The sequence below is a fragment of the Prosopis cineraria genome, unplaced genomic scaffold, assembly GCF_029017545.1.
Source record: "Prosopis cineraria cultivar Desert tree isolate PC_DT_omini unplaced genomic scaffold, ASM2901754v1 PC11, whole genome shotgun sequence".
NCBI classification, from domain to species: domain Eukaryota; kingdom Viridiplantae; phylum Streptophyta; class Magnoliopsida; order Fabales; family Fabaceae; genus Prosopis; species Prosopis cineraria.
In genome coordinates, this window is record NW_026555342.1 from 5,961,678 (window position 1) to 6,104,432 (window position 142,755).

At 30.8% G+C, this 142,755-nt stretch overlaps 14 protein-coding genes across 32 annotated transcripts in view; 8 read left to right on the top strand and 6 right to left on the bottom strand.

The window, feature by feature from the left end:
* Nucleotides 1–551, top strand: part of LOC129287036 (vacuolar-sorting receptor 6-like) — a 5,900-nt gene extending 5,349 nt beyond the window's left edge. Inside the window, exon 13 of one of the 2 annotated variants that reach the window (XM_054923179.1) lies at nucleotides 140–551. The gene's annotated coding sequence lies outside the window, so the exon portion shown is untranslated. The remainder of the gene's footprint in view (nucleotides 1–139) is intronic. The other variant, XM_054923178.1, reaches the window with a different exon arrangement.
* Nucleotides 552–10,722: 10,171 nt separating this feature from the next.
* Nucleotides 10,723–17,564, top strand: LOC129287020 (vacuolar-sorting receptor 7-like). Its single transcript, XM_054923159.1, has 13 exons — nucleotides 10,723–11,093; nucleotides 11,607–12,305; nucleotides 12,448–12,536; nucleotides 12,689–12,758; nucleotides 13,370–13,453; nucleotides 13,562–13,638; nucleotides 13,759–13,858; nucleotides 14,791–14,876; nucleotides 14,994–15,057; nucleotides 15,171–15,299; nucleotides 16,157–16,260; nucleotides 16,584–16,688; nucleotides 17,134–17,564. The coding sequence occupies exons 1-13, from the start codon at nucleotides 10,775–10,777 to the stop codon at nucleotides 17,206–17,208; spliced, it is 2,001 nt and encodes a 666-aa protein (XP_054779134.1). The 5' UTR covers nucleotides 10,723–10,774; the 3' UTR covers nucleotides 17,209–17,564.
* Nucleotides 17,565–18,505: 941 nt separating this feature from the next.
* LOC129286045 (homeobox-leucine zipper protein ROC8-like) lies at nucleotides 18,506–25,202 on the bottom strand. Its single transcript, XM_054922087.1, has 11 exons — nucleotides 25,075–25,202; nucleotides 23,561–23,678; nucleotides 23,303–23,482; nucleotides 21,949–22,434; nucleotides 20,897–21,001; nucleotides 20,551–20,754; nucleotides 20,267–20,450; nucleotides 19,911–20,176; nucleotides 19,091–19,183; nucleotides 18,780–18,960; nucleotides 18,506–18,692 (listed from the first exon to the last, which is right to left on the bottom strand). The coding sequence occupies exons 1-11, from the start codon at nucleotides 25,200–25,202 to the stop codon at nucleotides 18,514–18,516; spliced, it is 2,124 nt and encodes a 707-aa protein (XP_054778062.1). The 3' UTR covers nucleotides 18,506–18,513.
* A 6,907-nt stretch (nucleotides 25,203–32,109) lies between these two features.
* LOC129287181 (transcription factor bHLH10-like) lies at nucleotides 32,110–35,036 on the top strand. 3 transcript variants are annotated; one of them, XM_054923367.1, is made up of 4 exons: nucleotides 32,110–32,210; nucleotides 32,845–33,825; nucleotides 34,134–34,532; nucleotides 34,719–35,036. In XM_054923367.1, exons 2-4 carry the CDS (start codon nucleotides 32,866–32,868, stop codon nucleotides 34,824–34,826), a joined length of 1,467 nt encoding a protein of 488 aa, XP_054779342.1. In that variant the 5' UTR covers nucleotides 32,110–32,210; nucleotides 32,845–32,865; the 3' UTR covers nucleotides 34,827–35,036. The 3 variants fall into 3 exon arrangements, with proteins under 3 accessions (XP_054779342.1, XP_054779344.1, XP_054779343.1); XM_054923369.1 differs by lacking the exon at nucleotides 32,110–32,210 and adding an exon at nucleotides 32,394–32,409; XM_054923368.1 differs by lacking the exon at nucleotides 32,110–32,210 and adding an exon at nucleotides 32,564–32,700.
* Nucleotides 35,037–41,614: 6,578 nt separating this feature from the next.
* On the top strand, nucleotides 41,615–46,127 carry LOC129285052 (uncharacterized). Its single transcript, XM_054920596.1, has 8 exons — nucleotides 41,615–41,874; nucleotides 43,621–43,770; nucleotides 44,266–44,442; nucleotides 44,596–44,684; nucleotides 44,777–44,841; nucleotides 45,297–45,399; nucleotides 45,603–45,713; nucleotides 45,795–46,127. The coding sequence occupies exons 1-8, from the start codon at nucleotides 41,763–41,765 to the stop codon at nucleotides 45,918–45,920; spliced, it is 933 nt and encodes a 310-aa protein (XP_054776571.1). The 5' UTR covers nucleotides 41,615–41,762; the 3' UTR covers nucleotides 45,921–46,127.
* A 1,044-nt stretch (nucleotides 46,128–47,171) lies between these two features.
* LOC129285722 (pentatricopeptide repeat-containing protein At4g20090) lies at nucleotides 47,172–52,306 on the bottom strand. Of its 9 annotated transcripts, none has more exons than XM_054921565.1 (5): nucleotides 50,152–52,306; nucleotides 49,333–49,413; nucleotides 48,249–48,399; nucleotides 47,981–48,111; nucleotides 47,172–47,787 (listed from the first exon to the last, which is right to left on the bottom strand). In XM_054921565.1, the coding sequence occupies exon 1, from the start codon at nucleotides 52,178–52,180 to the stop codon at nucleotides 50,231–50,233; it is 1,950 nt and encodes a 649-aa protein (XP_054777540.1). In that variant the 5' UTR covers nucleotides 52,181–52,306; the 3' UTR covers nucleotides 47,172–47,787; nucleotides 47,981–48,111; nucleotides 48,249–48,399; nucleotides 49,333–49,413; nucleotides 50,152–50,230. The 9 variants fall into 9 exon arrangements, with proteins under 9 accessions (XP_054777540.1, XP_054777537.1, XP_054777541.1 ...); XM_054921562.1 differs by having other exon boundaries at nucleotides 47,981–48,159; XM_054921566.1 differs by having other exon boundaries at nucleotides 47,172–47,466; nucleotides 47,549–47,787; nucleotides 47,981–48,399.
* A 9,578-nt stretch (nucleotides 52,307–61,884) lies between these two features.
* LOC129285282 (cationic amino acid transporter 5-like) lies at nucleotides 61,885–64,718 on the top strand. The gene is made up of 3 exons (XM_054920889.1): nucleotides 61,885–62,653; nucleotides 62,757–63,566; nucleotides 64,014–64,718. The coding sequence occupies exons 1-3, from the start codon at nucleotides 62,254–62,256 to the stop codon at nucleotides 64,574–64,576; spliced, it is 1,773 nt and encodes a 590-aa protein (XP_054776864.1). The 5' UTR covers nucleotides 61,885–62,253; the 3' UTR covers nucleotides 64,577–64,718.
* A 2,564-nt stretch (nucleotides 64,719–67,282) lies between these two features.
* Nucleotides 67,283–70,960, bottom strand: LOC129284849 (cationic amino acid transporter 5-like). Of its 2 annotated transcripts, none has more exons than XM_054920338.1 (3): nucleotides 70,434–70,960; nucleotides 68,674–69,483; nucleotides 67,283–67,576 (listed from the first exon to the last, which is right to left on the bottom strand). In XM_054920338.1, exons 1-3 carry the CDS (start codon nucleotides 70,855–70,857, stop codon nucleotides 67,413–67,415), a joined length of 1,398 nt encoding a protein of 465 aa, XP_054776313.1. In that variant the 5' UTR covers nucleotides 70,858–70,960; the 3' UTR covers nucleotides 67,283–67,412. The 2 variants fall into 2 exon arrangements, with proteins under 2 accessions (XP_054776313.1, XP_054776312.1); XM_054920337.1 differs by having other exon boundaries at nucleotides 67,283–67,966; nucleotides 70,434–70,958.
* Nucleotides 70,961–77,284: 6,324 nt separating this feature from the next.
* Nucleotides 77,285–82,456, bottom strand: LOC129287152 (uncharacterized). Of its 6 annotated transcripts, none has more exons than XM_054923321.1 (12): nucleotides 82,190–82,456; nucleotides 81,581–81,847; nucleotides 81,120–81,234; nucleotides 80,959–81,015; nucleotides 80,777–80,839; nucleotides 80,625–80,693; nucleotides 80,338–80,430; nucleotides 79,537–79,641; nucleotides 79,385–79,462; nucleotides 78,695–78,823; nucleotides 77,859–77,964; nucleotides 77,285–77,685 (listed from the first exon to the last, which is right to left on the bottom strand). In XM_054923321.1, exons 2-12 carry the CDS (start codon nucleotides 81,703–81,705, stop codon nucleotides 77,495–77,497), a joined length of 1,131 nt encoding a protein of 376 aa, XP_054779296.1. In that variant the 5' UTR covers nucleotides 81,706–81,847; nucleotides 82,190–82,456; the 3' UTR covers nucleotides 77,285–77,494. The 6 variants fall into 6 exon arrangements, with proteins under 6 accessions (XP_054779296.1, XP_054779295.1, XP_054779294.1 ...); XM_054923320.1 differs by having other exon boundaries at nucleotides 81,581–81,890; XM_054923319.1 differs by having other exon boundaries at nucleotides 82,036–82,456.
* A 655-nt stretch (nucleotides 82,457–83,111) lies between these two features.
* LOC129285763 (uncharacterized) lies at nucleotides 83,112–87,006 on the top strand. The gene is made up of 8 exons (XM_054921633.1): nucleotides 83,112–83,630; nucleotides 84,203–84,375; nucleotides 85,359–85,452; nucleotides 85,674–85,784; nucleotides 85,888–85,977; nucleotides 86,186–86,271; nucleotides 86,381–86,445; nucleotides 86,611–87,006. Exons 1-8 carry the CDS (start codon nucleotides 83,307–83,309, stop codon nucleotides 86,715–86,717), a joined length of 1,050 nt encoding a protein of 349 aa, XP_054777608.1. The 5' UTR covers nucleotides 83,112–83,306; the 3' UTR covers nucleotides 86,718–87,006.
* A 297-nt stretch (nucleotides 87,007–87,303) lies between these two features.
* LOC129285762 (allantoate deiminase 2) lies at nucleotides 87,304–92,693 on the bottom strand. Of its 2 annotated transcripts, XM_054921631.1 has the most exons (12): nucleotides 92,423–92,693; nucleotides 91,622–91,713; nucleotides 90,992–91,095; nucleotides 90,832–90,916; nucleotides 90,616–90,732; nucleotides 90,244–90,353; nucleotides 90,059–90,164; nucleotides 89,885–89,971; nucleotides 88,378–88,620; nucleotides 88,135–88,260; nucleotides 87,641–87,802; nucleotides 87,304–87,561 (listed from the first exon to the last, which is right to left on the bottom strand). In XM_054921631.1, exons 1-12 carry the CDS (start codon nucleotides 92,559–92,561, stop codon nucleotides 87,442–87,444), a joined length of 1,491 nt encoding a protein of 496 aa, XP_054777606.1. In that variant the 5' UTR covers nucleotides 92,562–92,693; the 3' UTR covers nucleotides 87,304–87,441. The 2 variants fall into 2 exon arrangements, with proteins under 2 accessions (XP_054777606.1, XP_054777607.1); XM_054921632.1 differs by lacking the exon at nucleotides 90,992–91,095 and having other exon boundaries at nucleotides 92,423–92,558.
* Nucleotides 92,694–106,567: 13,874 nt separating this feature from the next.
* On the top strand, nucleotides 106,568–107,374 carry LOC129286046 (zingipain-1-like). The gene is made up of 3 exons (XM_054922088.1): nucleotides 106,568–106,768; nucleotides 106,866–107,000; nucleotides 107,117–107,374. The coding sequence occupies exons 1-3, from the start codon at nucleotides 106,568–106,570 to the stop codon at nucleotides 107,372–107,374; spliced, it is 594 nt and encodes a 197-aa protein (XP_054778063.1).
* Nucleotides 107,375–110,404: 3,030 nt separating this feature from the next.
* Nucleotides 110,405–114,613, bottom strand: LOC129285136 (UDP-D-xylose:L-fucose alpha-1,3-D-xylosyltransferase MGP4-like). Its single transcript, XM_054920696.1, has 4 exons — nucleotides 113,969–114,613; nucleotides 113,028–113,189; nucleotides 112,021–112,236; nucleotides 110,405–111,156 (listed from the first exon to the last, which is right to left on the bottom strand). The coding sequence occupies exons 1-4, from the start codon at nucleotides 114,446–114,448 to the stop codon at nucleotides 110,947–110,949; spliced, it is 1,068 nt and encodes a 355-aa protein (XP_054776671.1). The 5' UTR covers nucleotides 114,449–114,613; the 3' UTR covers nucleotides 110,405–110,946.
* Nucleotides 114,614–129,977: 15,364 nt separating this feature from the next.
* Nucleotides 129,978–132,124, top strand: LOC129287023 (polygalacturonase QRT3-like). The gene is made up of 3 exons (XM_054923161.1): nucleotides 129,978–130,232; nucleotides 130,310–130,549; nucleotides 130,773–132,124. Exons 1-3 carry the CDS (start codon nucleotides 130,026–130,028, stop codon nucleotides 131,808–131,810), a joined length of 1,485 nt encoding a protein of 494 aa, XP_054779136.1. The 5' UTR covers nucleotides 129,978–130,025; the 3' UTR covers nucleotides 131,811–132,124.
* The last annotated feature ends 10,631 nt before the right edge of the window (nucleotides 132,125–142,755 follow it).

Genomic DNA, 142,755 nt, shown 5'->3' on the forward strand with positions numbered 1-142,755 from the left:
AATTTGAAATGGATTTATATTTAAACCAAATTCAAATTTATAATTTTTTATATATTCAGATTTAGTTCAAATTCAAATTTAAATCCAAGTTCTCATTAACCCAAACACATCATGAGAGTAAAAGATCAAGTATTTTTAGGTTGAGCTTGATTCTATGGAGAAGAATCCTCTTACGTAGCAACCATTACAGAAATCAGAGCTAAAGGAGCCAGCTGCATAGAAGAATCAATGACATATGGATTGTAAGCAAAATTGGTCACACAACATTAACATCCATTTCACAGCCATGAAGTGAGATAAAGGAAAGAGCCAATGCTTTTCTTACAAAGTATTAGGATGATCATGTATAGTACTGTTGAATACACAAATTTTCTTCATAGAATACTTTTGACAGTTTTTAGATGGAACTGTTGAGCTATACATGTAAGCAGTAAGCCTGAGATGTGATAGGGGATCATGTGATGACCTGGTGAAACAAATAAGGACATAGATACAAAAGCTTGCTTGTATGAAAATAAATGAATAAATAAATAGATTAAGTTCGCATGTCAGATATTTGCCTTAGCATGGTTTAAATACTTCTCCACTATTTTGGTGTTCTGGGGGCCCCGGGGGGGGGGGATTTATCAATCATTTGGGAACTTTAACATTATTCCTTCCTGTCGTGTGGCTGTGGCTGCCTTCCAAGTGCAATCACTGCCAATATAGGTCGGCAATGACGCGTGACATTTATTTTCCTTTTATTTTTTGTGGTGATAACTCAGAAATTGCTTCTTTGGACTTCTTATGACAATGAATATTCAATGATAGTGTGTAAAGAAATGCAAAGTAAGTATTATAAATGAAAAAATGTAAATAAACTAAATCTTCTTTTTTCATATGTTAAATTTGCAAAACACACAGTTTGATTTCAGCTTTCAAAATTTAAATGGTTAATTTGAATTATGCAGATAGTAATTACTCCTTTCATTCAAATCATAAATGTAAGGGTTTGATAACTAATATACTAAATAGAACCACAAGTAATATCTTACGGTGATACATGTTTTTAATTGTATTTTGTTAAATTTATTTTTTAAATTTTTTATTTTTAAAAATAGATAAAACCATTTTACCTTCAAATATCTCCCATTATCTCAACTTCTTAAAAGAGCATTATCTTAACTTCTTAAAAGAGCATAACCACAAGCAACATCTAATCGAGACATATGTTCCTAATTTTGTTTTGCTCTATTTATTTTTTAATTTTTAAAAATAAATAAAACTATCTTACCTTCAAACATCTTCTCATCATCTTAACTTCCTAAAAATGTAAAACCGCAAGCAACATTTGACAACATGTTTGACGTGTCCTTGACATTGTTTTACTTTATTTATTTGTTAATTTTAAATTTTTAAAATAGATAAAGTTGTCTTATCTCCAAACATCTCTCTATTATCTCAACTCTCCATTATATTATACTAAAATATATTATTTTATTGTTACTAAAATATATTATGATGACAAGTAATTTGTCATTTAATAGTTAGAATCAAGATTGATAAATCTAATAGTTATTTTTATTATATTAAATTTATCACTCTAATATAAAATAATATAAATTTACCTTCTAAGTTTGACACGTGTTCAATTTATAAAATGCTGTAATTTTAAAGAGCCACACAAGATTTTAATAATGTTATATAAAACAATCTAATTTATATATTTTAAATTTTCTTATATTTTTCTAGATTTTTAGATCCCATAATCTATCCATTTTGAATCCTAACTTCCTAAATAAATAAATAATCATAACTTCTTAAATGTTATTTAAATTAAATATTTTTAAATATATAAAAAAGTATTTACCATGAAAAAACTTTGAAAAATAAAAAGAAATCAAACATTATAACTCTTCCTACACCCAATTTTATTTTTGTTATGTAAAATTAGGTAATTTATATATTTAAAATTTTCTTATATTTCTCCTAATTTTCAGATTCCACAATCTATTTGCTTTAACCATAATTTCTTAAATGTTATTTAAATTTAATATTTTAAAAATATATAAAAAAATTCTCCATGATGAAGAAAATTTAAAATCAAACATTATAACTTCCCTATGTCCGATTTTACTTATTATAAAATGATCTAATTTATATGTTTTAAATTTTCTTATATTTCTTCTAATTTTTCAAATGTTACAATCTATCTACTTTAATCATAACTTCCTTAATGTTATTTAATTTTAATATTTTTAAATATAAAAAATAAAAAAATTCAAACGTTATAGCTTCCCCTATATCCTAAAAATTTCTCCCTTATCATAGCTACTCTCCCCATCTAAAAACTTCCCCACTATCATATCTTCCAAACTTCTTATTCCCAATTTTAAAATTGAATTTAAAAGATTTCGATAAATTTTAATTTTCATAACTTTCCCACTCAATTATCAAAGACCAATGTCATTTATAATTTTCAAGCAATCCTCACTTTTAGTTTTAATGCAACCATCACATATCATTTTCACATTCAGTTTTTAGAATGCTAATCCATTTTTTGTATAAAAGACATAAAAAGCAAAAAGGGTAATTTACCAGTATCATTAATCCTATACTTGCTCTCGCTGCTCAACGTCATTGCAAAAGGAACATGATTGATGGGATGAAAGTCATGAAGCACACAAGGTCGTGATTGTTTTTGTCTGAAGAGGATGAGAGATTAGTGGAAAAGCTGCAAAGCATGTTTCAATATGAAGATAAGGTGGACAAGTTACTGACATTGTTCAAGATGTTGGGAAGCTTTGGAGAAGGGATATTCAAGTTCTTCTCATGATGTTCTTAATTTCTTAGCAATGTGATTAATGTAAATGGAGACATAAATATTGTTTTAACAAAGCATGATATAAATAAGGTTAGCTTCCTTAATGGAATATTCATTCTATACTATATAAATAACAATTCATAAGTAATTTTCCCAACATGTACTTAATTGTAAGAACTGTACGTTTTTAATTGCTATTCAATTTGTTTCCGCAATAAGCTTTAAGGCTAGGTACAATAAGGCTATTATAGGAGGAGAAAGAACTATAGAGAGATAGACTTCAAGAACGAGAATGGAATACTTGAAATCCATACTTTGACAAAAAGGCAAAGTCTTTGACACTCAAGTATCAGGTTTTTCAACAACATACCAAGTTGTCTCCCTTATTACACTAAATACCAACTCAATTTAAGATGTTTTAAGAGAAAAGGTTCCATCTCATTAGGTTTTTTCTATCAAAAGTGAAACCAATTTATTTAATAAAAATCATTATTGCCTTAATATTGATTTTAACTCTTTTTTGGATAGGCTCTCAAATTAAGTTGAAAAGGAAGATAAAGCATAAGAGAGGATTAATTAAATGAGAAGTAAGATCAAACCGAGTGTTTGTGATTTTGAGGCTTACTCGTAATCATATTGATATAAGTGAGGTATATGTCATAAATTCTTAGCATATTGAAAAACAAAATCCTTATAGATGCATTTTATAATTTCATTATTTACTTTAAATATATGAATTTGTCCATTATGGATTGTGGAGGCATTGCTTTTAGAACACATAAGGTTCTTATTTTTGTGGTTGATAATAACAATAGAGATTGAGTTCTTAAAATTAGAGATGAGTCACACTAATTGTTGAATGAAGCATTAAGTTGTGTTGTATGACTTTTGTCATTATGCATTGTGATATTATTAAGTTTTGGTTTTTGTAAAATCTCTAAATTTAATTTATGAGTTAATCATTTTTATTTAAAGGCAATTTACTCTAAATTTTAAGTACATATAATTATTTATTTAAATTATGTTCAAAATTTTCACATCCTGTGCGATGCACGGGCCACATACTAATGATTTTAAAATTAAAACGAACCATACAATCGAACTACCAACCAGAGCCATTGAATGCTTGGTTTGGACTAAAAAATTGTTTTTATAATTGAATCAGATTGAATCAGAGTTGAGCCAAAAACTAGAGTTGAACTAGAGCATTTTTTTAGAAAATCAAATGGTTTTAAACTTAATATTAAAAAAGAGCTTAAAAAATTTAAAAAACTAAAAAAATTCAAAAAATAGATTCTACTAAAAGTCAACTTTATTTTTAGACAATTCGCATGTCTAAAAAATAATTTGACACATTTTTTATAAATATGTTGACAATTATAAATGTAAATACAAATATTTTTGAGTCTACTCGTATCTACTTTAATCAAGATCTACCTATATTTAATAAGTTATAAAATTATAATTTATAATATTATTAATTTAGAGTCATGATATGTCATTTTATTAATATACTATAGATTTTTTTCCTTATATTTATTATATATATATATATATCTTTAATATTATTTTTATTTAATTATTATGTCACTGGTTCAATCATTGATCCAACTTGGTTGGACTATGTGAACTGTGAACCGCTAACCTTTTTAATTTAATATTCAGTCCGATTCTGAAAACATTGATCATATCAAATATGAATTAGGTACAAGTATGTTTACTTTTTTTTGAAATATCAATGCTTTATACAAAGATGCTATCATTCAAATAGCAAAGAGTAATATACAACACACCAGATCAATGAAAACCGTAGACCCTCAAGGGGGAACAAAAGACTACAAGAAGAGTTAAACAAAACAGATCTAACTAACACATTGATTCATAAAACCAACAATAATAATTATAAAAAAACACAATTAAAGAAACCTTCATTAGCCCCTTAGCCAACACCACTTCTAATAGTAATCATAGATTCTTCAAGCAATCATGATACAAGATAGATGTGAACGGGGGTGGGGTGAAATCACCCAATAACAAATTCACTATCGTATCATTTATTGGAGATTACTATCGATTTTGGCTTCTTGCAAGCAAGTTGTCGGCTACAATGTAAATTGAAGACAGATTTTTCATTTTTGGAGTTTGCTTACCCTCACAATTGTCTCGACCAATTTAGCATGTGTGTTGCTTATGGCATGTGACCTCACCTTCTTCTGGCTCGTCATTGGTATTTTGGTTTGGGTTCTAAACTCAACATTAGCAACTAAGCAAGAGGGATGGGCTCATTGCAAAACTTGACCCAACACCTTACAACTTTGCAAACTTATTTGTTTCATGACATAAATTGCCAGAGAGTGATTAAACCCTTCACAAGATGTCATGGGTCTTGAGTAGAGAGACGTGGCGTGAAAAGTGAGTTTTGCGAGTTTAGGGGCTCTTCCACGCTCTCACATAATGGATTATTCTTTTGAAATGCTTGATTGAAATTCACGTTTTATTGACAAACAAGAACCATCCAATTAGAAAAGTTGAGTTTTCTTTTTATTTTTTTAATATCGTGGAATTTATAAGTTTGGTTCTTGTGACCTTTTGGCTTGGAGTAAAAAATGTATCAGCTAATTAATATGATTATTGAGGCGGTTGATAGCAACTTCATAACCCGGCAACTTGTCATAGTCGATTAAACAAATCAGGATGGCTTGCTACAATATTTCCAACAAGTATAGTTAAATTAAATTTGATTTAAAATGCTATATTTGCTTTCTTCACATTTTATTGCGTATATTAGGACAATATAAGTTTCTCGGGCCACGACGTGACAACGATGGCATCAAATCAATTTTAAATGAAAATATTTTTAGTTGAAAAAGCACAGAAAATTAGTCCTTTTTTTTTTAAGAAAAAAAGCCTAACAAATAAACATGAAGTTCAAGAAAATGAAGATATACTGATTATAATACATGAACAGTATAATTCTCATCTACCTTTATTTTCTACCATTGTTAATTAAGATATAAATTTTTCCATAATATAATATAATATAATATAATATTTTTTATACCCATAAATGACAAGAAAAAGAGAAAACTTAATATTAACTTTCTTCATTAAATTATATTATTTATCCTCAGTATGGTAATCAAGATGATTAAGCAACGTTAATTTCAGAAAGAAAATTCAAAGAAAATTGAGTGTTATTATTAAAATAAAAGTATATCAAGTGTAATTTACTTCACTTTGAAAAAATTGATGGATTATAAAGAAACAATAAAATAAAGCAAAAAAGACGACATGCAAGTAGACCCAAAGCTGGCATCGAACAATGATCATTAGAATACAAATTTCAAACCACAGAAGAACAACAATCACAATAATAATTTTTTAAGTGAAAGAATAACAATGTGAACACCCCATTTTATTTGGGTCTCCATAAAAAATAAATAAATAAACAGAAATAATTGAGAAGCCTTTTTTAATAAAATAATAAAAAGAATAAAATGAAAATTAATAAATAAAAAAATTTTAAATTTGTGTCTTAATATGACTCGCCAATTGATCTTCTCCATTTCCTTTTCCAAATAGCCTCGTTATTAGCTATTGCCATAGTTATTCCCTGTTTGCGGCAATGCTTTCCACTGATGGTATTTAAACATCTCCCCATATTAAAAAGTAAGCTCACATCATATGATTAATTAAAGATGGTGAAATGAATGTACATACATGCATGTGTGTGGCTTTCACACTTTGTCTTCAATTTTATCGGTGTGATTTCCTACTAGACGCATGAGAAAAGATAGAGGTGGAGCTATTCCAATGCTAAGATTGCTATTTAAATTTGTTAGATGATATCTCTTTAGATGCGCCGGTTTTTTTGTAGGCTAGGATGAACTCATTTTTTCTTAAAATAAAAAATAAAAAGTTTTCTTCTTCAAAATGAAAATATTTTTACGCCATGTGAGGTTTTTAAAAGTTCTTTAGGCAAAAATGTAATTAATAGACTGTGTGAGGTTTTTAGAGTCTTCATAGGAATATTAATCGAATTTGTTTTCCAAGAATAAAGGAAAATACTTTTTAAGAAAATAAAAAAACACCTACTCAATATGAAAATGTTCTTCTTGAATAAATAAAAACTATTTTTTCTCTAAAAGTCACTGACAAAGTGACACACTTTTTTATTCTTGAACTAAGTGAGCTTTGATCTCTCTAAAGGGTATGTAAGCTCTATGATTTTATTCTAAGTTAAGTCCAACATATAAATAAATAATTTTTTTCTTGATTTAATTTTAGTTTTCTTCTTATTGTTTTATTTATTAAGGAGTAAGACGGAATGTTTATATTATAAATTAGGATAATCATTCTCATGGATGGGTGGTGTGGGTGCGTAACACCTTCCTCACGCATAGCCGACTTTCAAACCTTATTCTGATTATTGTAGACCATTCAATTTTTTTAAAAGTTTTTAAAATTATTATTTTAAAATTTTAGTGGCAATTCCTACATTTATTAATTTTCCTTTTAGGGGGATTACGATCCGGGCAGGCACGACAAATAATATTTTCATGACACGTTAAATCCTTTTTTTAATTTTATAATAGTAGTTCGTTGTTCTATCAAAAAACACAGCTGATTTTAACTCTAAATTAGACCTTTTCTTTCTTCATGGTATGGATGGGAAGTTACCCCGTGAATACTTATAAATAGAGGCAATGGTGTCGCTTATCATGACTTCTATATTTAATATTAATTTAAAGTATTTTTTATTTATTCCATACGCAATAGTTTAGGGAAAATAAGACTAGGTTATTGATTTTTATTTTTTGTTAATCATTATTGATATAAAAATAAGTCCTAGATTAATCTAAGATTAGGGAGATACTTTTCTATTTTATTTATGATTATTAATTATTTTAAATTTTTCATCAAAATTACATTTTTATAAAATTTTCAAGGTAAAAGATAACATTTTTAATAGAATTAGAGAAAGGAATTTGATAAAATTTGAACATTTTAGAAATAAAAATCATGTTAAGACTTAAGATAATAGATAATTATGCAAGAAAAAAAAAGGTAAATTAAAAAAAAAATACTCCCATCCATTGTTGTCAAACTTTGAGTTGATTTTTTGAGTTTATTATTTTTAGGCTTCTAGCTTATAAAATTATATTTACTCATTCATAAATTCAAATTATATATATATATATATATATATTCAGTTAAACTTAAGAGTTAACTCTTTGAGTTTACTATTTTTATATTTTTATCTTATAAAAGCATGTCAACTTGTTCGTAAACTCAGACTAGATATAATCTTAATTAAACTCGCTAAACTCTTCATCTTTTACCAAGTTCATTGTTTTTACATTTATATTTTATAAAATTATGTTAACTCATTCATAAACTCAAACTAGATAAAGCTCAGTTAAACTTATTAAACTCTTCATTTTTTATCTGAATTTCTATGTAGAACTCAATTTATAGAAATGATAGAACCTTTTTCAAAGAAAAATAAAACTAAAAAAAAGCAAAAACTAATATTAATAAAAAATAAAAATAAGAAATATAAAAAATAAGTTGGCTAATTATAAAATTTCTAAGTAAGGTATGATAATCTATCAATATAGATGGATTTAATTTTAAAAATTTATATTTGAAATATATTTGAATCAAATTATGGTCCTACTTTATGTCGAGTATGATAATCTATCAATATAGATTTATTGAATTTCAATGATTTATATTTGAAATATAGTCAAATTAAATTATGATAATATTTTATATTTTAATTATTTAGTCATATATTTTTAATAGTTATTTATTAATAGAGGTAAATTTTTATGAGTTTATTAAAAGTTTGCCCAAGAGGAAGGTGAATTGGACTTTATAAAAATTTGGCTAACAATAATAAAATTAATAGAGAGAAAGGAAGAGAAGCTTGTACAAATATTTATCTTGGTTTAATTTTAATCACTTGAGCCTACATCCAATCATCAAACATCACTTGAGATTTTCTCCACTAACACCATCAAAATTAATCCAGGCTCTTAGTAATCGTAGTACAATCCCAAACTTATACTAAAGTCTAAATCATTCCTCCATACAAAAGTAACGATATATTCCTTTTAAACTCTCCGAGTTTAAGATGTTTCAAGTCATAAAAACAATTATGAACAAACTAAGTTGAAGAACAAATCATTACTGTCAAATAATCTCTTTAAGTGATGATATGTAATCAATGAAGCTCACTCTTAATTAATGTGAACTTAGAAAGATGGTAAACAAAAAATAAGTATAACTCATGTTCGTTTATGTGCATTCGTTTTCTTATTCTTCTCCATCGTCTTCATAAATGCTCCTATTTATAGCTTGGCTTCATAAATGATTCATTACTCTTAAGAATATAGCCATTAGATTTATCGTCTTCTTTATCTTGAGTTGTTTGAGCATTCTTCGAAATGAGATAATGTAACAGTGCTTTACGACGGGGTTTTTTTTCACACGGCAAGTAAGAAAAGTAACATCTTTTTGTATTAAATGTTCTGACAAGGTATGTGAGAGACCCTTTCAAAATAATGAGACTAGTTGGGAATAAAGAAAATTTGGGAAGGATCGAAGAGGGCATAATCTAATTCAAGGTTGTGTTTAGAATGATTAAATATTAAACACAACACTTAAATAATGAAAGAAAAGGAATTAAAGAAGTTTTCAAAGAACCCATATTTTTTCTTATATGAAACAGAGCATCAAACTGCATGTTTATTTTGAAATAAATGATGCTATTTTGAAGTAGTGAAGAACAATATGAATGAAGATGCTAAAAGGTTAGTTCGGAGAAGAGAACTTATATGAGAAGAAAATTACAAAGCGTTGGTATGAAGTTTATTATTTGAGAATAAGTGAAGTTATTTTTAAATAAACTATTATTGAGTAGACTATTCCTAAATAAGTTATTTCTGAGTAAGCAATTAAGAGAGAAGTGTCGTGAATAGCTTAGATAGGAAGACGCAATATTTTGAAATAAGGCAAGACTATTTCGAAATAAGCTATTTCCTTGAATATAAATTACGAGATATACATGTGAATAGCTCAGAGTAAAAAATGTATTATTTCAAAATAATGAAGCATCTTTTGAAATAAGCTATTTTTTAATAGCTAACATGAAGCTATTTTGAAATAGTGACTCTAATTTTGAAATAAGGATCATAAGCTGAAATAGTGACACATACTCTTAGAAATTGATTTTTGATTCTAAATTTATTTAAGATTCCTTTTATTCAATATTAAAGGTCTTTAAGGAATTAAAATAAAGTCAAATATTTAATTTTAAAAGAGAACGAATCAAAAAAGAATCAAGTTGCTTGGCTATTTGAAAATAAGCATGCTCATTTTGAAATAAGCATACTTCTATGAGAATAAGGCCAAAAGCCAGAATTTTAAGATAAAGAGTACGAATTTTCTTACAAGCTATTGATATATATTTATTAATCTTGTAAAACACAAGCTTATCTTATTTTGTTATTGTCAAAATCAAGATTTAATATTTATGATCTGAGTTTACATTCTTTCTACGAATTTATTTAAATTCATGAATTTCATAATCTTTGCTTCCATCCTTACATTTTGAGTTATATGAAGATAATACTTTGACTTGACAAGAAACATATTAACATTTTAAATTTGTGTAAAGAAGCTTGTGTTTTCAAACTTTACTAATAGAGTATATGATATATTAGTATACTTTAATTATATATCTTTTTTTTTACACTTTATTTTTTTTTTTTGGTTTCAGTGTTTCAGTTTTTCTCCCTCCAAAAAACTTGTTCTCGGTTTTACCCCTTCCTCACGTCACTGCCTCATTCAAAAGCTCAGTTCCTCTCTCCAAATCAGACCAGAAATCCGAACTTTCTCTCTCTATAAGCTAACTTTCCACCTCTAACTGTCATCAAGTCTTTCTCACTCTTCTCTTCGCCCATAATGGAGAATCGCATTGCGTTTCTCAGAAATTCCACAATCCTTCGCTTTTCGTTTTGGGTATTGTTTCTTATTAGTTCTGTTTCTGCTCGTTTTGTGATCGAGAAGGCCCAAATCACCGTTCTGGGTCCTCAAGAGCTCAAAGCGAAGCACGAGACCGCTGTTTTTGCGAACTCCGGCATTTTCGAATATGGAATGGCCGTTATTCAATATGTGGCTTATCCTGAGAATGGCACTTCAGGGTGCCAACCCTTTGAGGGCTATAATCCCTTCAAGCCTATGCGATATTATCGACCCAGCATTCTTCTCCTTGATGGTGGAGGTATATTCAACTCATCTCCTTCGTTGACTTTCCTCGTTCTTGTTTCTATTTTTTTTTTTTTAATCTATCTTGCTCCAGTCTATATCATCAGCATGATGAAGTCTTTGTCACGTGTCATCTTTAGCTCTGAGTAACTGATTGTTACTGGGTTGAATTGCTGGTTCGCTAGTCGACCAGGTTTCTAAATGAAAGCCTTTCTATTTTCTTTTTCTTTTCCTTTTCGTCCTCATTATATTCCCCCACACTTGGTTTGGAAATAATTTTTGTTAACACTTAGCAGTTCATATGATTTTCTGTCAAACTCTGATTAAGTTCTCCTTTTCATAAAAAGACTCCTCTTTTCAATTTATAAGTAAAAGAAAAAAAAAGCAGAAGAATTGGTGAAAGCAGAAGAGAGTTGCTCAAATGATTAAAAAGTACCTTCAAAACTGTCAAGCTTCTATTTGTGCTGTAATTTTCTGAACCCTGAGATATTTAAGACACACTCTGAGACAAAATTATTTGCACTTGTAGAGTGTCCTTTTTACTTGAAGGTATGGCATGCTCAATTAGCAAGAGCGTCAGCAGTATTAGTGATTGAGCAGAGTGATGAGCTTCTCTTAACTATGGATTTTCCTCCCAAGGAGAGCAAGGAAGTGGATGAGTACAAGGACAAGATTGAAATTCCATCAGCTCTAATAAAAAAACCTCTTGTTGACCGGTTGAAGGAAGCTTTAAAAAACAAAGATGGATATGTTTTAGTCGAAATAAAATGGATAGAATCATTGCCTCAACCTGATAGCAGAGTTCAGTGCGAGTTTTGGACAAACATCAACGACGCATGTGGATATCACTGTGATGAACAGATGAATTTTGTGAAGACTTTTAAGGATGATGCTCAGATTCTTGAGAGGGGTGGTTATACTTTATTCACTCCACACTATACAACAGGGTTTTGTCCAAAGGCTTTTATTGAAAGCGATCAGTGTAAGTCTCAATGCATAAACAATGGGAGATATTGTACACCAGATCCTGAGGTGAATTTTGGAGAGGGCTATGAGGGAAAGGATGTGGTGTTGGAGAATTTGAGGCAGCTCTGTGTCCATAGAGTTGCCAAAGAGAGCAACCGATCGTGGGTCTGGTGGGATTATGTGACTGATTTCCATATCAGTTGCTCTATGAAGGAGAAGAGATACAGTAAAGATTGTGCTGAGGATGTCGTGAAATCATTAGGTCAGTCTTAAGGTGGTGTCTAGAACATGCTTGAAAATTTGATAGAACTCAAATTTTTTCTTTAATAGATTTCCAAGTACTTGTGGAACTTTTGTGCATTAGGTTCTGCTGTTTGTATTAGGTTTAATCCTTTTGACTACAGGTCTGCCTATCGAGAAAATAAAAGAATGTACCGGTGATCCTGAAGCTGATGTGGTGAATGAAATACTAAACACAGAACAAAATCTCCAGGTCATAAATTTTTTGTTTAGTTCTGTATCTTTGCAAAATTCACAAGATAATGAACTATTATCAATCAACAAAGGCTCTCATGACTAATTTTTGCTCAGGCTATGGTGCAACCTAAACAATTTGACTATTTTTTCCTCATTTGTGATATTTAGGTTGGGCAAGGATCTCGTCATGATGTTACCTTCCTGCATACTTTGTTTGTAAACAACGTGCAGTATCAAGGTTTATATTATGCCCATTAAAATATTAGGTTATTTTTGTCCTTAAACTATTTCACGAGAAACACTGGTTTTATTAAACTATTAATTTGAACAATATCTCCCCTCAAGAGTCAAAATTGTTACAATATTGCCTTTGGACTAGCAAACTTTGATGTTAACTGTTAATTCCACATTGACTTTGGGTTCAACATTTTTTTCCTTAAAGTATTCAAGTGGCTTGCCATCTAGATATTCATTAGTAAAAAAAAAAAAAGGTATGTCAATCTATACTAATGATCAACTAATGGTTACTCCTCCATGAATACTTTAGAGGGGAAATGCTTTTTAACCTAAATTCAATACAAAGTTAACGGTCAATATCAATGTCCGCTAGTCCAAAGGCAACATTGCAATGATTTTGATATTTGAGAGGTGACATTACACTAATGAATAATTTAAGAAAACCAATGCTCCTCATGAAATAGCTAAGGTGCAAAAATGTCCTTTAATTCAAATATCATTCTACTTGAATTCTCAAATGTTCTCTCTTGAAACTAACTAGCTTCTACCATTCTTAAACTCTGCAAAGAGATTAATGTTATTGATTAAGGTCTTGGTATGTTATGTGTAAAGGAAAATGGGAGAGAACTGCTGTCCTAAAGGCTATATGTTTTGGATTTGAGGAGACTACTGAGCCTTCAATCTGTTTGAGTGACGGTTTGTGCACCTAAGTTTCATTGTTTAAACTGTGCTATTCAAATGATTCTCCAAGTTCTGAAAATTTACTATCATTATGCTATATTATATTGTATTTGTATTTACCAGATGTCCAGATAAATGAATGCCTTGAATGGAACGGAGGATGCTGGCAGGACATAAATGCTAACATAACTGCTTGCAAGGTACATATAAATAAGCAACCATAATTCTTTCCTTTCTAAAGTTAGTATCATTTATGCAATGTTACTTTACATAAATTGTGGTCTATGAGCGATTGCATATGATTGGCAGCAAACTGATAGCCATATCTGAACTTTTTAACAGGATCTTTCAAGGGAAGACTTTGTCAGTGCCCCACTGTAGATGATATTCCTTATAAAGGCGATGGCTTTACATGTGAAGGTATGCCTTTGTGCGTGTGGTTTCAAGTTATCCACTGAAGATATAGCACGGGGGCATTCTTTTTTTAAACTTACCACCACAATTTGGCTTATTTACAAGCATTCCTATGCATATCATAATTCTATCCAAAAGCCAGACAAACAATTAGTCAAGGGAAAATGACAATTAGGGACCTCATAAGAATATTAATGACAATTACAGACTCTGAATTATTGAAATCTCAATAACAAACAATGATTCTTACTTGCAATAAATTATTTTTTGTTGATTGACTTGAGACTCATAACAAACTTTAGTAAATTCCAAACTAACGCTGCAATAATTAACTATCTTATGTTGATTTCCCATGTCATAGCAAAAAATCAAAAGTTATTGGCTTGTAATTTACAACTAACTCTTGTAAATTGTCAACTAATGTTACAAATAATCTTAAGTATATTTAGTAGATTTTTCAAGTGATGTATCTATATATTAATAGCAAAAACACCATAAGTGATTGGTTTCCTATTTACAATTAATTCTCGTAAATTTTTTACTAATGTTACAAATAATTTTAAGTGTATTTACTGGATTTCTCAAGTGATTTATTTGTATATTGAATATTGATAGTAAAAATCAAGATTCACAACTGACTCACGTAAATTCTCAATTGACGTTACAAATAATCTTAAATATATTTAGTAGATTTTTCAACTGACTATTTGCATTTTTTTAATTGCAAGTAAGGATCACGGTTTATTATTGGGATTTCAACAATTCAGAGTTTGTGATTGTCATTAATGTTCTTATTGGTCCCCAATTGACATTGTCCCGTTAGTCAATGTCTTTTCACATTCAACAGTGAAATGGGATGGCAATTTTTGAACTTATTCACAGTCCTATGCTCATTTCTTGATGTTTCTGAGATAGTTAAACTTTGCCTTCATTGACAGCTTCTGGACCTGCAAGGTGTTTAATCAACAATAATGGAGGTTGTTGGTCAGAAACTAGAAATGGCATTACTTTCTCAGCTTGCACAGTTCAGTATTACTTAATCTGAACCTTCAGTGTTTTATTTTTATGGGAAGATAATTCTTCAACTCTCTTTGACAAGCCTTAAGCGTCAAGGCTTACTAGCTTCTCTTTCTGTATGAAGGAATCCATAGACATCGGCTGTGAATGCCCAGTTGGCTTTTCTGGGGACGGATTTAAATGTGAAGGTAATTTTTTTGTTTCCATTATGTCAGTTCAAGGCAATCTCTAATCTTCTTCCAATGATCAATTTCAAAGACATCTCACATGAGAGTCTGAAGCTTCTTCTGATCTGATGCAGATGTTGATGAATGTAAGGAACATAATGTTTGTCGCTGTGATGGCTGCACCTGTGAGAACACCTGGGGTAGTTATGGATGCAGTTGCAAGGGAAACCTTCTGTATACAAGGGAGCAAAATCTTTGTATTGGTAAGATTATGAAGTCAAAGTTTAGAAAATTCTTGTATACAAGGGAGCATTGTCTGAATAGCATCCCATGAAATTGAGAAATGATCATTATAAAAAGGTCTCTGCGTATCCCATTTCTTTTCCCAAATAATTTTTGACTTCATTTATTACTAATTTAGTTAGTGATCAGTTCCGACTTATCTCTGTTTATGCCGTCACTTTTTTTTAAAGGTTCTGTACTGTCACTTTGATACACTTAAAGAAATAAAACTATACTATAAGATAGTATTTGGATTGACGGATTTAAATTTAAATTTTAGATTTAAAATCTCACATTTAAAATCTTTTTTTTTTAGATAGTGTAAAAATTTTTAAGATTGGAAGTGACAATCTTGCCTTTATTCTTCAATTGGTGAGAAATGAGAATAAAAAATGAGAGGAGTGGTGAGACTAACAAAGGCACCGATAGTGAAAATGTGAAAAAAATGAGAAGGTTAAAGTAGGTGAAATTTCAAATAACTAAAATTTAGAGGGAATTTAAAATTATAAAGAAGTTGTAATAAAATATGGTTTTGGATCCAAATCTAAAGATTTTTATGCAGCCACATGGAGGATTTAGTTTAAATCCAAATCCAACTCCAAATTCCTGTATATCCAAATGCACCATAAGCATTTTTTGCTTTTTATAAGCTTATAATTGAACTAAACTTCTGCAATATGAGTATTTATTTTCACCGGTGATCATTTATTTAATGTCTAGTGAAATGAACTTGCATCATTCTACTCATAAATACACGTAGCATCTTGCTGCGTCCTTGATTTTACAGAGTGCCTTGATATCTAGACTGATCCATCAGAATTTTGAATTACCTTTGCAGAAAAAAGTGGATCAATATCTGGCCAGTTCCTTGTCTCTGTGTTCATGACAGTTATTTTAGGAGCTGGCATTGCTGGTTACATATTCTACAAATACAGGTTCCGGGTAAGTAAAACCTCATTTAATTTAAAACTAAAAAGTTTATTATGTTGTTAAGTGAAAGCTGATGAATAATTTTATCATAATCTCCCTAGCCTTCACATATAAAACCCCATAAGGCCTAAAGTGTGAACACTAGACAAAGCTCAAGCTACCGTTAAGTTCTGTTAAAACTTAATTTTTATTATGAGGATGCACTACTTAAAATAAAAAAAAAAAAGGGCTGTATGAGAGGACCACTTGATTATAATGAGTAATGACTCTAGTTAAAATAAACTGCTGTAAAGAATTTAACTATAATTATAACATCCTTGATGTTATTTTCATAGTCTTACGTGGACTCCAAGATCATGTGTGACAAAGCAAGCAATTTGACTAGTATAACAATGAAGTTCGACCTGAAGCTCAACCTTTACGACAGAGCTCAGTATAAGGTATATATGTTCATCTCTTTGCTTGACAAATCCCAAGGAATAATTTAAGAATGTATAGTAGTAGCGAAGAATCAAATACTCTTCATTCTTACCCTACAAATAATTTAAGGTTTGCTTCTTTAAGATTGTGATAGAACCCAAGTAGAACAATAGATATCCAACACTGAGTTTATATTAAGCATTAGAGCTAAAGGAGCCAGCTGAATGGATGAATCCATTTGAGAAATGGACTTAGAAAATACGTCAATTCTCAAATATTCATGTTTTTGTTTGGATTTTGTCATAGTATTTTGATAGGTTTTATAATGAATTAATTTAGGAAAATAAAGAAGATTGCTTATATCTGTCTGAAGATAATAATATGTAAAAATACGTGGTTTTTATGTTCAATTTAACTGAATTTGGGTAGATTTACACTTATGTGAATTATAAACTTGGTTTGCAGGGATCAAATTTGGAAGAAGGTACGTCGAGCAAGAGTATCTTAGAAAATAAGGAAGAAACTTGTAGTGCAAACTAATAAAAAGAAGAAGAAAAGAAGATCGTGGTTAAAATTCTGGAGTTGAAGTCATGATTTGGACAAGGAACCCTAGAAACTTGAGGATTTCTTTATAAATAGCAACAAAAGGACTTCCTTAGTAGAATTTGTGTGAAGGGTTGTGACAGGCATTTTGGAACCATATTTGGCTTTCTACACCATTTTTCTCCTTTTTTCCCTCTTGTATTTGAATTCGGTGAGTTGTACAAGTAACATTTGTATGTTGTGCTTTTAGCTACGTGTGGCTAATTTTTCTTTTTCTAGGATTAGCTTGAACTCATTCATGAGTATTCGGTATTTCACTTCTCTTTCTTTATGCTATACATATATGTGCATGCGCTCGCGCTTTCAAGTAACTGTTTTTCTTGCTTTCATGTTTATAGTCTGACCAAGTGTGATGAATGCATGTGTGGAAATTCTATTGAGATCTAGAAATAAGAGATTTAGGATAGACATGCGAGTGATTTGTACTGAGGGATTGTATTGCATGCATTGTGCAATTTGTTGGTTAGGACAGAAATGTACAACCTAGCTCTTCATAGCCGATAAGGTTTGTGCATCTGACTGCACCATAGTTGAGACTTATAGATATGTATATATCTATATATAATTTTATACACTTAATATATTTTTATCTAATTCTATCAAAACAAGTAAATTTAATATGTTAATAATATTAATAAAAAATTTATTATAGAATAAAAAATCTATAAAAATTTGTCTTAATTTAATTAAAAATTAACAAGTATGTTAAGCATATAAGGTTTTTCTTTCTTTTATGTACAAGGTTTGAAATCTTTACCTTGCTTAAATGGCTGAATATTGATCACATACTTTTGTTTTATTTTTAAAAGAGATTCATCTTTTAAAAATAAATGAATAGTTTATATTATAAATATACATCTCACACATCCCAATTTTTCAACAAAATTCAAAAAAGATGTGATGTTTTAATTCCAAAAGAATCCTATGCAGATTTTAGCAAGACAGTGTTAACAAATTTACTAAAAAAAAAAGTTTATGCTGGATTTGAAGAGCATAGATAAGAAATCTGTATAATTTTAATGTGAAATAAATTTAAAATCGAGAAAATTAATTAAACTTATTCAAATTGAAAAGCATTATTGACATTGAGATCACAAAATCCCTCAGCTTACTAAAAAAGAAAAAAAAGGGGAGGGGGACATCATCAAGGTGATACATCCTTCTTCAGACTCAACATATTACTCATCCTAACTAGCCTTTGAGCATATATATATATATGTGTATCGCCAGAGGCTCAACTAATTAATCCAGACCAGCACAGTTCAAGCCATCCTTAATCTTCTCTACAGTGGAGCTGAGGAGTGAGTTGATGGTGGCCACAGTTTCAACGCTCAATTGCCTCATCGCCGAGTTGCTGCAAACCAGTACCTGGAAAGCCACCGTCAGAAGACTTCCTCCTGACGATGATGATGAACTGGTGGCTTCATTATTATTATTATTATTATTTGAGCTTGAGCAGCTGCTACCTTCTCCGGCCAACAATGCGCCTGGATGATGACCCCGACCACCGTCGCCGGAGATCATGAAGCCTGACGGAAGGATCGGCACCAGCGAAGTGTTGGTTCCCCTCACACACAGGTTGATCAGTGGCATGTCGATCGGAGCATACACGAGCATTGATCCCAAGGCATCAGTGCAAGTTTCTTGAAGAATCAACATTTCCTTCTCATCGGGGATGATGGGCTGCTCCTCCACACCCATGCATCAACAATTTATTACATTAATTTGATTGAAATCAATTGTATCTGTATTGTATTCATAACTAATGAGAGCACATATTTTGATAAGAGATGGTAAAGGTAATAGGTACATAACATACCCGGATGATTTTGATACAGTTTCCAGGATGAGTTCCATTGGAGATGCGTGCGATTTCATCATGCTCTGGATTTTCGTTGGACAGAACGTCCCACTGACCAAGACATACCATCTAATTATATATACATTGTTGGGAATCGTGTAGAAGATAAGCGGAATTTAAAACATAAAACAATTGAAGATTATACAAATAAAAAATAATAACAAAAAATGACATATAAAATTTAATATCGAAAAACCTCCAATAATATAATATACTACAAAAAATTTTATAGACAATGAGTGAGAAATTTTATTATAAAAATCCCAAACGAAGAAATGGCAATTAGTGTTGGGAAGCATGCAAAAGATAAGCAAATTTTAAAATATTAAATAATTGAAAATTATAAAAAAATGAGAGAAAATAATTTTTAAAAAAATGACACATCAAATTTAATGTAAGAGAACCTTTAATATAAAGGACAACAAAAGATTTACAGACAAGTGATAGAAGCTAATTTTATAATGTGGGAAGCGTGTAAAAGATAAAAGGAATTAAAAAAGATCAAACAATTAAAAATTACAGAGAAGTGAGAAAATATAATAAAGGATGACACGTTAAATTTGCTGGGGAAAGCTAAAAAACACTAACCGGCAAATAAGCAAGAAATTCTATTGTAAAAATCTGATGTGGTGCCACACCAGCTCAATTCTACCCACATTTAGACATTTTAACATGTATTAGTGAGTATGAATATGAGTTAATAACTGGGTAACGAGTAAGACCAGCTTTACAAAGAGCTAGCAAGAGAGGGCTAATTAATTAAGGATGTGAGACGAACCTGATAACGTCTTCTGGCATCTGTGAAGAAGTCAAACACAGTCTGATGCAGAACCGGAAGCCAGAGAGAGGTACAAGCAGTGACCACCATGCCATCAGGCTGACCCGCTTCTGTGTTCCTCCGAACTGAAACCCTAATCCCACTGTTTCTTGCCTCACATAAATGAGGGAACTCCTTCCCTGACATGTTCAGAACTTCACTGAAGTCCCTCACCATCCGATTCGCAAGCTCCATTATACTCCTCCTCCCATCTCCGGAACTGATCACTGCACCATAATATCAGACGACTTTTAGGGTTCATATATATACATGGCGAAATGAAGAAAGAACTGAAGAAGATGATAATGACTGGTGACCTTCTCGAGCTTCCTCGACTGGTGTGTATTCATCCAAGGCAAATACAAGTCGCTCACACATTCTTTGAAGTGTTACCACCCATCTTTCTGCTCCATAAGCAAGATAATTGCCTGAAACAAGCTCTCTGTACAGCCTGTGTGTATGGGTTTTATCATCCACTTCCACATGCTCAATCCATGTAACCTATCAGAAGGCGGCCATGTATCGATCATGAATAATATTACTGTGCGTTATCATATACAGTAACGCATGTGTTTGATTATAATTACTTCGTACGACTAACCTGGGAGAACCCATTGGGTATCTCTTGAATCACGCAACCAGAAGGGAACTTCCAAGTACGAGAGATAGGAATGTTGTCTCTTAAGGAATCGAATGACACGTCAGCTATTGCCCACACACCTACATCAACTTGTCGACAGTGACGAATGAAGCAGAACTCACGAGGAGGAACCAACGGTGAAAGAGTGTGCATCTCTTCATACATCTGCAGCCAAAAACCAAAAAGAAAACAAAAACAAAAAACAAAAAACAAAACAAAACAGGAGTTTCGAACCTGTCATTAGACTGAAATAATCCAATAGCTATATAGCAAGAAACTTAACCCACACACACACACACACACATACCAGCTGCAAAGCTCCAGATCGGTTTGCTGATGATGATCCAACATCAAGCACTTCAAGTATTTCAGCTTTTCTAACAATTGTCGGGAAAAGATTGGCCCACTTGACCTAGAAATTTTAATCTGTTAATGATATATTTGCTGTTACGAAGATTAAAAATCAGGGAAAACAGAATAATAGCTCCCAATACTTTGATCGGAAAATGTTAATAAAATTCTTTTGAATTATATAAATGACATCTTGACCTCTTGAAATGCCATCATTCTCCTAAAGTCTTTAAAGACATTTTTGTCATTAAGAAATTAACGTAAATGACCAAATTACTTTTAATTCAAACTTACAAATTGCTATTAAATTTTTATGATTTTAAAAAGAAAAGTTGTGAGTGTTAGAACAAAACTTGTGAATGACAATTGATATTTGAATTAAGGATAGTTTGGCCATTTATATTAATTCATTAATGAAAAAAAAGTTTTTAAAAATTTCAAAAAAATTATGACATTTACATAATTTAAAGGGATTTTATTATCATTTTTCCTACTTTAATTGCATTTTGTTATTTTCGGTCCTTTTAGTTTGATTAATTTACAATGTTAATTCCTATGGTTCTAAAACTGCACACATAAAGACCATGAGCTATATTGACAAAGATAATTTTGATGAAACTTTGTTAATCCATTTGCTAATATATGGTAAAAATATGTTGATGAAAAATTGATCGAGCATGATTAAAAATTAAAGGTTTCTTTTATATATATTTGGCTTAAACAGAATGTGGAAGACAAAGATGAGATTAAATACATGTTAGCACAGTTAACTACATATCAGAAAAATTGACTTTATTAGTACTAACTCATGATTTTTATGTGCATTTTTAAAATTATAGGGATTAACATTATAGGCAAATCAAACTAAAAGGACTAAGAACAATGAAATAAAACTGTACATAGGAATTAAAAGCAAAATGTAGTCAAAGTACTAAGCCAAATATATTGTTATATATATTATCCCCAATTAAACAATTATATATAAATGAAGGTGTTTAAAGTACTGACCGGATCTAGGAACATGTCAACCAATTGCATGCTATTCATCCAAACCATTCGTGAATCTTTGGTTGCTTCTGCACGAGTACTGGAAGATCTGAAGTGATTAGCCCTAGGAGATAGCTTTTCATAGCTGTCACGGTGAAGAACGAATTGGCCACCACCAATCTCAGTCTTGATCCATAAGGGTTCCTCAATACGCACCAGCTTGAGTAATTCATCAATGGCGTTATTAGCAGCCACTAACATGAGATCCTTTTCCACGTCTGTGACTTCTCCCATTAAGGATGGCAACATGTTCTCATCTGAAACTGTGATGGCAGAACCCAAGTCCATATCAAGACTTATAGGACTTCCAGTACTTCCTTGGTTCAGGGAATTTCCAGGTGACGATGACGGCGGAGATCCGGCTGAGGAAGGATCATCAGCAGAAGAATCCAGTTCTGATATTGGCCTGCCAATGCACCTTGCAAGAATGTTTGATACTCTCTCATACTAAAAAAACAATATTTCATCGTTTAGCCTTTTGTTAGAAAAATAATTAAAAGGAATGGTGAAAGGACTCGCATAGATCAAAAGACTTTAAGTATAAGAATAAGACTATAGGTTTGTAAAAGAGAATATCAATAATTAACCTGGGTTAAATTTGGAGTCTATAATACCTCCACCTTATCATTAGCTTCTAGCTCGATAAAATGAGACCTTTTAGTATTTTTTTTTTTTAATATGGCTATCTGATTGAATCAACTTTAAGTATTATCATATTTTTTTCTTTTGTTGGCACTAAGAATCCAATTAAATGTAGCTTTCAAAATGATATTTTTTGCATTCACAAGAACTTGCTTGAGTCTTCATATTAAATGGCTATAGCCCTTTTCACTAGAATTAACACTTGTTGATGAGATCTTGCAATCATAAAACAGTGCAACTTTATGATTTTTATAATTTTGAAAATATACATAAAATTAAATTGGGTTGTTTTGATTTTTTTTCTTTTAAAGTTAAATAATAAAAAATCATAGTTTGGGAATCCAAGTCAACCATTAAACCAATGCTTTGACTGGTTTAATAAAATAATTTGTTTATGACTGGTTTGATCATGATTTTACTACAATTTTAATCAATAATTCTTAAATCAATGCCTTGACTAGTGAACAATCTAAGTTTCAAAACCTTTGAAAAAAACATATAATTATATCATTTGTTGACTTTGAAATAACAAAATATCTCGTTCTACTTAGAAGCAAAGAAAAATTTGAAAAAAAAATTATAAAAGGTAGGGTATTATTACAACCAAAGAAAGAAAGAAAGAGTTTGTGCATTAGAGACCTCAAACCCTATTAAATTAAAGAATAAAACAAACCTCTTGTTTGAGTTGGGCATTCTCTTGGTGCAGGCGGTCAAGGTGTTGCTCCCCACAGGGTGGACCCCCACAGGACGGACAGATCAAGTTCTTGAGTGCCTCTCTGAATGCTATATTCTCACATTGCATCCTCTCATTTTCGGCTCGAAGCATGGCGTTATCTTGTCGCTCATGTTGAGTCTAATCATCATTGTTATTGCAAGGATTAAATTAAGAGAATTTAATTATTCTTGAATGAAGCATTCCAGAAGAGAGCACCTTTGTTTGAGTCCGCTTATTCTGAAACCAAAACTTGATTTGTTTAGGATCAAGCCCGAGCTCCCTGCCTAGTTGGCGTCGTTGGTTTTCATCTGGGTGTGGGCACTCCTTGAAAAATCTTCATTTTTAACCATAACATTAGTTCCATTGAATAAGTATCAAATACAACACAAGAATATATACAAACATAATATCAAGCATGTCCATGATAAACCAAGCTTAATTAGTGGTATTGGGTTTTTCAAGTTTTTGGCATGGAGTTTTGCATTCAACACTTTTATAGTGAGAGACATCTATAGCCCTTGTGTAGTCTTTTTTGGTTCGATTCAGATTAGTCGGATCGTGTAATGTGACTTTTGGATATCAAGTGGTTTGTGTAAGGAAAAAAAATGTCACAAAGAATGTCAAATTATTTATATATACCATATCTTAATGGTTGAAAGGAATATTAGATAGAAAAGGAACCAATTATTTCCAATTTGAGGCATCTAATGCTTCTTGGAACATCTCACATTCTTAATTTTTTTCTTATTTCTTTTAATCATTAGTTTATATCCCTATAGATATGTTCGCAAGTTATCAATCGAATTAGTCTGGGCAAAGATCTTGGATACTAGAATGAAAGCACAGAGAGAGATTATTATATATTGTCATTATGAAAAACTGTAATTTTTTATTTTTTTTATGATTTTGTAAATGAAAAAATAAATAAATATAATTTTATGGTCGTTTTTTCTTTGAAAATTATTCAAAAAATATATATCATCATTACCTGGAAAATACGATGATACCTCCCATTTTATCAATGACTTAATCCTCGAAATAAACCAAAAAAAAAAAAAAACTAGGAAGGAGCATTATAAGGGATAATAGAGGGTCATACACAAGAGAAAGCAAATATGGTTTAATGGATAGGTAGATCTCCGTGTGGCCTTTCGATCATCTCACAATTAAAAAAATTAAAAATCAAGTCATTTTATTTATTTATTTATGGAACTCCAACTAATCTAATTTCGATCGAGCCAAATCGAGCCTCAAAACTAGTGAACATCTCTCCAAAGTATGTTTTTGGCATCTACATAGACTCGGATTTGGGAATTTGTATTTAAGCAGCCATAAAACCCTTCCTTCATAACCAACACGTGTTTTCGTTAAAATCATAACAATCATTTTAATAAAGAAGAGAGATTTAAAGAAGAAGAAGAAGAAGAAGAAAAGCAAAACCCCATTTCATGACATGGACTTGAGCAAAGAGAAAAGGGAAGTGAAATGAGGTTGGAACTAAAAGCCAAGTAGAGGTTTTGGCTTGAACTATTGTTCTCAAAGTCTTCATTTCTGCTTTAATTTGTGGTAGATCCAATACAAGGTGATAATCGATCCCTTTGAAATCTTTCAAAACCACAAGTCAAAATTATTTGTGGAGAGCAATCAAAATGAAAACAGATTCAAAGCACCCAAAAGAATTGAAACGATATGAAACGAGAAAGAAAGAATTAATTAATTAATAATCTTACGCTTCGAGTTGTGTTATTTGATAAGGAGTGTGACGATGGTAGATCTTTCTTCCCTTATTGCCATGGCCACCAGGATTGTTAGGGCCACTATCACCCCAATTCCCAGCACCTCCAATTGAAAAATTCATCATTTCAATATCTCACTCTAAATCTTTCTCTCCTCTCTCTCTACCTTTCCCTCTCTTCTGAGATCTGTGGATTCTAGAGGTAGATATGTATGTATTTATATATACACGCACACACTCAAGAGAACAAACTAGTAAAGCAAGCCCTTCAAGGTATCAAAATCCACTGGTCAATGCCATAAAAAGTAAAAACTAAGTAAAGGGAAAGTGAAAAGGAAGAAAAAGAAGAAATCACATCACATTAATATTCTGAACTTGGATTTCATCATATTTGGATATTATTGGGTTGTTTCGAAGGGTAATTTTGGAATTATGACTTTTTTTCCTCTCCTTATGCACACAATAAATCAGTGCCTAATTCAAACAATGGGAAATTAGTGAAAAAAAGACAAGATTGATTAATTACAAGGAGAGGTGAGGTATGGCGTGAAAGGAGGATGCCATAATTGAGATGTAGTGATATGATTAAGTTCACAATGTAATTGAATAATGTCATCTACGACTACCATCCATATAAGATTCCAAATATGCAAAACCGAAAAGAGAAAAGAAACAAAGAAAAATCAGTACATGGAGAGAGAAAAAGGGGTAAATGGATGCAGAAAAAAGGAGGATATATATTGGGTTTAGACTCTATATATATATATATATATATGTATGTATGTATATATAAATAACCATACACGAAAGACCATTGTAAATGAAAATTGAACCGTTTGAGGTAGTCATTTCTATATATGTAACTTTAAGCTTTTGAGAAGTAAAAAGAAAAAAAGAAAAGAAAAGAGGCAGTGGGCTTTTAAATTGAATTACTGGAGTCTGGGGTTATACTTTGGTGGGAATTATCGAGGGACAAAAAAGCCGGGTCAAAGCATTCGATGCCACGTTAGATAACCGAAGATTGATTTTTTTTTTTTTTGCCATTTTATGATTTACCTAAAAAGTCAAAGATATAGAGACCAGAGTCCGGTGCATGTATTACGTCTAACCAGGATGAATCTCGACTCTCGAGATATGTCTATATGCCTAATTTATGTGCGCATTATAAAATTCAGATTAGATTGTTTCAGTTAGGATTTCTTTTATTGAGATTTAATTCTTTTTAAGAACAACATATAAAAAAATAATTGTTAATTTTACTTTCAAATTTTATGGGTAAATAATGCTATAAATTAAAATAATAAATCAATTTTATACTATCCATAATTTAATGAAGCGTCAGGGGCAGCTATTTCTATCTAATTTTAAGAGAAGCGAAGAATAGAAAAGGGTATTTTAGATTTTAGGTGGAATTACTATGATTGTTTGTAAAGAATAAAGTGAGGTTATAGAATTTGGGATTCACTTTGGAGGGGATAATCAGAGGAAGGAAACAAGAGGAGGAAATCGGTCAAAGTTTTCGATGCCCAGTTGGATAACCGAATATTAACAAGATTTTTGTCGTTTTATGATTTACATAAAAAGTCAAAGATGCAGAGACTGGGGCCCTGTTATGTATTAATCTGACGAGGATGAATCTCGAACCCCGAGATATACCTAGTTTTTGTTAATGTTATAAAATTTAAATTAGATTGTTTGAGTTTCGATTTTTTTTTTACTGAATTTTAAAATTTTTAAGAATAATATATATAATGTTATAAATTAAAATATTAAATTAATTTTTTACTATTCATGATTTAATAAAGAGTTTGAAGCAGCCATTTATATGTAATTTAAAGCTTTAGAGAAGTGAAGAATGAAAAATGAGTATTTAAATTTTAGATCGAATTATTATGATTGTCATAAAGCAAGGTTAAATGGAAAACTTGGGATTACATTTTCGTGGGAATAATCAAAAGAAAGGAAACAAGACAAGGAAATAGGTCAAATTTTTCGATGTCACATTAGAAAACTAAATATTGAAAAGATTTTTATCGTTTTATATGATTTACCTAAAAATTCAAAGATAAAGAAATTAGAACCTCGTGCATGTATTACGTCTGAGAATAATGAATCTCAATTCCAAAGATATGACTATATACATAGTATTTGTTCACGTTATAAAATTAAAAATTTAAATTAGATTGTTTGTGTTTAGATTTTTTTATTGAATTTTAAGTTTTCTAAGTAAGGTTATCAAACTTGTGATTTTGAGTAAATTCGTAATCATAAGATAAACTCATATAGTAAATTCGAAAATTATTTTATGAGTTTACTATTATCAATAGGTATCATAAAAATTATTTTAAGATAGTTCAAATGATAAAAAATGGAATAAAATATATATGTATTTTATTAATATATATATATATATAGTAAATATTTTTTACTATATCAAGAAAATTTACTCTAATCTAATCATATCCGTTCCCATTTTTATCAGCTGTTCTAACCTTAGGTGATTTAAAAATGTTTTTTTAATATTCAAATCATATTAATTTAAAAATTATTGATCTTTTATAATCACTTATAATTAACACCAAAATTTTGTAAAAATGTATCTTTACTTGTATATTATAATTGAACTTTGAATTTATTTACTATAATTTTTTATAAGACATTTGCTTATATCTTTTTGGAATTTTGTTTTTTCCTCTTATTTATTTATGGTCATTACATCTGTTATTATCATATATAAAAAACAATAAAAATTGTTGAAGATGCTTTACAGGTCAGCTAGCTAATAATTATTGTAAATGTTGGAACCAATTTAAACTCGTTCTCAAGCAGTGAGAAAGCATGATTCAGACGAGTTTATTATATTTTCTCGCGTGAGTTTGATTGAGTCAGCATCATCAGTGATTTTACCAGTGACTTGACACGAAAACTGGTTGCAAAATCGTAAAGTTGACTAGTGAAACGAGTTAGAGTTGTGAGTTTAATAACAATGTTTCTAAGAACAATATATAAAATAAAAATAATTGTTAATAATTTCAAATTTTATGGGTAAATAATAACGTTATAAACTAAAATAAATCGTACACTATCCAAATTCAATGAAGTGTTTGGAGCAGCCATTAATTTCTATGTAATTTAGAGTTTTAGAGAGGTAAAGAATAGAGAATGAGTAGTTAGATTTTTGATCGAATTACTATATTTGTCTCTAAAGAATAGAACAAGGTTATGGAATTTGGGGTTATACTTTAATGGGAATAATCAAAAGAAAGAAACAAAACGAGAAAATAGGTCAAAGTTTTCAATGCCACGTCGGAAAACTCAATATTGACATAATTTTTATTGTTTTATGATTTACCTAAAAGTAAAAGATAAAAGACTAGAATCCCGTGCGTGCACTACATCTGACAAGGATGAATGTCAACTCACGAGATATGGATCTATACCTGTTTTTGTTAACATCATAAAATTTAAGTAAGATTGTTTGGAGTTTGAATTTTTTTATTGAATTTTAAGTTTTTTAAGAATAATATATAAAATAAAAAATATTGTTAATTTTAATTTCAAATTTTATGGGTAAATAATGTTATAAATTAAAATATTAAAACAATTTTACACTATCAGTGATTTAATGAAGCGTTTGAGGCAGCCATTTCTGTGTAATTTTTAGTTTTAGAGAAGTGAAGAATAGAAAAGGGATATTTGGTTTTTTAGATTAAAGTACTAGACTAGATGATCTCTAAAAAATGAAGGGAGGTTCTGGAGTTTGGAGTTAGATCTTAGTGGGGACCATTGAAAGGAAAGAAACAAGATAAGGAAATCAGTCAAAGTTTTCAATGCCACGTTAGATAACTTAATAGTAACATGATTTTTAGCGTTTTATGACTGACCTTAAAAATTAGTGATACACATAACGTAACCCTCATTCATGTATTGTTTGACAAGAAGGAATCTCGACACTATATATCCGGTTTTTGTTAACATTATAAAATTTAAATTAGCTAGATTTTTTGGTTTTGATTTTTCATTGAATTTTAAGGTTTTTAAGAACTATATATATATATATATATATAACATAAAAAATAGTTGTTCATTTTAATTTCTAGTTTTATGGGTAGATAATGTTATAAATTAAAATATTATATCAATTTTATAGTATCCTTGATTTGATGAAGCGTTTGGGACAGCCATTTCTATGTAACTTCTAGCTTTAGAAAAGTGAAGAGTAGAAAAGGGACAGATCAAAGTACTAGATGGTCTAAAGAATAAAGAAAAGTTTTAGAGTTTGGGCTGCCCTTTGGTGGGAATGGTCGAAGGAAGAAAATAAGGTCAGCAAATATGCTAGTGTTTTTCAGTGCCACTTTGGATAACCGAATATTGACACCATTTGTATCGTTTTATGATTGATCTAGAAAGTCAAAGTACAAAGACCATAACAGCATGCATGTATTGCGTCTAACAAGGATAAATCTCAACTCTCGATATATATGTCTACATGTGACGTTTTTATTAACATTATAAAATTTAAGTTGGTTAGTTTGAGTTGGTTTTTTTATTATCGAATTTTACGTTTTTAAAGAAAAACATATAAAATAAAAAATAACTTTTAATTTCAATTTCAAATTTTCAATTAGAAAAGAACAAATTTTGAACCATTTGCATCTTTACAAGAGAAAGCATACAATATATATGCATCTTCTAAAAATATATCATTTCGAAATGTGACATGATAATATGATTTAAATTTACCAATGAGATTGAAAAAAATCATCCTAACAAAAAAAAATATTACTCTCTCTGTTTAAAAATACAAGATATTTTTAATCAAATGTTATTTGTTAATAAAGTAGTTATCTATTTTTCAATTAATTCAGTCTTTCCATATTCACCCATATTAAATACTTTACAATAAATATAAAAATATTTATTAATATGGGCACTTTAAAAAAAAGACAATGATTTTACTTTGAAAAACTAAAAATATCTTACATTTTTAAATATTTAACTTCTTAAAAAATACTTTATATTTTTTAACAGAGGAAGTAAAACAATTTAATACTATCAATGATTTAATGAAGCAGTTATTTTTATGTAATTCTAAGTTATTTTGCATGAATTTTAGCTTGAAAAGAAATATCATGTTTCGTGATAAAAAAAATTGATGTGATTGATAAAATTTGACTCATAATTTATAAAATTATGAATTTAAATCCTGTTGACATTGTCTTTGGCGAGTCATTAAGATGCAACACACCTAACTTTTTATCATTAAAAAAAATCATGTTTCTCACTTAAAAAATAAAAACCTTGTTATAAATTATTTAATAATTAAAATAACGTGAATTATTGCATTCATTTAATTTTATGTTAGTGTTTGGATATGCATACATGAAATATTTTTCAGAAAATTTAAAAGTAAAAACTATCATTAGCTTTTCTTTTCTTTTTTTGCTACCCATAAGTATTTTTTTTATTAGAAATAATCTTATTTAAAATATGTACTGTTAAGTGCTAAATGTAAATATTTCTTTTAATGAAAATTCAAACCTTGATTTACAATATCATAGACCAAACATTTATCAACTATTTTAGAAAAACATGTTAATTCAGTTTGGATTGGACCATGGGCTTATTAGGCTAGGTGATGGGCCTGTTATGGAAAATTCAATTCTCACAACTCTACTTTTGTTTCAAAAAAATATTTTAAATGTTTGCCATTAAATTTTTTTTATTGCTTATTGATAATCAATCAAAAATACAAAATTAGTGGAAAAAATTTAAAATATGCTGATGCCCGAGTTGATTCTCCAAAAGTGGTGGGATAGATTTGACCGATTTCTTTGAGTAACTTGCTGGGCAAAGGATTGACAAAGATCTTTAAATTAAAATGTGTCTAAAAGGTTGCAATCTTTTGTGTGGCAAAAATCACTAATTTGATTCTTAACAAATTTTCAAATACAATTTTTAGTCACATATTGGTCAGCAAGTCAGATTAAGTTTTGGGACAATGACACTCAACCATGAATGAAACTGACTGTGGTGAACAAGGACCACTTCGCATAATCACATGTCCCAAAATGCCCCTTCTTCAGAAATAATTCTCTAAAGTGAATCTAGAGCATAAGTTGTTAATAATGATCTTATTTTAAGTTTAATTATCATTGTTGGATCAGTGACTATGGGAAAATGAGGCATATAAGGTGATTCTTCACAGGTGATTTGTAGTCTTGGGAAGCAGAAGAAAATGAGTTTAGTGAAATTTTAATATGTGTAACAAAAAAAGAAGCTACACCCACATATACATATATATGTAAAAATACTAATACAATTGATATTAATTACCATTTTTAAAAAAATATTTCCCGAGAATGATACCTGAAAATTGTTCTTAATTACTAATAATACCAAAATGTAAAATATATGATATTCATATTCACTAATTAATATTTCTGCCCATTTTTTTCTAATTTTTTTTTTTGTGAGAACCATTTAATTTCTAATCCTATTATAAGATAGTCTTGATTCGAGATATATTAAACCTGAAATAGAAAAAAAAAGAAAATCTTCTAACATTTGGTTTTCTTTCACTGAATCCAAAATCTCATTTAATGATATTTATTATTTGTCACTTGTCCCAATTATTGCCATGACTCACTCTTTATTAAATGTATATACCTCTTTACATGGCAAAAATATAGTTAAGTGAGTTCTTATTAGAAGAGAGATATTTATATTTGATGTTTGATCTCGAACTTGATTATCTTTAAATGATAACTTTATATGATAAAAAAAAATACATTTAGATGAATGAATTAAGTTTAAAAGATGCATCAGTGAAGCATACCAAAATGCATGAGAAGAATTTGTTTGGGGACCACATGGGACGTTGATAAAAATGTTGAGCACTTTAACTACCCCGCTTTTTCATGCACTATCACGTTCTGCGTGATCAACCTTCATCCTTTTTTTTTTTCAAAAACAAAAAAAACTTCAATTCCCCCCTATCAGCTTTCAATTTCTATGTTTTTTGTGCAATCGTGTATATAAATTATATGCAGAGACTTTCAAAAGCAAGCACGGAGATTGACGCAATTCATCTCTCGTAGAAGCAGCATTAATCGGAGAGTTCGACATTAAGTACGAGGGTTTGAATATTTGTGTTTCATATATTCTTGAAGTTCTTATACAATGAGCTATTGCGATGCGAGTAGTTTGCTGTGTTTTAGCACGTCTTGCTTTTATGTCTATAGTATACCTTTTGATCTCTGAATTGTAGTTCTGCAATGATAATGAAAAAACTAAAATGGGTCAGTGGAATAGATCCTTGATTAGGAGTGTATGTATTCTTCTATGTTTCGGTGCATTAAGTTCTGCGATCACTTCCTCTCTTTGGAATAATCTTGTTGCGTGCGCCAATTTGTTTTTTTCTTAGTTTTGCATTTAAATATTATCTTTTGATCTCCGTATTATGGTAGAAGCAAATTAATTACCGATAACTCGTTTGAAAGAATTTGTTAGCTTGCGAAAGGTTCAGTATTTTCTCTCTCTTATACCTTGACTTGATTTGAGAGACACAAACTTGAAATCAAATATTGGAGTTCATCTCATCTTCAATGATATAATAAAGGTATTTATTCTAGTGACAGCTTTGAGCTCAGAGATTTGGTGTTCTTCTTGATCATTTTCTTATCCATCGTAATATTTTGGAGTTCATATATATGGTGTGTGCATTATTGGATCTTTCAATTTATGTTTACCCGAACAAGTGCAGGAGTAGACAAATCAACCAGAAATGTATGAGCATTCATCATCCTTTGATCCAAGCGCAATAGTAGATGGCACTGTCTCGCTAAAAGACAGCATTCCCGACGCGCCGCCGCTCATGGCTGCCGGCAACCTTACAAGCAATAACAATGGCTTGGAAGAAAACCTCAGGCTAACGGTGGAGGAGCTCTCCTATCATCATCACCAGCACCAGAATCATCCACCGCCGCACCCAGAAAACGTATCGGCCTTTGCTAACGGCGTCGCCGCCGCACCATTGGACATCTCGCACCCTCAACATCTTGTTCTGAACGTAGAAAACTCGTACAACAACGAGAATTTGGTTCATCAAGTCATTGATGCTCTCTCTTATGACCAATCCACTTGGGACCCTAAAGTTCAAGAGTTGCAGGATGTGGGTTATTCTAACCACCACCATGAACAACAGCAACCCCAACAATTTCAGCAAATTGAAACCCAAAGCTACAATTCTTCTTCCATACTTGACCCTCCTCCTCCTTACCCTCCTTCTAATCTCCTCGACCTCCTCCATTTCAACCCATCCCAGAAGATACCCAATATCCCAAATTCCATGGGATTTCTCGGTGACATTCCTATAGGATCAGATAGCGCAAGCGCGTGCTCTGTCTTGTATGATCCTCTGCTTCATTTGAATCTGCCTCCGCAGCCTCTAGCGCTAAGGGAGCTCTTTCAGTCTCTTCCTCGGGGCTATAGCTTGCCAACTAGTTCCAGAAATGGTTCTCTTTTTGGTGGAGGGGATGAGATAGAGGGGAATGGGATTGTGTATCAGGATGGAGATGGAAGCCAGCTTGACAATGGAGTTCTGGAATTCGACAGAGGGACTGCCCGTGTCAGCAAAGGAAGACAAGGAAAAGGCACCAAGCATTTTGCCACTGAGAAACAAAGAAGAGAGCAATTGAATGGCAAATACAATGTCTTGAGGAGTTTGATCCCAAGCCCTACCAAGGTGCGCGCGCGCGCGCGCGTTACATTCATATATGCAGCATCCACTTAACTCCCTAATGACTCGTACCTTTTTTTCCCACGAATCAATCTTGGGTTGGGATCGGTTCTGGTGTCATTTATCTTTCGCTATTCAGGTGGATTGAACATCTGCGATGTGATGCAGCGCCGGGCCAAAAGAAAAAAAGAAAAACCCCACAAAAACCCCGCCATTTTGATTCCTTAGCTCTTATCTCTCTCTCTTTTTTTTAAATCATGAACCAGGCTTGCGGATTGTGTTTGACTCTGGTGTTACTGTTTTTTACTATTCAGATGGACAGGGCATCTGTTGTGGGAGACGCGATTAAATATATAAAAGAACTGATGAGAACAGTGAATGAGTTGAAATTGTTGGTGGAGAAGAAAAGATTTGGAATGGACAGGTGCAAGAGGCACAAAGGTGAAGATGATGCTGGAGAGAGCTGTAACATGAAGCCCTATGGTGATCATCCAGAGGGATGCATAAGGACCTCGTGGCTTCAGAGGAAGTCCAAAGACACTGAGGTCGACGTCAGGATCATCGATGATGAAGTCACTATCAAGCTCGTTCAGAGGAAGAAGATCAGCTGCTTGCTGTTTGTCTCCAGGGTTCTGGATGAACTCCAGCTGGATCTTCACCATGTTGCAGGTGGACATGTTGGTGAATACTGCAGTTTCTTGTTCAATAGCAAGGTAAACTATCTGGGCAATCAATTATAGACTATTCTTCTCCCATGAACAAAAGGTTTATTCTAATTTGCTTGCATATGTTGTCTCAATTTTTTATTTTTTTTATCAGGAAAGTAATAAAATAGGTAGACAGAATTACCATAATGTGATAGTATATTCAAATTTGACTTGTGAATTTCTCTGATGCAGATATGTGAAGGTTCTTCAGTGTATGCAAGCGCCATAGCCAACAAGGTGATTGAGGTTTTAGACAGGCAGTATGCAGCAGCTGTTCCACATACTACCGGTAGCTACTAAACCTGAAAAATAACAGGCCAAGATCAAGAACAGGTCTTCTACAAAATTATGATTAATTATATATGTATTGGGATTATAGCAGATCATAATAAATTTTCATGGGAAGATGATTGGATACCCGTGAATACTAAAATTTACAAGTTTGAACTTTCTGAAATTTTCCTAGAACTACACTAATGGAATTATTACTTGGGCTTTTAGTTATTGCTAATATCAGCTTAAATTGATGCTTTTTTGTCTGCATGGTATGCTCATGTCTGTGTTAATATCCATTGAGCTCCATACTTCCTGATATTCCTAGGGTAAAATGATGAGGCAATTAATGAGAAGGCATTTTGGAAGATTCTCAGGGATGATCACAATTGAAATTGAAATCAAACATAATGGCATGAGGAAAAAAAGAAACAGAGCCCAGGGGAAGCACTGGAATATTACAGAAGATATATTGTCTAATTTGAATAATGGACATAAGAGTTGAGAGGAAAATGGGGCAGGTAAATGAATATGGAAGAGATCAAAGGGGAAAACTTAAATCATAAAATTCATTTCTTGAACACACACACACACACATATTGAAAAACACAAACAAATTAATTGACCTCATGTCGGCAGTATTACCAGAGTGATTGAGTCTAAGATATGCTCAAATTAATTAATCTGTACCTATTCTCTCCCAAGAGCAAATTAAAGCTAGAGCTAGGTTAGGTAGACACAAATTAAGCAAACAAGTGCTGTTCACTAGTGGTCTCCATTATCTAAAAAACTGACTGAAGTTGTGTTTATGAATGCTCTCTCTCTCTCTCTCTATATAGGACTTGGACTAGAGAGAAAGAAAACAAAAGAGGGTAATATAGTGTTGGCATTGTGATTGAATGCCTTTTCATTTAGTGGAAGGGTGAATGATGAATTCTTACGTCGAAACCATTCGACATTCCAGATTTGAGAATTTGCTGATTAGATGGATTGATTCTACAAAATATTAGATAAATCAATTATCTGATTAATAACAGAGAGATGAATGCATTTTAATTGCATGTTTTAAATAAACTTACATGTTAGAAGGTACATTGATAAAAATGTCCGTGTAAGTTCGAAGGTTATTGGGAAGTATTATCATATAGCTATAAGATTAGCAATGCTATATGATAATGAATGTTATATTTTAAAAAAACAATAAAAACATAAAATTAGGACAATAGAAATAAGGATGTTGAGGTTAATGAGAGAATATACATAAAAAAATAAAATAAAATTTGTAATGATCGCAAACAAGAAAGAGTTGGTACAATATCGATTGTGGAAAAAATAATTAAAAATTATTCAAGATAGTCTAAATATGTTTAAAAAAAGTTGGTGAAAATTGAAAAAAAAAAAGATGAATAGACATTTTTGAATCATATAAAAAAGGAAGAGGAAACAAAAAAGAATACAAAATGAAATTATTAAAATAGATCTTTTTATTAACAATATTTTTAAAGATTTTATTGTTGATAGAATGCAATATCATTGTGCAATTTATATAGTCAACTCTATTTATTGAAACAAAACTTATTAGTGTTGTTATAAGCTGATAATTTAGGTGGGCCAAGCTTATTTGGCTTGGCCTGAATATGCCCAAATTTCTTGAAAAATTCAAATAGTTAAATATGCCGTGAATTCATTGGGACTTTAAGTGACTCAAATACTCATATTTATATTTTTAAAATTAATTGTAATTTAATTTTTTAATATTAATTATTTTTATTTTATAAAAATATAAAATAAATTTTTTTGGATACTTAAATGATATATTAGATTCAATTTTTTTTAAAAAAAATGTGGGTCTTAAAAACATTGAAATACATTTTAAATATTATCTTAAGATGGTTTATAAATTAAAAACAATATAAATATGAGAATATAAATATTTTTTTTAATTTCTAAAAAATATCTACACTAATAGACTCAAATATATGATATTTTAATATAAAATAATTTAAAACTTAAAAAATTAATTAATATTTATTATATTATATCATATATATACATATATTTTATTCAAGTAAAGCCCGAATCTAATCAAGTTTAATTTTTTTGGGCTCAACCCAAATAAGTCTAAATATTTTAAAATTATTATTTTATTAAATCCAACCTTAATTTTTTTGAGCTCAGGTAAGCCTATCAGACTTGACCCAAATTATCGGCTCTTATTACACACACATATATCTCTTTAGTATGGAAACAAAGTGAGTGTATTGTACTAATTTTAATAGGGAAAGTGACAATTACAGACACCATAAAACCATAAATTATAATTAGGGATATTGAATTATTGAAATCTCAATAATGAACCATGATCCTTACTTGAAATTAAAAATATGAGTTTAAAATCAAGAAAAGACACAACAAAAATTATTATTGTGAGTTAAGATTATTATTAATATTAGTTAGAAAAATTAGGAACCATACTTGAAAATGAATTATTTCTTATTATGAAACTAAAATTTATTTGTGAAACTTTCAAAAGGCACCTATGAATATATGATTATCACTTGAAAATTTAAGTCATTTCTAAAAATGAAGCCAGTTACTTGTGAATTTTTATTCTTGTCAATATATAGATAAACCATTTGAAAAATCAAGAAAAGACATTATTAAAATTATTATCATGAGTTGAGACTATTGTTAATCTTAATTAAAAAAATCAAGATCCCAAGTGTTATGGTTGGGACTACTGAAATTATTATTATGGGTTGGGATAATTATTAATCCTAGTCCCAGGTGTAGATTTTAATTTTTTTTAATTGAGATTAACAATAGTATCAATCCATAATAATAATTTCATTAGTATATTTTCTTGATTTTAAACTCACATTTTTAATTTTTAATTTTAAATAAGGACCATGGTTCATTATTAGAATTTCAATACTTTAAAATCCTTGATTATAATTTATGATTTTATGGAATCTTTAATTGTCATTTTTTTCATTTTCATATTGCCATTGAACTTGAATGTTTTATGTGTGTGTGTGTGTGTACGGTGAATGATAGATAAGTATTGACCTGAAACTATATCCAATTGAAATATCAACAAATTGTTAAATATTTCTGAGAGAAAAAAATATAGTAAAACAGAAAAATGAACTTCATTGAGAAAAGATATATATAATAATAAGAGCTTCATCCCACAAGTGATCAGTTATATAAATTACATAACACTATTATGTTCTATCATCAACCAAAATTTAAATAATATCATTAACTAAAAAATCTGTTCAACAACTTCATTTTTTAAGTCTTTCTCTGCCCTTTTGCTCATTGTAGATCTTGGAAGATACTTGGGAGTTTCGCTTTTGCACAAAAGAATCAGCAAGAATATATGTTTTTTACCCTTACCCAGAAGGTTCGACAATGACTATCCTCCTGGAAGAGCAACTTTCTTAACATGACAGGTAGGACGGTCTTGATTAAGTCTGTTATATCGGCCCTTCCTTCTTACTTCATGTAGACGATGCTCATACCTAAAGGTGTTTTGGGAGAAGTTGAAAAGAAAAGCAAGGGTTTTCTCTAGACCAACAGACAAGTTCAAAGGAAAATGCATCTAATATTGTGGGAGACTGTCAAAGGCAACAAGAATTCTGGGGGGCTGGGTATTAAAGATCTTCAGCTTCAAAATAAAGCTTTCCTCATGAAACTTTATTGGAGCCTTCTTTGCAGACAAAATTGTCTCTGGGTTTAATGCCTTAAAGCTAGATACAAGTGTGGACATGGACCTCTACCAATAGTGACCAAAAAGAGAAATGATTCTCATATCTGGAATAGCATCTCCACCTTATGGGAAAATTTTATGCAGTGAGTTAGCAAGAAAATAAAGAACGGAGTTACGACTAGCTTCTGGTGGGACCACTAGGCTCCTTTAGAATAGCCTCTGATTGGATATATATCCAAGTTTGATCACCCTATTGATCCTCAAGCAAAAGTCCATGATTTCCTTCATCAATCTGGACAATAGAATAGGCAGCATCTGCTAAACTATTTCTCAAATGATATTGTAGAGAAAATCATGACCGTCAAGCCTACTATTGATGGCGAGAATGATCTGTTCTGGTGGAAAACAGCAAGCAATGGCAGATTCTCTGTCTGTTCTGCCAACCGATTCCTCAAGGTTAGAGCATCAAACAGATCTAGTCTAATGTGGAAATGTTTATGGAAATGGCCTTTACCCAAAAAAAATAATTGAAATTCTTCCTCTAGTGGGCTTTGCATGAGAGATTGCCTTGTAACCTTTTAAGAGCAGAGCAAGGTTTAACTTTAATGCAAATTGTCCATTTGAGTGTGAGAGTGAGGAGAGTGTTACACATTTTGAGAGACTGTGGAAGAGCCAAACTGCTTTGGGAGAGGCTTATAAATCCTATTTTTCGTAACATTTTCTTCTCTTGTAATTTACAAGTATGGATCAAGTAGAACTCCTCACATCAAGTTGGAGGAAATCTTTTCAAAAAGTGGCCATGCATCAAAGTGTTTGGACGTTTATGCTAGCTATTATGGACAACGCGATGTAAGGAAATTTTCAAAGGCAAACAATACAACACGAGTAGTATCATTTAAGCCTATAGAAGGATATTGATGGAGGAACGTGATTTGGCAAATATCAACCTTCGCTGGCAAGACCGGGGTACTACTTTTGCTCAGTATTGGCTTACATCAACACAAAGTGAAACCTAGATTCGTGTGGACGCTTCTAAGAGCATGCAAAATAATACAGCATGTGGGGGTTTAGTTGGAAACTCCAGAGGTGAGTGGGTACAAGGGTTTGTGTACAACATGGCAAACTTATCTACTGCAATGGCGGATGTTAAAGCTACTAGAGGTGGAGTTGAATTAAGTAAGAATATTGCAACCCGAAAAGCATGGATTTTGTCTGATTCATTAGAGGCGTTAAATCTTATTTGTAGAGGAGTATCAATAGACCACCTTTTCTTTGAGGAGATTTCAGAAGTCTAAAATGCCATTTGTGAACATTCAGGCATCCAAAATTATGTCCCACGAGAAACAGATTTGTGTGCTGATATTCTTGCTAAACTAGAGCAAAACTCTACTAGGATGTTGCGACTAGAGTTGTCAATTAGGGTCGGCCCTTGAAGGGTCAGGGCCTAAACAGGCTGGCCCTAATAAGCCCGATTGCATGTTAGGGTTCCGTTTTAGGCCCTAATAAACCCGATTGCATGTCAGGGTTTCATTTTTTAAGGCTCGGCCCTAGCCCTCAGGGCTAAAGGGCCGGCCCTCAGGGCTTCGGCCCTATTTTTTTAAAATTATTTTTTCAATTAAAAATTATAAAAAATATATTTATAATCATAAAAAAAGTTATTATTCATAAAATTAAGTTTAAAAAAATAAATTTAAATCAATTTACACCACAATAATAAAGAAAACTAAAATATTTAGGTCTAATATCAAATAGTAACATCAAAGTGAATACCAATAAAAATTAAACTTAGTTAATATTATCAGCTAAATCTTAATAAATAAATAATGGATGGATGAATGCATTTAATATGTTCATTTCTTTGAGTTATGTATTTAATCTTTTATTTTTTTATATTATAATTTAAAAAAAAATTATAAACGGGCCTAAAAGAGCCGGCCCTTTTATTTTCGGGCCTAAAAGGGCCCGATTTACCTTTTTAAAGGTAAAATAAAAGTTCGGTCCTCAATTTTTTCGGGCCTAAAAGAGCTGATCCTACAAGCTCGACCCTAATTGACGGCTTTATTGCGGCTCCTACAAGAATCTCTTGAGGAGTGTGTTCCTTTAATTCTACAAGACTTTAATGGGTTGCATCCCACTTAATTTTACTTGTTTGTTTTGGTTTTGACTGTTTTCCTTTTTAGCTCCTAGCCAGCCGTCGTGTATCCATTAAAAAAAAAAAAAACTCTTTCTTTGCCATTTTTAATCGCACCCACTCATGTCCACATTACATGTATCTGTCTGGACTCTATAGAGAGAATATCTTGTTGATAAGTTCAGCCAAAGAGGCGGCGTTGAAAAAGGAAGCAAAAGAAGATAAGTTCGTGAAAAGAAATAAATAAAATAAAATAAAACTCAGTGGAAAAAAATATTGACGGGGAAGTGGGAGCGTCAAGCATTGATGTAATGTTTTGGATGAAGAATGTGGAAACCATGGTTGCATATTTTCCTCTTCAGCAACGGTAAGTATACGCACACATGTAGGGTCTCCCTTTTATCGAATCAAATTATGGGTACTTATATTTTTATTATATCTGATTTTTAAAAAAACATAATTATTAATATAATTTTATTAGATTTCACTTTTAGTTCTTCTGTTTTTTTTGGTATTTTTAATTTTTATAGAGATTAAAAATATTGAAATTATTTAGACCTGAGTAATAAATATTACTAAATAAAATTTAACTATTGTGTTTTCCCTAATTTAAAAGAAAAAATATTTTATATCACAAAATCACCTCTATCTTTTAAATAGTATTAGTACTAACTGGTATTGATTCCAGTGAAGCTTATTGTGTAAATGCATAAAAAAAATTTGGAAAAAAGTATTTCTAATCAGGCGTGATGATATTTAAATAATTAAATTTGACTTACTAGTATATTTAAAAAAGAGGAAAGCTTTTATTACTTAAATTTCTCAACCATGGATATTTAGTGTGAAAAAAGAAAAAAGAAAAAAGGCGCTCGATTCTTCCTTTCTCATTCTAGTTCTAGTTCTCCAAAATCACGTGGTTTCGACTTTCAACTTACTTGCTTTACTCCTCATTCCCCTCTTAAAATGGCCTCTCTCTCTCTCTCTCTCTCTCTCTCTCACCAGCACACAGGTATATTAAGTAACAAACTAATTTGGTTGTCTGCCTCTTGTGTTCTATTTCTATCACCGGAGGGGGAAACACAGACACACACACACAACACACACAAAGTGAGCGAGGATGGAAGGGACGACGTCATCGGAAACAGCAGTCAAGGTGTCATCGATTTTCATATACCCTATCAAGTCATGCCGTGGGATTTCAGTTCCTCAAGCCCCTCTCACGCCTACTGGTAAAAAAAAAAGTTCAGAAATACCCATCTCCCTATTCTTGACTCTTTAATGCTTTATATATATATGTATGTATGTATGTATGTATAATACTTGAAGCTTTGATTTGCCGTAAACATTCTGTCAAATTCACGATTACTTATCGCTTTTATTGGTTTCTTATGGTGTGCTTGGTGATCATTTTCTTGTTTCACTCACCTGAAGGATAGCTGAAAGAGGTTTATGGCTGTGACCTCTGTCTGTCCATCATAATGGCATATTAGACATTTAAGGCATGCTTAAAGACGCAGATGTATAACCATGGCTTCGGAAATCTCAATAAACATTTTATATATTTTCTGAAGTTATCTGCAATGTTAGAGGTCAATGTTTTATACCCCGTCCTTTTGTTAGTCGATTTTCTTTTGTTCATTAAGGAAGAAATCCCTGGATGTGCAAATACTAGGTTTTGATCAAAGCCATTTAGTTCCTTGTTCTTGGATTCTTAAATATGGCCAGCTGCGTCAAGTTGCATATTAATATCTTGATTCCAAAATTTGAAAGTTAAAATCTCTGCGCATATAAAGTTTTTTACATCGCTGGGCAGAAATTGTTCTAACCGAGTCTGCTGGAAACAGCACCATAGATGAAACACACTTCTGTTTGATTATAATATTCCCTCTGGTCCACAGTACAAAGACATTAGTAACTACACAGTTCTTAAAAGTTGTTAGTTGAAATCTTAATCTTTTAAAAAATTATATATCTTTTCAATTATACCCTCATCTATACACTATATAATCCCTTAATAATGGCAAATATAATTCCAATTTACTGTTTTGCAAAAGAAATAATAAATGAGGGTATAGTTAGACAAAATTATAAGAACTATCCAATACTTTATATTTTGGACTAAGCATAGAACAAAGCGTGTGTGTATAAGCTTTGGTTAAGAGGTAGCAAAAAGTCATATTATTTTTGTCATACTGATACTGATCATTCAAAGGAAGTCACCACCGCATTTTACCCCCTGAGCATTTAGTCCTTATTTTTCATCTCAGGAAACAAAATTCTTTTGGCTGCCTCTTTGCCTCTACAGTTATTGTGGGAAAGGATAGCATGTACTTGTATCCTATGATGTGATTTTCAACTTTATATGTTGACATATGACAGTATGTCTTGTAAATAATTTGGAAACTACAGCTGTCTTTATAATGAACTATTTTGTCCTTTCTACCTTTATGCTGTTGGTAATCATGGTAATATGCTAGTTGTTCCTAAACAGCCATTTCCTTTTTTTTTAGCTATAGATAATGTGAACAGTTTTTTGTTCTCTCTCTCTCTCTCTTCAATTTCCCCTCGGCTTTCTGTTATATAACTCTTTGAATTATCCCCCCCCCTTTGGTTCTCAGTGCTTCAGACCTCGCTGCCACCTTCACTGAGTTGTTCCCTGTTTGTGTAATGTTGTTTCATTTGAATAATATCAGATTTCAGGGCATGAATCCTCTGAGTTTTCCACATTTTCTAACGAGATGCCTGCATGAGTTCCTTTCTTAAAAATACATTTGAATTATTTATGGTGATGTACCCTCCACTGATTTGGAGAGTTAACATATGATCTCGCAATTTCTTTATTAGATTGTTTATCAAACGTATTCATAAACTCATCAAGCGTATGAAATCCATGAAATACACTGCAGAAGAAGCAAATAGAAGTTATTGAGTACTTAATGAATTTAATCCCTTTTCTGTGTCAATCTAATTGACAGGATTTCAATGGGATCGACAATGGCTAGTGGTGAACTCAAAGGGAAGGGCATGCACTCAAAGAGTTGAACCAAAGCTTGCTTTAGTGGTAGTTGAACTGCCAAGTGAGGCATTTCTTGAAGGCTGGAAACCTACAAAGAACTCGTATATGGGTAAATTCTTGCGCTATCTTCATGCTTTGTGATATATAAAATATATATATTTAAAAAAATTGCATTTATTTTCCAAATATGTTTTCTTCATCCAGAATATGCTCTTTTAACTGACAACATAGGATTTTTTTTCCCCTTTACATGATTGGCATCAATCACTGGATGCTGCAACCTATAATAACCAGGAAGCTGACTCTCTCTCTCTCTCTCTCTCTCACACACACACACAGAGACTACCACCATTCAAGTCATCCATTGCAAAGTTAAATGCTTTTTTGGTTTAATGGACGACAATTATTATTTATATTATAAATTTTAGAAGTACAAATGTCTGCTCCAATCCAGTACAAGTTCCGTGTGACAAATGCTTCCTGGCAAAGAATTGAAAGTGTTAAATGGCTAGTGTTCTTTTTCTTAAGTGTGCAATTTAAGGTTACCGTTTTTCTTCTTCTTTGTAGTCCATGAACATAAGGTACCGCTCTCTTGGTGTTACAGTGTTAAAAGCACCTGGTATGGAAGCTCTCAAGATTTGTCTGAGTAGACCACATGGAGTAGCAGATGGTGTCTCAGTATGGGAATGGTCTGGCTCTGCATTGGATGAGGGAGATGAAGCATCAAAATGGTTCTCAGATTACCTTGGAAAACCCACTCGACTGGTCCGATTCAATACTGGTAGGCATTTAAACATGCAAAGTAATGAGTTGGAAATTGAAAACACTAACGCCAAGTACCAATTATAGGACAAGAATGTATTGCCTTCTATGTAATATTAAAAGCCTTTTGTAATTATCATGAACATTTTGTTTGTGTTGTTGTCAAATGCAGAGTCAGAAGTTAGAGTTGTGGATCCTGATTATGCCAATGGGCATAATACCATGTTTGCTGATTGCTTCCCATTCTTGTTGTTATCTCAGGTTAGTCAAGTTGAGAAAGTGATGCCAAGGCCATCCTTTTAAAAAAAAAAAATTATGACCTTTGTTCCATATTTGTCATTAATCCATTTCAGGGGTCAATGGATGCACTTAACAATCTTCTCAAGGAGCCGATACCTGTTAACAGATTTAGGCCTAAGTATTACTTCATTCTTGCATCTTGGTTAACTCCTACAATTGTGTGCTTGTTTGGTTTTCTATTAGCAAAAAGTTAGTTTGTCAAAAGCTATTTGGCAAGAATCAATTTAATAAAAATCAGTCATTATAATGAAATTTATATTTGAAAATATTCTTTCAAAGGTCAATTTGGTAAATTGAATGTTGTAAAAGCTCCTAAATTTTCCGTTGGGTGAAAGCACATTTTAGGTAGTTTGAGATGGACTTCTGAAACAGGCTTTTTTGAGGGAGATACAAATCCAAACAACACCTGGAATTTTATCTAAGGACTTTTTTATTTGCACACGTGAAGACTAAATAGACCCTAAAAAATTTCTCTTTTATAACTTAAGCTACTATTTCAAACCGTAGAGTACTGGGTTGATCTAAATGGACTTTCGAATCTGATAATTTGTACTTGATTATTGCATGATGAAGCATCCTTGTTGAAGGCTGTGAACCGTTTTCTGAGGACTTGTGGACAGAGATCAAGATAGGCAAATTTTCATTTCAGGGAGTGAAGCTGTGCTCCCGTTGTAAGGTGAAGGACTATGATTGCTTCATGGGAACAAGTAGCTCATGATTTCTGCTTACGGGTTTAGCTTCTATATTTTATAATATTTAGTGGTGGAGATCATGGGATTTTCTGTTATAATTTTATTCTATTGTTCAATCTGAAATCTGCTTGGAAAACTATTGATAAGAAATAATGATTAATGACTGATTTCTGTTAGTGATGGTTAGGTGCCTACGATCGATCAAGAGACTGGGATTGCGGGAAATGAACCAACTGAGACTCTGAAGCATCACAGGTCAGATAAAGTCCTAAGGCCAAATGGGAAACAGCAGAATAGGGTGAGATATGCAGTCAGTGAGATCTGAATCATTGATATTTTACTGAATAGATCAGATAACATTGTGGAACTGTTTGTGCAGGTCTACTTTGGGCAAAATATGGTGTGGAAAGATTATTATATTGCAGGAAATGAGAAAACACTTAAAGTGGGAGATCCTGTTTATGTCCTCCAAAAGGTCTCTTCTGCTGATAAAGCAGCTGCTTGAACTGTGCAAGCATGTACCAATATCTTTTTAAGTCAAACGAAATAATGAGAGAGAGAGAGAGATGGAATCTATGTCTGCTAAGATGTGATCTGTTTCAATGCAAAATCTTCATTTGCTGATGATGAAACTGGAACTGCTGAGCCTCCATTGGTAGCACGTTATGTATCATTTTATCTAGATAATGATAATGATTCACAATTCCTAAAAGTTGGTGTTCTACATCTAATGTTGTTGTTAATGGTGAGTTATCTTAGTGTCACTGTATACGTTCAAACCCAATGCAGGCATGTTTGAATGAGTGCTTTAGGGGGAGGGAGTTTTCAATTTTTCCTCCTCCATTTCCCCAATTCTCACCATTCATTAATTTTATAATTAAAAAAATCATTTAATAAAATAATTTGAGTGGTGAGAATTGGGACAATGGAGGAAAATTGGGGGGGGGGGGGAAGAGACCACTCTCCCATGCCTTAGTGTGCACTTTCTCCGTTGCCCATGTAGAAGGGTCAACAAAGTTTTTTCTTTAAAAAAAAAAAAAATCATGTAATGTTCAATCATGATAGGGGCATGTGGCTAGTAATGTATTGAGAGGAATCTATCACCATTTGAAGAGAGACGGTAATGTTTGATGCACTTCTGAAAAAGAAATAGAAAATGCTATACAAAGAAAATAAAATGGAAATAAAATAAAATAAAATAAAAAGATACATTTCACTCTTTTTTCATATCAAACGTTACATCAATGAGGAGAATTTTCATTTTACGCAGCTTCGAATTGTAAATTTAAAGTTCTCATTTTAAGAAGTTTCATTTCAAAGCTATTTTTTCATTATGATTAGAAAATTATTTTTTTCTTCTTTTAAAATAAAAAATAAATAAAATTTAGATGATTTAAATATAACAATTTAATAAAACCAAAAAAAATCAACTGAAGGAATTTAATTCTTAGTTCTTGCACATTGAGCCTCATAAATTTGTTCAAAATTCCACGAGAATTAATTAAAACAATCACATTGCATTTGTTGGTTTTTTTTTTTAATACTCTTTCATCAATATTTTCACAATTCTTCGCAATCACTTGGGCATAATCAAAACATAGGAGATCATACTTCAGCTTTTAAGTAGTAATTTACCAAAGAAGTTCCGCTAATGCAACAAGCAAAATAATTTGGTGAGTTTAGTGTCATCTTCTAATATACTTGTCAAATCTAAACAATAAATATACTCTATTTAATCTATTTAATACACAACACATGGAAGAAGACAACCATTTTAATGATGTTCAGATTTCTCAAAAAATTAGTTTTACAGCTGCTAGCTATGAGGATGTTCTAGGAAAAAAAAAAATTAAACAATATTTCTTAACAATTATCCACTGCTCTCAATATTAGATCACATCTAATAGCTTTCCAATAGGTATATTTGAATCTTACAATGTCAATGCCAAAATCTTCACAGATTGATTTCCTGGATTTCGCTCTGCTATAGAATGAACTGATTTTCCAAGATTCTTACAAAGCGAACCTGTAAAGGCTAGCGGCTAGCCAAACTTTGAGCCACAGAGGATAAGATAAATATGTTTCCAAAATATCCAACTTCGATTAAGCATCAGTTATTTGGATAGGAGATACCGTGAAATGCATGGTAGCCTTCCCAGGAACCGCTTTGTTCTCTTATTTTCATTATACAAACATGCCAGGTCTTGTGCTTCATAAAACCGGGTAGAAGCAGATTCTACACTAAGTCTTGTGCTTCATGAGTCTTGTGTTTCAGTTGAAGAGACATGGAGAATGCAAATAGCACCTCTTCAATAAATTTTCCATATCCAATCAAATAATCCTCCCAGGATCATAATCTCCTTGAAATTGACCTAGAAAATCAGTACACTTTATTTGAAAGTCCAAAACTAAAATGCAGTTTTAAAGTCCTTGTTATTGGGTTTTCCAATAAGAGCTCAACATATAAACACTTTTTTACATCTCAGTACTACATAGACAACTTAAAAAATTCATTCAGATGCAATGATATTAATATAAACATGATACCAAAGACTTAAAAAATACCTGGGTATTGTCCTCCTTGAAATCCATGATGGAAAGGAGAGTTGGTTTAAAGCTTCATGAGTTAATGTATCGTCCTCCCTAGCTGTTCTCATCTGGTCTAAGGATCGCCTTACACTCTGCTCCACTTCTTTCTAAAGGATCATTTGAATAATTGCAAATCAGACTATCACAGAAGGCATCTTCAGGCAAGGGAAATACATTAGCCAAATCCGACAGAGATGTAAAGAAAACTACGAAGCTAGAAATGAGGAATGTCAGTTGTGCGTACTCCATAATCCACTCTCCACATATAAGCAAGTTCATATTTGATGCCTTAGAGTACATTCAACTTTGCAAGCGGCAAATTTAAAGAAGTTTATCTGACAAAAGGCTACTCTTTCCAAGCTCTGTCCAACGTGAGAGTCAACCTATAGGTGCTTCTTAATAGCAAAAATTGTTAGCACAAATTACAAGATAGTGATAAATGTTCCTAAGGAGCAAAATGACAAACAATAAGTAGGAAACCAAAAAAATAATAATAATAATAAAATAAGAGCTCTTAATATTACAATGAAAGTGAAGCTTTACTGCTGGTGAAGAAAACTTTCTTATCTTGATATTTATTCCAAAAGTTATTAGAATTTGACGACTACAGAACCACTCCAAACATGGATGTAGTTTCATCCAGTACCTTAATTTCCTTTATCAGATCTAAAATTCCATACAAATCGAGCAAGAACGTTCTTGTTGGAAGTAGTAACTAAGAATTTGTATTTTTAAAAAAAGACACTCGATAAAAATGTAAGAGTTGAACAATGAGAAGCAAATAAATCGATAGTAGCGTCTCAAACATTGACAGGTATCAATTCTTTGAGAATTTTGTTTATTTCATCTATTCAACCCAGAAAGAAAGAAATAAGATACACCAATTGAAAATTCACCATCTAGACAGATATGACTACTCAACTTTACTGAATTCAGATGCCAGTAAGAATGGAAATTCATCAGATATAAGCTACTATGTCCACAAGCAGAAAGAGAACCCATAGCTCTAGCTTCTGAAGCTACATTTTAAACAAAGTCATGCTTTCCAAAAATAGAGATTAGGAAGCATTAATAAATAAAAACTTCAAACGCTAACTTCAGAAGCCTTAGGGCTTAAGTGTGAGGAATAGCACAAATATTGAATCACAAAATATGACCATGCTTCATGAAATCATGCAAGATGACGACAAAAATGATGTAGCAAAGATGCGTATCATGAAAAAAAAAACAAAGAAAGAAAGAACTTCTGCACGTTTTTTTTGTTTTGGCCAAAACTTCAGAACACTTTAATCATCCTAAAAGATAACCTATAGTATCTCAAATTTTACCTGTATTCTCTCTTGGTTTAACTTCTTCATTGAATGTTACCAGGCAGCAAACACGACCTAGCATGGATGTTTATAAGAGTACTGGCAAAAAATGCACACAATTAGAGAATACCTGTCTCAAATCAAATCATCATGAACAATTATCGAGAAATTAACTTGATATAGTGGTGTAAAGACCATTGCTATCAAGGATTAAGATAACCCAAAAGCTTAAACTGTTAGATGAAACCTTAACCTGGTTTTATAATATCTCTAATAATTGCCAACAAAGTCAGAAAGTCACTTATAAATTACCAAGGAACAATTTCTTTTCTAGGCACATCAAATGATCCAAATGCATATTTAAGACTCCCTGCATTGAAAAATATAAAGCATTTTAAACCTAATCTCCCCCCCCCCAAATAAATTAGTTAATTATCTTCAAACTAATGCCATCTTTCCATACTCACCTTTATTTAATAGAGCGCTTCACTTAAGAATAAACATAAAATGATTTATTTATTTATTAAGGGTATTTTTGGGCAAAAAACATTAATTACGCTTTGAAATATTAAAAATGTCTCATATTTTTTCACGCTCCACCCCTCAAAAAAAGTCTTATATTTTTTAACAAAGGGAGTACAATCTAAATTTTTACAAACACTTTGTCTCAAAGTTAATAGTAATCAAAAAATACGAGTAGAGATTAAGACAGAGGCTTACAGGGTGATGACCCTAAAAAATTTCTATCACCAAATAAACAAGTGAGATTTAAGAAGAAAGCACAATGAAATTTCTAGCTCTGCTGTCTATCTCCCTTTGAAAAGTATGAAGACTTACAGAGTTTTGACCTTGACAAATTACTGGATTTGGAGTCTCTAAGCTTCAAGAGAGTTGGAAACAAAGGCTCTAAAAAAAATCAGCAATACAGCCTGCTCCAACATTCGTTAATAGCTTTTCGAATGTTCTTAGGTTTGCAAAGCTCTTGAACAACTATGGCCCAAGTAGAACCCTTTGGAAGCAAATACTTACGCAGCATCAATTCTATAATTTTGGAAGCACCTTTTATTCTATGTCGCTTAACTAACCGGACTACAAGCTCATCTAGAAACTCTCTCCCATCTTGAGGTGGGTTTACTTTCTCCCTCAGAGTTCTCAAGAAAATATGGCATGTAATTAAGTCAGGGTCACAACCCTGATCCAGCATAATATTTAAAAGACCAATAGCACGGGAGATGCTATTCTGCATGCACAAAGCATCCAAGAGAATGTTGTATGTAATCACATCTGGTTGTGATTCAGATTCTTGACAAAGCATCTGCTGGAAAAGTTTCATGCCTTGTTCTACTAACTGAGCTTTGCAAAAACCATGAATCATTGAACTGTAAGCCACAACATCTAATTTAATTCCTCTACTCAGAGCCTGCTTCCACACCATTAAGGCCTCCATAAGCTTCCCCTGCTTGCACAAGCCATCAACTAGTATGCTGTAACAGACTTTATTATGATTACAATTGTTATCTTCCATCTCTTTCCACACATGAATAGCTTTATGACTTTCACCTTTTTCAAAGTAACCCTTCATTAGGGAGTTATAAGCAAAAGAATTGGGTGCACATCCTTTACTCTTCATCTCACATAAAACTTCCCTTGCATCATCCGGCTTTCCTTCTCGGCAAAGACCATCTATTAAAGCACTGAACACGACAATATTTGGTTGGCATCCTTTTTCTTCCATTTCTCTCCACAGTTGCATTGCAAGCTCGGATTTTCCCTCCTTGAACAACCCACTAATAAGGGATGAGTAAATATGCTCATTCCCACCGTGACCTCTTTCTTGCATTGAGGATAATACATGAACCCCATCAACAGATCTGCCTTGCATAACAAACCCATTAATGAGTGTTCCATAAGTAATATCATTAGGCACACATTTATTTGATAGCATTTGACTCGTTAGACTAACTGCCTTGTTCAACTTACCTTTGAGACACAATCCATGAACCAGGACATTATAAGTGGCCTCATTTGGGACGCAGCCTTTAAGACACATGTTATCAACAAGCTTGGCTGCACGTGCTAAGTCACCCTTCTTGCACAATGCATTAATCAACACATTAAATGTGATGGGGTTTGGGAAACAACCTTCAATTTGCATCTCATCCAGTAGAGAAATGGCATCTTCGATTCTACTCTCCTTGCACAACCCATCCATTAGTGTACAGTATGTATATGTATCCGGAGTGCAATTCTTGAGTGGCATTTCTCTGAACACTTCAATAGCCTTGTCAACTGAACCCAGCTTACACAGGGCCTTGATAACTAAGTTGAAAGTGAGTACATTTGGATGTATGTTCAAACCCTTGGTTGCAAAAACATCAAAATAAAACTCCATGGCACGAGTGAACAGACCCTCTTGAATAATGACATTAAGAACACAGTTGAATGATTTTACAGTATGCCTACATTGAAATTCTTTCCCCATTCTATGAAACAACTCCAGCGCCTTTTCAGGTAAATGCGCTTTCCCACAAGCTTTAAACATAACAATGAAATTCCTTTCCAGGAAAACTCTCCGTTCACGCTTCATTTGATCCAAGACCCTGTCCAGGGACCTAAAATCGCAGGAAATCGCATAATTTTCAATGAGTGAATAGAAACTCGAATCGCCCAATTTGTAAGAACCCGCTTGGATACCTGATTTGAAGATTTCCACCGGAACCGAAGGCTCAACTTCATCGTCTACGCCATTATGAGGAGGTGAGGAGCAACTCTGAAGCGAATGAATTCGACAATGGACACGCAGGCTGAGACCTCTCAGCACTGAGTTTCTGAGAAGATTTGGGAGAAGGATTAAGCATTTGTGCATCGATCAACTAGGACTCGCTTTATGAAAATGGTTTGATGAGCCCCCAAGTAGCTTGGACTGCGGAAGAAACTCGAAGGGTATATTGTGACCTCGCGAGAGGGATAAGTCCATCGCCTGAACACTGAAGGGAAGTCTAATTTTAATTTCCTTTTCTTTCTTCGAAAGTATAAATGGAAATATATGATTAAAACTAAAATTAATAAAAAAAGTCTTTTTTTTTTTTCCTCTGGTTATATACAGGGAAAAGACATCTCCAAAGCTTTATATTTTGCTTCAGTTTTAAATCAGACCCCTATAATTTTATTTGTTGGAAGTGGGTCCTTATATTTTTGCTTGTTAAGTCCGCCAACACCTAGAAACATTAGAAATGATTGAGTTGGCTAATGGAGACAGAATTAGGTCCTTAATCATCATCTATATGGATTTGGATTCTTTAAACATTTAGCCGACACTTCGTGCTCTTTAAGTCTAGTGTAGTGGTATCTATTTCATTGACAGAGGAAGAGGAAGGCTTTGGTAAGTTAGTTGATGGTTTGAAAGTGTTTCTCAGTTCTTGGTTTCGCGCTGATTGAGTTCGTTGTTCATGTAAACATGCTTTTTGGTTGTTGTTCGGGTAAACTTGCTCCGGTTGCTGTTCATTGACACGTATCCTTGCCTTTTCTGTTGTGTGCTTCTCTTTCATGTGTCATTTTGTGATATGCTTTCATAAATCATTGTCCTTGCTTGTGCTCCGTTCTTGCTTCTTGGCCTCATTCGAAGACTTAAATAACGAGAAAATATATTAAAGTATTTTTATGAATGAGAGCAATGACGTCGTAATCAAAATTCAAAAATTGTTAATAAAGTCCTCATTTCTCCAAACAAACTGTAGTTTGAAATTATTATTACTAGTATTATTCAATGTAAATATTGAATCCACACCCTCGTTGGATTATTATTATTATTTTTTGTAACCTTATCTATCTCTAAAGTTTGCTGAATTAAAGTGATCTGGTGTCTGTTCGCACTTGCTTGTGCTCTGTTCTTACTAAGACAAAATGAAAAAGAAGCATTCACGTGATACGTATTTAGTTTTAAATTCATAAGAAAGAATAAATGTAACATATCGAGTTTTCAATTTGAAATCTAATTAATCCCTCCATCTCAAATTATAAAATATTTTTAAAAAAGATTCAACTTTTCAAAATATAAAACACTTTAATAAAAATAAGGTTTCATTAATGATAGTTTTTTAATATTACTCTTCCCATACATTCTCTCTCTTTAATATGCTTTCACCAATGGAGTATTAAATGAAAGGCATTTTTTAAAGTTTATACTTTTATCTTGACAAACTAAGATTGTAAAGTGTATTTAATGAGTTTTATTGGTATATGAGATTTTGTCTAAAAATATCTTATAATTTGAGACGGGAGAAATACTAATTAAGGATAAATTAGTAAATTAGTATATTAATTAAGTTAATTGAGTTTCTTAGTTATTAAATAACCTTTTAGATCATTAGACAGTTTCAAGAAAGGGCCAGGATGGGAGTTAGGCCAAACCGAGTCCAAATGTATGAACCAAAGTGAGTTTTGACTCACTGTACCATGGATTGCGTGTGACATCTTGGAAAATTAACCATTGATTAACTAAGTTAAATGAGGTTAATTAAATAAATTAATGTGGTGTGTGTTTATAGAGAGTTAATGAATATTTTAGGTTATGATTTCAACTCTAGAATTGAGTCAGGAGAAGAGTTAGGACACCCGAACCTTGAAAAGGGAGGAAAACAAGGAAAAGTGGTGTTGTGCCACATGCCGCAGCGTGTTCACGGGATGTCGCAAAAACAAGAGGCTTGTCTTTCTACACCACATGCCATGGTGCGGTGGCATGTGCCATGCACATGGTCAGATTCTGACAGTAAAAAAAAGTGAGAATTAGTTTGAAAAACAAAAAGAAAATAAAGAGAAAATGAAAAGATGTGAGAGCTCTACTACGGCACAAGCATAAGCCAACACCTAGATTACACTCAATAGACTTATAATAACCTATGTAACACACCACAACAACTAAATATCGTATATTTTACAAATTCAACCCTTATCCACTTAATTTTGAAAATAGTGGGGGGAGGTATTTTCACTTTAAAATTCAGTATAATTTAATACAAACATGCATATAGTCAAATTTATATTTGTATTTATATTTGTGTTAGTATTTTGACCTTGCTCAAATATTTCAATTAAAAAGATATCACATACAATAGGACTTGAAATACACATGTCAATACTTAATATTCAATGGTACAAGTATAACAAAATATAAATATCCTAGTTAACAATATCAATTAATAATACATATGTGTTTAAAATTACAACAGGCCTACAGTAGGAAACCAAGTTCCTAAGCCTCAGGTACTTTTCCTTTGTCCTACTTGAAACTATTGCTTTTAAAATGTTAAATGGAAAAGTGAGTACAACCACTCAATAATTAAGGTTGATATAGCATATACAAATACATGTTAATTAATTGTAGTGATGTAAATGGCATATTCAAATGAAACATATTCATATATTAAATTATCTAATTCATATAATTACAAAACTAACAATCGTATAATATTATATTACTTAACATGTAAGGGTTACAACAATGACAACTATGTGCCCTTTGTAAGATATGTAAGACTACAAAAATAATAATTATATGACTAGGGTATGATATGCATAATCAATGCTAACTTTATACTCTCCTAATATCTTTAACATGAAACCAGTGACTACTTAGTGGGCTATATTCATGAACTCAAACTTCTCAAGCCGTCCACTTATGAGGAGCTGCTTGACTAAGACTACTACACTCACTTATGCCATATGGTTTCTCCCAATACTAACAACCATAAGGTGTCGTACCCTTAATCTAGCCTCATCATGAACCGATAGAAATTAGTTAGATTTGAGTTCCTCGAAGAAGAAGTGGGATAGTCCCTTTACAATAATGGGATAATGACTACCTACTATTTCAACGATTGGCCACCTAGCTAGTTTTTTATTCCAAAAGTAAATAGCCAATACCACGTGGATTTACAACATTTACTCTTTTCCCTATAGGCAAACTCCCGCCTGAAACATATTTATTCTTGCATAAAATTTCTCATTAAATGCATTGCTCGCAATTTCTCAATCATCAAAATCCACAAACTACTTTATTCTCCTTTAGTTATTATTCCCATCACATATTCCATCTCACTCATATCACATTATCATCACATCATAAGTCTCAACATGTTCTCATATTTATGTTCAAACATATCATTTATCCACACATGCATATTCATATAGACAATTATTCTTACACATATCATTACATCAATCTTAATCATATAGCTTACATGCATTGCCACAATTTGTATCAAACATTGGTTTACAAACATAACTTGATTTTCGAACAATTCATTTAAACATATAATCAAATAACAAGCAAATGCATAAACTAAACTTCCCCCTTTTACCTCAAACTTTTGAGAAGTCAAAGATTCACCCCTTATTATCACTTGCTTTCAAGCTAAACTCAAGATCACTGGTGCTTCACGAGGTTAGTCTATAATTAACATTAACACACATCATTAATAATCATCAAAATCACTACCTCCAACATCTAATTTCATACTTTAATAATCAAATTTCTCAACTATAAGGTCAACCTCACATTCAATGAGTTCTTTAACTCTCATTAAATTTATTTAGCTCTTAATAACTTAAATAATCACTAATATATCATCCAACAACCCAAAATCATCATCAATGTTACAAATTATTCACTTTCAATTCTCAAATTTTAATACTTTAATCACCTAAAACTTTCAACTCTCAAATTTAATCATTATATTAAATTTGTTAACTTTCATTAACTTCAACTAACTTTATTAAACCCATATACTACCAATAATGGCTTCTAATAATACTAACTTTTATTATTAATGGCACTTTAATGAGCAAATTTGTCCATAATTGAGAGCATTCTCATAGGTGCATAAAACCACTATATTCAGGTTTAGATAACTCAAATAATTCCCATTAGTCATATTTAGACCAATGGGTTCAGACCTATAGCCTTAGGTCTGAAAATCCTCATCTTTAAACTTCAAATCTCACTTTTAAAATGTTTAGAGAGAAGAAGAAGGAGATAAAGAAGGCGTACCTAAGTGAAATCAAATTCTAGTCACCTCTAAAATGCCTAAAACTTGATGTCCTAGCAGAGCAACTATTTTTTCAGTTGCCCTCCCTTTATTTCAGGCTCCCTTCTCCCTGTTTTGAAAAATTATGGTTCTAAAAATTATGCTATAGCATATCGCACAGTGGGCAATAAATCAATTTTTTTTCTCTACAATTTGAGCCTTGATGACCCAACTCACTTCTAAACCCAATCTAATGGCTAAAGTTAAACTCGATAGGCTTATTAGTCATCTCTAATTATCCTAAACCCATTTATACTTAAAATTTATATATTTTTCCTTCATTATCTTAATTAATCAAAGGAATAATTTTTAGGATGTTGCACCTAAGCCTTACACTTATGAGAAACTACCCAACCAAGGCTGTTACACTCACTTGTAAGTCATGATTTTTCCTGATACTAATAACCATAGGGTGTCGTGCCCCTTATCTAGCCTCCTCATGAACCTATGAAGATTGATTAGGTTAGAGTTCCTCGATAAATAAGTGGAATAGTCTCTCAAAGAATAAGTGGGATAATAAAAGTAAAGAGGCAAGCCATCAAGATCCAAATAATGGCCTTACCACATGGATTTCCAATATCTACTTTTCTCTCTGTAGGCTAATTCTTGCCTTAAATGATCATGCAATGTACATATATTACACCAGTAATATACATATTCTTAATCATCATGATTAGCATGAAATTCATTAGCATCATTTTCATCACATCATGCTAATTACTTTTCACAACCACAATCATACTCATCAAATATTCCATTCCACAACCACATCTTATATTTCTCATTCCTATGTGCACATGCTTTTACTCAATAATAACAAACATATTGACACATATATTTACACACATCATTTTCATCAATTTCCACATATCACATAAACTTATCACATTGCCACAATTTGCATTAAATATATATTTACAAATATCACATGTTTTTCAAACAATTCTTTTCACATATAATAAATCAAACAAGCAAATGCATAAACTAAATTTCCTTTATTTACTTCAAATATTTGAGAGGCTAAAGGTTTACCCTTTAATAACCAATACTTCCACACTTCAAGTTGCTCAATTGGTGTCAAGAAATGATTAATCTATAATTAATTATATGAATTGTCATTAATATCCCTATTAGAACAATTTTCACTATTTATTCAACACTTTTACAACGACTAAAATTTTAATCCCTCACATTCAAACTTACCTATAGAGTTTATTAGTTTTCTTTGACTCACATTAGTCTAAATAGACTATTAAACCCTAATTAATAGCTATCCAATACCTCCAATTACCCTATTTAATTATCATTTTTGAGTATTTAGTTTCCTTCAATCACCAAAGTCTATTTAATTATTAACACTAGGTTTAAATAATTTAAATAACTCCCATTAACTCCATTTAAGTTAATAAATTTAGATCCATAGCCATTATAGATAAAAAAATTATCTTTCAAATACAAACTCTAGCTTAAATCTCCAAGAAAATGGAGAAAGATGAAGAGAATTGGCATAAGAAACTTACCCTTTATTGTATGGAAAATGGAGAAAGATGAAGAGAATTGGCATAAGAAACTTACCCTTATTATATGGAAGCTCTAAAATGTCCCCAAAGGTCTAAATTATCGAGTCCTAACAAAGAAAATCCCCAGCTCTTCGTTTTACTTTTTATTTCTTTCTCCTTTTCAAATTTTGACACAGTCTTATAACTATAAAATTTTGACGATATGCTGTAGAGAGACCCATCCTTCATGAGTTGCTGCACATGCTCCATGAAAAAGGTGGTACATGCCATGACATGTGGCACAAACTTCGCTCCTATAATTTTCTCCTTTTTAAAGGTCCAAGTAGCCTGACTTTGCTTCGGACCTGAATCTAAAGCTAAAACTACAATCCAAAATATTTGTTAGATCCCTCTGACTACACACCAAATTAATTTACTAAATTATCCTAATTTAACTTAGTTAATCAAGATTAAATTTTTGGGATTTTACATATGTTTTTTCTTTTATATGTATTATTCTTTTTGATGAAAACATGGTGGATATAAACTTTTTTAACAATAACCTAATAAATTATAATAGTTTAGATTAAGAGTATAGTTTATTAGTTAAACCGAATGAGCTGTGGAATAAAAATACATCACAGGCTCTTAAAAAATAAATTATTTTAGTGCACTATACAAATTTTAAAAAAATCAACTATTGATAATTTTTTTATTGCTAGCAGGTATTCTCTTATTAGAAATAATTATATTTGATATATGGTTGGGCCTTAAATATGAATACTTGTAATGAAGATTCAAATACTATTAATTATTATACTCTATTTCAAATATAAGATATTTTTACGTAACATTTACTTTCTCAAGTTCTTGTTTTAAGATATTTTTTAGAAGAATTCTTTAGCTTTTAATAAAAGGCACATGCAGATTATTTATTAATTTTACTCTTGTTATAAATTTAATTTTATGATTTATCCTGTATGTATCTCTTTTTCTATTTTCAATGGGAGTAGATTTGATTTTTTTTTCATTTCAAAATATATTTAATGAATTGATTTTAATTTTTTAATTAAGTAATCAATTGAAAGTGCCTTGTTCTAAGAGTAACTCGGGGGTATTTGTTAAGAAAAATAGTTAAATCAATAAGATTTTATTTTATTTCCAATGATAAGGAATGGGTCATATTAATAAATAGGTAAATAATATTCAGAATTTGAATTTTGCATTCAATTGCATATATATAATTTGAGTTGTAATTGATTCCTTAAAAATAAAAAAAATTACTTTTAATCCCTACATTTTGCTCAAATTTTATTATAGGTCCCTACTCCTTTTTTGGTATTTCATGTCCTTATATATTTTTTCGTCTATAACATTAGTCCCTAGAGTTTTGGAGGAACATTGACACTGCACAAATAGTATTAAGATTGTTAATGTATCAAGTAATACAATTAAGTTTGTGCTGATGTGTTAAATAAATATTGAGTTAGACTTTCTAATTAATGAGCAAAATAAGTTTTTTAAAAAATATAAATTAATTAAAAAAAGGTTAACCTGAAGTTAAAGAAAACTTTCAACTTAAAATATATACATAAAATATCTCAAAAAATAATTTAAAATGTATTTTAATTTTTAAGACATGCAATTTTTTTTTAAAAAAGTGAGTCTTTTACATTTTTTAAGTATCCCTAAAATATATTTTATAGTTTTATAATATAAAAATAATTCATTTTAAAGTAAGAATTGATTTTAAAAAAATTACAAAATAAAAAAATTAAGTATTCAGGCTTTTTTTTATAATTTTAATCTTAAGGCTGGACAAAGCTGAAGCTTGAAAGGTTCAACAAAAAAGTAATGGGAGAACCTAAAACTCTCAACCTAATCTTCTTCCAACTAGAGTCAATAATTTAGTTAGGTTGAAGCTCTTAGCTTGATCTCCTTCCAACTAGAGTTAATAATTCAGGCAGGCTAGCCCGAATAAGCTTGAACTTATTGAAAAATAATTTTTATTTTAAAATTAATTATTTTTATATAATAAAAATATAAAATATATTTTTGGGATACTTAAAAAAGTAGAAGACACAATTTTTTTAAACAAATTTGCAAGTCTTAAAGTTTAAAAATCAAGATTAAAATTTTTTTTAGATATTTTAAATTGAGAGATTTTTTTAACTTCAGGTAAGCTTTTTTTCATCTGATGTAGCATTTTTTTTAAAATTTATTTTGCTAGTTAAAAAGCTCAACTCAGTACCTATTTAACATAGAGTTAGTAATTTAGGCAAGACTGGCTTAATTCAAGTTGGGCTTATTTGGATTAGATTTAAAGTATTTTATTTTATTTAAAAAGCTTATATAGTCAATCCCGACCTTAACACCTTTGGGCTTTGGCTTATTCAGGCTGGCCAAAATATCCAAAAATTTTTAAAAATATATTTTTTGAACAAATTTTAATTTTTAAATAATTTTATTAAATATAAAATATTATTTTAACTTTGTAACTTTGCACTTAAGTAATTATGTTACTATTTTGTTGTATTACGTATAATTTATTCATAAATATTGTCTTTACTTGTAAATTAATATCTTATTTTTTAATTATTGTTCTTATCATAGTCATATATAAATATTTTATACATTTTAATCAAATTATATTATTTTTTTGATCAAATAAATTATATTATTTTAATTATAATTAAATTGATCTCAATTCAATCACAGTTAAACTACTAATCTAAAATTATTGCTCGAATTAGTTCAAAATTTTTAATAATTTTAAGTAAACTATACTTTTTATTTTAAGAACATGAGAAAAATAGTCATCATTATATTATGTAAAATAAAATTATTTAATTATGAGTAAAATATTTTTTTAGAATTATTTTTTTAACTTTTATATTATTTAACCCCTACATATAAGGAATGTTTACTTTAATTTATTTTTATTTTTTAACCAAATCTGATGTGGACGATAACTAAATAATTATTTAAAAATATTATTTTATTTATTATATTTATCTAGTAGTAGAGTCGAGAATTCATATATATTTAAATTTTATTTTTAAAATTATTTTTAATTTAATTTTTACTTTAAAATTAATTATCTTATTTTATAAAAAATATAAAATATATATTTTGGGATTCTCAAATAATGTGTATGACTCAAAACTTTTTTTTAAAAAATAATTGGGTATTAAAAGATAAAAATTAATGTTAAAATGTATTTTAAATATTTTTTGAGATATTTTATTGATTTAAAAATATAAAAATATGAAAATATAAATATTTTTATTTTATACTAAAATATATGAAATATAAAACTTTAAAAATTAAATAATATTTATTATATTATATATATATATATATTTTATTTTTTTCCAAGTGTTCAAGCCAAGCCTGACCAAGTCCTAACATTTAAAAAATATTATTTTTTAGAGTTTGATCCTAAATTTTTCAAGCGGAATGGGATAGTCATCGGGCTTGGCCCAAATTATAGTTTTACTTCAACACATTAGCATAAACTTAATGGAACTAATGAACATATCAACATTTTTAATATTATTTGTGTCATGTCAATATCTCTTTAAAACTATAGAATTAATAGTATAGATGGAGAAAAGTATACAAACTTGAAATATTGAAGAGCAATACAAAAATTTATAGCAAGACTTAAATAAAATATAGGAACTACATATATTTGGTTGGAGGGAAGGGATTTTAATACAAAAGAGGGGAGGTGAGAGAAGGGGAGAGAAGGTGAGAAAAGGGAAGAGGAAAAAGAAAAATCCCTCCAAAGGAAGGGTTTGGAGGAGACGAGACAAAAAATTTTAATATTGTTAAATAAGAGGAGGGTTAAATCAAAAGGAAGCTTTGCTCCTCTTATAAGGTAAAAGTAGCATCTTTTAAAAAAATTAAAAAAAAAGATATAGGGTCTATTTGACAACTTATTTTAAAAATAATTTTTTATTTTTTAAAATAAAAGAATAAAAAAATTTGTTTGATAATGCGTTTTAAAAAATAAAAAAATAAAATATTATTTTAAAAAACAGAAAAATAAAAATAATTTTAAGGTGTTCTGAAATTATTATTTTAAAAAATAAAAAAATAATAAAAATAATTTTTATTATTTTTTTATTCTCAAAACATGATTTACAAAAAATATTAATTTTTAAAATAATAAAACAAAAATAATTTTAAATAGTTTCATAGCTACTTCATGGAGGGTTAATTTTTATGCAATAGTCTACGTACATCATGCTAACAGCGTTTTACATTCTACTTATCTACTTACATTCTAATCCACTCGTCAATTTCACTGAATCATCACCAAGCACGTGTAACAGACAACAGTAGCTTCCATGGAAGACCATCCTTTGCAGAGAAGCTACTGGAAAAGATGGAGCAAGGAAGATTTCTTCCCTGAAGAATCCTTCCGGAGTTTGACAACCTACCAAACTGCACTATCTCAGACGTTGGTGAGATTCAAGGATCGTCTGCTGAGCAGATCCGACGACACCACCGAGACTGATGAAATTAGAAAAGAAAGCGAGAACGACATGAAACGCTGCCTCAACTGGTGGGACCTCATCTGGTTCGGCCTTGGCTCCGCCATCGGCGCCGGAATCTTCGTCCTCACCGGTCAAGAAGCTCACGACCACGCCGGACCCGCCATTGTCTTGTCCTACGTCGCCTCCGCCATCTCCGCCATGCTCTCTGTTTTCTGCTACACAGAGTTTGCTGTGGAAATCCCCGTTGCAGGTGGCTTCCTCTTCTTCCTCTTCCTGGTATAACAGTGATGTATTCTTCTAAATTATTAATAATTTAATCCTCAAATAAATAAATTGCTCAAGTATTGTTACAGGTGGATCATTTGCATATCTGAGAGTGGAACTCGGAGATTTTGCAGCATTCATAGCAGCAGGAAACATTCTGCTAGAAAGCATAATAGGAAGTGCGGCAGTAGCAAGAGGATGGACCTCTTACTTCACAACCCTTCTGAATCGTCCCTCTAATTCACTTCGTATCAGAACAAATCTCAAAGATGGCTACAACTTACTAGATCCAATAGCCGTTGTGGTGCTGGTCATTCTATCCACAATCGCCATGATCAGCACCAGAAAAACCTCGTACCTTAACTGGATAGCATCAGGAATCAACACTTTTGTCATCATCTTTGTTATAGTCCTAGGTTTTTCTCATGCGAATACCTCAAACTTGTCGCCTTTCTTGCCTTATGGGATTGAAGGGGTTTTCAAAGCAGCGGCTGTGGTTTATTTTGGATATACTGGGTTTGAGAATGTTGCGACTATGGCTGAAGAGACTAAGAAGCCATCGAGGGATATACCAATTGGCTTACTTGGCTCAATGTCTTTGATCACTGTGATTTACTGTTTGATGGCACTCTCATTGAGTATGATGCAGAATTATACAGGGATAGACCGAAACGCAGCGTTTTCTGTGGCTTTTGGGAGTGTGGGAATGAAATGGGCAAAGTATGTGGTGGCTTTTGGTGCATTGAAAGGCATGACCACTGTGCTTTTGGTGGGAGCGCTAGGACAGGGACGATATGTCACGCATATTGCACGTGCTCATATGATTCCACCATGGTTTGCTCTGGTGCATCCCAAAACAGGAACCCCAATAAATGCTACACTTCTGATCACCATCTCAGGTAACTATAATAATTTTCATTCAATAACCTTCCCTTCTAGTTTCTATTCAATTCTTTTCTTTTCTTTTCTTTTCCCTTTTTCGCATCTGATATCTAGCCAGACTGTATATTAGCCACCACGACTAATCTAGATCAGAGTTCTAGTTGATGGTTAGGTAAATCCATACCCAAAAATATTTTTCTCAAAGATTCAAACCAGCCTCATTTGGGTCAATTATTCATTTCTTTCCAATATATAATAGACTAAGCTTCTCTTCAGTTGTACACAAATTAGGCTTAATTTTTGTGGGAACCTGAACAGATCAAAGACTTAAAACCAGGAGACAATCTATACTCCCTTTCAATCAGTCTCGTAAGGCTTAAAAAGTTTATCTCAAATTAAAACTCAATCCATACTTACCAATGACGACTGTGAATAATTGCTAGCTTTTTTATATATAATTTCAGCTGCCTGCATCGCATTTTTCTCAAGTTTGGATGTATTGGCAAGCTTGTTGTCAATAAGCACATTATTTATCTTCATGATGATGGCTGTGGCTCTTCTTGTGAGAAGATACTATGTGAGGGGAGTCACACCAACTCACAACCTGATGAAGCTAGTCATCCTCTTGGTTCTCATTGTTTCTTCTTCAATGGCTACTTCAGCTTATTGGGGTCTGAGACCTAAGAATGGTTGGGTGGGATACACCATAACTGTTCCTCTATGGTTCTTGGCCACTTTAGGACTGTCCTTATTGCTGACTCAGCAAAGGGCACCAAGGGTTTGGGGGGTACCCCTTGTCCCTTGGCTGCCATCTTTGTCTATAGCAACAAATATTTTTTTGATGGGATCCTTAGGGACTGATGCATTTATAAGGTTTGGAATTTGCACTGCTGTGATGCTAATCTATTATGTGTTCTTTGGGCTTCATGCTACTTATGATATGGCTCATCATCGCCAACAAGAGAAGAATAAGATTTTGGATCCATTGAAAGCAAAGAAAGAGACCTTAGACAATGCAAGGCCTTAGTTTATTAATTAATGTATGTTCTTTCTACAATAACCTCTACGTGTACATATGAAAGTTTACATCTAAAAGAGTTTCATTATGGATGGGGAAAAATTAAAAAGGCTACTTATAATATAATTTGTTATTGGACAATATTAGAATACATGTGGAGCAAGAGGTAGGAATACATCTATGTTAAGATGGTCTAATTTTTTATTTATTTAACACTGATACAGATCCAAATTATTAATTTTTTTAATGTATGAACATATTCATCCATTTGTAACAAAATTAAGTTCCTTCAATTTTTTAGTAATTTATCTTTAGAATTTTATTATGAATATTATAACGTTATGTCCTTTGGATATATTTTTTTTTTCTAATTTTAAAGCACGGTGTTATCTCAATCCAATTTTTCTCTATTGTAACTTCTGTTTATACTTTCTCACATTTGCAATAATAGATCATTCAAACAAAAATTTTAAAAATATGATTTAATTTATTTTTATTTTTATGATTTTTGTCAAAAAAATTAATTATTTGATTATTGTAATTTTAACTCATTTAAAACTAAATTTTTTCAGGATGATCCAGCACAACTTAGTGCATATTTTTCCATTTACTAAAAGTTAATTTATTAAAAATTCACTTATTAAAAATCAATTTGATAAAAGTTAATTATTTTGGATGCATTTTTAAAAGTAAGTTTAGTAAATTAAAAATTATTTGAATGATGTATAAGTAAAAAATATTTTTAGATATAAAATTACTAAAAAGACATTGACTTTTATAATATATAATTTTTGTTACACAAATGTAAGATATTTAAAATATTAAAAAAATATCTACAATAAAAATTTTAAATAAGATAAAATTTGATACGTCGAATAATAAAAATAAAAATAATATAAAGTTAAAAAAAATTACATACAAGTTTCATATAAAAAATTAATTAATACAAGATCTATTAACAATTAAATTAAAATTATTGTTTAATGAACTTTGTGATAATTAAATTTTTTATGTGAAACTTTAATGCAGTTATTCTTCTAAAGTTTGATCCGTTCGAAAAAAATTATATAAATAATTTGGGAAAATTAACATGATTAGTTCCACTGTTTATAATGAACAATTTAATCTCTAATTAAATTACATACGCTATTCATCTCTTGAAAATGTTATATTTGAAATTGAAGATGGATATTTGTGATCAGCATTATCATCATTATGATCAGCCACATCCAGGACAAAGGATAACACGGAAAAAAAGTCAAATCCCCCAACTTTCAAATGTAAAGAAATTATATATTTATGATTAAGAAATCGACTTTTAAAGCTTTCTTAGTATACTTTTGAAATGAACTTTGAAAAAAATTCAAGGAAACCAAACAATTTTAACATTCTTAAATCTCAAAAGTCCTTTTCAAATGAAAAAAGTAAGTAAACCAAATAACCTTTAATCCCTTAACTTTTACAACAACATCCTATTAGGTGGAGTCGGTTATATAGATTGCATCTATCAATGTGCTCTATCATTTATCAAGCTTTTAAAAATATTATTAATTAAGAGATCGCGTTCAACAACTTTCAAGAGTATTCTCTTAGGCCTTCTTCTACCCCTTTTAACAGGGCTCAAAGTTATATGTTCCACTCTTTTCACTGGTGACTCTCGCAGTTTTTTTTTACATGCCCAAACCATCTCAAATGATTTTCTATCATTTTTTCCTCAATAGGTGCTACCCTCACTTTTTCGTGTATATACTCATTTCGAATTTTATCTTTACATGTATGTCCGCACATCTATTGTAACATTCTCATCTCTGCTATTCCAACTTTATGCTCTTGCTGTCCCGTTAGAGTCCAGGATTTACTACTATATAACATAGTTGGTCTGATAGCACTACGATAAAACTTTCCTCTAAGTTTATTAGGCACCTTACGGTCGCAAATAACTCCTTTAGTTTTTTTTTAATTAAACCACCCAACTTGAATCCTATGTGAAATATTCCTACTAATTTCACCATTATTTTGAATAATGGCTCCCAAATATCTAAATTTTTTCACTTGAGATATAATTTGATTTTTCAATTTCACTGTCAAATTATTGTCGATTAGTCTCTTACTATTGTCCATGTTCATGATAGATTTAACAAAGTTTTACGTTGGCTGTTGATAGCCTAACACAACCCTTCTCTTTTACTCAAACTTGGAACTGGCTATAAATATAGGCAGAGTTAAGTTGAAGTTAAGAGCAAATCCTTAAAAAAGCATAGTGATTTCACAAACTTGTCAAGTGAAGTTGATTCTAGCAACATAAACCTCAATAGGCCCCCTCGCATGCTTGACGCTAGGTATTGCCTCAAAACGTTTATTACGAGGGAATTTTCATTGTTCTGTTTTATTAGTAGTATACATTTTGGAACTGAATTTAAGACAAGTCAAAATTTTAAAAATTAAGTTAAATCAAGTAATATTAAAACTATAAGAACCAAGACATTAAATTTTCCCTTTTATCAAATATTAAATCTGACTTGTTGAATTTTAATATGAGAATCCATATCTGCGTTATTCCTTCACTGATATGGCGAAAAAATTGAAGTGCCTATGTTTCCTCCCATGCCTCCCTCCTTTCTTTTCTCTGATATCGTTATTTTAATTTATTCTCTTCTCATCAACTGAAGTTCTCAATTTGATCCCTGATCCAAGGGAACTTAATGCAAAGATGCCAAAAACAAAAAAAGCTGCAGAGCGTAGAATTTCATACAAGTATAAAGTATTTGTTGTGGAAATTAATGTATTACAGAAGATTCATCAGTGGTACTGAAAATTAAAGGACACAGTATGGTCTAATTTACAACTAAGGCTCTCCATTCTCTAAGCTCTCTTTGTTTGTTTTCATGGACCGAATCATCTTCTTGTCTTCTTGTTGATGATGAGCCATATCATAAGTGGCATGAAGGCCGAAGAAAACATAGTAGATCAACATTACAGCAGTGCAAATCCCAAACCTTATAAATGCTCCTGAGGGTAAAGACCCCATCAGAAATATATTTGTTGCAATAGACAAAGAAGGTAACCATGGAACAAGAGGTACACCCCAAACCCTAGGTGCCCTTTGCTGAGTCAGCAATAAGGACAGTCCTAAAGTCGCCAAGAACCATAAAGGAACAGTTATGGTGTATCCCACCCAACCATTGCTCAAACCCCAATAGGCTGAAGTAGCCATTGAAGTAGCAACAATGAGAAGCAAGAAGATGACTAACTTTAACAGGTTGTGAGTTGGTGTGACTCCTTTGGCATAGTATCTCCTCACAAGAAGAGCCACAGCCATCATCATGAAGATAAACAAAGTGCTTATTGACAACAAGCTTGATAATACATCCAAGCTCGAGAAAAATGCAATGCAACCAGCTGAAATTATATATAATATACATCAGAGGCAGCAATTATTTACAGTCATTAATTAGTATATAGATTCATGGGAAAACATAGTTTTTGGTTAAAAATTTTGGTTAACTCAGGTCAAATTCCCTGTAGTTTGACTTTAATATGGTTAATTTTGGTTGAGATCCCCGAAAATGATATGTTGCTAATATGATAATGATGTGTCACCAATGTAATAATAATATTTGGTAACAGTAAGAACTTTGATCAAAGTTGACAACAACTCTAAATATTGACTCTTTAATAAAAAACTATAAGAACCTTAAGTAAAGTTGACCACAACTTAATTTAAAGACAAAATTTATGTTTTCCCTAGGTTCATTAGAATATAGATTGAGTTTTCAGATAATATGGTTAAAGTGAGAATATAGCCTTGGGTCAAAGTCCCTATACCTTGACTTTATATGGTTAAGGTCCTTGATAATGACATGTTACTAATGTAATAATGATATGTCGCTGATGTGACAATGATGCTCGGTAACAATAAGGACTTCGATTAAAGTTGACCATTACACCAGGTATTAAAGTTGACTAAAACCTATCCCAGATTCATTAGTATATAGATTTGAGTTTTGAGACACATTTTGTAACCTTGTTTTGCGAGAGTGATTGAATGAAATGAAATGATAAAATGATTAGAACTAAACAAGAAGGAGAGATTAGATATTAATCACCTGAAATGGTGATCAAAAGTGTAGCATTTATTGGGGTTCCTGTCTTGGGATGTACAAGAGCGAACCAAGGTGGAATCATATGGGCACGTGCAATATGAGTGATATATCGTCCCTGTCCTAAGGTTCCTACCAAAAGCACAGTGGTCATGCCCTTCAAAGCTCCAAAAGCCACCACATACTTTGCCCATTTCAGTCCCAAACTTCCAAAAGCCACAGAAAACGCTGCGTTTTCGTCTAACTGTGTGTACTTCTGCATCATACTCAATGAAAGTGCCATCAAACAGTAAATGACAGTGATCAAAGACATTGAACCAAGTAAGCCAATGGGTATATCCCTTGAAGGTTTCTTGGTCTCTTCAGCCATGGTGGCAATATTATCAAACCCACCATATGCAAAATACACAATAGCAGCTGCTCTGAAAACCCCTTTCACCCCGTGAGGCAAGAAAGGGGACAAGTTTGAGGTATTGGCGTGGAGGAAACCTAGGATTATGATGAAGAGGATGACAATGTTGTTGATCGCTGAGGCAATCCAGTTAAGGTACGAGGTTTTCCTGGTGCTGATCATGGCGACTGTGGCTGCAACAACTAGGACTCCAACAGCTACGGGGTCTAGTAAGTTGTAGCCAGGTTTGAGGTTTGTTGTGATACGAAGTGAATTAGAGGGACGATTTAAGAGAGTAGTGAAGTAGGAAGTCCAACCTCTGGCTACAGCAGCACTTCCCACTATGCTTTCAAGCAGAATGTTTCCTGCTGCTATGAATGCTGCAAAATCTCCAAGTTCCACTCTCAGATACGCAAATGACCCACCTGTGTTAGCATTTAATTGAGTTAAGCTTACAAATTAAAGTCAAAAATCACTTTAACTTCAAAAACTCGAAAGTTTTGAAGTTGGTTTTCTCTCCACTTCATTTTCCTTGCATTGCACCCCATTGTAAATCTAAACCATTCAAATTAAACTTAACTAATTAAATCTAAATCATCAAATTTAATCTAACAATTCAGATTTGCAGAGTTCCCTCCACTGCAATACATCCACCTCAAAGCCAACTCTAAAAATTTTACCCATCAACATTAATATCAACACCAATTAATCAATACAATATAAATTTATATTGTATTATTTACAAATCATAGAATAAAGCAGGGATGAATTCAAAATATGTGGGAATAAAGCAGGGCCAATTTTTTTCGTTAATGGAATTAGCATATATATCTGGATAGTTTAACGTTTTTTAACTATTTGTCATAAATGTCTCAAATAATATTAATTTTATTATATTAATATGAATAATTAATTAAAAGTTTGATTCATAAAAAAATTCAATCAGTAAACAAAGTTCCGATTTTCAATATATTTTTATATGTCATTGTACATGGATAATTTGAACAAGATCAAGATGGATGGTCAATTTTCTAGGGAAAAAAATTAGTACATAAGAAATAAATAAAAAATTATATCTTTAAGTCTTTAACATGCATAAAAATATTTCAATAAATCAACAAAACATACATACTCTATATCTTTAATTTTTTACCAAGATTTTTTTTTTTGGCAATGTGTTTGAAACTTGAACCTATATATGAACTACCGGCCCGACCCGCCCCAACCAATTTTCTGGCTTCTACGGTACCGCCGGTTTACGTTCCGCTTCAAGTTAATGGCTTCCACGAAGCATTGACTCTAGTTTCTTACTGGAGGTTCTTCTATGCAATGATAGCTCAGATAAGTTTCAATATCAAAACAGGAAAAGTCTGACCTGCAACGGGGATTTCCACGGCAAATTCAGTGTAGCAGAAAACGGAGAGCATGGCGGAGATCCCGGAAGCGACATAGGACAAGACAATGGCGGGTCCGGCGTCTTCGTGAGCTTCTTGACCGGTAAGGACGAAGATTCCGGCGCCGATAACGGAGCCGAAGCCAAACCAGATGAGATCCCACCAGTTGAGGCAGCGTTTCATGTCGTTCTCGCTCTCCTTTCTGATCTCATCAGTCTCGGTGGCGTCGTCGGATCTGCTCAGCAAACGATCCTTGAACCTCATCGACGTCTGAGAAAGTGCCGTTTTGTAGGTGGCCCAGCTCTGGAAGGATTGCTCCGGTAGGAAATCTTGCTTGCTCCATCTTCTCCAGTAGCTTCTCTGAGACTGTGAAGAAGGAGGATCCTCCATGGAATTGGAAGCCATTGTTATATTAGTGATCGTGAAGTGGTTGTGATTACTCGGTGAAAGATGTTGAGTAGCCTGCAATGTTAAAGCTGTACGGCGGGTCGGGCTATAATAATAACAATAATATACAAAATAGATAACGAGGATTTGTCTTTGATGTTGACGAGGGGGGAGTCCGCATCAATGCTATATATGTCAGTCGTTTTGCAGCCAAGTGTCATGGGTTACGGCTTCCACTTTGCTTGTAATTCATGTGAGAAATTCTTGAACCCATCGTTCATATTCTATTCAACATCATTTTAAATATAAATTTATTTTGTCATTAGTAATGGTAGGAAAAAAAAACAAGAAATTAGACACTATTTAAAAATACACTGATTAAAAATAATGAGATATTAAATTTTAGTTGATTAAACTGATATAACATAATATATTTTTATCTAACGAAGCATAGATGAATTAATATACTGAGTTTATATGAAAATTTTTCAATACATATTCTTTTAATTTTAAAAAAATGTTAATGCTCAATATAAAATTATCACTAAATAAAACAATTCTATTTTTTATGTGTTTGGGCTAAAATATGAAACACCGCTTCGATAAGTCACATGGTTAGTTGGGCTAAGTAACTGAAAAGTCAGGCTCAACATAAATAAAAAGATCAGCCCAAAAACTCAATAAAGGCCACAATAAAATAAATATATCAAAATCTTATCAATTACAAACATTAGACCATTAGTACAAGAAGACACGATCTCGAATAATTCCTAAATCCGTAGACATTGTGTCTAAGTATCTCGGCGAGACTAGCTAATTACTAAAAATGGGGAACTTGGAATCAAGATCATATCATGAGTTTTGCGAGATTCTTGATTCCTCGACAAAACTTGCTAGGTATCAAAGGAGAGCCTACCACTACTCTAACATTATAAATAGAAGACGAAGACACAGAAAAAAGACAGTCAATACTCAACTAAAGACTCACGTTTTTACACCTTGTAGCCTTTAGTGTTATAGTTAGCTTTACTTTCAATTTATACTTGTAATTTCTCGCATTTTAATAAAATCAAATACTTATTTTACTAAAGTCTTATATTTTTTTACATCTGAGTGAATTATATTAAGAAAGCTTGAGACTTTTTTTGTTATCAGTTCAGACTCAACGTCTCTGACATATCTAATATTTGTTATTTACCACGAATATTAATATTATGGCAAGGACGTCACATGATTTTTTAATAAAAAAAAACCTTTTGATATAACTCTTTGATTATATATGACTACACATGTGATAAGTAATGAGATTTGTTTATTACATTTCATGGGCCGCACGAGAAAAAGAACATGCGGTTAGATTATAATTGACAAGATGATTTGAAGTCGTACTAATTACTAAACATAGAGCAGGATTCTCAAGCTCATTACAATCTATTGAAAGATATGTCTAAGGTTACGTTTGGTTACTAAAAAAATAAAATGAATGAATTAAAAAAATTAAAATTAAAATAAATTAAATTATTTTTTTATGATAAATATAATAAATTTTATTAATATATTATAAATATAAAAATCATTACATTCTCAAAAAATCTCATGAATTATGGTTTTTAACTCTATAAATTAAATCCCCTATTTTCTTTGTAAATGTGATCACATATTTCTCTTGATCATTGTATGTCTACCTTTATTGTTTTAATTCATTCTGTTTCATTTTTTTATAACAACAAAACAAGACCTATGTAATAGTTACTTTGTTCTTAATTATAGGGTGAAGCTTTAAAATTCTATTTGGTGGCAAAGATGTGTAATACTCCTTCTGTCTCAAATTATAAGATATTTTTAGATAAAATCTTACATATTAATAAAGCTCATTAAATACACTTTATAACTTTACTTTTTAAAGATAAAAATATAAAATTTTAAAAATATCTTTCATTTAATACTCCATTGATAAAAGAATGTTAAAGAGAGAGAACATATGAGAAAGATAACATCTAAAATGTATCATTAATGAAATTTTATTTTTATTAAAGTGTCTTATATTTTTGAATGTTAAATTTTTTTAAAAAAATATTTTATAATTTGAAATGAAGGGAGTTATTCATAGATACACTTTATTATAGTAATTAATTTTAATGAAAGAAAAAATTAAAAAATTAAATATTTTATTCCGAGTTTAGGGATATTAATTATTATTCCTTAACAATGGTGAAATTGTTAATTTTACTGTATAATTAGGATCTGAGTAATTGTTAGGATATCATTTTCAAACTGACACAGGAACTCAAAATTTACTGGTCATGGATGGAGACGTCCTATCTAGCTACAGTAGCTTGTGTCGAGGAACCGTGCCTTTGGCAAAGCTGATTATGAAATTCAATAATGACTATTTATTCTCCGTCACAAGTCAATATCTAATAATCCAAGACATTAGATATCTCTTAAATATGTTTAGGTTAGCGTACATTTTCACTTCTATATTTTTCTTTAAGAAGCATTGGGCATATTGTTCTAATATATAGAGTATTTTTTTAAATTATTTTTTAAATAAGCAAAAATCCTCTTTCATTGATAAATTACTAACAGAAGAGATTTTTGCTCATATAAAAAATGTCCAACTTATTCTTTGAAAAATAGTTTAAAAAAAATGCTTCACTTATTAATACAAAGTGTTCATAAGTCCTCAAAAAAAAATATAAGAGAAAATGTATTTTAACCCTATGAAATATGCAAATGACAATGAGAGCTGGGCTTGAAAGGCGAGGCTTGGAGACCTTACATAAATAAGAGTGTTGCTTGAAAATATGGTTTTTTTTTAAATTAGATAAGCCCTAAAAAAAAGGCTTGGATTCGACGGCCCTCCAAATCCTATTTTCCAAAAGATTAGTAATTTTTTAATTATTGTATTATCAAAATAATTAATATTGGGTCTTTTACCATTTATGTTACCATGATATTGGCAAATTTTTTATTAATTTCTTAAATACAATTACTTTATAAAAATTTATTTTTTAATTTTGATTAATGTTATACTTTATGATACATAAGTTTTTGTATTTATCAGATTTGATAAGATTGATTTGCATTGAAAATTTATATCTTCATTTTAAAATTTGATTAAGATTCTATATCTATATTTGTATTTATTTATTTTATTAAGTTTTTTTTTAAAAAATACAACTTACAAGCCCTGCCTTAAGCGTTTCAAATAAGGATCAGCTTTAGAAATCGACCATTTTTTGAGAAACCATGCTTTAAGGGCCTGAGCTGGGTTAGCTCATTTTTCCACCTCTACTTAGGGACTTATCTAACATTAACAATTTTTGTAAAATAACTAAAATACTTCTAGTTTAAAATAAAAAATAAAATATTGGTGATTGCTTTAGTTTAAACAATGACTATTTTTTTTTTGTAATGATTAGAATGAAACAAACAATTACAACTTTTTCTATAAAAATTTTTAATTCATTAAAATTCAAGTATTGTAAATATATGTGACTATTTTAATTTAAGCAATGATTATTTTTCTTTTGAAAATAACTAGAATGTAACAAGCAATTATAACTTTTCCTCTGTTAATAATGCAAAAGAGAAGTTGTAATTGCTTATTCCATTCTAGTCATTGTCAAAAAAGAAGTCATTGCTTACATTAAAGTAGTAATTAATATTTACTCTTGAGTTAAAGTATAGTTTTATCTATATATTTTCTTTCAAGGAGAGTAGAGCACTCTGTATTAATAAGTGAGGTTTTTTTTCCCATCCATCACTAACAAAGCAGAATTTTGCTCCTTTAAAAAATTGTTTAAGGAGAAAAATATCTCATTTATTAAAATAAAATATTTAGTACTTCTTGAAAGAAAATATAAGAGTAAAAATATATTTTAATCTAATATATTTTTCAGTTATCAAATTTTGAGGTGTGGCTCTCTTTAGTTTAGCCATCAATTAGTCTCTTAATTTTCCTTGTTGGACTTCAAACTTGTAGCTATTTTTTATGTTAATATATTTGATTTTTATTTTTATTTTTTTTAAAAAAAGAGGTCAATGGAACTATAAAGGATAATTTCTTTTCTTTTTATATTTTTGAAGATTTGTTGGGGTGATTGCATATTGATATTCCACATGTCGGAATCTTATCGATTGACCTGTCAATTGGTTTTGATGGATAAGTGATGGGTAGGGCTGCACAAATACCGGACTGGACCGGGTTGGATGTCAACCCGAAGTCTAGTCTAAATGGAGACCGGGTTAGAATTTTTAGTCCAAAGACTGGTCTAGTCTTGTTAGACCCGGGACTTGGATTAGGTTAGACTTGGTCCACCGGGTTACTGGACCAGTCCAGTTTCTTGAATCCAACTCTCTCAAAAAAAAAGGCCCTCATATCCCCTTTCCTATTCACTTGTATCAATATCATAAGCTTACTACCGTTTGAGTTTCAAAGCAAGCACTATTTAATTGCACATGATCCTTGTTATGAGATTAATTATGTTTCTTTCAGTTTTTTAGAGTATAAATAATCATCTTTCTCGCGTATTATATGAAGTACAAAAAGGTGTCATACTATTCAATACCTATAAATATTACTACTGTTTTTTTTATTCTTGCAAGTGTCAAAGAGCTAGTTAGAGATTTGTGTTAATTATAAATGTAAGATTTCTATTTTTTTGTCTCTTGTATTTTATTTTTGTTTAAATTACCCTATAATCATATTTTCATGCGATATGGAGAAATGGAGAAATGATAAATGAGGCTATCAGACTTCAGAGTTCAGAGACCGAGTCTGAAGCATGCACGTGAGGTGTGAGGGTACTGTTACTGGGCTCAACTAAGTAAGATCTTTTTTTTAAATAATATAATTATTTAATATTTAATATTAAAAAAATAACCTGGACCGGGCTGGACTGATTGGTCTGAAAGAGCAGTCTCTAGTCTGGTCTGACCCGTTCAGTCCAGTTTTTTGTTCGGGTTGAATTTTTCAAGACCGGGTCGGACCGGATCGGACCAAATAGACCGAGTTTGAGGTTTTTCTGCACAGCCCTAGTGATGGGAGACATTCATATGCAGACTCAAAGTCACAAACTTCATTTTGAAACCAACTTCTTTGAAGCTTGCAGACTCATTGTTAACTCGCAGTCAATTTTCTTGTTAATGTTAACTTACAATTAATTTATCTTTCAAAAATTATTGCTGATATTTTTTTATAAAAAGGTTATTGATTATGTTCTATAAGGTTATAGCTTAATCTTCTTCATATTATAGCGATATTTTGATACAAGAACATTAATGAATTGAAAAAGCCTTCTTAACATAAAAAATATTATTAATTATACAATTTTAAGAAGCATAAGTAATAAATTTTAAAATGCAAGTGATAATTTGTTCCAATATTTTCATAATAAAATCATTTCTTCCATAATTTTGGTGCTAATTTTATAAGATGTGGATCATAAAATGTTTTTTGATTATTTCCCCAACTTAAAAAATAATTTTAGATTTGTAAATGCAAGGAATTTTGTAATGGTTACTTTATTTTGTTTTCTCAAATACACTTTTAATCTCATTTATTTCTACAAAAGTTTTAATTTGGAAAGCACAAGAGTTGGTGGACGTCAATTCAAAGACATCATGTCACGTTGAATCTCAAATCGGGAGAATGTAGAAAAAATGTGAGTATTTTCTGCATGTAGACAAGATGTCAATAATCTAGGAGGAAAAAAATAACACGACAATCATCCAAAAATATCTAAGACCATAAACTTAATTTTGATATAATATTTTTCTTTAACATTTAAATAAAATATAATATTATTCATCCCATTAATAAAAATTAATTTTAATTATTAATTGATTAAAAAATTATTAAAAAAAGAATATTAAATTGTAAAAAATGATTAAAATAATTACAGAAAAAGACTCAATAATTATAAACAAGTACTCTATTATATAAAAAAATTAATACCAATTAATTTCTATGATTATTTTGATCATTTTTTGCAATTTTTGTAATTATTTTTTGTAATTTCCTGATTAACTAATAGTAATAGTCAAATTAAGCTTTTATTAATAACAAGAACAACATTACATTATTTTCAAATATTAAAAGAAAAACATTATAACAAAAATACATTTAAAATCTCAGATGTTCTTAAATTTATAGTTTAAAAATTAATTTGCCCTTTAACTCATTTATTTATGCTATGGAGACAAACAATGTTTATAAAATTATCATCATCTTTTCTATCTAGATTACAACATATGTTTTGTTGCTATAGCTTTAAGATAAAGGCATCCATATTCCATACAACAACTTAAAAGGAATGAACCAGAGTCTCGTAACTTAGAATATTTGATTATTATCATTATCTCGGGAAAAATCTCGATCACCAAAGTTTTTATTCATTTGTTTTCGTTTTTGGGTAACAATAATAAATATCATATTCCCTTACCTTCAAATTTCAGGCTTTTCAATAAACGGAAAAATTTTCGTCTGCGAGGTCAATAGCTTAATGGTAGATTTATAGAAAAAAAATCTTCACCTAATACTCCCCAATGATTCCCAAACTATTGCCATACCAGTCTATCTGCAAACTTCTCTAGCTCAATGATTAAGCATGAAACTCTCATTCTCAAGATGTTCAACTGGCTAGCGTCATCATCTCCAGGACTTCCAGGCTTTGCTCATTTTCTTTGCAAGATACCGGCTAGCGTTGATCCCACCTGAAGTCAGAAGACCAGAAATGGCCTGTCTTGCACTTGAAATCATAACTCTTCTTCTCAGGATACCCTGCAAGCATTTTGCAGCCTCTTCTCTCGAGCTAAAAGCAACGTCTTTTATGATTTGTCCTGAAATCATAGGACAAGTTTTTAATTATCTTTATCCTTAATTAATATCTGCCTCTAGTTAGATCTACAGTTCCACTATCATCAACTACCAACTGTCTGTGAGTTCAAGCAGGGAAATATTTGAAGCTGCCACAATGTTTCAGAAACAATCCTTTCTCAAGATACAGGCATACCAGTTTCACTCATTTTTGTCTTCTCTCCTAACTTCATACCCATCTGGTTTCTGATTGCCGGAGAAAGAGAAGAGACAAGAGAGCTAGCAGCTGATAAGTTACAATCCTGTTTTACAAAGTAAAAGAAATAAGTTCACTTGGATTATTCTACTTTAAAGATGTGAGACAATCTATGACAGGTTGGAAATCCTGAAGGAGATGAGAAGCACTAAATATCTGAAAAGATTGCCTCTGTCTTCCTCTTCTACTTCCTTTAGAAATGGAAACTGAGAAAGAACTGCTTCTTCGTGACAACATAAAGCAAGCATTAAATAACAAGTTCGACATAAATAAAAGAAATCTCAAGGACCAGTTGACTACAACAGTGGTTACCCATTAAGCAACCTTTAGTTAGAATAACCAAAGGCTTGATTTACAAAATGGAGAATAACATAATGTGGAGATATGTGGTTTATGGGATTCACTAGTTTGTGCTTTGTACAGTAGAGTCAGATACATGTGACGCAATAGAATCAATGGCTTCCCTTCAGAATTCTGCATCGTGTATTTAAAGAAAGTCGCTAGTATAAATGTAGAGCGTGATCAGGTTAAGTACAATGATGAGCTATTCTAGCTTTTTGCTCCTTTTGGCTTGTTTGGAGAATTTTTTGTTAATTCTCATTTGGTGATATCTTATCATCCAACAATTTTACTCTTTTTTTTTTTTTTATTTGTAATGAAATTTCTACTTCTGTCCAGGAAAGAAAATTGTTGGACAAGAAAAGAATAAATCCATATTTCAGCTCAGTTAGTTCTTAACTTCAATCCGCCTCTGAAAAATACCCAAGAATTAATACCTGAAAGACTTCTATTTGGCCATTAGAAGTTGATGATAGTCCCAATAACTTCTTAGCCTCGTACTCTTCGAGAAATGGCTTATATATCGAGTGGAATAGATTAAACTGCCCCGTCACAATTTTTTTCACCTGGATCATATGACAAATAGAGGAATCTCGGTGAGAACAATAGACAAATATTCTGCCTTCTTTGAGGAAAGAAGTTGCACCAGCTACATACAATTTTACATATTTGCCTCCAGTCCCATGAGAAAAAGCAAGAAAGGATATATGCAGGGAATATTTCATTAATCTCAGTAAAGTAGACAATGACAATCATTGAAAACACCAACCCTTTCCTTTTCTCCTGCTCAATGCCAATTTTCGTAAAGTTGAATATGACAAACAGTGAAGCAGTAGTAAAGGAGAAGTATTTAGAAAATAATAACAGCATAAAAAAAATATCTTGTTGAAACAGGTTGATGCAGCAAGTTATAGTCAAATTTGGCATTCCATGGAGGCATAACTCAGCTTATTAAAGCATTCATATGTACAAAGTAATCTAAAACCTACAACCAAATTGACACAGAGTTTCAGCAGATCACCCAACTCATGGTATAGCGTTAGGTGAGAGCATTGAGCCCGTCTGTATGATGAAGACATCAACAGTTCCAAAACATGCCTTACAAAAAAGATGCGTTTGGGGTCTACCTTATTTTTATCCTCTGCAAATAGCATACGTAGGTCACCGATATATGAGAGACTACACACCTTGGAATACAGATCTTCCTGCAAGAATATGCTTTAATCATTTTAGTAGGTTTAACCCCTAAAATAATTAGTTAAATAAGAAAGAAATAAACCTCTGTGAATTCCGAAGGAAGAAAGAGAAGAGCAGCTGATATTGCAGCTCTCAGGTTAACAGAATTGGCGTTTGCAATGTCCAAATTATCTATCACTATATGAATCTGCACATAATGTGCACCCAGAGAATTAGGTCATGGATTAAGATTATGATTAAAATATAGGACATGGAAAAGAATGAGAAAGATATGGCACAACAATTGAAACAAGCACTCGTAAGAGTACCCTCAGAACCTAAAATCCGCTAAATTAGACCAAAAAATCAAGTCTCAAAAAGTAATGAGAGCTAAGTAACAAGATAGGATTGTCAGCTAAGTAAATCTGTAACTAAACAAATTTATTATAGAATATAGAACTTTGTAACAAGCAATATGCATCACTGCTATGTGCTTAAGAGAGAAGTTATCGAGGCCTTATCTTTGATATTAAGTGTATTATAACACACATTTGGATCCAGAAATTAGAAACGACAATGAAAATAATGCTACAACTTATGTGACATGTGCTTTGAGTTGAACAACAAACAAAGATTTCAAATAAATAAGTTTTTCTGCGAACTAAAATGAAGACACAGTTAACTAGCACCGTTCTATTTATTTGTTTATCTTCACCTGCATGTTATCTTTCAATTAGAGCACTGAAAAGTTGCCCAAAAAAAAAAAAATTTAGAGCACTGAAAACATATATCCATTTTTTTATTAGACGGCCGTAAATAGGCACATCCAAAACAAGTAATCCCAAGTCAAACAATTGTAATATGTGAAGCTGCTTATCCAAAGTGGAAAAAGCAAGATACATACTGGTTTTTGTAAACGACCGCTCAAGTAAAACCTCTCCCAACAGAGTACATCTTTAAGTAAGTCACGCATTTGAACAACCCCGTATTTGAACATCTGTGTACATTTGCTGATAAATTAGGGAACAAATGGCATGAATCATAATTTAGAGGAGCCTGAGAAAATAAATACTCACGTGATGCAATTTAAAAACATGCCAATATGTACAATTGGCAATTATAAGCTATTGAATATGTGATTATGAGCATTTAGTTTATTCACACACCATTGAGTCTTCAAGCTGTAAATACCTTTCTATTCCAACTAACAAAAGGGTTGAAATGAACTCCCACACCAATTTTATCCGCAACTTCGGTAACCTCATATATTATATCAAGATTTAGCATCAGATAAGTGGGTTAACATAATCAATTCAAATATACAAGAACTGAGAGAGGAATACCAGTCTCGCGCCACCAAGGTGCACCATCCACGACGCATAGTGATTTCTGTTCAATTTCAGGTTCTTTGTAGTGCCATTGCACAATGGAGAAAAAGAAAGACAGAGAGAGAAAAAGCCAACTCTATAAGGTGCACATAGCAGTAAAATAAGTGCATAAGATAAGACAACGTATTATATTTTACCTCAGAATGCCACTGGTAGGGATCTGATACACCAAGAATATAGTCTGTCATGGTTGACTAAGAAGCCAAAATTCTCAAAATTGAGAGCAAATAATTCGAAGAAAAAAAAATTTGGTAACAAATAATGAAGAAAACTAGGGAGTTCTAGTCAAAAGAGAAACCTTGTCTTGGTTGTTTGGATGAAGGGATGAGCCATAGACGCAGGCAAACTCCACAGGGGGAAGAATTTTAAGAAAATTCCTAAATTCTGCTTTGTTCTCATCCTCCGTGATTTTACTGGATCAAAGTTCAAACATTAATTGACAGTCATCTCATGAGAAATTCACACGAGAGACTGGTACAACCACAGCGCCATATCACAAAAAACGTATTCCTAACGACCAAAGAAGATTATTTTACTCGCAGGCACAGCAAATAACAGTGCTAGAAAGTAAAACTCCAACATTCCCCATTAAACAAAAGAACAGTTAAAGCTGAATGGGAATTTCATCGAACACTTAATGTGCAAGAAAAGAGCAGTATGTGAAAATTTTCGTGGCATAAAAAATAGCGTCTTTGATGCATCTCAGTGAAGGTTCTTCCTCGGACATAAAGTGGCTTCTTTTTTATGCTCCCAACCTACCTCTCACATGCGGATTCGCCATTAATATTGGTGCTTGTAACAACATTCTTTAAGCTGAGATATTTATAAGGCCTTTGCCTAGCTTGGAGAAGTGGATTTTGCAAAGTGTGTTGCCTCTCCTCCATATGCGCCACCTCTGGGGACCCTCTTCAGAGGAGCGCGGCAACTCTAACTCTGAGACTCGTGTCCGGATTCTCTGAGAGTAGTTTTTTCTGCGCGTCTCTGCGTGGCGAACTATGCTCAATTGTCCACACTATCGGGTCCAAACTTCAGAACCAACAAGAACAATCAATTGCATAATCTTTACTGCCTAGTGCACACATTCACTTGTTAGATCCTCATCGAAAGAAAACACAGCGTAAGCATAACCAAAGAGGAGAAACAGGGATGAGCAGGTAGGAGAAACTAAATATTGAACAGACGAAAATGGATGTGAAAGAAAAACTCTCATTTACTTTTGGGTCTAATTCCAAGTCGGGTCAAAACGACAGGAATTCTCAACTCTTCGTTATGGAAGGGAAAATTACTTCTCCCTTTTCTTCGCACCAAAATGATGGCTTCTCTTCTAATAACCTCAAGAAATGATATAAATGGAATCGAAACCATCACCTTCCACTTATAAAACAATTCACATGCCATTACGTAAAGGCCATTCACAAATTGCCTCCATTTCTGAGCATCATGTGACTTGAACCTATCCAAGTAACAGTACAAGCAACCTATGCTCTTGACCGGCTTGCAGTCTTTGCACAAACTATCACCAATATGTAAAGCTTCTTCTGGATACAATATTCCCAGCTCTCTCGAATTTTTTTGGTTTAGTCTCTCAAAACCTTCGAGGCCAGAATATATACCAAAGTCACACTCAAATCCGTGCATCAAACACATCACATACATGACATGAATTCAAAATCATCAAATTATGTGTGCAAAAATTCCAATTTTAATATACCATAATAGAACTTCTTTCTTTTTTTATGGTATCGAAACAAAACTATTCATAGGCCTTCTCTCATACAACTCATACTTCTAAATTTAGTGGTCCTTGACATTGATAAATTTGTAGTCACATTAAATTTTTCATGTTTGATATATAATTTTCAAAAGTGGTTTCCGGGTATGCAGGAGTACATGGAAACACAGCATGACATTCAAAAACTGTAAAAATGGGATTGTAGAAATCATAAATCATAAATATGTAAATTACTTGTCAAAAGAACTTGAGGCGAAACATGTTTAAAACCTACCTAAACAAGCCTCCTTTCTCATACATCATGGTCATAGCAGTAACATAGCGTAACTGATAGTGACAATGTCAGGTTCTTATCCTTATAAATGAATCTCTGACATAGGTTTTGTACCGAGATCTAAAACAAAATAAATTCTTCATTTTACTGAATTAATAATCAAGTCAATTCATTTTAAAAACAATTCAGTCTAAAATAAATATAAATGGAATGAACCTTCAAACACCCTTGACAAGTTGACATGGTATAATTTTCTTTTTTAAGAAAAAAAAGAAAAAAGAACATTACAACACCATTGCACTGAGACAATTTTTTTCAATTTCGCCGTATCTTCTTCCTATTGGCTCTTGCTTGGTCTTGGCTCTTGAGGATGACTGGCACTGCTGAAATTTTGTGAAGTTAATTTCACATAAATATTCTCAGCACTTGAATCAAAAAGGCTCAAAAAGACTGCCCTTTTCTTCAAAAATCAAACCCTTATGATGGGAAGCACTTCGTGTTTCACTACAATAGCTGTTTTTGGACCTCGAAATCCTTCTCGACATTTCTCTAACCTCTCTAACAATGCCTGTTACATGTGGTCTAAATCCCCAAATTTGCTCTTCTCCACCTCCACAAGTTCGAATTCGGGAATCAGATTAAAGTCCGCAACATCGTTACCCAGGGCGACCCCTTTGCAGGTATCAGAAGATGCTCCCATCGAAGAATCGGAGCCTTCATCTCCTAGAGCAATTGGCCAACATGACCTACTCATTGTAGGTCCTGGTGTTCTGGGTCGTTTGGTAGCAGAAAAATGGCGGGAGGTACTGTGCGACTGTTTCGTATCTCTGTGTCTCTAGCGTTTCTCCATGGCGGTTTCATAACGATAGCATATTTCTTGAGTGTTTTTCAATTATGATTCCTTCATGCAGATAGTTCTTTGTGCTCTGAGTTACTGTGATGATAACAATAGCAAGAGGACAGATGTGAAACATCAAGATATGACTATGATTTATGAACTATGAAGCGCCCATAAAAAGCATTGTAGTATTGTGTCAAAGACTCAAAATGCACTTGCACCCCATTTTATGGTTAAACTAGCTTCAATTCCAGTGCATTGCACGGGAATTCAGAAAAATAAATAAACAGCCTTGTCAATAATCAATAAACAGTAAAGTAACAATGTTTTCTGTTATACTTTTGTATATATAATGATAATGATTGCACTTGCGTACTACAGGTTTGTCATGTTTGCTCTATTCATATTGCATCATGTGCACGTGTTTGTGTCAGTATTGGCACTTCTTTTATTACGGAACCTTTCTTCATATTTATGGCAAGGTGAAGTGATACAATGCAACTTTTTGGCACTCTTAATATATGTGCATGCATGCAGGAAAGTCCAGGTTGCCAGGTTTATGGGCAGACAAAGACCACTGATCATCATGATGAATTAGTTCAAATGTGTATCAATCCATCTCTGAAATGGACAGAATCTACTCACAAGTTTCCCTATGTTATTTATTGTGCCCCACCTTCCCGGACTTTTGACTATTCTGGAAACATCAGGTGAGATGCAGAGGTCATTTCATGATTTTATGGAAATGTTATGATTCTGTCCCAATTATGTGTTCAAATGTTAATTACTCCAGCAAGTTTAAGGCTTGAATTTGGTTAGCTTGTTTTGTTGAGGACCTTTTCCCTTCTATTGGTTATAACTTACGTATTCTACTTCACTTTCTAAGCAGTCTACTGCAAGCCTACAGCTAAAGGAAGTTGTACTTGCATTAATTTATGATTTTGATATTAGTTTATATGTACAATGAATATTGTTGTGTACGTAATTTAAGTAATTAATATGTATTTTGAATATGAACGTTCTTATATGATGGTCAGACTATTTTTTTATGATCACCTGAAAATGTAATATATATATATATATATATATATTATGCTGATTTGTGCTCCATGAGCACAATGAACATGAAATGAAAGTTATAATTCATGCATGATACATGCTTGCGCAAAATGCTCTGAACTTTCCCTAATGAATTTTCCTTTCTTGATGATTTTGGCACTTAATTTCTTGTGAATCTGTATTCCCTGTTCAAAATTTGTTTACCTTCCATGCAGTTCATTTTATTTTGTTGAAAAAATGATCATATTTTAAAGTGATGATATGACTAGTCAGAGAATATTCATAATCATCTTTGTAACATTGCACTGTTGACTTACTTGGGTGTCAAAGAGAAAGAGTGGATAATTGACTTTCTGGTTATGTTCTTAACCATGATCTTCTTTAGGGGTCTATTAAGTGCATCGATTTTTATATCTATAATTTGAAAGTTTTCCTTAGTTTTATCATATTCCTGTAATAAACCAAATTGGCTGTCCAGATCAACTAGGATTGTCCAGGTCATCTTCATCTACACAATTTGGTTATTAGCAGCCTAAAATGAAATGAGTATTACTGGGCAACAGGAAAAGGCGCAATATTATTGTAACTATCATAATTTGAACTCTTACATTGATATGGATTGTTGTTCGATCAGGCAAGCTGCATTAAGCTGGAATGGTGAAGGTTCTTTCCTTTTTACCTCAAGTTCTGCGCCATATGATCGTAATGATAATGGACCATGTGATGAGGTAGGTGATACATCCAAATATCAGTATTTTTCTCTTTCCGTCTACCACCCTTTTTTCCTTTTTTTTTTTTTTAATTTTAATCACGGGGACTGTTCTTGGCAACTTTAAGAAATTGGCTTCTGCTTCTCTTTCCAAAATTTATTGTGACTTTGATTTGCACAAATATACTTGGACGTTTTCTGATAGTCCTTTACATAGGATTTTATATACCTTCATTGTAGGATACTCCATCTGTGCCAATCGGGAAGAGCCCCAGAACAGATATTCTTCTAAATGCTGAAAATGTGGTGCTGGAGTCTGGTGGTTGCGTTCTAAGACTGGCGGGGCTTTATATATCCTTTATGGAATTCAAGATATTAGCATTACAAGAATTCTTTAATCTGAGTTCTTATGGATGTTATGATTGTGTCTCTAGCCAACCTTGACATATTTCACAAAGCAGATAGAGGTGCACACAGTTACTGGTTAGAAAAGGGTGTTGTAGATAGTCGTCCTGACCACATCCTGAATCTCATACATTATGAGGTCAAAGTTTCTTTTTATCTCTATTTACTTTTCTGTATTTTATGAGCAATGGTCTGATTTTCCCAATTCTTCTTCAGATTTGTATTTCATGCCATGAAGCTGCTTTGATATTTTCTTTGATAATTCGTCGACATATTTGTAGTCATTCAGTAATGGTTATCTTGATGGAGTTAAAGATGATGCTCATTTGGACACTCTTCCACTCCAGGATGCAGCTTCCCTCTCAGTTGCAATCTTGAAGAAAAAAATTCGCGGAAAGATTTTCTTGGGTTGTGACAATCATCCTTTATCTAGGTTATATGCCCATCTCTGTAGCTTTGCAATTCTCATTCCTGTTACTTTCATATCTCTGGTGAATTTCTATTTAAATGCTCGTTTTATCCTGTTTTCTTTATGTTTGCAGGCAAGACATGATGGACCTGATTAATAGAAGTGGGAAGTTCAATAAAACATTTGATAAATTCACTGGTCAGTCAGTTTCTTGTTTAGTTGTGAAATTCATGTCTCAAACTTAAGTTTAACTACTTTGTTTTCTCAGTGAAGTTCTTCAAGTGGTTGTCACCACTTTCTAGAATAAAAACTGTAACATATCAATATTTTTCATTCTGATTGGTGTTTAACATTCCATTTCAGGAACTAACGATCCTCTAGGTAAAAGATTAGACAACTCCAAAACTCGCAATGAAACAGGGTGGGAGCCAAAGTACCCTAGTTTTGCTCATTTCCTCGAGAACTTATGAACAACTATTTTAAGTAAATCTTTAATCAATGTGAAGAGGACATAATGCATTTCTCAGAGAAGGGCCATCAGTTGCTTATTTGATGTAAAACACAGACTCAGACTTACTTGGTTATTCTGAATATCTTGAATCTCAATTTCACACCAGCAAAGATTTTTCTGATTTCTAAAATGACACACTCGAGCTCCATTTGGTATAAGGGAATTGAATTCTCATTCTCTCAATTCTTTTATGTAATGTTTTGTCATGTTTGTGTAACATTTGATTCGATCATTTTCATTTTTTTAAATAGAGTGCCAGAAATTTTTCTTCTTTAAATTATTTTTTTATTTCATTCCTTATAACAAAGAAACCCATTTGAAACTCAATATATCATGTTTGACCAAAAAAAAAAAATCAGTATATTATGTGTAATCAGGAAGTGATTCTGGTGTCATTATCAAAAGAAGAATGTTCAAGGTCAATTAGTGCATGTATTAACTAATTTCCGTCTAGTTATATAACATTTGTAAGATCTTTCACTCAAGCTGTTCCTATTTCCTTTTATCTGCATGGAAAAAGTGGCAAATTTGGAGCCCACTAGAGATAACAGAATAACCCATTTCATTTACACAACTGCAAGGAGACAGAACCTTCAAAAGGAACAGTAGCATCTTGAATGCAAACTCAATAGATTAACCAATAATTACATGTTACATCTACATTATTACTCTTTTACAATTTATTATAAGGTTTCCAGAAATGACAAGATTGCTAAACTGGCTGCCCAAACATCATTGTCCAGCACATGTTCCTCTGGAGAGTGACTTATGCCTCCACGGCATCTCACAAAGAGCATTCCAACCTGTTCAAATTCTCACTCATTTTCCCATCTTGCTGGGCAAATTACATATCAACTTGCAAAGAGAGGATATAAATGTTACCTTGGCTAAATGAGACATGGCCATTGCATCATGCCCTGCTCCACTCATTAGGACTGGCACCTCACCCTGAATGTCCCCCTCCATCCTCTTAAATGCTGAGTAGGCTGCAGATTTAAGCTGTGAGCTCAGTTCAGCATCACAAGCCACAGCACCTGCATCATGCTGTGGTCACAACAGCAAAGTCATTGAGCATACTTCCTTAGAGACCATAGCAAGGTTTTCACTTTTCACTTGAGAGTTTAAGCCTTTATGTATAAATAATCTGACATGATATCAAGTCTGCATAGCTAGATTAGCAATTCAATCTTTTGTCATTCTTTTCAAAACAAGATATGAAAGGTTTATGATTCTTGCGTACGTCAGACGTCAAACCCAAAGGACTTTACCTAAGAAGCATTGGAGATTATAATAAAGGTATTTATGACTATAGAATTGAAGGAGTCCTTGATAGATGGTAATGCTAGTCAACAAACAAATGATCGCCTGTACCGTACCTTACGCTCGATGTTACAGGAAACTGAACGCTTGTCACATATCTGATACATGCGTCTAGATAGTTCGTACATAACAGCCTCACGCCCAGTATCATCCATTGCCCGTATGTCCACAGTATATGTAACCTGAAACAATTTGGTATATTGTCATCAAAGTTATTAACTATGGCTATAAGGAGGAATATAAGGCATTCCCACTTGGATTTCTTCAGGTCAGCAGCGTTTGAGAGATATAGCTCTTGCCTGGCCTGGAATGACATTACTGGCACTTGGCCATGTTGATATTTCACCCACTGTACAGACAAGAGAACTTGAAAGTGATTTCACCGTATCATCTCCACATTGACCACCATCAGAAAGGTACTCCTCAGGATTTTTACAGAGGCTTTCTAGAGTTAGAATCAATTCAGCTGCAGCAGTCATTGGGTCTTGGCGCATAGACATTGGGACTGTTCCAGCATGACCTTGTGAACCTCTCACTGTAACCTGCGTAGATGATTATTTTCAAGCAAATTAAGATCAGAATGAGGAGAATCACACTAATGAAGATGTTTTCACAAGCATTGATGGTGAAGAATTTTGATGTAGATGCATCACATCACAAAATTTTATTTGGCGAGAAGTTAGCATCTTGTCTTTCACATGCTTGAAGAAACCCAAGCCTTGTTTGCAAGAAAAGTTGGCTAACCATGCTATTATATCTTGTTGGATACATTAATTGTATAGGAAAGTAGCACACCAAAGGAAAGGAACTAATGCATCAGAACTTACGAATGTGTGGGCAGTTGTAGGATGCACTTTGGGTTTATTCCAATGTAGATTTATTTTTTCAGTAGTAAAACTAAATAGACCCAGTTGACTAAAACTCAGTTAATTTTCTGCCAAACTGTTTCCTTTGTCGATATATTTTGACAAGAGATTGAAAAGAAATACATGTATATGTATATGGCAGGCCATTGAATGAAACTTAGCAGGTTATTAATACAACAAACAGAACAGAGCTAATGATCCGTGTGAGGGGTTGACATGTTATGGCCCTGCTAGGCTCTCTCAGCATCCGAATTCGGTACTCTACTGATCTACTCATCCTTAAGATGATATCTGAATCATTTAGATTTGATTTGAACCAACTAGTTTTAAAAATTTTTAAATCAAAACTTCTTTTTTAAACAAAAATCAGTAGTTAGAAGATTATTTTGCATTATGCAACTGTTAAAATAAAAAATATTAGAATATTTAGAATAAAATAAAACCTAAACTGTTTAATTTTAATCTGAACGGCACAGATTAAACAATGAGCATAAAGCATCCAGCATGGAAGCCAAATTTGCAGCACTCCTTAATATGCTAAATATAAAACAGTTAAAGACCCCAAATGCCCAGTTTACCAAAATCAAATCTCAATTCTGGTTCAACTCATTTAGCTTGTGGTATCATTTTGGTACAGTTTTTGTGAGAATTTTCTAAGAACTCTTCTTTATCCCCTAATAAAATGCAGGGTGGTGACAAGACAGTTCCTATTTCATATCTGATTTATGAAATTTTCGTGTTGCACGGCCGTTTAAATTTATACTAGAAGTTAAATTAGTCCTTTTGAAGTAAAGCCCATTTTTTCTGATAATGCCTCTATCTTATTTCCTTTTGGTGACACTTTTATATTCAAATAATAAATCAGAAGCATGTGTTTTACATTATCGTTTTCTACCAAGAGCCATTTAGACAAAGTTCAGGCTGAAATATTTAAGTTCACCTTCAATCGTGTCTGGCCAGCTATGCCTTTAACCACACCGAGGGGATAACCAAACCGTTCTAGCACAGGACCTTGCTCAATGTGAACCTGTAGCGTGGGGAAAAATGTGCACATAAATTTTCAACTAGAGAGGAAAAGGGCTGGATAGTTGAAGAAAGCAAATGACTGCTATACCTCAACATATCCCCAAACAGATGTTGGGTCATACTTGAGCTTTGAAAGACTCTCCTCTGTGACTTCTAAAGAGTTCTCCTTAAGAACATCTTCCAATGCCATGCCCCTGTAAAGGATATATAGATAGATAGGTTTAATATAAGAAATTTCATTGAAGACATAACCAGGAAGTCACTAGGTGAAACCTCTTGTCAGTTGTCTTTAAAGCTGTTGCTGGTAAAATTCCGGCTATAGCACCACTGCCCAAGAAAGTAGTTTGAAACCTCACTCCTTCTTCATCACTAAAAGCAATCACCTGCAGGATTCACTTAAGGAAAGGAATTAAGATGACATCAACAAAAGAGAAGCCTAGCTTCTAACATGTCCAGTGTTTTCGCTTACCTCTTTTGAAATGATTTCTTGGGGCATATCATTATTAATGAACACAAATTAGTTTTGCATTTTTGGTAATTGAAAAGGAACATAGATAGGATGCACTACAAAGACGTTTCAATTTAACCTTTGAATATCATAACTTACTCATAAAAAGATTATAACTAAGAAGTTACAAGGCTAACCTCGACAGGGCGCCTTAGCTGTCCAAGTTTTCCAGTCATATGCATAGCCTTTAATGCAGATACTGCAGATATTATTCCAAGTGATCCATCGAACATCCCAGCATCAACTACAGTATCCTATTCAAAAGAACAAGAAACCATTAATATTGAAAAAAAAAAAGTTTCATCAATTGTTAAGGCTACATAAAATAAATTTTGGGGACATAAATGCATCACCAAGTGAGAACCAATCAATAAAGCCTCGGCGTCTGCATTTGCACCCTCCACTCGGCCATGTACATTCCCCATTTCGTCTACCCACCTGGAAATAAGCATAATCATCAGCCAAACTTTCAAAGAATCAAATGTTCAGAGATGAAAAAGTCAAAAAGCTAACGTTCTCAAGCCAGCATCCTCCATCCATGTTTGAATAAGATTTATTGCTCTCATGGATGCCGGACTAAAAAATGTCCTCTCCAAATGGCCACTTCCATCACTCACCTGTTCATCCAGACCGGGAGCAACATATCAATACAGTCAATCTTATGGTACACCAGCCACTGGAACGGATTAACCTCTAAGTAGAGGTTATTTGAAGAAATACCAAAACTGCTAGTTTTTTTTTTTTTTTTATAAAAAAAAAAACACATTCTCAATCCTTAAGTGTTTTATATTAGATTCTTTAATATAATTATAATATGTGGAGAATCTTTCTCTAAGCTGTCAATACTGTAGTGCGAAGATTTATCATATGCTTAATTCACATATTATACTTTTAGCAGAGAACTGATAGTCAGCGCCAAAAAAATAAAATAAAATAACTTATACATTTGTTGTGATTCACATTATTGCCAAAACTTTGATAGGGGTAACATTTTTTTTTAAATTGGAAAAAAAAAAAAGAACATTGCTGAAAATACTAAGCTTCAAAAATGGAAGATTTTTTTTTCAGCATATATCTGGTAACACAAAATTCACATGTCCCAGTGTGACTAGCAGTAATAGCGGATGAGTTTAGCTTAGATACCTTTCCAAGTTCATGAAGTCTTGCCACTGCCTCATCTCTTAGAATTTGAGGGAATAAATCACTTCTGTTTTCTAAATCTTCAGTTCCATTACCTAATCATTGCAAACAACTTCTTTAGCACGTCCATCTAGTCATGGCCAATCCATCAACAAGAAATTCTCATTTTCTTTTCTTTTTAGATCATTTTCTTAAATAGGGGGGTTCTTATCATAAATCACCAAAAGAATCCCTGTTGTCAATAGCAGAATATTCATCATTTTCTTTTTCTTTTTGCAAACAGAAATCTGGCCAGCACATAAAGTACCCAATACCCTGCTATGAACATCTCGATCCATTTAAGAATGATTTAAACATAGACGTCAACCTTAATGTATTAAACTATCACTCATCATTGTCAATAATAAGCGCTGACAAGTTCTAAGTCAATGGAAATCCTCCTGGATTGGATTACTCAAAAAGTATTCAAAAAATAAAATTATAAACGTAATCACCACCACGTGAGACAGTGCATCCTTAGAATCACCACCGAAATGAGACTTAATCTTGAGAAAGTTCAAAAGCAACTTAATAATATCAAAAGCAATGATCCTGATAAAACAAATCAATCGGTTCAACGCTTACGAACAAGTCAGAAACACGGGCAAGCGGAACTCTTGACTTGGACCCAAAACACACACAGGTAGACAAGAGAAATAAATAGCCGCAGTAAAATAATCAAAAGATGAACTCGTTTCTTTTCAGAGATTACAACGTCAGGATACGGCAAGTTGCAAGATAAAACAGAACGGAAGTAAACATTACCAGAAAAGACAAAAGCAGAAGAGGAGGCCGAGGATAAGAAACAGAAGGAGAAGAAGAAGAGGCACGGAGGGATCAAAATCGACGAAGAGCAATAGGTGGGTTCACGAGATTTGAAGCATTTGGTAATGGGGGAAGACATGGCGGGTTGAAGAAGGAGGAGCAGAGAGGGGCAGAGCAGGAGATGATTTGTTGTGCTACGGCTTCTCAATGTCAAGTTCTCAACCGCGGCAGGCTACAACTACACGTTGAGCTTTTGTGCTTGTGGTGGTGCTGATAGGCCGATAGCTGATAGTGGCGGCTTCCTCTTCATCGATTGAGCCGTCACATGCACGACCGTCTGCCTGATGGGTCCCGCACGTGACTCCACTGAATCACTGATACAAGTGCCGCTTTTCCACCACATCCCTGGGACCAGAATATTCACCTCTCTCTTTTTCTTTTTAAATTTTTTCATATTTTATATAATTTTTGATATTTAATTATTTGATACACAACACGACACTCCATCTCTTAAATTATAAGATAATTTAAAATAAAATTATGCATGCTATTAAAATATAATAATGACATTTTATAAAATTATTTTTAAAATAAAAATTTAAAAATATTTCCGTACATTTAATCACTACTCTCTTTTCAATCTAAAATATAAGTATTTTTTTAACTAATTTTATTTTAAAATATAAGTAACTTAGTATATGTAAAAAAATTTCTCATTTCATCCATTATTTTTATTAACCTAAATCCTCATATAAATTTATTTATAACTCATCATGAAATACATTGATAATTGAGACTAGGCAAAAAAAGAAATATTCTCTCCATTTAAAAATGTAAAGTATTTTTTGGAGAAGTTGGATGCTTAAAAATATAAGACATTTTTAATATTTTAAAGTATAATCATAGTTTTTTTTTCTAAAAATACCCTACTTTATATTTATTATCGGGTGTTTAATAATGATAAATATGAAAAAGATAAGATTAGTTAAAAAAGTAGGTAAATACTTTATTGGGGGTGAGATTCAATTAAAAATGTTTTACATTTTTAAAGAATGGAGTATTTATTTTTATAAGAATGTGAAATTTTACAAATTTTTTTAAAAAAATTATTTATATTTTGGAGTGGAAAGAGTATGCTGCAATATTATTTTAATTCTCTCTTCATTTAAAAAATAATATTAAAAATATCATTAATAAATTTTTATTTTTATTAAATTATTTATATTTTGAAATAATAATTTTTAAAAATTTTTTATAATGTAAAATAGAAGGAGTTAAATTAAATTAAATTATTATCCGATGTAGTCGGTCACCTAGATCATTCTCATACAATACAAGTAATACAAGCAACGGAAACGGAGGATCCATGAAGAGTTTTAATTACGAAAAAGGACCGAGGAATTTTGAAATTGTTCTTGAATTTCTGATATGACATCAGACTAGAAGATTAAATGTCAGAAGTGGAAATTAGTCTTGCTTGTCATTTTTTAATATCATGTTTGTTATCTTTGGCACTCAAGTTTGTTAAATTGTGATTACTATCCTCCTAATTTTATTTATAAATTATTTTTAACATATTTTATTAATATTAAAAAAATTAAAATTTTATTTTAAAATTTAATAAATTTTCAACTTTATTTCTATTAAATATATACATTTCAATGACATATTTTCTCTCTTTAATATTCAATAAAGGATAAAAAATTTATAATAAAAATTTAATGACGTGATTTATAAATAGGATCAAAATTTTTTTTTCTCTATTCTATAAATAAGGCAAGAGGTAGTACTTGTCATTATCCATATAAATATTCACGAAAACAATACTCTCACTTGTAACAATAACAGTTTAATAAATATAGCACATTTTTAATCATATTTGACTTCTCGATGGACAAATATATATATATATATATATACATATATAAGTGTGAAAAATAACAAGTATGATGTTGAAAAATGACAAGCAAGATTACTTTAGACTTCTCACATTGAATCATCTTGTTGGATGCCATGTTAGAAATTTCAGAATAATTTTACTTTCAAATATAAAAAATATTTTATATTTTTTAATGGGGGAAGTAATATTTTTTTTAATACAATCAAATATATACAACCATATGAATATTAGGATGGAGTATAGAATATCTTTCAAGAGTAAAATGTGGCTACGATGCTGCTGCCACTGTTAATATAATAATAATAATAATAATAATAATAATAATAATAATAATAATGTTGTTGTCTCTATTATTGAGTGGCGAAAAATTATTGCTCAGTATAAAAAAAAAAATCATCGCTCAGCAAGAAGGTTGGAAAGTGACATGGCTCAGAGAGAACACAGAGGCATGACATGAGGCATGCGTTGAGCCTTAATTTATGTTTCTTCAAATGGTAATAAACTCAGTCTAATTATAGTTTATAAGTTTTAATAAACAATCCACGAGCCTTCAGGAGAAAAAATGGTGTCGCCACTCAGGAATGATCTAGAAACAAAATATAAATATGAAAATATCATCATTAATAATTTAGAATAAATTGTATGTACTATAAATTACGAAGGTAGATTCATCTCCAGTTTCTTGTCAATGCGTCTACTTCACTCTAATTGTATCTATTTTTTATGATAAAAAACATCATACAAGTTATAATCTTATTGAAGGTAAGGGTATAAGACTAATTAATATACATACATACATATATATAATTGTATTTGAATTTGATGAACAATTAAAGATGATTTATTTATGCGAACCAACATATTAATTATTAAATGATGTGATATTCAATGTGGCCAATGACATGAACATTTCAGCCGAAATGAAATGGGAGGCAGTCGTTTTCTCAGAGATACCATTGGACCCACAAAAGCTACTTGAATTCTCCAGAATGCGATTCCAGTTGATAATTTTTCCATTATTAAAATGAAAAATTAATTCAACAGTCATTACACTTTTACCTAACTTTTAAGTGGGTCCTTGCAATTTTTTATTTTTTTTTATTTTATTGGATCCTTACAATTCCTTCAGTTATTACAATTGATCCCTTTTGGCCAATGAAATGTTAATTTGCAAACTAACAGTGTTAGCATTTGGCGAGGTGGCGATAATATAGCTTTGACTGTGTGTTCACATGTTTTACTCTTGCTACATAGACTATGCAAAAATTAGTAAACAAACAAAATTAAATTAAAAATAAACTCTATTCTTCTTCTTCCTCCCATCATATTTGCTAAATTTAAAATAAATTGAACCCCAGTAACGTGATTTGAGCAAACAATAGCAGATTCAAAAACAAGAACGTGATTTTGACTACGAGAAAGGCTGAGCAATAGCTCCAACGGCAAGACAGTGCTGGTGGAAATCTGGCAAACTCCTGCCCTAGTTGCGATCAGAGTTAGTAATTCAAGAGGGTTAAACTTATTTAAATCGAACTCAATTTAAGTCAAGTTTATTCTAATTAAACTTAAAGTATCATACATTTTAAAATAAATCATATAATCTAATCCAGTCCTAACATTTTTTGACAAGTTTCGAGCTAACCCATCAGATTTAGTCAAAATTACTAATTCTATATATATATAGAACTAAAAATTTCAGAACTTGAGCTTATTCAGATCAAATTTAAAGTATCATACCCTTTTAAAAAAACTCATATAATTAAATTTAACTTTAATTTTTTTCAGATGAGTTCAAATTGACTTGAATTACAGGCTATAATTGCCACCTGCAGTAGCTGTCACACAAGCCTTTGCCGATCCATTTTCAACTCCTTGGCTGCTTGATATTGCTATCACTTTCTATATCGCCTTTGCCAATGCGCAGAACTTCGTCGTCTTGATTCTGTCACTCAATCAGATCACCGGCACGAGAGATATGATGCTTCACTGGATTAGTTCCAGGCGAGAAAGAAATCAACTAGATTTATGATGGTTGCAAATTTCTATTGATTCAGTTGTCATTTTCATGCTTTGAAAGTTCACAGATGCGGCACAAATTTGGCCTTCATTGTCCTTTCATTTCCAGATCCACGCCTCAAACATTTGTTTTTGTTTTGTTATTGTTTATATTTTTACCATCCATGTCGGCCCTAATTAATAGATTGTGAGTATAAGGAGCAACCTCAATAAGGATCCAATGAAAAGGGAAAAAAAAAAAAAAAGAAGGACTCGATTAAAAAATCATATGAAACCTTAAAGACTTGCGTATTAGTTTTTCCTTATTAAAATATATAAGGATAATGCAAGTGATAATAACTTTTGTCATTGAACAAGTGATTAGGGGTTCAAATATTAACCCTTATATATGTAGCAATTTAAGTGGAAGATGCCTGCTATTTACCTTCTATACCTTAAAGAAGATAATTTTTACCATTGGCAGAATCTACTCTTTATCTTATTAAAAAAAAATATATGGATAGATATTATTCCAAAATATACTCTTTTTCAAAGATCAACCCCAATTATTAAGGCTTAGGGAATAACCATAAAAGCCCATATTTTTTATTTTTTTATAAAATTCAACTTAATTTTGAAATATTCAAAAAAAGTATGAAGTATAAATTTCACATTTAAAGTATGAATAAAAATAAAAAATTGTGTAAATATTCTAAAATATCACTAAATGTCTAATTATCATGACCATCCATAAAGAAATATTGGATTTCATTGGTTTTGAGTAGTCTTCCAATAATCCAAACACTTCAATAATTAGAACGTGAGTATTTAAAATTGAGAGGGAGTGAGAAATTTTTCAAATGACAAAAAAAAAATACAAAAAAAATAAAAAAAAACTTTTAAATTAACCTGAGCTTTTTTAAAAATAAGTATGGCCCACCAGGCTCCCACCATAATGGGTGTGGTTCGTCCTTGTTTGTGTAATGTTATTGGAAGTACATGTATTATTATTTAAAAAAATAATAATAAAATTTTTTTAAAATATAAAAATGATAATTTAATCTTTTAAAATATTATAATTCTCCTAAAGTCTTTAAAAATTTTTATATCATTAATAAATTAATATAAATTACTAAATTATCGTTGTTGAAAATAAATAATTTACAAGTTTTATTTAAATATTTATAATTTTTTTTATGTTCGCAACAATGCAACAATAACTAAAAAATATAATATACAAAATTATGATTTATTATTGCATTGTTTGGAATATAAAAAAAATTATGAATATTTAAGTAAAACTTGTGAATCATTTATTTTTAACAACGATAATTTAATAATTTATATAAATTTATTAATAATAAAAAAGTTTTAAAGACTTTAAAAGAATTATAATATTTTAAGAGGTTAAATTATTATTTATATATTTTAAAAAAATTTATTATCATTTTCTCTTATTTTATCAAGTCTATGTAATCTTTTAATCTTCACTTGTCTTTGTTCTTTTCAGAAAGTGACAAAAAGACTCATTCGTTCATTTGTGGCGCAGGAGGCAAAATCCAATTTGCTTTCGCCAATAGAAAAAGCAACTTATCGTCAGTCACTACGATAAAAGTCTTATATGCCGGCTTTATCGATGTGATCATCTTAATTACGTTTAATTAATCTTCTGTTTAAGATCTATTATCTTGCTTTATGGTCTAAATTAATGGAAAGTAAATTGAAACGATCCACTTTTTTCATGCAATTATGTTTAATCAAGTCATACCAGATTCATCACTATCACTAGAATAAGCATTTTGGTTTGAAGATTGTCTGAAAACTATTTACTTTACTTATCACCTACTCCTTTTCATTCTATATTTATTATCGGATATTTTAGTTAGGCCACCCTTTATAACATCGTTAAATATATAGCCACTATGTTAAACAATCAACATAGTAAGTTACTTTTGGGAGGGGGAAAAAAAAAATCCCAAGCACTTTAATTGTATTACTTGGTTTGTGTAAATCGATCACTTGTTTCTCATGAAAAGACAGGAGGTCGGGAGTACAATTCAATATTCATTAACCATTGTCAAACAAACCTATGTTCAATTCATATAAAGGTATGAGGGAAAATAGAGTTAGTCTATTTTTTTAACTTCTCACAAGGTTCTCTTAATAGAGATAATTCTGCTTGACACATGATTAAACATTTAACATAAACATATTTATTGGGGGATCAAATTTTAATTCATTATATTGTAAAAATTTAGCCTATTTTATTTGATCTAGTTCCCATTATGATTTATATATACACAATGAATACAAGGGAGGCCTGCAGGACAGTGGCCCCCTATTTCAAAATTTTATTAAAAAATTAGTAAATTTTTATTAATGATAAATGTTGAAATCACTTTTGGCATTCTACTTTTAAATAAAATTTTAGTTATGGCCCTCATATAAAGATTTTTGGATTCGTCCTTGTATATATGTGTGTGTAGTTTTAATTTTAAGTTCAATAAGCATGGTTTAAGCAAATATATACAGAAAATGAGTTTTAAGTAAATTACAAGTCAAGGAACTATATTGTACTGGATCATATTTAAAGAATTGAGCTTGGAAAAAGAATATGACCGCTGAACAAACTAAGCCTATTAGCTACTTTTTATTAGAAATTTTGTTAAAATAGTCTTATATTTAGAAGTGAAGGGGTATCGACATAATCGATGCATTGTTGGCTCGAATATAGAATATATATATATATATATATATATATAAGTCAATTTTTTTTTAATTAACTAAACCCATTTTTATTCACGGGATGACCCAAAAAAAAACGGTCGCTTTCTTTCTTTTTTTTAGTTGCCATAACAGTAATCATCATCATAATAATTAATTGATACACAAGTTAACCTGTAAAAAGTTTAAATTAAATTTTAATAGTTAATGGAAAAAGTGATTTACCGTAGGAAAAGTATTTGATGCATGTTTTAATGATGTGATATCTTAATTTTTGTATCTTAAATTTCTTATCTTGCTTTGTCTAAATTGACAAAAAGTAAATTGAAAGTGGCCACGTTTTTCAAAAGTCATTTGGGATAATTATTTAATATTATGGAGCTACAATTTGATACAGTTATTCAATCTAATGGATTTATGTTGGTGGATTAAAAAAATGTATTCATGTCGCTATTGGGACCTAGTATTTCTTTAGAGAAAAATAATTATTTTTTATGAATCAAAAATTGCGTTAGTGAATCAAAAAATTGCGTTAGTTTATACTAGGCTTAGTCATATAATTAGAATAAATTCTTTTTTCAGGACAAATAAATTTGGGTTAAATAATAAATTTGTCTTTAAATTCTAAAAGCGTGTGAGATCTTAAATTTATTTTTTATAGAATGTTTTCTTTTAATATTTTAAAACAATGCAATATTGTTTATATCATTAACAAATGTTAACTTTAATTTTTAGTCATTATATATAATTTTTGGGTTTTTACTTGTAATTTTTAAAATTATTTTTTATCAACTAATGATCAAAGCTAACTTTTATTAGTAGTAAAAATAATATTATATTATTTTTAAAATTTAAAAAAAATATTACATTAAAAATAAGTTTAAAATCCAAACACTTTTAAACTTATAATTTAACAATAAAAATTATCATTTAATCCGATAAACTACTTTACACATAAAAAAGCTCTTACAATGCTTACTTATTGTAAACTAACATGATTTTTATTAGATCATTGACGTGATCATTAGATTTATGTCAAGATTTTATCGATTTGAGCAATTTTTACTAGCAATATAGAAATGATTTGATTATTACAACCTAAAAAGGAAGTTATTGCTTTCCACTATTTTTGGCTATAACAATAATAATTGATGATATACAAATTAACTTGTGAAAAGTTCAATTATCTTTAATTAATTAATGACAAGGTAACTTACTATTATCACAATAAAAGCATTTTATGCATGTTTTAATGAGGTGATCATCATAATTCAAAATTATTAACATCCTTTTTTAAATGTAAAGTTACCAATATATCTTGAACCTGACTCACATTGGGGTAAAATTAAGATTTTAATGAGAGACCAGACTAATTCAAATTGAATTGAAATAGTATCATTTCAAATGAAAGCTTTATCACCAGAGTTGTTTGATTCTCGGAGCTTAAATTAAAAATTTTTAATTAAGTTAATACAACTCTCTTGTTAGTTAAATCAAGCATTTAATAGTTAATTCTTATATTTAATTTCCTTTAGCTAAATTAACAAAAAGCAAATCGAAAGCAACAACTCTATACAAAAATTAATTTGGGACCCAGAGGGGGGGGAATCATTTGAGACAGTTATTTGATTTTTATACAATGGAGGTACTATTCGATACAATTATTTAAGCAAGTGGGTTTCCCTTCACTTTCATAAAAATAATTGTTTTTAATGAATAAAAATTTAGACTTATTAATTATATTGTTTTGGATTCTGCCAATCCCAACTTGCTACTTGCCATTTAGTACATTGATGCTAGCCAGCAAGCCACGTGTATTCAGGGCTATTTAATTATTATTTATTCTACCAACATCACCATCATTGAATTGATGATCTGAATTCACACTCTTGTCATGTCCAAACTCAAGCACTACTCCCTCTCTTGTATCTTTCAGAAATAAAAACGGGTCCAAATTATAAGATACTTAATCAGAATATGAAATGATTTATTTTTATCTCAATAATTTTAATTTTTTTTAACTTAAACAAGGTATGATTAGATTTCCTTTAATTAATTAGAGTACAATTGACATGTTGAGATGTTTTTTTAAACAAGGAAATCTATTTTTTTTTCTTAATTTACATAAAATAACGTCTGAAACGAAAAAGTTGGAAATTATTTGATTATTGCGTCAATTGACAAAGTTGTTATTTTTCACGTTTTTAGTTATAAAATAATAATAATAAATTAATGAACATACACGTTAGCTTGTAAAAAAAATGTAAAGCTCATTGCATTTCAGATTTTAGGCCTGTGGCATTATTTTCAAAACGTGACAAAACTAAATATATAACGATTTCATTTTGTCACAAATTAATTTAAACATTTACACAATATTTTTGTTTTTTGACCAACAACATTTACACAATTTTTTTAAAAATGCATATAAAGTCCCAACCAAGGTTGTCAAACTTGAGGGTTTCAGTAAACTTGTGATGGATATATAAATTCGAAACATAAACTCGTAAGAGTTTATCTCTATTAATAAATAACTTTTAAAAATATATGATTAAATAATTAACATGTAAAATATGATCATAATTTAATTTAAAAATATTTTAAATATATGTTATTGGAATTAAATCCATCTACATTTATAGATTATTACATTCAACACAGAAATTTTAAAATAGAGTAACTTGTTTTTAGTATTTTTTTATTTTTTTATTAATATTAGTTTTCTTTAGTTTTATTTTTCATTAAATCAGGTCCTACCATTTCTATGAATCAAGTTCTACATAGTATATACTTATTTTGTTCGATAAGTTTATGAGTAGATTAACACAATTTTATAAGTTAAAAATATAAAAATAATAAAATTAAAAAGTTAACTCACAAATTTAGCCTAGTTTTATTTAATCTAATTTTATGAGTGAACTAATATTATTTTATATGTTAAAAAATATAAAAATGATAAATTTTAAGACTCAATTTGAGAATTTGATAATTATGTGCTCAACTCTCAAGCCTGCTTGTCTTCGGCCCAAAAAGAGGTTGCTTGCATTTTTTCTGCCCAAAAGCCTGTTTGATTTTAAAAAGTTACAGAAAGTGGAGGTACGGTAAAAAAAAGGGGGGGGGGCTGTTTTCAGTTTTTGGACTTCTTCGTTTAAAAAAAAAAATAGCGTACGGTAAAAAATGCACTTCAAGGGAATTCTTTGATAACTTTTTTGAATATTTAAAAATAATGTATTCAATATCTTGCCATAAAAAAACAAATTTAAATTGTTAATTAACTTAAAAATTATAGAAAATGAATTAACAAATTGCAGAAAATAACACAAAATTATATATAAATACCTTAAAAAATTAATTAAGTCAATCTGTTGGATTGAACCATAAGCCGTTGAACTATTGTTTAGATCAGTTCAATAAAATGCTATGTTCACTACCTGTATGATCATTATTTAACTGTGTACAGTTTTAACCATCAATCATTTAAGTAGTGCATTGATTGATTCGATAATTAGTTTGATTTTTGGTGCTCTGTCACTCAATTGCACAGCGTCAATTACAAGCCTGGGAGCCAGCCAAGATGTGCAAATATGAACCACTGTTTATCTGTCCTAAACAAGAGACCGAAGTGAGAATCAAAGCTGGCATAATTAAAAAATGACCCCAAAGCTAAGTAAATACTTGCTACACAATAGTTTTTGGCAGAACTGGCACCCAAAAATGTTTAGTCCTTTGTAGTCCAAATAAATTAAAAGGGGCGAACAATTTTCCATCAGTGGACCCACCTCAGACATGCTCGTATGACTGCTTTTGGTGGACTTCATCAGTGGATTTTCAATTTGTAGACTTTGTAATTAAGATTTTGTCAACACATTATATTAATTTGCCAGCCCGTGCATGCATGATTGGGTAATTAACCTTCCTTGGGAAATCATCAAGAAGCCAATGAATTGTTTTTCAGCTACAGACTGCATTAATTTTTTTCTTTCAAGATGATTTGCCATGTCTGGTGGATACTTGGAACGGACAGAAACACCACTGTGAATTGAAATGCTTGATTCTATGAAGCTTGAATGAGTGTTTGAAGCTATGTTTTTTAGTGTCCCATGGTCCATGTATGGTGTATGAAATATTAAGCTTATAACACGTTATTTTCTTTGTCATAAATTATAAAATACTTTTAAATAAAATCTCATATGTCAATATACCTTATTAAATACATTTAACAACTTTATTTTTTCAAAACAAAAAATAAAATTTTAAAAATACTCTTCATTTAATTAGCAACCTAAATCTACACTTAATTATTAAATAGAGAGAGGAATGATGCTATTGAAATAAACTTATTTAATGAAATTTTAAATTTTTTTAGAGTGTCTTATATTTTGAGATGTCAAATTCCATCTAAGAGTATCCTATCATTTGGGATAAAGGGAGTATTATATTATGTTAGTTATAAAGTCATGTAGTACAAGTGTGTCATGTACCCAACTTTTGCCTTATATACTTAAATCATATTATTTACCATTGAAATTCTATCGCATCTCACTCCCAATGAACAATAACCCAATAATTAATTTGTAAATTTTATTATTGGGCTTCAATTTCCATTCCATTTCACCTTAACCATTGTTTCCAATTACACAGTGAAAGTGTAAAAAATGAGGATGTAATAATATTCAACCTTATGAAGCACCTCATGATCACACTATTGGGCACACCAACACTAATAGTAGTGATGTTCTCCAAATGTATATATTCTGTTGGTAGCCTTCATAATCATATTGATGCTAAACATATGAAATGGGGTGTCATAATAATTTCGACAATCCCTACATATGAATTCTCAATAATAAGCCATGGAAAATCATGAATGTAAAATTTAAAAATTACCCTTCAAATGTTCCATGTGATGATTCTTGACTTCAAAAAGGCGTGAGGGTGTATGATGAATCTCAAATAGAAAAGTGATGATAATGAGTTTGTAGGAAAGGGAAGTGCACGTTCTAGTACCAATTGAGCAAGGGAAAGAAGAAGGAGAGAGAGAGAGAGAGGGAGGGAGGGAGGGAGGGAGGGAGAGAGAAGGGAGGGGAAATGCCAAAATTCTTAAAAATTCTATTCAATCATTAACAAAGTCTAATGCAAATTGAGAATCCTAACTCTATTTATAAAACCCTAAAAACATTAAAAATAATAATTCAAGTTCAAATTTCAAATTAGTAACCTAATTCAAATTTTAAAGATGTTAATATCCTATTTATTAATGATAAACAAATCTATCTAATAAAATAATAAATCTTAATCCTAATGACACCAGTGCACAAAGTTAACTTAACAACACAATTTTCATGTCAATTGCAAAAGGAATTGTGATAATAATAGATTGAATGAAAATTCTATAAATAGAGGATGGAAGGAAGTTATTATGGCGTCTATTGCTATAATGCAACAAACGCCATAATACAATCCTCATTTTACAAGTGAATTATGATGTCTTTGGCTACATTGTATAATAATAGACACCATAATGCAACCCTTAGTTTTTAAGTGAATTCTGATGCCTAACGCAATTCTTTAGCTATCTTCTTTTACCATCTCCCTCTGTTTATCAAAAAGCTTTTTTTAATCAAACTAAGAAAATATTAAAAAAAACGCATAAATTAATAACATTTTATATCAAGCTGCTATCAATGGACAAGCTTGCTACTTGAAAAGCCGCTTTCTATCGGATGTTTGAAAAGTTACTTCTCAAACTGTCTTCATTTTACTTCCCTGTATTCCCTACGCCCTTATTAAGGTCATGTAAATAACATGTGATGATGTGGACCATTCTTGCTACTTTGAGAGGTGCCTATTTTCAAATTTATAATGGCATTACTGTTGTCAATCGATACCTATTAGAAGATAAAAGAAGTCTCATATTTAAAAATTAAAAGATAGATTATAAATATATCAACTTAAAAAGTATTTAACTATATCGCTTAAACTATTGTGGTGGAATATATTATCTTTAATTACATTTAATATAAGAAATCTAACAATGCCAATGTCACCATTCTTGTTTCATGTTAATTGCTATCATTAAATTCAGTTGGTCTCATTGTCAAAAATTTAAGTGGTTCTAGGAGATACCTTGCAGTTTTCTTTGTCTCAGCAATTGCAAGTAATGGCTTATATTCTTTTCTTTCTTCAAAAAGTCAAAAACTGGTAAGTGCTTCCCGACAAGAATTTTTAGAAACTCAGGTTACACAATGAGTTATTGGTTCTGTGGGGCAATTTTTGGACCAGTAAGTTGATGGAAATATTATTTTTTGCGGTCCTAATCAAATATTAATCTTAAACCGTGTGGATAGTGGACTTAATATTTTGTATTTGTTATAGGGAAAATTAGGAAGAGGGATCTAATACTATTAAAATTTATTATAAAAGACCATAAAAATTAAAATTAGGATAAAGGACCAAGGTAAGTATATGATTGCCTATTATAACTTTGATATAAAATTTGTCAACCTTAAATTAACATAGGTACTACACAGGCATGAAACATTTTATATCACTGGCTAAGAACTTGTTTAAGGCCATATGAAGATTTCTCCAAGCGACAAACACAATATACTTTTTTAAGGACTACAAATCTCTCAAATTGCTTCATGTAGATCTCTTGAGTTCGTCATGTAAAACTGCAGTTTTAACATCTTGCTCCAGCTCCAAATCAAGCAAAGCAACATGCAAAGACTAAGAACATAAACATCATATATCACTTTATGAAAGATATTGCTGCAATAAATGAAATTGTTGCGAAGAAAATTTGCACATCTCAAAATTGTGCAAATTTAGATTGGTTGGTAATGAAGAGTGTTACTGGATTTGAGTTAAAAGGAACTTTGTTGAGTTTATGACTCAAATGTCTATAATCGCTTGTAATTATTTTCATATATAATCTTAGCTTTGATCTGTCTCACTTCCAGTGTGCCTGATGAGCATTCCATTTCCGATCTACATCTACACCACTTCACTTCTGATAAACAAGTCCTCCATCTATTCCAGATGTGGAAGAAGGAGACCAAACTCTTCCAGAAGAGGAAGCCAGGTTTTAGATTTTCAAAAGCAATTTGAAGGATATCAGAGAGAGAAATGCAGAAACAAAGCCACCCAGCGACTATATTCTGGGTTTGAACCAGTTCTCAGATATGAGCTATCAAGAGTTCAGCAAAATCTACTTGCGCACGAGACAGAGGATCAGCTCATCATGGAAAGCAACAACAACATGGAAAGCAACGACAACAGCAACATTTCACTTAACCAAGAATCTTTTCTGCATGAAGCGGTGCCGGTACCTGCACCTTCTTCGTTAGATTAGAGGTTGAAAGGAGCTGTAACTAGAGTTAAAAACCAAGGCAAATGTGGTAAGTTGAAATTTGTTTTGCTTTTTATATAAACTAATCGACGTGATCATTTATATGATGACAGAATCGATCAAATTCATGTTTATTACTATAGGAAGTTGTTGGGCATTCTCTGCAACTGGATCCATGGATGGAATAAATCAAACTGTCTCAGGAAGGCTTCCGGTTCTTTCTGAGCAACAACTTGTATCTTGTTCTAAGAGTAACAAAGGTTGCAAAGGAGGTTGGTACGTTCGAGCATTTCAATATTTCATCAAAAATGGTGGGATCACCTCAGAAAATGTTTACAACTATACAGCTACAGATAGTGCATGCAGGAAAAAATTGGTTAATATTTATGTCATGACTAGACTTATATAGCTTGTATCAATTGTGTATATAATCGGGTAATTTTAGTAAATTGTTCTTTCGTGCATGAAAAAAGGACGGCCACCACTATCAGTTGCTAAAATATTGGCTCCGTACTCCCATATCAGAAAGGTCTCTCCGTCGTTTTGTCTTCAAGCAACCTATTAGTGTTTCCATATATGCAAGCCCGCATTTCAAGTCCTACAAAAGTGTACGTGATCATATTTTCAATCCAGAATCATAAATTTATACTCTATCAAATAAAACCTCATGCTTCTGCCATCCAACAAGACATTGTAATAGTTGGTTTTCTTATAACTTTGACAGGGAATCTTCAGTGGGGCTGATTGCTCAAGCATGATCCGTACATGTAAGAATTTAAATCATGTTGCGTTAATTGAGGGATGTGATTCGTTGGTTGCTGGTCAAGATTATTGGATTGTCAAAAACTCTTGGGGAAGCTCTTGGGGACAGAGTGGTTACATCTTCATCAAAAGAAACACTGGTTCTTCTCGGGGAGTATGTTCCATAAATTGTTCTGGTGCATATACCCAACCAAAGGGAAGAAAGAAGCACCAGTTTTGAAGCTTGCTTCTACTATCTGAAGGACATCTCCAGCATTATTTGTTGTACTGGATGGATGTATTGGTTATAAATAAATGGCAATCGATTTGCCTTCAAGTGAGGCTTATGTGTGTTCAATTATATATGTGTGCGCTAAGATGAGCGTGAACCTGGTTGATAACTGTATTATTCTTGAGATGCTCCTCAGGTAGCTCGTCCATCTATTTGTTGTATTGAGATTCTATGGGGGATTGGATCCCCCATCTTGTGTATTGGTTGAATAATATTATTGTGTGGGCTATTTTTCTACCCAAAAAAAAAAAAAACCCTCTACATGCAGTTCACCTTCTGATATTTAGATTGATTGTCATTTGTATGAGGACTAATAGTTTCTACTAAAATTGTAACCCCGAATAAATCTTATAAAAAATGATAAAATGATAATTAAGGACTCCATAAGATCATTACTTATAATTAGGGATCTTGAATTATTGATATGATTCTTATTTGAAATTAAAAACATATATAAGTTTGCAAAATTGCCTTTGAGTACTGAAATTATTATTATAAGCTGAAACTATTGTTAATTTCAATTAAAAAAATCAGGATCCACACTTGAAAATAGGATAACTCGAAATTTATATAATTAGGTTATGTCTTTTAAATAATTTTTATATATATAGAATTTTCATTAAAAAGGATAAGTACTGTATCAAATCAATTTTTTTCTTTTATGACCAAAACTATTGAATCAAATTTCCTTTAAATTTGAAAAGTGCTTTTGTTTTGAAAAAATTAATTATTCATTAATAATTTTAATTTTTAAAGATTAATTAACATATCAGATGAATCAAATTACAAAAGGCTTGATTAAAACAAAAAATTTTAAAATTTAAAATTGAAAAAAATTAAAGTTATTTCAATTATATTCCTTGATTCGTGTAAAACGGTTATTTGTGTGTTTTTTTTTTAAATAAATAGGTCGGGATGAAGATGGAATATATAATGCAATATTTATTACCCATTGCCAGAAATATACCTGCGTTCAATTCATGTAAAAGTATGTGAGAAAATAGAGTTTGGTCATTCTTTTCATGTGAACATTAAAATGAAATGTTCAATCCACAAGAGATTTTGTTGAAGTAGTCTTATATTTACATGCGAAGGAGTATCAACGTAGTCCTTGTATTGTTAGCACGGGCATCAAATATAAGTCAATTTTTATCAATTGGATTCATTTTTATTCACAGGATGACAACTACTTTTGTATATTGTGGCAAAAAAAAAAATCTACTTTTTAGTTACTATAAGTCTATAACAATCATTCACAATTGATTGGTATACACAAGTAGTTAACCTGTCAAAAGTTCAAATTAACTTTATTAATTAATGAGAAAGTAACTTATGGTAACAAATAAAAGTATTTTATGCATGTTTTAATGATGTGATCATCTTAATTTTGTATCTTAAATTTTAGAAGTCATTTTGGGATACTTATTTGATACAGTTATTTAATCAAACGGATTTAACTATGAGAAAAACTATGACGAATGGTAGTGGAATAAGTAGATGGGGCTAACTAATAATAGAATGAATAATAAGGAAATAATTAAAAAAAATGGAAATAGCCAGTTGAGAGAAAGAGGTCCCACATAATAATGCATCCCATATCGTTCCTCTCTCTCTCTCTCTCTAGTTTATCATTAAAACCTACATGGATGGCTTCTTCTTTTCAAACATATGTAATTAAACATAGTATTGTAATAAAAATAAAGAATAAGATAGAAAAGGAATTTTCTTGAGTTATGTAAGAACCTTTGAAAAAATGTTATGTTTTACTTATTTTAGGAGCAAAATTGCTACTGCACAAATAATTTAGGGTATTGGATAATCCTCAAATAATAATTTTTGGGCAAAAATATACCTTAGCTTAAATCCACTTTGTATGATAGGTGGCATTTTTAGTCAAACTTAAATCCTAGCAATCATTGCGATATTTAACATTGGGAAAAAATATGCTACGATAAATAGTTTAGGATAGTGAATGCTTCTCGAAGAATAGTTTAAGGGCAAAAATACACTTTAAGCTTTGATGTAAATTAAAGCCAAGTGCATGTCTAGTGAATTAATTTAATTTAGGTTAAAATATACTCCCTCTGATTCAAATTATAAGATATTTTTAAATAAAATCTTACATACTAATATAGCTCATTAAATTCACTTGACCTTGTTTTTTTCAAAATAAAAATATAAACTTCCAAAAACATCCTTCATTTTAATAAGCTTAAACTTGCGCTTAATTATTAAATAAAAAGGAAGAAAAGATAATATTTAAATAAGTCTATTTAATAAAATATTAATCTTCTTCAAGTGTCTTATATTTTGTGGCATTAATTTTTTTTTAAAAGTGTCTTATAATTTAGAATGAACAGAGTATAAAACTTTTTTAAATTTTGAGACAGTTGCATAGAACTTCATCTTTAAAATTTTAAAATTGATCTCTCTAACCTTTTTTTTTTAAATCACATACTCCCTCACTATTATTTTTTAGTTATCTTACTAACAAAAGTTATCATGTCATATTGAAAAAAACACTCAGACAATTTATATGATATTCAATGTAAGCTAATAATAACAGAAAAAATATAAATAAAAATTTTATAAAGCTATTATTAGCTTATTTATATTAAATTCTACATAAATTATTACATATCTTTTTTTAATATGACATGATAATTTTTGCTGATAAAATAATTAAGAAAAAAATTAAAAGGTTAGTGAATTTAATTTTAAACTTTTAAAAGATGATTAAATTATGTACAACGATATCAAAATTCAAAAACATTATGTATTTTTTAACCTAAATTAAATAAACCTGCTAGAGATGCACTTGGCTTTAATTTTACATTAGTTTTGGTTCATCAATCAACAAGTGATGCATTTTCACTCAAGCTAAATCACATACTTTACTTTTATTTTTATTTCTTTAATCCATTTCATTCTTATCTTCCCAACAACCAAACGGGTACTTAGTATCTCGGCAATTGCAGGAACCATCCAAGATCTACAAATATAAACCAATTTTTATCTGTTCTAAACAAGAAACCAAAGCGAGAATCAAAGCTGGGGAAATCAAAAAATGACCCCGGTCCAAGCAGATGCAATACTCGCTACACAATAGTTTTGGCCCAAGTTCAGTTCACTTGCCCGTTGAAGAGACATTCTTGGGCAAAACTAGTCCCAAAATGTTCTAGTCCAGGTAAATTAAGAAGGAATGAACACTTTTCCATCAGACCCACCTCGTCCATGCTCATATAACTACTTTTGATCGACTTCATCAGTGAATTTTTTGTAGACCTTGTTTGCTTAAGATTTTCTCAACACAATATTAATTTGCCAGCCCATAATTGGGTAACCTTCATCAGTCCTTGAGAAATCATCACGAAGCCAATGGACTGTTTTTCAGCTACAGACGGCAAGAATTTCTTCTTTCAAGATCTGCCATGTCAGGTGATATTTGGAAGGCACAGAAGCACCATGTGAATCGACATGCTTGGGATCAAAGCAAAAAATATGCTTAGTTCTCCCAAGAATCATAGTCTACCAAGTGGGGACTCAAGGGCGTGATCATCCACCAACCAGAGGCCAAAATCACGAAATCGTTTTGTCTTCTTCTCAAAACCTATGATATAGTTGTTGTGAATTATAACATGCCTTCCTTTAGTCTCCCTAACCCAGGTCTTGTTCTTGAAATATAGCCCGCCTGTGGGGAATGCAGCCTGGGGCAGCAAGTACAGGTCCACCTGCAGAGAATTGCATTCGTAAAATCATGAAAATGACAATAATATATTCACTTTAGATGTTTTACGATAAATCAGAAGAAATTTGATGAGTGGGAAGCTTTGCCTATAATAGGGTAATGTTCTGAAATGGAAATATACTTATAAACAAGTTAAACACCTTCACAAAGATGATTAAAGAATATTGAGACCTACAAACAATAATAAACTATTACTACTAGACAATAGCAAAAAGTTGCATTTTGAAAGTTTCCTCAACAAAATCCACTGACTCTTCCTGGTGAAAAATGTACTGAATCATGATATTAAACTGACTATTATACAAGATTCAGGTTCATCCTTTCTAGCAGACATATGAGAACCGTTGAAGCAGACCTATAACATTTGGAAGCTATGATCACAAATATGACAAAGATTTTGGAGTCTGTTATCCACAATGAACCATTGCAAAAATCCTTCCCCCATTGACACAAATTTTCCTCATATGATCATTCTTTAACCCAGAAGGACCAAAGGATTGATTTATCCTCAGCTGGCATGGAAGAGTAATACCTGTTTTTCTACTGAGAAAGGAAACTGCACATCCTTTATTTGTTTTTCATTGGACACATACCTTCCATATTGCACTACTCCACTATCATTAGATTGGAGGTCCATAAGCAAGAATTTGCTAACAAACCACAGAATAAGTGACTTCATACTAAGTATAGCCCTTCAAATCCTATTATTAGAAACTTAAATTCTTATTGAAAAATCCCAGTTTTCTTTAAAATAATAATAAGTAAGCCTACTTCTTAATTAAGTTCCTGGTATAATTAATATAAAAACTAGATAGGAAGCTAAGCCAAATGGGACAAAGTTACAGACCTCTTTAGCAGCCTTCATCAAAGCCCAGTTAAAAGCAGGCTGATCATTAGATTTCTTGGTCTCAGACCATGGCTGAAGCTGAAGTTCTTCAATCCACTTTTTTAGAACTAGCTTAGCTCCATCAGTAGTGCGCAGGAAAATCATACAACTACATATGTAAGGGCGCCCCTTTTTCCCTGGTGGTGGTAAATCATGAGAGTGGTTTAATGGTTTGATCTGGTCAGAGAGAAGAAATGAAAAGGAAATCAATAAAACAAGAACGCAGAACCACATTGCAAGGACAGCATATTTTCAGGAGGGAAAAACACGCACACAAGCACACAATCTTCATTAATTAGAATCCTATGTATACAGTTTAGAGAACACCAGTATGTTCCAAATCTATCTCCACTAGATATGATGCTCAAGTCTTTGAAATTATTTGAATACATATTCAGGGAACACCAGCATGCCTCAGGCATGTCTCCACCAGATATAATACCAAATATCTGAATTTTTTTTTTGGGTTAAAATCTTTAAATTACTTGGATACACATATCATCATTTATTCTAATCTCTGACAGGAATCAAAATCCTGAAAGGACCAAATAAGGAGGAATTTGACACCTATTGAACTGCTACATGACTTCATTGAGCAATGCCATGGATTAGGATTTATTATCAGCCATGCTTTAATTCACGGCTAAAAAGAAAAAAGACAGAGAAGAAATCAATCAGAATACATACTACCAATCAATATAATTAGAATTCTAACTTTTGCAAACATTATCTGCATTCAAGTCCTTCACTGAAGATCTAGTGAAAATAACGTATATGTTGAGTCAACTTCCTCAAAACTATACTTCCTTTTATTTAACAAGTAACAATATTTTGAGGTAATAAAACAGGTAATCCTTTTATCATACTATCCCATCAATCACGGAAGCCCAATATAGCTCTGAATGGTTAGATATATATAATAATTGACATGAAGCAAAAATTTACTAAAATTATAATCGCACACTTACTGCAGTCATATCATCTGTAAAGTACACGTCATGATTCCCTTCCATATAAGGAAATGGATCGGCCAACCAAACCATATCAACATCATTATACATGACATTGTATCCAAGCTCCAAAATCTGAAGCAGATGGCGTGGCCTCCTAGCTGTAAAGTTGAAGAAACCCTAGACAAAGAAAAGAACAACAATTGATTCTCAGAAACAGCACCGTGTATTGTCAAGAAATGGATCCAACTAATCCTTGCATTGCAGATGCAACCAAGTAACCCGGATATCTTCTTACGTCGGTAAGAGGCAAAAAACCAAGAGTTACTTAGTCTAGAATCTAATGAGCAGTCTTCATTACAAAAGGAACAGCATTAAATTTGTAAGGTGGGATGAATAATGTTAGCATAAAGCAGTTCTTTATGCCACATCGAGTCAAAAAGAAGAAAAATGGTGATGGTAAACAAGTACAATCAATTCAGGACAGGTACACATTCTAACGAATAATCAAAGACAGACCAAATGGCTTAGAAAATCCGCAATTGTGTCTGAATATGTACGCAATTAAAATGTCAGCTTACTGTGTGGAAAGGGGGGAACTAGTTTTGCTGCTATAATTACGCGAAGTAAAATAACAATAAATTCAATTCACCCAATCGGCTTTTCAGTTACAACTAAACTCTAATACAATGTCAGCTATCAAATGCTCATTGCTAAAAAAATGTAGAACTCCTGAATTAATATTAATAAAATAAGACAAAACTACAAATTCGATACTTGCATTGTCAGAACTAATCACCACTAGTACCTGAAAATTGAAAATTGGTTAATATATGAGTTCATCCTAAAAATATTAAATTCCAGAACTTTAGTCCTTCTGAGTAACTAGACGAAAGAACGATTTCCAGGACCAAAGTTAAGTTGGTAGTGTGATCAAAATTTAATCAAGCTGTGCATACCTGAGAACCAAACTTATGGGCAGCATCACCATCAAGCACAGGTGGGATAAGTATAGCATGACCAGGCCAACGCTCATTGACCTTATAGAGCGTCGCATAATCCTCCGCAATCACAAGCACCATATCTTGGCGCTTTTGCCTTGTGATGCTTATCAACCAGTTATTAAGAAAAGCCAAGTAGGGTTGGCTCACGATACAAACTATGACGGTTCCATTTTTGGCCACAAATGGCAGCGCTTGTGCCAATGTATAGTGACGCCACTTGGAGATCGCTGGTTCGGAAGCTGAGAAGATTCCCTGGGGCATGTCCACCCAGGGCGAGAAGACGCCAAATACCACGACGACAGACAAGAGAACGAGAAGCGCAATGGGGCTGAAAATGGAAATCCGTTTCTGAGAATTCGTCGAGGAAGGAGGAGAAAAAGGGAATCGATTGGTAAACGGATTGTGACTTGTTCTTTGATGGAGTAAGGATGACATCGCTGAGAATTTGTGGGAAAGATTGGAGAAATGGAAACGAAAGCCTAGATTTCAATATACAAAAGGAAGAAGAAGAAGAAGAATTAAGGATTTTTGAAGTGGAATAGTGCAGTGGTAGATTTCAGATCTGAACCAGGAAACTAGCGCAGCGCGTTTCCGAGTAGACCTACGGATTCAGAGTAAAATACTAGTTTTTTTTTTTCTTTTCTGGGAAAAATACTAGTTTTTTGTTTAATAATCCATGCCTAACTCGGTTGGCCCAAGAAAAAAAAAATCAAGTTCTTTTAATTCAATTAATTAAAATTAAATTTGAAAGTTTTTATGTATAAAAATATTATATAGGAATAAAATAATAATTGTCCCCACAGTTCTCAAAAAGACCACATGTTTTTATTTAAAAAAATTTATGATCATATATTAAAAAAAGTATTTTCAAAAACTTTGAAATAAAAGGAAGTTTCAATTACCTATATTAAAGTTAAATAAGATAAACATGAGGGGCAATAATTAATATAAGAATGTTTAATAGTAAAACAAAAGACTACATCAATGATTATTTTTTAGTCCTTATTTGTTTAACCTAGTTTTAAATATTTTGACTAAATATATTTAAGAGAAAATTCATAAATATATATTTTTTATGAATGATATAATTCTTATTACGGAGACAAGAGAAGAAATAAACTGTAAATTTGAGTTATAGAGAAAAACATTACAGTCAAAAAGTTTTGGTTTGAGTAGAAGTAAGATAGAATATTTATATTGTAATTTTAATAAGAAGTTAATTAGTAATAATTTGAAAGTGAAATTAGAAGACTAAATTATACTTCAACTAAAAAACTTTAGATATTTGAGAGTTATTATTTGATATAATTGATAAATTGATAGGGATATTACACATAGGATATAATTGGATGGTTTAATTAAAGAAGAACTAAATGAGTTATTTATTATCGTAAGGTATCTAATAAATTTAAAGGAAAGTTTTTTCAAACTGTTATAAAACCAATTATATTATATGATAGTGAATATTATACTTTAATAGAATAACAAAAGCATAAAGTTAAAATAATAGAGATAAAAATGTCGAAATGGACGTGCAAACATATACATAAAAATAAAATTTGAAATGAGAACAGTGAAAAAAAGTAGGTATAGCACCTATTGAAGAAAAATAGTATAAAAATTATTTGAGATGGTTTGTATATGTATAAAGAAAATAGTGGAAAGCACTAATGAAAAGAGTAAAATAAATAATTTTAAGCCATGTTAAGAAGGATAGAAAAAGGTGAAAGAAAATGTTTATAAAAGTTGTTGATAGAAATATCTTAAATAATAACACTCTAAAAAGTTAGTAAATAATATAGTATAATAACGTTATATATTTTATACAACTAATTTTATTTAATGAGATAAGATTTATTGTTATCGTTGATGACATCAAAAACATGATTTAACACAGTAGAATCGGCGAGTTTACGTTTGTAGGCGAAACAATCTGGTTAAGTGGCATGTTGTCATGACTTGCGTCTCGACTCGTTTGAACTCGCGTGCCACTCCACAAACTTGCCAAAAGCATTTATGCACGGTGCTCCCACATGCGGGTTTTAGTGGACGGTTGGGAGTCGAACTACCTTCAACTTTCAAGCAAATTTCATTGGATCCCACTATTCTAAAAACATGTCCATGCCCGCCACACAGCGTTTGATTTCATTTCAAAGATGCTAAGTTGTGTATAATTATTAGATTATTATGTCAGTGATAAAATATCAATACAAAATTTTAGAATAACACAGCCAAATAGTGTGTTAGAAATTATATCCCATAAATAAGTATAAAATTTTAATATGATTTGAAATGATAAAAAGATACCTAAATATCACCAATATCTCATATTTTTATTAATATTTTTATATATGAATTGTATTAATTTTCATGCTATGTATGGTTAGTTAATCTAGCGAAAAAATATCACCAAATATTTTATATACACATAATTTTTTGATAAAAAAATATAGACATTTTTAACATGTTATTTTTCTACGAGTTACTTCTTTTAAAAAATTTGAATAGGCTAGTTCAAAGATACCAAAAAACTTGTCTAATTAATTATCAAATATTAATAGTATTTTTAAAAAATATTTTTCAAAAACATCTTAATTGTTTAATGATAATTTAGCCTTCAATCATTATTTAAGTGAAAAAATCTAAACATAATTCTTTTTCAACCATTTAATTCTATATTTTAGTTTTTTATTTGGATTACATCTATTTAGTTAATAATAATTATTTATTAATAAAAACAAACTCTTATAAGTTTATGTTACAAGTTTATCTTATATTAATGAGTTTACTTAAAATTACGAGTTTGATAACCTTGTCTTGCATCTAGACTTGTTTTTTTTAATCATTTGTCTTTTTTGTTTATTTTATTTATTATTGACTGATTTGTGGTTAGTTGAATTTCATAAAAAAAATAGAATCTTCTCCGAGAAGTTGTGAAAATTAAATTTGTATGTTCTTAATTTCATGTATATAAAAATATTTTATAGGAATAAGATAATAATTGTCATTGCATCTTAACTATTCCTTCTATTCAAAAATGTAAAATATTTTTAATGATTTAGTGTGTAATCATTGCATTTTTTTAAAAAAAATATCCCTAATAAATAAATTACTTTATATTTACTTTAAAATGAAACATTCTATTAAATTGAGAAAAATATAAAAAATGGTGTTAGTTTGAAAATAATTAATTACTTTATTGTGTAAAACTGCCCACAAGGGTGAATTGGACTAAATAAAATTTAAAATAAATAACACAAGATTAAAAAATAAGTTAGGAACGATATCACCAATTAAAGCCAAGAGAAGGGAAGAGAAGGTTTGCAAGAGTGTTTATCCTAGTTTGGCTCCAATCTTTTGAGCTTATGTCTAGTTTCTAAATTACACTTGAAATTTTTTTCACTTACTCTACCATAATTAAACTAAGCTCTCAGTTGCCTCAATATAATTTTAAAGTTTTACTCAAGTATATAACTCTTCCCTTTACAAAGATAATCACAAATTTCCTTAAACTCCTCATGCTTAAGTTTCTCTATTTTAGATATGAAAAATAGGAATAAACAGAGTAAATTCAATAATAAACTATTATTATTAAAATCTTTAAAGTAAATTTATAATTACTAAAGCTTACAAACAATGAATATTGTAGTAGGAAATTGGTTAAAAATGAATGCATATAGTTGAACAAAATAGCTTCTCTACATCCACTTTAGAAATGAGTCATATTTATAATTGATACTAATAATAGATCTATTAGACTCATGTAATTATCCGTTAGAACATCGTTCTTCTTCCCTTCTATATTTCTCTAAGAATGAGGTGATTAAAACTGTGCTTTAGGGTGGAGTTGTGTGTTTTCGGTAATTTAAGAAAAGTAATACTTATATACATTTAATACTCTGACAAGAGATAGTCAAGGTAATACCGGTAGAGCCAAATGCTTTGAGGTTTTAAAAAATAATCAAAGATTGAAGAGAATACATTTAGAAATGATCTAGAAAGTTTTTTAGACTAATGCAACATTCAAAAACTAAAAAGAATAAAGAATGACTAAGAACATATGTTTATGAAACAAAGAACATAATATAGAGTAACAATCTTTATGTTAATACTGGTATTAGTACCAACAATACTGGTATTGATACAAACAAGATCGGGGTATAGAACAAATGGAACTGATAAAAATATATTGAAAGATGCATGTGAGCATAATATCGGTATTGTTGAGCTTAGTACCGGTAAGGATAATAAGTTGTGACAATGAATGCTTGCACCAATTAAGACTCATTGTATGGGAAAAGGGATGGACATTACTTGTATTGAGACACTAATGCCGATAAAGAAGTTATGAACCAAATGTGTTTATACATATATTAAATAATTTATATCAGTATTAATGATCATAAAATGTAGGTTAACTTTTAAAGGTAATAACTCTTTCAATTTACATCCAAACCCAACAAAATGACCTATGGTTGAAAAACTTTAGAATTCTAGTTTTCAATGAAATAAGACCCAAGTGAAAATTTAAAATAGTTTGAGAAATATGGTCAACAAGGTGAGAAAAGGTCAAGAATGCTTTTCTGTGGGTCTGAAAGTTTTAAAAGCCAACTTTAAAAACTCATAACTATTTCATACAAAATCTATTTTGAATGAGATGGATATCTTTGGAAATATTTACAAATCTATTTAGATGAAAGAAGTTTCACATCAAAAGGATTTGAATAAGAAGAGATATAGAAAAAAATATTGATTAAAGATCACAACCAAATATTTACAAAACTCTTAATTCAAAACATAAACTTCAAGTATTAATAACATAATTAAACTTGAACAAAACCTTCTCAATACCCAAGATAGATTCAAGAAAGAATTTATGATAAATCAAATACTGTCCCAATAACAAATTTAAAGGAACTTAGAGCTTTGGGTAAGATGATGTGAATTAAGCATATAGATTAATTACCTTTAATTTCTATTAAACACAAAATAAAATATCTTCAAAAACAAAATCTTCCTTATTTTGTAATAATCAAAATTAAGGCTCAACCTTATTGGAATAAGATTTAATTAAAAATATTTATATTTTTTAGTAAAGAGAGTAATTTTTTTTATCATTTGCCTTTTATTTTATTTTATTTATTATTGATTGATTCGTGGTTAGTTGAATTTCATTAGAGAGAGAGAGAGAGAGAGAGAGAGAGAGAGAGAGTTCTCTCCAAGTTGTGATGTTATCATGACAAAGGTTAACAATTACACAAAAGTTACTGTTAGATAGAAGATATGATATACAAATAACATGCAGTTGAGTTTAGCGAAATAAATTAGTCCCTCATAACATATCAACATAATAAATTAAGATTCAAATTTTTATTGATAAAAGTGCATATATTTAATGTCTTTTATCATGACACGAACAATATTGCTTGTAATAGAAAGATATTTGTATGAAATTAAAAAAGACATTAATAATATTATTATTATCATCATCATTATTAATAAATAAATAAAAGGTTAAAAGGTAGAGTATACAATCTAATGGAAAATCCCAAATTAGAGAGTGTACAATCTAAAATTAGGAATCCGTTAATTAATCCTTTTTGAGGCATTGTTGTTGTTGAATATTAAATGAGGGTATTTCTATTAACAAAAATTTAAACATTAATTCACTATATTGTGAAGGACTAATTTCTTTTATTAGACTCGGCTGTTAATAGAATTTAAATTTTTAAGACACAAGTATTTGCAAAAACCTTAATAGACAAAAAAGTATTTGCAAAAACCTCAACATCTCATGGCTAGCTTTAATTTCTCCCTTTAAAATGTACATTAAGTTCAGGCCTAAAAAAATGCACATTAAATTTGATCATTTTGATATAAATTTTATATCAATGTTATAAAAACTAAATCAGTCATTGAACTGAACAAGATACTATTCACAGTTCAACGGTTGAACTATGATCTAAATCGTGATTCAAATAATCATAAATAAATTAATATATTTTAAATAATATATTCTTAAAATAAAAATATATATTTATATATAACAATAAAAGTGAATTTTTAAATTTCAAACAAACAAAATAAAATAAAAAAGGTAATATCCATCAATATTCTATCATTTTAATTCAACCTATATATACTTATTTTATAATTTATAATTTATAACCTTAAAATATACACATATGTACATATTTTTTGCATTTTTGTTCATTTTTCTCCATTTACCCATGTTTATTAAGTATAAATATACATAATTTTAGGATATGAATATGAATTAAAATTTTTCCTATTAGTTTTGATCGGTTTGAGATGGGTTAAACTAGTTCTTAACTGGTTCTCATAACAAAAGGTTTTTTGCTGTAATCAAATTAGTCTTAAGATTAGTTTAGTTCAACTGGTTGAACCATCCGATCCGGTTTGGTTTTTATAACACTACTTTATATCAAATTTACTCATAACAAAAACTACACCTTTGATATGTAAACCACAAAGCTAGTTTACTGCTGATATGCTTTCACATCTCAGGAAGTACTGAGACTGAAGGAACCAAACACTCCATAAGAATACACTGAGATGACCATGCCCAATGCATCCTAATAAAAGAAACAAAAATAAAAGACGCAAGCCCCAGCTAGCTTAGTCACTACTTAGACTATTCAACTTTTGTCTTGACCACCACCTTGAATCATATAATTGTGCTAACCGCCAAATTATATTAATATCATGTTATTTATTTTTAGGAGAAAACAAATGATCATGATGATGACATGGTCCTGGTTTAATTAACACGGTAATATAAACAGACAGGTTAGTTTCCCATATGCTTTTTCATGTTCTTAAATGGAAAAATATTCGCCCCTCACTATACCAATATCATATATATATATATATATATATTTTTTTTTTCTATATATAATACATTTATTACATTCTACATTTCGGCACATACAGTAGGTTTTTAAATTATCATTCCAAACTTCACTTACTATAAATGACAGCTGTGATTATAACACGTACAGCTAATCATGCAGTGTTTGGCGCTATAATTTGCAGTACTATTACGAATTCGTACATTTAAAATCACCTTGGAACATTCAAAAATTAGGAAAACTAAAAATGACAAAAAAAAAAAAAGATTAGAAGGGCATATGACATGTAATCGAAGGACTAGGAGTTAGGCCAACAGAAAATAAACCTAACTTCATGCAGTAATGAACTACCTTGCAACCACATTCATTCAAAAATAGCGAAAATGAATCATTTAATATTTTATCTTACTTTCAAGTAATAATTAACCTGTCACCCTCTTGGTCATGAAATGAGTCTTCGATGCCACCTTTTATCATGACACTTTTAATTAACTTCATGTTGACGCCGCTGATTTAAGTTAATGTTGTGGTGGGAGATAGTATTACGACATATGTCACCTACGACGACAGCAGTCATGCAACATATATAAAAATATTGACTCGAATGTGAATCATGCAACGATTTTTCAACATAACTTTAATTAAATTTGACTTTAGAGAACAAATATTGAATAACACAAAAAAAACTGTTGCCTAATTAAAATAAAATGGGCAACAATTGTATACTTATTTTATAGATTTTACTATTTAAACAAGTTATTCGAGATTTAAGACATGGTATTTATATGTATCAAACAATTTAGCTGGGAGGGATCTATTTTTTCCACTAAATACCTTGTTTTCGTGTTGAGATTATCAGTAAAATTTTGTATATGTCACAAGTTAGAAGAGACTTGGACATATAATTTTATCAATTAGTATGGTCTCTGAATTTTTATTCCTTTTTTACCTCATTTTTTCATTAGTATTACCCATTTGACACTAATAAAGGATGTGATTTGAAAAACAGAGTATAATAAAGCATGGAGTGGCGGAACCAGCCAGGGGATACGAGATTATTTAATTTCAAAATTAATAATTTTTTTAAATTAATAATTTGAATAATTAAAAATAATAATTACTCTAAAATTTAGATTGTAATAATATAAGTAGACTGATCATTATTTTTTTTAGAAAATTATATTGAACATGTTAATATGATTTTTTATGTAAATATATTCTTCGTATCTTATATCGATCATTAAAATATTAAATATTTAATAAATTTTTGAGTTGAAATATTTTTTTATTCAATTTAAAAGGGTGCAAAACATTAAAAGTGTAAGGTGTAAAGATGTAAAATTTATATATCTTATTTTAATGTATCCCAAAGTGAGAGGTTGTATTCTGCCACTTTGAAGGGTTTAAAAGTTATATTATAAAGTAATGAAGCTGGTATAAAACTTGAACTTCAAGGGTTGGAAAAGGGGAGCACAAAATATTTGAAACATTATTTAAGAACGTGATGATTGTAGAATTTGGAATTAATACGAAGAGATAATTAATTGTTGTAAGATCACGTCTCTTTTTGCAGCCATGAACTTGTGTCACGTCACTAATTTATAAGTCGGTGCGTCTTCAAAATTCAAAATTAAAAATGAAGGCTGCCCAACATGGCTTTTTTTTGGTGTCAACACCCAATCATTGTTAATTAATTCTCTTCTTTCTAATTCTCCTGCTCTCCTTCTGCACCCATTATCATTTCCCTGCGCATGTATTTGTATTACAATTTTTTAATGAAAAGATATGCATTTCATAAAATTAAATAGTAAAATAAAAAGATTTTTTTTTTCTTTTTACAATCAAAATTCAAGAGTTAAGACGAGTGGGTACGAAGAACTCATTTAGATCCAAAAATAATAGTTGTAACAGCATTAATTAATTGAATTATAACTATACTTTGTGGATATAAGTTACATTTTTGTTAATTTTTAGGGACTTTTGCATATGTAGCACATTTTATATAACAAAACTTAATAAACAGCCTAACTTTTGTTATATTTTGTATTATGATCATTTTAATATTTAGTTAATCTTTATATGATAAACTACTATCTTTACAAATAATTTGACCTTCTTTCAAATGCTTTTTCTTTAAACAAAAACCTTCTTTTAAATACTTGAAGATAGAAGAGAGCTTTATTTGACCCTCTTTTGAAAAAAAAAAGATTAGATTAAACACCCTTGCATGTACAAGATTAAATAGTGCTGATAAGTTTTTACTGATATAGTTTATCAATAATATACAATTGTATATCACTAATATACTATCACAGGTCAAAAATAAAAAGAAAAATATAATCATTTTTTCAAAACAAACCAAATACGATCCGTAAAAAATGTTAGATATCTTAGTTTATTATGGAGAATCAAACATCTAAATTAATAAATCTCATTTTCCAAAATTAGAAAGATGAAATTAAGTATCCCCATATCTACAAGATTAAATAGTGTTGATAAGTTTTCACTGTTATGGTTTATCTAATATACTATCATGGATAAGAAAGATAAAAAGAAAAAACATAATTATTTGCTTAAAACAAATCAAACACAAACCGTAAAAAATTTTAGACATCTTAATTTATCACAGAGAATCAAATACCCTCTGTAATGAAAGTTATGGGTTTACATTTATCTTTGGGCAAGGAAGTCTAGCAAAGAGACTTGTTTGTAGAGATACCAAATTGAACTATTCATGTTATGAGACATCTTTTTCAAAAGAATGCACTTGTTATGACAATAAGAAATCAATATGTGAATATCACCTTGATTCCTCTGCCTAACAAGAAAGGAAAGGAATTATTGTGAAAAAGGAAGAGATATAATGGGTGTGTGCATGAATTTGATTCATTTAGTTAAAATGTTAAAATTGTTTAGTTAGTTATAGGAAATATATTTGTGGGCCAGTTTGTACAAAATATTTTAATAATATATTTGTTTTGTGGATAAAAAAAGTAAATCACTTCTAATTGATTTTATGAATGGGTCATATTTTAAAATATTCAAAAACCTTATCCATAATTTATGAAAACTGCATTTTTCATTATCATTGGGCGAATTTACTCTAATTTTTATTGAATTGAAAGTATATATTTTTTATTATAGATGATATATCTAAATAATTAATTATTGATAGATCTTTTTATATATATATATATATATAGCCAGTCTTCAGTGAAATAATGTTTGTTGTTGTAATATAACCTATGACAAATGAGGGCCTGGGGCCTCTAAGCTCTAACGCCTCAATCTCTAATACATATTGTAATGCTCAAGCTCCTCAATTGAATTTTTTTTTATCTTTATACATTTTATATAAAATGATAGACATTTTTTATTATAAAAAATAGACATTTTGATATTGTGCAGTAGTGAAACAATGTAATTTTGCAGTTTTAATGATTTTTTTAAAGAAAAGCCCAAACTGTGTATTTTTTTATTTGTTTTATTTGACAAATCATTAAAATTTAAAGCAACATCATTTTAAGATATCAAAATATCTTTTATTATATGTAAAATTTGACTATAAAAAAAAATACTCCTCCAGTCATGTTTATAGGGTAGAAGGAGAAGATTAATTTTGATCCTATTTATATGACACTTCACTATTTTTTATATTTATTTTTATTTTTTCCCTTATTAAATACTGAAAAATTGTTAAAAATAATCACTTTTGTTCTTATTAGAGGGTAGATGTGAACATTTATTAAATTTTAAGATAAAATTAATAAAATTTAACTTTTTTCTTAGTTTTAATGAAACGATAAACGTAATTTATAAGTAGGACTAAATGAAATAATAAACAAAGAAATTATTAAAAAGTTGGGACATTACAGAAGATATTAAAAGAATGGAGCGTTAGAGGCCCATGCATAATAGATAACTATTATTTCCTTTGATTCAAAAAATAAGCATTTTCTTCCTATCTTAGTCCAAAATATAAGCAATTTGATAGTTGTAGAAATTTTTTTCTATTTTACCCATTATTTTCATTAACCTAAATTCTTTTGTGAATTTATAACACTGTTCTCACTCATCATGAATAATTGGGACTAAGAATAAAAAGAAAGAAGAAAAAAATACATGATTTCATGAGAATATGAATTTCATTGATATGTAGATAATTGTTGAAAGAGGTTCACATTTTAGACCAGAGAGAGTGGCTAATTCCAATAATTGATATAAAAGGATTTGTGGGATAAACGTATCTGCTTAGCTAATGAATGCACAATCCCTTTTTAGAACATTTAGAGTCAAATAATTGCTTAATTGATAGATTAAAATTTAAGATATCTAGCTAACAAAAGTTGGCATGGGTGACTTTCAAGTAAGTAGTTGGGAAATCCAATTCTAACCCTTATGTAAGCAACAATTTAATTATAAGAGGGCTGTCTTTCTTGTTTTGTATGTCAAGGGAAATAATTTCTGTTATTAACAGAGTCTGCTCCTTATGCTATAATTATGCTATAAAAGAAGAAGAAGAAGAAGATTTAAGATACCCAATTGTCAGATTTTTGTTGTAATTATTGGTCTTTGGCGGTGAAATAATTTGCTTGCGAGAATCAAAGTTAATTATGAAAGATGCTCGAGACTTGAAGCTGAACTTTCCAGAGTGAAGCATTGAATTAGCGTCAAATACGGTCAATATTCATAATTTCCACTCCTACCCTTGAATATCCAATCGTGTCCTCCCTTCTGCTTCGTATGAATGTATCTTCGTCTTAAAGAAACTTCGTCCATAGTCTAACTTCCTAACTAACTACTATTATATGCACCCGCCATCTTTTACCTTTTGGGTTGAACGTTTAATTTCTATTCTTCCCCATTTTTTATAAAATTATTTTCTCTATCAAATAATAATTGAAGTCAGGTATTTTTTTAAATATTAATTAGTCATCAAACAGTTTTTTTTTTTAAAAAATCAGCCGGATGCTTTATGTTTTGTTGTAAATTTTAGGGGAAATCACATTTGAGGAACTTTGGATCATATTTATTACCAAAAGGGCTAAAAGAATCTGAATTTGCTTTGCAAGATCAATAAACCTAAATATAATTAAAATTTGTTATGAAAAGACAAAATTATTTTTAATTGTTTTTTTAAAATGCCCCCATTGTTACTGGTTGCCAAAGCTCTAGCACCGACAACATAGTTGCCAATGGTTATTGGAGCTTCTACATTGGTGGCTATCAAATCTCTAAGAAGAATTTAAACCCATAACCTCATGGTACATTAAAACGGATATAGCCACCAAACTACCAAATACTTTTAGTTATAACAAAATAACAAGTAACATTTATACAATAATAACTAATGAGTGTTATTAAGGAATTGACAAGTCAACCTTGTGTTTGTAATGAAGAAGTGGCCTTGAAAATCAAAGATGTTATGTGTGTGTATTTGTTTTTGCCTATTATAACTAAAAGTGTTTGGTAACTTGGTGACTATATTCTTTTTAGCACACCAAGGGGTCATGGATTGAAAACCCACTTTAGCCATGCCTTAGAGATTTAAAGGCCATCAATGACCCCCGATAGTGGTTTGGTGGCCAATGATCATGCCATCGGAGCTTTAACAATTGATAATAGTAGGGATATTTGTTTTTTTTTTTAAGTTTAAGGATAAATTTGTCTTTTCAAGATAAATTTTAATTACATTTAAATATGCTCTAGAGGTCTTCAGATGCGAATTTCCATAAATTTTAATATATGTTTGTGACAATAAATTTTTCAAGGGTGCTAGAAACTCAAAGTCTCAATATAGAGAAGGGTTCCCAAACTTCTTTACTTCAATTTTCTCAAATGCAAAGATGCAACAAATAATGAGAAAAAAGTAGCTTGATTAATAGTGTAAAGTTATAGAGTTACATAACTACAAGAAAACTGAAAAGAGTAACTATATCTTAAGTATAAAGTGATATAAAAGATAATTGAGTAACAAAATGTTTGGTTTGTATTATTATTCGTTGCTTTTTTGTTATTGCCTTTATGTCCTCTATGGAACTTTATTTATAATGCTCGTTTGAGGTTATTATGTTTGCAAAACTAATAGCTTGGATGCTTCATGTTGAAATATTTGTTCCTAATAGGTTTGGTCTTGCAAATTTCTGGGCACATCCAAGTAATGATCCCATGTCCAAATAACGATTCTCTTGACTTAGTCGCTTTAAGTCTTAAGGGTTATGTTTCCTTTATGAATTAACACTCATTTAGTTCAGAATGTCTATTCTAAATGAATCAGGCCTTGCTTCATTAGATATTTTATTGAGCCTAACTCTTCACATCTTGCATTTTTAACTTTTATTTAAAGGTAGATATTTTCAGGCCTAAACAGTATTAATACTAATCTATGATAAATATTTTATAATCTAATGAACAAGCAAATACTATATGAAGTAATGTTTTGTTAGGATCAGAGATATTTGGACATAGATTTGCACCAAATCTCCGTTATTTGGGCAGATAATAATTTATGGATTTAGATTTCCAAATCCTAGTAAATTTTTTACAATTCTTTAAAAATTTAAATATTTTCTTTAACCTAATCTATGTGTGTGTATAATAGAAGAATAACAAGCCTATATTTATAGATGACAAGTGTCCTACTTTTTCAAATCCTGCCATTTTGTGAAGTCACCCAGTATTGGTTTAAGAAATTAATTTTGATTTATACTCTTAGTTTATTTATCATTTGTTTCTTAGTTTTCACTCCATTATCTCCATTATCATAATTGTATTCCATTATCTTAAATCCCTTACTAATTTCCTCATTTGTTTCTCAACTTTTCTCTCTCATTACTCTTGTTATCCTAACTTCCATATCACTTTATGTCATTATAAAATCTAAAATTCCTAATACAAAAATTACATATCAACTCATCTTTATTCTTATCAAAATACAGAAGAAGAAAATACCCATGATCTGAAAAAAATTGAATTAGATTTAAATATGAAATTTCTAAATCATGATTAACTTTCATATTCCATGATCTCTACTCTTTAATATATCATTACCCTTTTATTTTCGAATTTGAAAATTGTAAGGTATCTTATTTTAAAATTATTTATATTTAAATCAATTGATTTAATTAGTATAATAGATTTTCTCATTCTAATAACTAACCTTTTGATACCTATTAATTTAAACATTTAAATTTTAAATGTATAAAATTTAGATTTAAATGCAAAATTTTTAAATCATGAATGATTTTCAAATCCCATGATCTCTATTATCTAATATCATATCATATTCTCTTTAATTTTGTATTTTGAAATTAGTGCTGTATCATATTTTACAATTATTTATGTTTAAATTAATTTATTTAATAATTTCTTATTCTAACAACTACCCCTGAATTTAACTTCCCCTAATGTTTAGGTCCTTATGTTTGCATGTTGCCTTTCATATTAACCTTCATATGTTATCTCAACTCCCCCCATGATATCTCAATTTATAAGATGTGTCCCCTCAATGATATCTTAACTGCTCTATGCTTTCCCAGCCACATGAAGAGATTATACACCAACTCTGTGGTTCCTTCACAATGCAATTGTTTAATTAATTCTTAAAAAATATCAAAATTTTATTTTATTATTCACATGTTAATAGTAATAAATTACTAATAACTTATACTAAAAAATTACTTTCATATGTCCCGTGCAAGGATACTTACTAGTTATTTTAAAATGTGAAAATTTAGTCTTCAACCCTTTTTTCTTTCTCGTGCAAACCACCGTGACCATCTTTAAAATCAACAGTTAAATCAAATATAAAATTTATTAGCCAACTTAATGATATCAAAATTCTAATTGTCTAGAGAATATCCAAGCTACGAAATCCTTTTGCATGCTTATTAATCGATCAATGATATTTACAAAGCAGCCCCATATTTTCTCGCACCTATTACATGTATTTACATGACTAAGAATAATAAATACAATATATCAAGAGAGTTTATAATTTTTGTTTGGTGAGTACAAGGAGTAGGTTTAGTAGACAGTAGAGATTATCTCTTATGTATATGAGTAAAACTAAGATTACTAGATATATTAGAATTGAGATTTAAATTATTCTCAACCACTTGTTTAAGTATTGAGAACCCCTTATTCTCGTGCCAACTTTAGGAAGATAATTTCTAGTAGAAAATAATAAAACTCAAGTGATATAATCATGTAAATTGAGATTTTAAAATTTGTTAAGTTATTTCTTTAACAATCAAAGAGATTTTTTTCCCCAAAAAACAACGGACCGATCAAATTGATATATGGACAAAATTGTTATTGAACTTTGATATACAAATATTTTGTTTTCAAATATCAATTAAAAAAGGCAGTAAATGATCAATAAGTCCACGTACGACAATGTGATTCATTCTAGTTTGTAGATTCAAAATAAAAAAAATATTAACCAAATAAAATGAAGTATAACAGTATATACATGACACAAAATTAAATCATTCAATATTTACATGAGATGGTAATTAAATAATTGTATAAAAAATATAAATATAGCCTCTTGACATAAAAATTAAAATTCTCTATCGACAATTAAAAATATAAAATTCACATTACTAAATATATATATATATATATAATTTTAATTTATCAAATAATAAATTTTTAAAAAATCCACCAAATCAAGGTGAAGATTGAGAATTGCAGCAGTAAAAATCATATATAATATCAAAAGAAATTGTTCTATTAATATACAATAAAAAATAAAAAAAAATTAACAAAATATATTTGATATTCTATTCTTTTTTACCAACAAGTATTTGATATTCATTAAATAATTATTTTTTGAACAATCAACTAAATCAATATATAGAGATCAATTGATACTTGGGCTAAAAATTATTAAAATAAAATGAAAATATATCGTTTATGTAAAATTAAAAATTATATAAAAAATAAAATTTACATTTATATTTGTGATGCATGATACGCACCATAATTATTGCAATACCACGAAATATTATGCCACATTTTTTTCTTTGCCGCTTCCTTATATACACACACACACACTTGCACGCGGCTATAAAGCGTTCCTCCCCCAACCTCCTCCTCCTCTTCTCCAAACCAGAAATATCTAAAGCTGGTCATTAATGGAGCCCACAAAAGCTCTAATCATCTTCCTCCTTGAGCTGTCCATTCTCATTACAATCTCTCTCTCTAGAGAAAATCACATATCTCCCCCATCTTTCTCCAATAATGCCCACTATCAAGAAGCCCTTCTCAGACTAGACTCTCTCAAGACCTCCATTAAAGTTGCTTCACCATCTCCTCCTTCTTCTTCAACCCCATCACCACCGGTAATCAATTATTCCTCTGTGTTCTAAATACATCATATTATATATGTACATACATACTGATGGATGTTTGGTTGCAGGGTGAGAAGAAATCTGGGATATTTCTGGTGACATCGTACGGCGCAGATCCAACGGGAAAATCAGACAGCACTGAAGCTCTTCTTAAAGCCATACAAGATGCGATCAGAATTCCCAGAAAGAAACACAACTTGATTCCCGGTGTTACTGACCTGGGCGGTGCTCAGATTGATCTCCAGGGCGGAAACTACCTCATCAGCCACCCCCTACGGCTGCCGGCCACCGGATTTGGCAACCTCATGGTAATAACAATTGTAAACAATGCCAATATTATGCCAAGTTTTTATGTTCTTGGTTGTTTTTAATATTCTGCCACGTGGTACTCTTTGGTCATAATGTTGGTAGATTAACAGGAAATGAACTGGTTTATTAGTCCAACATGAGCTAGAACGTTTGGTAGATTTTGCAAGAAAATTAGTCCCCTTTGAATTTTATTAACGATATGACTATTCTCTTTTTCTACAGATCCATGGTGGAACTATAAGAGCATCAGAGAATTTTCCACCAAATGGGTATCTGATTGATTTATCGGAAACATCAAACAAAGGGAAACAAACCCAGAAGGCTTCACCAACACCATCACAATACAATTACGAGTATATAACCATAAAAGATCTTTTATTAGATGCAAACTTCAAAGGCCGAGGCATTTCAATCATAAACTCTCTCAGAATCTCCATTCACAACTGTTACATCACTCACTTCACCACCCACGGAATTCAGGTCCAAGGTGGTCATGAAACCTTCATCCACAACACCTTCCTCGGTCAGCACATCACCGCCGGTAGCGACCCCGACGAGAGGAGCTTCTCCGGGACCGGGATAACCCTCGCCAGCAACGACAATGTAGTAACCGACGTCGTCGTGTTCTCCGCCGCCGTAGGTATCATGATTTCCGGTGAAGCCAACACAATTTCTGGAGTACATTGTTACAATAAAGCCACTTCATTCGGAGGCACAGGAATTTATGTGAAACTGCCTGGTTTGACACAAACGAGGATTGTGAATTCGTACATGGATTACACGAGCATTGTTGTTGAAGACCCAGTTCAGCTTCACATTTCAGGTAGCTTCTTCCTCGGAGATGCCAATGTCGTCTTGAAATCAAAAAGTGGAGTGATAAGTGGGGTCAACATCGTGAATAACATGTTCAGTGGGTCCAATTCCGGGGTTGAAATTGTTCACTTGGACCAATCAAACGGTCCGTTCAAGCAAATCGATCAAGTTGTGGTTGATGGCAACAATGTAAATGGCATGAGCTTGAAGACCACGATTGCGAGAGGCTCTTCCATGAGGAATGGAACTTCATGGACAGTTGATTTCAGCAAAATTTTGCTTTTCCCTAACCTTATTCGACATGTTCAATATTCATTAAGCGTGTCGGGTAACGCATTTCCTCAACATGTTCTCAGAAATGTGTCTCATAATCGTGTCGTGATTGAGACGAATAAGATTGTTCAGGCTCGTGCTTTTGTCACTGTAAATCAATGCAGTGATATATGAATTTTGAGGTTGAACAAGCTTAAAGAGAAAACAGTACATATATGCTTATCTGAATTATTTTTTAATTTTTTTTGTCAATTAGACTAGCTAGCTAGCCCTTGATATTAGACTTGGACCGTGTCCAATTAGAATCTCACAAGCGCTCATGTGCATTGATACTATACATTGAGTCTATTTTATTTTTCTTCTCTTCTTCTCTGCTGTTTCTTTTTCTATATATGTGTGTGTATGTGTGACGAAGACAAAGGCTTTTGCCTAATTTCTGGTTGTCTATTAATTAACTCCTTCAGATTTAGTAGTGCAATTAATTAATTTATTAAATATATGTATAGCATTGATATCAGTCTTTGTCAAGTTATGCAACTTTCCTTTTTCGTTTCCTCTTCCTTACGCAAAAACTATATATGATTAGTTCAGTTGGAAGATATTTTTAGGCACGTATCAACTTTTCATTAATTAATTATATAAATTTTTAATAACAAAATTAAAAATGAGATGTTTTTAGAAGTCCGTTTAAAAATATAAGGTATTTTTTAAAGAGTTGGATATTAAAAAATATAAAATATTTTTAGTTTTTAAGGTATAATTATTGTCTTTTTTTTTCAAAAGTACCTCTATTGATAATAATTTTATATTTTTTATAAGGTGTCTAATATAGAATGATAGGATTAGTTGAAGATTAGATTCGATTAAAAATGCCTTACATTTTTTAACGGAATGAGTATAATTTTTATATATTAACACTGATAAAATTTATTGAGCCCACTTATTTTTACGAGCTGATGAAATTATATATATATATACACACACACATATGGTTAGTTATTATACGCCTATTTAAAAAATGGCTTTATTAAATATTGCATATAAAAATGACTTTATTAAAGGTTTTGGGGTACTTACCTGTACCTTAGAATGTGAAATGAATATTCAAATTCGGTGTCTTGCGTTGTTTCAGTGGGAACCGCCAATGAAATATAATCAGAATGCAAAAAGAATTGAAAGAGTAGGTTGTTACTAATTATTCAGAGAACGGCTCCTTTACGTCTTCTTCTTTTTCAATGACCAAACGTTGAAACTTAATATATGATCTAATGGAAACAGTAAACAATTTAAGTGCATATTCAAAGGCCTGTTTATTTAAAATTAAAAAATATGTAATTCTTAGATAGTATAAAAATGTTATAAAAAAATTATTTTATAGAGATTTTATATAAAAAAGAAGATATTATTTTATATTTGGTTACATTAATTAAAAAGTGATTATTACTTAATTTTTTTAAATTTTACACATCTTTACTAATTTTATTTTATAAAAATAATTTATTATTTAATTAATTTAAAATTTTATAATATCTTCCTATATCCCAACTTTTTAAAACACTTTCTCTCATTTACATTATTTTCAGAATTTTCTCAAAATAACTTCTTAAAATAATAGAAAATCTAAAAATCTACTCTTTTTTTCAGATTTTAATTATTTTTAAAAGTTTAAATAAATATCATTACAGCTCACAAAGTATATTTTTTTAAAAAAGATAAGTAATTTTTCATAAAATAAGCTGAAATAAATGGGTCCCAAATTTCATTGACGCAGTACTAATGAACAAAAGCTCGGCTCACACAAGGTATGATCTGGTAACTAGATTTGGCATGGAAAATCTTTAAAAAAAAAAAAACTCACGGTTTCATAAAAATAAACAATATAATAATAAATAAATGAATGTTACATTAAAAATTGAAGGCGTTTGGTTCAATTGAAAAGGGAGTTGGATTAATTTATCTAATATCTTAGATGCAAATTTTGAAGTATGAAATAAAAATCCTATACAAAACAAGTTGGAATTAATCTAAACAGATATGATAAAAAAAAAAAATTAAACAGATAGTAACGATACCCTCTCAAATTAGCGGACGATGTTGCATTAAAATTTGGTCATGTTTCGTACACTTTGTCTGGCTCCGTGTCTCCACTCCAATTCCAGGGATGGCCAACCAAAGAGATTAATTATAGTGTTGAATGACAAAAGAGTCAAACGTTGAAAAAACGTGCCTTTCTTGCACCGTTACCACAATTCAGGGAACGCATCATTCTCATAGCAATCTATGCCCGTTGTTGAAAAAACATCCTTACATGCAAAGTGGGGGAAAAAAGACAAATTGAATTTTTTTGAAATTTACGGCTCATACTTATAGTCATTATATTATACTCCCTCCTAGCCAAAATATAAGACATTAATAACTAATTTAAGGTTCTTAAAAAATATTGATTGAAACCTTAATTTTTTTAAAAAAGTTACATCTTTTAATTATATCCTCATTAAATATTTTATAAAAGTATCTTGATAATGATAATTAAAATTCTTACACATCATTTTTACAAAAACTATAATAAATAAAATAGGAGTATAGTTAAAAAAATAATTATAAAAATTATCTAATGCCTTATATTCTAAACAAAACAATATTTTTAAAATATGTTTTATATTGTGGTTCAGAAAGAATTAAAAGACATTCAAGTGTTATTCTTTCAAAATGTAAATAAGTTGAGGTGGTAGGTTTCCTTCTATAACATACCATCTACTCTCTTCGGTGCTTAATATTGTAAGACATTGATAGTCAGTTTCGCTCTTTCTAAAATAAAGTAGTTATATCCTTAAAACTATTTAAAAATATAACTTTCTAATTTTTTATTTCTTTGCAATTAATTATCATAGCAAACAATAATAAATAAATAAAGGGTAAAATTGAAAAAATATTAATTACTCTAACTTTGTCTTATATTAAGGATTAATTTTTTTTTCAAAATTTATCTTATATTAAGGATAAGAGGGAGTACAAATTAAGGTATGTGTGTTTCTTCTACTATATAGAAAGATAAAAACTAGTGTTTTACTCTAAAATTTATAACAAGATAGAATATTTTTAAAAATTTGATATGCATTCCCTCCGTTAAAAAATATAAAGCATTTTTAATTGAATCTTACTATCAATAAATTTGTTAATTGTCTTTTAACTAATACCATCTTTTTCATATTTATTCTTATTTAATAGGTTATTTTACTTAAAAATAAATATAAAATGATTCATTTATTGAGAGATTTTTGAATAAACATATTAATTATACTTTAAAATATTAAAAATGCCCTATATTTATGAATGAAAAGAATATATAATTTGTAGAAAGTGATATGGAACCAAAAAAAAAAATCAAAATATGATGTGAGGTGAATACATGCGAGGTTGAAAATGGAGTCCATGCCACCAAATAGGAATGAATGATAAAGGAGTTAATTATGCTAATTGAAGGCGCATGAGAATGAGAAGAAGAGAAAGCGATCAAGTTTGAATTTGAAAGTTGAAACATCAGTCACCTTAATTAATTAATTAGTAATAATCCCTTTTGATGTGCGGGGTGTTTTTGGATTGATTGGTTGTTTTACTTGGTTCTTCACTTCGTCTAGAGATTGCCTTACAAGGTAAACAGAGTTGGTGAATGCTGACCCCACTATCTTTGAATGCCAAACCAACTTCAACAAATTCATCCAACAGTTGTAGCATTCAATTTCGACCAACAGCAAAAATCATAGTGAAATTCTTTTTCCATTGGTATGAACGCAGGACTAGATAGCATTGTTTTTTTTCCCCTTTAATTCAGAACATATTCCATAAGTTGTATAACCAAAAAAAAAAATTGTTAAAATTATGCAAAGTTACCCTTTACTTTCATTTGCCATAGAAGTGGTTGTTGCGTGGGCTGAATCCACCTTCACTGAGAATGAGGATTAACCATCATATTGGTGAAAAATATGCATGTTTGATCGGAGATAAGTATGACACTTCATCCCTTAGATACCACCTCAGTTGAGTAATTTTTTTATTTTATTTTTGTTATAATGAAAAGTTTATGTAAATTGAGTTTCAAGAGCTCATTAAGATCAAAGTATACATCTAACCTCAATGAACATTTATAGAGATATTTAGTGTCCACCCATCAATGAAGTTTTCATACCGGTAGTAAAATTGTTATGGACAACCCACAGTAGACATGGTGCGTGAATGCGTGATTTATGGACTAAAATCCAAGACATTGTGTCAGCATTAGCAATTTACTTAATAAGGCATTTGTGACTATTCCTTCAACTCTAAGACTATCATGTAATGATTCGCGTTGTTTCTTCTTCATCCTGTAGTCTCTGCAGCAAATTTCTTAAGGAAAAAAATCTCGGCCCAACGAATGGCTTTCACTTGATAATGGAAAAATCAACCGGAAACAACAACGACCTGCCAAAAGAGGCTGTTTGACTAATAAAAATTTAACCTATAACTTATAAAATTATAAATAATGACAGAACCATGTGTTAGTGAAGGTAGGCATATGCCACCCCCAATTGAAGAAAATTACATGCTAGGGGCATAAGTTTTTATATTTTGCACCCCTCATTTTAATATTTTAAACTTTAAATTCATTTGAGTTTTCACAAATTAACAATAAGTTAATTGTTCAATAATTCTACAATATAAAACATTGTAGAAAAAATATTAACTATGTAATTATTTATAACATTTTAATTATATTTTAATTTTTAATATTTAAAATAGATTAGCCCCTCTTGGCAATCATAAAATCAAATATTATTGTTGATGTGAAGACATTATAAATGAGTGACCTGTGAGTATTTTATTAAGTGTTCTTTAAGTCTAGAAATATACTTTAGCTCTAGTGAACTTATCAAATCTAACTCACTTAAACTCTTAAAAACAAAAAAAAAAAACACTAGTGACAATGTAAAACAAGGTTTTCCCTCACATGCACACATAGAGAGATTGGGATTAAATAACTTTTTTATATAACTTTTAATATTTTGTAATTATTTTTCAACAAAATTTAATACTCCATCCAAACCGTAATATAAAATATCTTCTAAAAATCTTATTTAGTCCAAAAAATGAGGTCGCTTTTACTAATCAACCATTAACATCAAAACTAAGATAATCACTAGCTAACCCAAATGGATTACCAAATTTATAATACATACATAAAAAGAGTCCCAAGTTTTCATTACTTAAACACTATTTAGTAAACTAAAATCAAAGTAAATTATGATTACGGAAGCATGAGATATTGGAAAAGTTTAAATTATGTGCATTTTTATTAAAAATAATATAGTAGCCTAAAAATAAGGGTGCCCCATGACATACCTTTGTGTGCTGTGGCGTACTCCATACTATGGCACATTGCATAGTTTGGTAGATTTTGTTGGGTGAATATTTGACACTTCTCATTTCTCTTTCCAACATCCGATTAAAATAATTTAGATATTTACAAAAAGCTTTTTTTTAAACACCAAATAATATCACAAGTTTTACTCCCAAAAAACTTCACATAAGAGAGTTGGGCACTTATACAAATTTTATGATTTTATTTACTTTTCACACTTTTTACAATATAGGAGTGTCCAAAACCCAAATACACGTGTCCAAACTATAGTCAATACTTAGACTATATTCAATAAACTTAGCATAACTTATGTAACACACCACACACACATAATAACAACCAAATCTTATTTTCAATCATTAACCCCTCAACATAAAAAACAATAGGGGAGGTCAAACGTTTGCATTAAGTCAATATTCAAGCAAATAGGCAATATATTTCATCTATACACTTATACTAATATTTTAGCCCTATACAAATCAACATATGACATGCATATAACCTCAAGGCCCAAAATAAAATGACCTCAATCATGCAATAAATTAGTGTAAGTATAAATTCAATCATGACCCTAGTTGGCAATTTCTTAAGTTACATATAAACCAATGAGAACGAAGGAATTACAATAGGAATGATTGACTTTTAAACCTTCAAAGCTTTTCTCCTTTCGACACCTGAGCTATAACCTATAAAATGTTAAGAAAGAGATGTGAATACAATTATTTAGTAATTAAAGGTATGTCTATCCTATACAATTGTTCATTAATTGCAAATTAAAATATGTGCTATATCTATAAACATAAGGGATTTGGCATTTTGCAAGAAGAATCACATTTATCCATATTGAACTCAAGTAATCACATCATCTCATTTACAATTTCTTTGCAATGCATATTGCTACATAATGACAACCATGTGATAAAGTCATAAATGATTATCTCAACTTGTCACAAACTTAATAATTATGTGATAATGTTAGATAAAAATGTATGATTTAATCATCTTTATATCCTTCTTATATTTTTTGACTGAAAACGTGGGCTATTATTAAATTAGATCTCCGTTCGTATGAATGGATTATCCAAGCTCACAAATTGTAAAGAATGACCTGGCCAAAGATCACTACACTCATTCTCGGACCATGACTTTCCTATTCTAGAATTCTTGAGGTGTCATAAATATTAGGCTAATCTCTTCAACAAATTAGTGAAATTAGTTAGGTTTGAGTCTCTCGATAAATAATGAAATAATCCATTGATAAACATTGGAACGGGGCTTACCCCTCAATTTCAACGATTGAAAGCCATTACTGCATGGATTTTATTTACTTCTATCCTTAGGTGAACTCTCACCAAAAAGATCATACTATGTATTGTACCACTTATTTCACATATCGCATTCACATGCAAATACAACCACACCATCATCTCAACAACTTGTCAAATTACATATTTCAACATATAATTATGGTACGTACACATTTTAAATCTATACTTTGCAATTATAGTCAAAATGAAATAATCATAAAACTCAATTTTTCAAGTCTATCATTTTATTTTCACAAACATATATCAACTAACAAACAACTACAAAGAAAGAAATTTTCTTAGTTATCTCAAACGTTTAAGTTGTTAAATGTTTACCTCTCAAATAATTTGCTTCTAAGCTTTTTTATAAGTTGAAACTGGTGCATAGGCGATTAATCTATAATTAATTATGTCCAAACTCATCATTATCATAATTTACACAATTTAAACTTCTAATTTCAATTCTATAAATACCTAAAAATTCTCATTTCTAGTATCCAAGCTTATCCATTTGGTTTATTAACTTCCATCGACCCTAACTACCTTTATTAAATCCTTATAGGTTCATTAATGTCACTTAATGACTTCCAAAACTCATAGTTAATGCCCCAGATTTAGACATTAATGAGGCTCACTAACAAAAAAAATGTGTAAACCCACTAACCTTAGATTTAAAAGCATTAAATAATTTTCATTAATTTTATTTGAGTTAATGGGTTTAGACCCATAACCTATATCTATATTAATCAAAAATCAACTCCCATCAACAAACCCTAACTAAAGCTTAGTAAAAATGGGATAGGAAGGAAGAAGAAAGAGTTAGAAGACTTACTTTTGAAGTTTAATAATTTTAAAATGCCTTCAAACCTCTTGTAATAGAAGCCCTAGCAGAGCTTTTAGGGTGCTCTTCATTTTTCTCCTTTTGCCTCTTCAACTTCTAAATTGATTCACTCTCTTCTTAATTAGAATTTTGAGTCGTGTGCTGTAACGTACATTGGCTATGCCACAATGTATAGCACAGAGTGCAACAGCCACACCTAATATGATCATGCGCTGTAATGGATGCTTCTTGCACCATGGTGGATATCACAACAAGGCTTTCCCTCCCATTCTTAGCCTATTGCACAACAAGCAGACCATGAACATACCACGGTGCGTGGCATAAAACTTCCTTTTCAACATTTTTCTCCTTCTTTTGGGCCATATGCCTTAAATTTGATTATAGACCCTTTTCCTTAGGCTATACCTAAGCCCGAATGATCCCTTAATCCTTTCTGACAGTCTACTGAATCAATTCTATTTATTTAAACTTAATTATTTCTTTAGTTAACTAAGAGTTAAAATTTGGGATGTTACTCAAACTATAGAGCACTATATAACTTTTATAATTATTTTTTCAATTATACCCTTACTTCATGTATTACTCTTTTTGTAAAAATCACGCACTAAAATTTTAATTAATATTATTAAAGTTTTTACATAAGGCATTTAATGAAGGTATACATAAAAATACATAGACATTTTTAAGAATTTAAGGTTTCAAGTAACATTATTTATAAACTGCAAATTAGTTAACTATGACTTATATTATAGTTTAGGGAAATATGATATTATAATTTTATTCATCATGTAAAAATAAATTTTTTGATATATATATATATATCTCAAATTATCCAATGCATTTCAGATTAAATATTCAAACTAAATTGGTATAATCTAGTATTGTAAATCACATAATATTTTAATTTTGTTACTCTTTTTTAATTGTTTACAGATGTCATTCTATTAAGGCAAATGTTAAATGTGGGCCACCCTTTTAATAGAAATATGAATATTAAACTTTTATGCTTTGAGGAATTAGCCCTTCCTACTGCACTCAACTCCCGTTAATTATTTTTTTTATTTTTAGATGTTGGAGAAAATAGTGAGTCGAGCAAGTAATGTGGTTATAGTATCTTTTAGGGCTGGCATGGAACCTGCTTGTATTCGGCCCATTGAGAATACCCAGTGGGCCACATGAATTTTATGGCTATTGTCTGACTTCCCTAAAATAACGTATCATTAAGTTCGCCCAAAAAAAAAACCTAAAATAAAATATGATTGAGACTTGACATCCACCTTTCATTTTCTTTGCCACGTGCCACGTCACCTTGGCGTTTGGTTTCCGTGCGTAAGGTGCTCATTGTGGAAAAGCTTAGGCCATGTTTGGTAGGTTGGAATTGTGAAGATGGAAATGAAATTGGGATAGAAATCTGAATAAAGTGATGTTTGGTAGATATGAATTACAATTCCTGGGAATCCTAATTCTATGGAAAAAAGCTAATTTTGATTCCTTATGTAAATCTATGGAATTGGGAGCAATTCTATGGAATTGTAATGTTTAAGACACTTTTGCCCTCATACAAATTCCAGAAAGACAAATTTGCCCTCAAAAAAAAAAAAAACCCTCATATGCTAGCACAAAAAAAAAAAGAAAAAGGGAGTATAAAAGGGTGAATAATATTTTTTCTCATTATATATAAAGCGTTATAATATATATATATAAGATGGTATTATATATAATATTTGTATATAATTTATATATTTATAATATTTTTTTGGTATAAGAAGTAGAATTGATTTGTTTGACATTTTTCTTCTAAATCTACATGTTAGTGTATTTATTTTAAAGTAGAAGGGATGGGAACCATTGCCAATTTTATTTTCAAAAAAATGTTCCCTCTGATGATAAATCTTTTTGTTTGGCCCAAGCTAGTGAATAATAGTTACAAATATAATCTATGATTTATATAATATTTTATTAATATATAAAATACATAAGAAAATTGGTACACAATTAAGTTTTTATTATGTTTTATTTTAATTTTTATATAGGGGTATTTTTGTCTTTTAAGTATAATTCCATTTTCATGTCTTGCATACCAAACAAAAGTAATGCAAGGATTCCATCTAATTTTTCTGACATACCAAACATACTTTTATAATTCAATTCTATTCCAATTCTGATTCCAATTCCAATTCCAATTCCATCAAAAACTATTCCATCATACCAAACGGGGCCTTATAGTATGGACACTCCAGATTTGCAAGTTTTATTTTTATATTTTTATTTTATATTTATTAAAAAATTAAAAAAATTAATAAATTTACCTTATTATAAATATAGACAATACAAATTTAATTTAGATAGTTTAATTTAATATAATATAAATTGACAATTTAGATATTTTTGAATAGTCTAAATTTAAAATTAAGAATTTTTTATAAATTTTTATTTTAATGAATATAATATTAAAAAATAAAAATAAAGATAATCTTGAAACTAATACTTTAAAAGAAATTTATGTTATGTTTGGATGCATTTGGATTAGGATTTAAATCAAATTCATTATTTGAATCCATGAGAATTTATAAATTTGAATTTGATTCAAATCCAAATTCATATTTAAATATAATTCTTTTGTAATTTTAAATTCATTTTATATATTGTGAATTTCAAATTTCAATTCATTTCAATCACCCTTTGTTATCACCATGTGTTAGTTAGCCACTGCCATCGTCATCCAATGTCAGTTCACCACCTCCAATCGATGCCCATTTGTTGTAGCTATTGCTATTGTTTGAGACAAGTTTGTGATCACCGTCTGCTATCTATCCACCTTCATTGTCTAGCACCAAACATTACTATTAATTAGGAATGATCTGGTGCCAACATTATCATTGTTATTAGCGACGATTGACTACCACCATTAATCAAGATCACGTTAATGCAGAATGTGACCAAACACTAACGGCAACAAAGACCTATCACATTTGTCTTCTGGGACTAAATCGCTAATATCGATTAGGATTGAACCATCAACTTCAACTTGGATTGGCATCGACTTAGACTGGATTGTTGAATTTGATTGGGATTAAACTGTCAACTTCTACTAGGATTGAACTACCCACACTAATTGGGACTAGATTGCCTTAGGACAGGGATTGTAAGAGTCGGCTGATGTTGAATAAGACTAGGATTGAACATGTCAATGGACTAGTCTCGATAAGTAGTGGCAGTCACGGTCACCTCATGGTAGATGTTGATAGTCTTATCTTGATTTGATGTCAGTGGTCCTTTGTCAGTCAATGGCGACAGTTCGGTCTCAGTTGATGCATGCAATTTGATCCCTATCAAAGTTGGCAGTTTGGTCTTGGTCGATGTCAGCAGTTTAATCCCAATCTCAATCAACCATTATTGCCTCTAATTGAGATCGGACTGCCAACTTTGACTAGGATTTAATTGTCTAAGTTGTCTTTGAATTCAAATGTATGATTTTAAATTTGGAATTTTATTCAAGATTGAAACGAAAGGAGTTTAATATTATACTTTAATTTTTTTATATAATCTAAATAAAGAATTTAAAGTATATGAATT

What these genes read in the sequence shown, in the direction of transcription:
- LOC129287020 (XM_054923159.1), top strand. Translation starts at nt 10,775, where the DNA reads ATGGAGAATCGCATTGCGTTTCTCAGAAATTCCACAATCCTTCGCTTT. An exon ending in CGATGGCTTTACATGTGAAG is followed by an intron (nt 13,859 to 14,790) that starts GTATGCCTTTGT and finishes CTTCATTGACAG; the next exon opens with CTTCTGGACCTGCAAGGTGT. An exon ending in GGACGGATTTAAATGTGAAG is followed by an intron (nt 15,058 to 15,170) that starts GTAATTTTTTTG and finishes GATCTGATGCAG; the next exon opens with ATGTTGATGAATGTAAGGAA.
- LOC129286045 (XM_054922087.1), bottom strand. Translation starts at nt 25,202, where the DNA reads ATGAATTTTTCAATTGGAGGTGCTGGGAATTGGGGTGATAGTGGCCCT. An exon ending in CAAATAACACAACTCGAAGC is followed by an intron (nt 23,679 to 25,074) that starts GTAAGATTATTA and finishes TTAAAAATGAAG; the next exon opens with ATTTTTCAAGGAGTGCCCAC. An exon ending in ACTGTATCAAAATCATCCGG is followed by an intron (nt 18,961 to 19,090) that starts GTATGTTATGTA and finishes ATGGGTGTGGAG; the next exon opens with GAGCAGCCCATCATCCCCGA.
- LOC129287181 (XM_054923367.1), top strand. Translation starts at nt 32,866, where the DNA reads ATGTATGAGCATTCATCATCCTTTGATCCAAGCGCAATAGTAGATGGC. An exon ending in TGATCCCAAGCCCTACCAAG is followed by an intron (nt 33,826 to 34,133) that starts GTGCGCGCGCGC and finishes TTTACTATTCAG; the next exon opens with ATGGACAGGGCATCTGTTGT. An exon ending in GTTTCTTGTTCAATAGCAAG is followed by an intron (nt 34,533 to 34,718) that starts GTAAACTATCTG and finishes TCTCTGATGCAG; the next exon opens with ATATGTGAAGGTTCTTCAGT.
- LOC129285052 (XM_054920596.1), top strand. Translation starts at nt 41,763, where the DNA reads ATGGAAGGGACGACGTCATCGGAAACAGCAGTCAAGGTGTCATCGATT. An exon ending in ACTGGTCCGATTCAATACTG is followed by an intron (nt 44,443 to 44,595) that starts GTAGGCATTTAA and finishes TGTCAAATGCAG; the next exon opens with AGTCAGAAGTTAGAGTTGTG. An exon ending in CATTCTTGTTGTTATCTCAG is followed by an intron (nt 44,685 to 44,776) that starts GTTAGTCAAGTT and finishes AATCCATTTCAG; the next exon opens with GGGTCAATGGATGCACTTAA.
- LOC129285722 (XM_054921567.1), bottom strand. Translation starts at nt 52,180, where the DNA reads ATGCACAAATGCTTAATCCTTCTCCCAAATCTTCTCAGAAACTCAGTG.
- LOC129285282 (XM_054920889.1), top strand. Translation starts at nt 62,254, where the DNA reads ATGGAAGACCATCCTTTGCAGAGAAGCTACTGGAAAAGATGGAGCAAG. An exon ending in TGTGGAAATCCCCGTTGCAG is followed by an intron (nt 62,654 to 62,756) that starts GTGGCTTCCTCT and finishes GTATTGTTACAG; the next exon opens with GTGGATCATTTGCATATCTG. An exon ending in ACTTCTGATCACCATCTCAG is followed by an intron (nt 63,567 to 64,013) that starts GTAACTATAATA and finishes ATATAATTTCAG; the next exon opens with CTGCCTGCATCGCATTTTTC.
- LOC129284849 (XM_054920337.1), bottom strand. Translation starts at nt 70,857, where the DNA reads ATGGCTTCCAATTCCATGGAGGATCCTCCTTCTTCACAGTCTCAGAGA. An exon ending in CGTGGAAATCCCCGTTGCAG is followed by an intron (nt 69,484 to 70,433) that starts GTCAGACTTTTC and finishes ATGCTAACACAG; the next exon opens with GTGGGTCATTTGCGTATCTG. An exon ending in ACTTTTGATCACCATTTCAG is followed by an intron (nt 67,967 to 68,673) that starts GTGATTAATATC and finishes ATATAATTTCAG; the next exon opens with CTGGTTGCATTGCATTTTTC.
- LOC129287152 (XM_054923321.1), bottom strand. Translation starts at nt 81,705, where the DNA reads ATGGAGGAGAGGCAACACACTTTGCAAAATCCACTTCTCCAAGCTAGG. An exon ending in TTGTTAGTTGGAATAGAAAG is followed by an intron (nt 80,431 to 80,624) that starts GTATTTACAGCT and finishes AAATGTACACAG; the next exon opens with ATGTTCAAATACGGGGTTGT. An exon ending in TTGCAGAGGATAAAAATAAG is followed by an intron (nt 78,824 to 79,384) that starts GTAGACCCCAAA and finishes CATATGATCCAG; the next exon opens with GTGAAAAAAATTGTGACGGG.
- LOC129285763 (XM_054921633.1), top strand. Translation starts at nt 83,307, where the DNA reads ATGATGGGAAGCACTTCGTGTTTCACTACAATAGCTGTTTTTGGACCT. An exon ending in TAGCAGAAAAATGGCGGGAG is followed by an intron (nt 83,631 to 84,202) that starts GTACTGTGCGAC and finishes GCATGCATGCAG; the next exon opens with GAAAGTCCAGGTTGCCAGGT. An exon ending in TGAATCTCATACATTATGAG is followed by an intron (nt 85,978 to 86,185) that starts GTCAAAGTTTCT and finishes CTTCCACTCCAG; the next exon opens with GATGCAGCTTCCCTCTCAGT.
- LOC129285762 (XM_054921631.1), bottom strand. Translation starts at nt 92,561, where the DNA reads ATGTCTTCCCCCATTACCAAATGCTTCAAATCTCGTGAACCCACCTAT. An exon ending in GACTTCATGAACTTGGAAAG is followed by an intron (nt 91,096 to 91,621) that starts GTATCTAAGCTA and finishes CTGGATGAACAG; the next exon opens with GTGAGTGATGGAAGTGGCCA. An exon ending in TATTGATTGGTTCTCACTTG is followed by an intron (nt 90,733 to 90,831) that starts GTGATGCATTTA and finishes TCTTTTGAATAG; the next exon opens with GATACTGTAGTTGATGCTGG.
- LOC129286046 (XM_054922088.1), top strand. Translation starts at nt 106,568, where the DNA reads ATGGATGGAATAAATCAAACTGTCTCAGGAAGGCTTCCGGTTCTTTCT. An exon ending in GTGCATGCAGGAAAAAATTG is followed by an intron (nt 106,769 to 106,865) that starts GTTAATATTTAT and finishes GCATGAAAAAAG; the next exon opens with GACGGCCACCACTATCAGTT. An exon ending in ATTTCAAGTCCTACAAAAGT is followed by an intron (nt 107,001 to 107,116) that starts GTACGTGATCAT and finishes TAACTTTGACAG; the next exon opens with GGAATCTTCAGTGGGGCTGA.
- LOC129285136 (XM_054920696.1), bottom strand. Translation starts at nt 114,448, where the DNA reads ATGTCATCCTTACTCCATCAAAGAACAAGTCACAATCCGTTTACCAAT. An exon ending in TTACAGATGATATGACTGCA is followed by an intron (nt 112,237 to 113,027) that starts GTAAGTGTGCGA and finishes CTCTCTGACCAG; the next exon opens with ATCAAACCATTAAACCACTC. An exon ending in TGATGAAGGCTGCTAAAGAG is followed by an intron (nt 111,157 to 112,020) that starts GTCTGTAACTTT and finishes AATTCTCTGCAG; the next exon opens with GTGGACCTGTACTTGCTGCC.
- LOC129287023 (XM_054923161.1), top strand. Translation starts at nt 130,026, where the DNA reads ATGGAGCCCACAAAAGCTCTAATCATCTTCCTCCTTGAGCTGTCCATT. An exon ending in CTTCAACCCCATCACCACCG is followed by an intron (nt 130,233 to 130,309) that starts GTAATCAATTAT and finishes GTTTGGTTGCAG; the next exon opens with GGTGAGAAGAAATCTGGGAT. An exon ending in CCGGATTTGGCAACCTCATG is followed by an intron (nt 130,550 to 130,772) that starts GTAATAACAATT and finishes CTTTTTCTACAG; the next exon opens with ATCCATGGTGGAACTATAAG.